General features: G+C 40.0%; 1 protein-coding gene across 1 annotated transcript; it reads left to right on the top strand.

The window, feature by feature from the left end:
• The first annotated feature begins 18,952 nt into the window (after positions 1–18,952).
• Positions 18,953–110,827, top strand: LOC130071105 (uncharacterized). The gene is made up of 14 exons (XM_056235720.1): positions 18,953–19,075; positions 88,474–88,512; positions 88,600–88,852; positions 88,933–89,078; positions 91,186–91,465; positions 91,585–91,726; positions 99,356–99,458; positions 101,035–101,148; positions 101,463–101,521; positions 106,891–107,057; positions 107,164–107,303; positions 107,493–107,584; positions 109,871–109,987; positions 110,816–110,827. The coding sequence occupies exons 1-14, from the start codon at positions 19,039–19,041 to the stop codon at positions 110,825–110,827; spliced, it is 1,701 nt and encodes a 566-aa protein (XP_056091695.1). The 5' UTR covers positions 18,953–19,038.
• The last annotated feature ends 33,352 nt before the right edge of the window (positions 110,828–144,179 follow it).

The following is a 144,179-nucleotide window of genomic DNA, read 5'->3' on the forward strand; positions in this document are numbered from 1 at the left end:
CTGCCTGGACTCTGTACTCTGATTGTTTTGCTGCCTGCCCCGACCCTTCCCTGTTCTTGGACTCTGATTGTGTGTATCCTCCTCTGCTTATAGCGCTGGAATTCGACCCTTGCCTGTCTGACCCTGTTATTTAATAAAGCCTGCAAATGGATCTCTCCTCTTCCGCTGCTTCATTACAGCTATGGGTTCAATAAAAATCTTTAAAGAAGTCTTAAACAAGTGATATAAAATTGATACTATAATATGTGAATCTTTGAAAGTACGTGTTTTTGTCTGTGAAAACTTACTAAAAATATTATACTAACAAACTTTCGTTGTTGTGTATTTTCAACAGTTTCAATATGGAAAAAAAATTTATATTGATTCAATGGATTAATTGCATTTTGATTTTTTTTTTTTTTAAATGGATTTATTGCATTTTGGGGGAAAAAATAATCCGTTTTTATAATACATCTTTGAAAATCAAAACCTGGATTTTAATTGTTTTTGTTATTATGACCTACAAATTGCTATGTGAAAGTTTGAAACAGAAAATAGTGGTTTTCAACTTTCCACTTTCTTGGTAAAGAAAACACATTTTTACTCAAATTAATCTAAATGGATTTATTGCGTTTTGGAACCAAACTCTTCATATATATACACTCACCTAAAGGATTATTAGGAACACTGCAACATTCAAGCAAGGACGAAGAGTGAATAGCAAGCACTTTTAATAATAATAATAATAATAATACAACAAGGTAATCCAGGGAAAACTTAGAACAGGAACCTCAGACAGGAACAAAGAGACAGCTAACAGCAAACATTACAACATCAAGAACTTACAAAGACTGAACTAGACACAGGGCTTATCACATGACAGACAAGAACAAGGAACAAGACACAAAACCCAAACCGTGACATAGCCCCCCTCTATGGGCGGCTCCCGATGCCCATCAAAACAAACATAATAGTTCAGGAGGGCGGTGAAGCGGAGGCAGACTCGGGGGAGGGATGGACGGCCAGGAACGTGGGCGGATCAGGTTGTGCAGGGACCCAGGGTGGAGACACCTCGGGCGGACACGGCGTTAAAGACCCCTCGGGCGGCCATGGCAGTGAAGACCCCTCGGGCGGCCAGGGCGAACTAGGCAGTTCAGGCGGCCATGGCAGCATGGCCTCCATGGTCCCATCAAGGGATCTACTGCCCTTGAAAATTTTCTTGGGGGTAGCTAGGGGGGCATAGGCTGAAGCAGGCACAGGAACGAACACCGGCTCGGGAACAGACACCGGCTCGGGCTGGGCAGACATGACGTGAACCATCTCTGTCTGGGCAGACGTGACGTAAAACTGTCTCTGGCTGGGCAGACGTGACGTGAACCGTCTCTGGCTGGGCAGACGTGACGTGACCCGTCTCTGGCTGGGCAGACGTGACAGGAAGTGCAGGCTCTGCAGGACTGACAGGAAGTGCAGGCTCGGCAGGACTGACAGGAAGCGGCGAAGGCTCTGTGCTGGACTTGACGGTCTTCCTGGCAGCACGTGCAGACATTAACGGAGGATCGGCCACGCTGGAGACGTGGAGCGCGGTCTGAGGGGACACTGTGGGTTCAGGAAGCTTCTTCTCCTCCTTGCCCACAGTAAACGAGGCACCGCTCCACAACAGGGCCAGGTCAACGTACCTTTCTAATGACCCGTGTGGCTCACCGTCGGGCCACAATGACCGGAGAGGCTCTGACAATCCCCCGCGGAAGAAGATTATCTGAGAAATTCTGCAACATAATCCTCGATGGCGCGATTCTCTTGGCGAAGACGGATAATCTGGACATCAGGACTCCAGGTAGGCATGGCTGCTGGATCTAGGTTTGATGAGTTCTTCTGTCATGTTGAGGTGTGTGTTGGTTGAAGCACAGATAAAGCAAGATCTGTTTGCAACACACTTTATTAATTAGATTATAAACTTGAACAAACTAGGACAGGAGCACAGGACTCAGGAACAGACCAACCGAACGACAGCGTAACTGTAGACACCTAAACAGTCAAACATTACAACATCAAGAACTCACAAAGACTGAACTAGACACAGGGCTTAAATACACAGGCAAACAAGATAACAAGGGGGCGTGGCTAATAAGAAACACCTGGGAACAATTGACAAGACACATGGCTAACAGGGAATCACATGACAGACAAGAGCAAGGAACAAGACACAAAACCCAAACTGTGACAAACACCATACTAATACTGTGTTTGACCCCCTTTCGCCTTCAGAACTGCCTTAATTCTACGTGGCATTGATTCAACAAGGTGCTGAAAGCATTCTTTAGAAATGTTGGCCCATATTGATAGGATAGCATCTCGCAGTTGATGGAGATTTGTGGGATGCACATCCAGGGCACGAAGCTCTCGTTCCACCACATCCCAAAGATGCTCTATTGGGTTGAGATCTGGTGACTGTGGGGGCCATTTTAGTACAGTGAACTCATTGTCATGTTCAAGAAACCAATTTGAAATGATTCGAGCTTTGTGACATGGTGCATTATCCTGCTGGAAGTAGCCATCAGAGGATGGGTACATGGTGGCCATAAAGAAATGGACATGGTCAGAAACAATGCTCAGGTAGGCCGTGGCATTTAAACGAAGCCCAATTGGCACTAAGGGGCCTAAAGTGTGTTAAGAAAACATCCCCCACACCATTACACCACCACCACCAGCCTGCACAGTGGTAACAAGGCATGATGGATCCATGTCCTCATTCTGTTTACGCCAAATTCTGCCTCTACCATCTGAATGTCTCAACAGAAATCGAGACTCATCAGACCAGGCAACATTTTTCCAGTCTTCAACTGTCCAATTTTGGTGAGCTCTTGCAAATTGTAGCCTCTTTTTCCTATTTGTAGTGGAGATGAGTGGTACCCGGTGGGGTCTTCTGCTGTTGACACAATGGAGAGGGGACAAAAGACCAGTTAAATGCTCCCATTTTTAACATTTGGGGGAAACTGATAATTTCCAAAGTCAGTGAAACTCACCTGATAACAGCACAAAGATCGAATCAATCCTCATGATGACAAGCCTAGATGATCACACTGATGCACAACTCAACTGCTCTTTTCAGGGACAAGGCTGTGGAATTATTTCACTTTGTAAAGCTTGTTTCATGAGTCTGTGCTGCCCTGATTAGGTGTTTGATAGTGACGCATCTGTTGATACTTGTTTTACATTGAAAATAACATTCAAACAATTTCAGCAGAGATTTCCATGTCCACTTAAATCACACTGACTATCTTTCTCTCAGTCTTTCTCTAGCGATGGATGCAAATCAGGAGCAAAACTGCAGCCTTCTGACATGCTTGCCACATTCACCATTTATCATTAATGAAATACTTAACAAAAACTGTAGAGCACCATTCTTAACAAATTTACCATACTTAACGTAAAACATATAGAAGATATTTACGTGTGATAAAGGTAGTTGAGATATTCTGGAACTGGACATTTTATGAATGAGGTTGGGGTCAATATGCAAAATAAAATTGCATGTTGAGTTCACATTGTTGTGGACAACAACATGTGTTTCATAATCTAACAATTTTTATAAATTATGTGATGAAAATACATAGACAAAGACATGTAGGTTGGGTCACAATTTAAATTGTAAATTGAATAGCATTAACTCTTCTCCTTTTATTCACTATCCAGCTCTGCTGCATCATTTGAGTATCTCTGCTTTGGTTTTACTGGAATTAACTTACAAAAACTGATTTGCATTGTGCCCTGCATTAAAATTCTGAATTAGAGATGAGGTAATAGTCAAAGGAGAAGATGTAGGGACTTTGGAAACAAGTCTCATCAAGCATTATTATACACTCACTAGCTATGATCTACAACTAAGATCTTCTCCACCGAAACGGTTTGAGTCTTTTCACATTTTGCTAAAAGCTACAGTGTGCAACTCTTGGCTGTCTATCAGTCAAGTCTGCAAACTTTCAGTTCCTTATCCATCCTTGTTTAGAGTGCAGTTAAATTAGTCCAGTGCAAATGGAGAGATTGTAGATCTACACCAAGCAGGTTAGTTTAAAAAAGAGAAGAGAATGGCTTACAGACACATGATGGTTGAGGGAACATCTACCTTCCATTCATTCAGACGATGAAGACAAGCGTTAAGCCAAAGCTACACAAGATCTCCATGAAATCCTGCGCAGCCCTAAACGTCCAGTGAATATTGGTTTGATTTGTCGAAGCATTGCAAAGTTATAAGTTAATAAATCGGTCAGGCAACGCCAACTTTTACAGGTTGCCCTAAAGCTGCTGAACACAATGTCCAAGCTTAACGAAACTTGGCACACATCGACAACAGGACATTCTGACGATGTACACACCAAGTTTTGTACAATTCTGCCACTAGGGGGCTTTACAACTGAAAAATCATTATAACTCTGCAACCGTATGATCCATGAACTTGAACATTTGCACACATCTTCTTTAGTGGAAGTCCTAACATATCCTCTAATGTGACTTGTAAGCTTAAAAAAAAAACATGGCAACTAGAAGCGAATCAAATTTCAGCGGATAATTACAGCATATCTGATTGGCCCACCTTTACAAATAATGGGTAGCCTATGTGTGCACATTGGCCCTCATTTATCATTCTTGCGTAGAAACGGGCGTATATATTGGCGTAAGATTATGCTTACACTCCTCTCACCGCCTGATTTATGAAGCTGTGCGTACCTTTGAAATCCAGTTGTACGCAATACCTGCCCTTGATAAATCCCGCGGCTGAAAACGATCGTCATTAGAATAACACGCCCCTATATATTCAAGTCTCCGCTTCCCCCACGCCCTCATTTTACGCCATGATGATTAATGATGCTTATTGTTATTTAGAAGAAGAATGTCATTATTATTATTTGTATTATTATTATTATTTAAAAGAAGAAGAATGTATTTTTTATTATTTTGTCAGTCTGAATTATTTTTTGGTCATTGAAAGCCTTTCGTTACCGAACCCAGTCCGTGCGCGCCTGCCGGGCCTAACCATGAAACGTCAGGGTGAAGCGCACAGGCTCGCAACTGAAGGAATACATATGGTTACAAATCAAATGCTTTGGTAAAGTCACACAAATTAAACATTGAAGTCCATGTTGCACAAAAATAAACGCTGAAGTTAATAATTACTATGTTGTTGTTTTTTTGTTTTACAGTGGGTCGTAATATATCATATCTTTTAGTTTGTCAGTGCATTTTGTGGTGTTAGGAATTGTTTTTCTGCGCATTTCCGCACTAACTCAAAACGTGCGTACATGTACACCTCCTCCTGAGCTGGCGTAGGATTTGAGTGTGCCGTACGCCAACGTCCATATTGATAAATCTCAAAGTCACCGTGGTTTTGGGTGTACGCTGGAAATTTGGTGTACGCACTTTTGATAAATGAGGGCCATTGTGTGTAAATGAACATCTGTACCAAATTTTGTGAAAATCTGCCTCAAGGTGGCACTGCAATAAGAACATTTTAGCTAAAAACTCATGAGTCCACACATACACCACATATATTTTGATCAAACCCTATAAAATATAGCTTGCTGCTATTTTTATTTAAATTCTTGTTAAAATTGTTTAAATTTTTCCTGCTCCTGATAGCCATTATATCCATCGAGCCATTAAATTAAACCAATTTAATTTATTCTGTCTGTTGTATTTAGTATGTATGTATTTTGGACCCTTCTTTCTGTGCATTTCAATAACTTTTACACAAGAGAAATATTCATTTGTGATTAGCTGTGGCTGAATCACAGTTGCTGATTCAGTACAACATAAATATGAGGTGCCCCTAGGGACATTATTCAGAATTACCTTGCATATACATGTACTTTTCCTCTCACATACACATATAAAACCAAATTCATTCACATACTATAATGAGATGCTCACACACATACAAGTGAAATGCTTTTACAAACACAACTGAAACGCTCTCATACATACAACTGAACATGTTACGCTCACACACACAACTGAAACGCTCACACACACACAACTGAAATGCTCTCATACATACAACTGAAAATATTATGCTCACACACATAACTGAAACACTCACACACACACAACTGAAATGCTCACACACATACAAGTGAAATGCTTTTACAAACACAACTGAAACGCTCACATACATATGTAACCCTCTTTCTCTCTCTCTCCGCGCGCTCACTGGCCTCTAGCACCGCCTCTGTCGCTCTGCGTTGTGTTATGAATGATCGTGGGTGGTGGTAGAAAGCGAGGACTCGGAACACAGAAGGATTCGGGATCGTGGCTTGACCGTTTATTCCACAGCACAGCGTCTATAACGTTGACAACATGAACTGAGCTTAAGTTTTAAACTAGCCAAGTACATTTCTGTGCATATACAATTCAACAGCAAGCTCGTGCTGCTTATATTACCATAAATAGCTTTGCATTAGCCACCATACATTAATCACATTTTAAAGGAAAAACTAAAAATGTTAACTCTCTGCATTTAGGTCTTTAGCAGTTTAAAACACAAAATATCTCAATAAACTGAACTTTAGTGCGATAACAACAAATATATTTTACATCATTTTTTCCACTACCATTAACGTGGCTTACCTATAACGTTGACAACATGAACTGAGGAAAAAATGACGCACTACTCACTTATCAACGCTACGGTATCTCAAAAGGCCCAAACAGCGCTAAAGGCACTTGAATCAGTTTTAATATAACAGCGTTATGGGGACATCTTGTGGACAAGGCAATATACTGCCTTACATCCGCCCCTTCTGTAATTGATGGCGTCCCAGCCATCTAATTAACCAAAACTCAAGGGTGGTCTAATCTATGCCAATAAAAACAATAAATGTGTTGTGAGTGAATGTATTGCACATGATGTGTGTAATATGCGTAGGCGTGGGTAGCTAACTATTGTCAGGGTACATGCAGTTTGGCTCCACGTGTGGCCTGTTGCTCCTCTTACTTCTGACCTTTAGCCACAACTTTCTCCCTCTTTCTATCTTTTGGTGGTCACTCTCTGGATTCACCACTTGGGTCTCGAGTGAGAGCTTATTTGGGGGATGCCGGCTCCTTCTTGGGTTTCTTCTTGGGGGGTTGGGCCCTTGAGCGGGGGTGGCATCACTACCAGTCACAAGCTCTCCTTCTTCGCTACTTGTTTCTCCTGTCCACATGTCAGCCTCCTCTTTATCCGGTGTTCCAACTAGGGCTCTGTCCAGCATCTCCTCTGAACCATCGTCCCTTGTTCCCTCTTCGGCCTCTGATTCACTGCCTGTCCCACATATCTCACCATCTGACTCGCTTCCTTCCACGATCACTCCTTCGTCTCGCTCCACTGGGAGAAACATACACTGTGTCAAAAGGTTCCTATGAACCACTCTCTCAGATTCCCCATCTTCTCGTCGCACTACGTACACAGGCAAACCAGGTTGCTTCTTTACCACAACATATGGCCGTCTTTCCCATCGATCTCCCAACTTCTGCCTCCCCTCCACATGACAGATCTTGACTAAGACCCTATCCCCTGAGCTAAAGTCTTCACCCTTGGCTTTTTTATCATAATATTTTTTCTGTTGTCCTTTGGCCAACTGAGATGTCTGATTAGCCAGGGCGTAGGCCTGCGACAGGGAGTCATGCAGGGTCTGGACATAATCGCTGTATTCACACGGCTGGTTTGTTGTGGGGGACCCGAAGATGAGATCCACTGGGAGCCTGGGGTGTCTACCAAACATAAGGTAGTACGGGCTATATCCAGTGGAATCATGTTGCGAGCAGTTATATGCGTGTGTCATGGAATCCAAATGCTCATGCCACCGGGGCTTCAGGTGCAGCTCTAAAGTTCCCAGCATGTTCATCAGGGTACGGTTGAATCTTTCGGTGGTACCGTTGCCCTGGGGGTGGTAGGGTGTGGTGTGGGTTTTAGTGGTGCCAATACACTTGCATAGCTCCTTCACTATTGCACTTTCAAAATTACGCCCTTGATCTGTGTGTAATTTAGCAGGGAAACCAAAACGGCAGAAGAAATTCCTCCACAAGACCCTGGCCACTGTTCCTGCCTTTTGGTCCCTGGTGGGGTAGGCCTGTGCGTAACGAGAAAAGTGATCTGTAACAATGAGCACATTCTCCATACCACCCTTGGACTTCTCTAGCTTTAAAAAGTCCACACAAACCAGTTCCATTGGGGCACTGGTATGGATACTGACAAGGGGGGCCCTGACGTTGACCGTGGGAGTTTTTCTAAGGCAGCATCTCTCACACTGTTCGCACCAAGCCTTGATCTCCTGAAACATTCTTGGCCAGTAAAATCTTCCCCTTATCATCTGTAGTGTCCTCTCAAATCCCAGATGCCCTGAGTCATTGTGAAGGGCTGTTTTGATGGTTTCACGCAGCCTCTCTGGCAGTATTAGTTGCTCCACCACCCCTTTATGGCAGTCTCTGACGCTGCGATACAGGATCCCTTTTTTTACCACTAACCTCCTCCACTCTTTTAAGAGGAGACTCCCGGTGGCGCCCACTTTCATCCTCTCGCTGTTGCTTGGCTTGTGGTTCCTGCTCTTAAAGTGGAGGATAGGACCGATAACTGTGTCTTCCTTCTGTCCCGCTCGAAGCTCCTGTGTGGTCATAGCAGGTAGGGCCTCCATCCCCACATCCACATATGCCTCAGTGGGCTCGAGTGACTGACCACTTTCAGGCTCCTCTGTGACCGCTGTGTCCTTGCCTGAGACCTCGCCAGACTCCTGGGGGGTTTGTGCCTCCTCGTGTCCCAGTCCACCAGTCCTCACCTGCTGCGGGCATGACTGCAGGGTCTCCGCCACTTCCTGATTGGACATACGCGAGAGGGCGTCAGCATTGGAGTTGTCCTGTCCCCTCCGATACTGTATATCAAAGTCAAATATGGACAGATGAGAAACCCATCGTTGACCTGTGGCGTCGAGTTTGGCTGAGGTCATTACATATTTCAGAGGGTTGTTATCTGTCAGAACAGAGAACTTGCGCCCGTAGAGGTGGTCATGGAACTTATCCGTCACGGCCCACTTGAGAGCGAGGAACTCAAGCTTGTGTGCCGGATACCTCGTCTCAGGTGGGCTCAGGCCTCTGCTTGCATACGCAATGACCCTTTCCACCCCATCTTGTACCTGCACTAGCACAGCACCAAGCCCCATTCCTGAGGCATCAGTCTGCAGCAGAAAGGGTTGACTGTAGTCTGGATAGCCAAGCACTGGTGCACTTATCAGCTTATCTTTTAAAGACTGAAAGGCCTCTTCACAGACGGCAGTCCACAGAAATGGCAGGTCAGGGCCTGGGCTTTTCTGGATCCCTCTTTTCTTCTTTCTAGGGTCACCGGAGGTAAGGCGGTATAGCGGAGCAGCCAAGGTAGAGTATCCCTTAACATACCTCCTATAATAACCCGCAAAACCCAAAAACCGCAGCACTTCCTTACGATTAGTAGGCCTCACCCAATCCTTGACCTTACTGATCTTCTCTGGGTCTGTCCTGATGCCCTCTGCAGACACCCAGTGACCTAAGTACTGCACTTCCTTCCTTACAAGCTGGCACTTGGGGGGTTTCAGTTTTAAACCATGCTCCCTAAGCCTATCAAAAGCCAGCTGGAGCCTCTCTAGATGTTCATCAAAGGACTTCGAGAAAATAATAATATCGTCAAGGTAAATAAGTAGATGGGTGAAATTTAAGTCCCCAAAACAGGAGGTCATCAGCCTTTGAAAGGTAGAGGGCGCGTTTTGCAGCCCAAAAGGCATTCTATTGGCCTCAAACAGACCCATGGGAGTGCTGAATGCTGTCTTGTACTTGTCGTGTTCCGCAACCTCTACCTGCCAGTATCCCGATGTGAGATCAAGGGTGGAGAAGTACTTTGCTTGCCCTAAAGCCTCTAGAGCTTCCTCTATCCTTGGCAGAGGGAATGCATCACGGGTGCTGCAGGAGTTGAGCTTCCGGTAGTCGATACACAGTCGAAGTGATCCATCCTTCTTGGTCACAACCACCACAGGGGATGCATACGGACTTTTACTGGGGCGAACGACTCCTGCTGTCTCCATCTCGATCAATAACCGCCTCACATCTTGCCACTGGGAGGGGGGTATTTTGCGGTATGGCAGTCGGAAGGGCCTCGGGTCAACCAGGGGAATCTCATGCTGTACAGTTGTGGTGTGACCATAGTCCATGGGATGCTGGGAGAACACATCTGCATTTTTGTCCAGCAGATCCTTGAGTAGAGCACGTTGGTCCTCACTTTCCACCGCTGCTTCACTTAGGTCAACCCCGCAGCTAGCCACCACTTGGTCCAGGCTGAGACATGCCCCTCTGTTCCCAGCTTCACCATGCTTTTTATCTGGGAACTCCACCACCTTGTCCACCAGCACTGCGCTGGCCAGATTTGAGTGTCGTTTGATTGTAATGACTCGCTGGGAAAGATTCATCACTCTAACTGGAGCACAACCTCTTTTCACATTTGCAAGCACTTTGGCCACCAGGATGTCCTGGGGGAGCTGCAAGGAGGGATGGCCTTCTATCAGGGCTGTATAAATCTTCCTTTGGGGGCCAGCTTTAATCCTACACATTAAATCCATCTCTATCCCACCAGGGATGTTTATTGTACGACCAGTGTAAACAGCAGGACCTACAACGTCATGCATTTCACTTTGCTCGGCACTCCCCACCTCCAGTAAAGCTGTGTACCACCCTGGATGCTTCTCTTTGACCTGGTACAGAAACTGCGGGCCATAAGCTGTTCGGAGATGGTCTCGGGAGGCTCGAATGACATTGGTTCCCACCAACAGAGGGACTGAAGAGCGATAGTCGGAATCAGGAACAACAAAGGCAGGTACGGCCTTGAGCTCTTTCTCCAGTACTTTCAGGTCGATGTGTAGAACACCATGGTAGGGCACGGTCTGACCTGCTGCACCCTCTATTGGTATTTTAGAAGGCCGTAGCTTTTTCTTCTGTAGAGCTGGGTGGCTCTGCCAGTAGCTGTGCGTAATACTGGTGATCTGTGAGCCAGAGTCAATTAGAGCCCTGCATGCCTTTCCGTTGACTTCTACATCTCCTTCGTTCCTGGGTCCCACTATGGGTGTTTCCCCTCCTTCAGTGCAACTCCTCTCGACCGGTGGGTGGGGCCCTTGCTGTGTACCCATGGACGCCCCAGCTGCCATGGGTACTAAGCGTTTAAATGTTGAGCAGAGTGCATGTGTCCGTCAGCAGGAACCTTAGGCTGCTGGGCTCCCGCTAGGCTTGGATCCGGAAGCACTGCTCGGCATACTCTGGCCGTGTGGCCTGGCTCCCCACACCGGTAACAGACAAAGCTTGGATTCTGGCCGGTTCTTCCCTTTGCTGGTTGGACAGCTACTGGGGAGGAAAGGGGAGGAGAGGTCATTCTCAACTCTAGTTGTGACAGCTTAGCCACTTGTTCTTCCTGAACGAGGGCTAATTTCTTAACCATTTCCATCAGCTCGGATAATTCAGATGTGTGTTTTGGCCTATCTATCTTGGTGTTTCCACTACCTGCCGATGTTACATGCACCTGAGCATACGTTTTCTTTGCTGTACTCCGCGTCTGGAACTTCTTAGTTTCTCTAGTTAGACTTCGGAGCTCAGCCTGCAGCTCTCGGAAGCTCAAGAGCCTGGGTGCCATTGGTGCAATTCTGGTGTACACCTCCTCGTCGGAAAGGCCTCTCATGAACTGCCGTGTTAGTTTACTATCTCGATCCAGGAATGGCTTACCTCCTCTTTGCTTCTCCTCTACCGTTCTCAACTTTGCCTCCAGTGCTATAGCATAAGAACAGGCAGACTCCCCTGAATACTGGCTCCGCTCATAGAAGTCAGCCAGAGGGTCTAGGGAGCCTCGCGTGTCGCTGTATTCGGCCCTCAGTTCCTCCAAAGCTTTCTCAGGGGTCTGATCATGTGGAGGTAGGTTCAGGATGAGATTTCGGGCTTCACCTCCCAGGTGTCGCACAACAGTAGAGAAGCGAAGGTGCATTGGGAGCTCTATTGCCTCCAAGAGATATTGCATGTCACGAATCCAGTCTTCCACCAGTATCTTGCAGTCTGGATTTCCCGTGAAGACTTGAACATTTTTCACTTGATGAGTTTGCATGAAACCTCCATAGGCTGCCATAGGAAGGCACTGGTTGGCTACTGCTCGATCGGGAGGCCTGAATTGTGTCATGTGTGGTTGGGCGGACTGGCTAGCAGATGCAGGCGGAGGGGGGACTGGAGAACGGGCGTCGGCATGCATGTTGATGTGGGAAGCTGGGATCAGCGTCTGTTGAGTAGACCGCTCGGTAGGAGCATCAGCGGCTGCCTGGTCTAATGCTACCTGAGAGCTGTGTAGAGTTATATTGGGAGCCCATGTATAATCAGATGGGGGTGACGGAGTGGCTCCCCTATAGCCTGGAACTGGAGCAGGGAGAAATGTGCCCTCGGGGGAACGCACTTGAAAGGCCTGCTCAGCAGCTACGTGCTTAACTGTACTATTCATCACTGGTGGGCTCTGAAAACTCGGCGTGGGCACAGAAGGCGGATACGGATAACTAGGGTAAACCTGGGGGCCAGGCGTAATAGACTGGGCTGGATGGGGCGTGGCAACTGGATAGGGTTTGAGCGACTGCTGCATAACTGGCATCTCAACAAAGACATGATGTGTAGAATTTTGCCAAGTCATAGCTTCTGAGGGCCCTTGTCTACTGCGTTTGCGAACAGAAGCATCAACCGTCCTATCTATCTGGCCACCTGGTCTTGCATCGGGGCTGTTGTCGAAGCAAAGTGGCGGTACCTGCCCTGAAGCCCCAGGGCCTGGCAGCCTTCGTGCATGGGCTGGTGTCACATACTGGTCAGCATAGGGCAAGTTCGTAGGGGCTGGCGGGCCAATGGTGACATGCCTCGCTGGCGTTAGGAGACTAGATGCACTGGTGGAGGAGCACTGTATGTCTTGTGGTGAGTTTGCATAGGTCTGTGACATCTTAAAATCCAACTGTGTTTACTGTGTGCAAGCAGGTTAAATGACAGTGTAATTAGATTATGTGGAGGTGCTGAATATATGTAAAATGATACAATCCCAGAGAAATAAAAGTGTCCTAAAGTAAGCTATGTGTTTCAGTGAGATCAGCCCAATAAAAAAATTAACCCACTTATCTCAAAAACTTAACTCATCAACTTATCAACTAAAATGGCTTGTCAGTTAGAACTTAAATCTCTGAGTATCAAGCAGATGTACATTAATCCTCGATAAATTTCACAAATCTCAGAAGGCTAATAAAAATAAAAATAAATAAAAATTAAATAAACTTCTCTCTTGTCCATAAAACTATCAAATATGTTTTACATCACTGCTAATTACTGAAATTTAAACAGTTCAATCACAGTTAAGATTCTCAGCAGACTGTAAAGGATATAGCTGTGATGGCAGATATGTATCCCCAAAAGCACCAGTTCGGTTAAGAATTCCAGTTCGTTCATTAAATATAGTTCAGCATTCAAACCACTGGCTGTAGAATTATCTTCCTCTTCGGTCTAGCAGTGCCACAATCCGGGTCGCGGCACCAAAGATGTAACCCTCTTTCTCTCTCTCTCCGCGCGCTCACTGGCCTCTAGCACCGCCTCTGTCGCTCTGCGTTGTGTTATGAATGATCGTGGGTGGTGGTAGAAAGCGAGGACTCGGAACACAGAAGGATTCGGGATCGTGGCTTGACCGTTTATTCCACAGCACAGCGTCTATAACGTTGACAACATGAACTGAGCTTAAGTTTTAAACTAGCCAAGTACATTTCTGTGCATATACAATTCAACAGCAAGCTCGTGCTGCTTATATTACCATAAATAGCTTTGCATTAGCCACCATACATTAATCACATTTTAAAGGAAAAACTAAAAATGTTAACTCTCTGCATTTAGGTCTTTAGCAGTTTAAAACACAAAATATCTCAATAAACTGAACTTTAGTGCGATAACAACAAATATATTTTACATCATTTTTTCCACTACCATTAACGTGGCTTACCTATAACGTTGACAACATGAACTGAGGAAAAAATGACGCACTACTCACTTATCAACGCTACGGTATCTCAAAAGGCCCAAACAGCGCTAAAGGCACTTGAATCAGTTTTAATATAACAGCGTTATGGGGACATCTTGTGGACAAGGCAATATACTGCCTTACACATACAACTGAAAATATTACGCTCACACACACACAACTGAAATGCTCACACACATACAAGTGAAATGCTGTCACACACACAAGTGAAATGCTCACACACATACAAGTGAAATGCTTTTACAAACATAACTGAAACGCTCTCACTCACACAACTGAAAATCATTTCAGTATGTTATATGCAAGCATTTCAGTATGTTGTATGCAAGCATTTCAGTATGTTGTATGAAAGCATTTCAGTATGTTGTATGAAAGCATTTCAGTTGAAACGGAAGGTGGTTAGAGTCCCCGCCCACTCCAGCAGGGTTGCCAGATGCCAAAGTTTTCCATCACAAAACCTCGCCAAAAACTGCGAGAATGCACAAAAAAACGCCCAAATTTGTTTTGGCTTGTTTCTCGTTTAAACACAGTGAAATCATTAACAAGCTTCAAAATTACCCATGGTCCGTGTACTTTTGCGTGCATTCGTTTTCCCCTTTTTAACCCGTAATTGAAAAACGAAAAATGGTTGTTGTAGGCCCTATTTTTAAAACGCAAAGTTGAACACCAAATTTGGAATTTGAAGTATAATGCGCATGCACAGACCGCGCGCCAGAAGTTCTCTTTCGCGCTTGAACGAACATCAACAACACACACAATTAAGCCAAAATGTCATTTGTCGAGTATCTTCATAACATAAGAACAGTCTTATGATGGACATAAAGAGTTGTGACTCGTGAGAGAATGAGGCGCGTGTGATATCCGCGTCTCTGTCCACAGCAGCTGCTCTTAAAGGGCCAGCTACCAATAAAGCGTTCTGTCAGTAAAGTTACTGAAAGAACAAAGGGAACAGAGAAAATTACTCACTGCTCTTGACTAAAGAACTTATGTAGCTTCAATAAGTAGTAGTCTATATAATTTATAATTTATGCAGCCCAGACTGTTTGATAACTTTATTCAACTTCTGTATATGTCCTACCTGTTAGACAGTTAATTTTTATCCAGACATCAATGGCTTATTGATCATTGTAGGTGTTATCAATCATTTAGTTGTTATTGCTAATTTCAGAATTATCACTAATCTGTGTGTGCATTTGGTTTAGAACCAAACAAGTTGACTCATGAAACCATTTGTTTATTATATCGCAATCGCATATCACAACCGCAATATTGAACTCAATAATCGCAATATGACATTTTCCCCAAATCGTGCAGCCCTAGATAAAATTATAAATCTTTACCCGGACAAGTGACTTTTGTGCATGGACAAGAGAAACATAAATTTACTTGTCCGAAGGACAAGTGCCTCAAAAAGTTAATGTCAAGCCCTGCACCAAATGCTATGCAAAAAAATAAATGTTGAAGTATTTTCCGATTTTTGTATGTGACTTTTTGCCCCTTTATTAAACATTTAAAATATTCACAAATTAATATGCAAAAAATTGATTTTACTGGTTTTCTAACTAAGGCCAAACCAGGAAATGATATTTTTCCCGCAGTGCTGAATGAAAAGAGCCATAGCCTACTCTCGAACCATACAGAGAGGTGATTTAGGCTATAGGTGATTTATAATCTGAAAAAATAACGAGGCTATACCTCCATCTCCGCTGTAAGGATGGGCCTTTAGAGAGAAATTCATATGGATTGCATTATCAGACGGTATTTGCTTTCGATTCGAATTGGTTCTTTAAAAGTGGACATTTCAAGCTTTAGCCTACATAGGCTATATTTTGTTTCAGTTCATTTTTGAGACGCGATCACGGAGACCATGAAAGCTCGCCTGATTGTTTTATTTTATTTTACAAAAGCACAACATTTTCTTGTTATTGTGAGTTTACACAAATAAAAGTAGTTGTGAATGATGTATTATTATTTTCTGTATGACCAGAAATTATTATAGAGTATTTTAAGTTGTTTCCACTGCTGATAGGAAAACGCAAGTGTTCGCGCCTCCGTGCCATGCAGTGCGCGCTCCACACTCCCACACACACTTGGATATGCGTCAAAATCTTGTGTTTATTTGTAATAATCTTAGCCCTGTATTATTATTGTCTAACCTGTATTATGACTGACATTTGACGAATGCTTTGTTTCCTTTTTTGGATAAAACCGTCTTCTAGCCTAAATGTAGGATAATAATAATAATAGCCTAATAATAATAATGGCAATTATTATTTGCGGTTATAACTATAAATGAGTTCACTTAAGACAGTAATTATGTTTCTCATAAAATAATTTATTAATGTTTTATTTTTTATATAACCTGACATTTTACAGTTTTTGAAATGTTTTTGTTTTATGTTTATTTTTTATATGTGAAGTCTTTTCTTTTAATTATTATTATATTATACTGAGCTTTTTCCTCTCCCCAAAAAAAATGACTTTAAAGATGTAAATGTTTTTTTTTTTTGAAAATTCAAGAAATTACCAATTATCAAATGTCAGTCATAATACAGGTTAGACAATAATAATACAGGGCTAAGATTATTACAAATAAACACAAGATTTTGACGCATATCCAAGTGTGTGTGGGAGTGTGGAGCGCGCACTGCATGGCACGGAGGCGCGAACACTTGCGTTTTCCTATCAGCAGTGGAAACAACTTAAAATACTCTATAATAATTTCTGGTCATACAGAAAATAATAATACATCATTCACAACTACTTTTATTTGTGTAAACTCACAATAACAAGAAAATGTTGTGCTTTTGTAAAATAAAATAAAACAATCAGGCGAGCTTTCATGGTCTCCGTGATCGCGTCTCAAAAATGAACTGAAACAAAATATAGCCTATGTAGGCTAAAGCTTGAAATGTCCACTTTTAAAGAACCAATTCGAATCGAAAGCAAATACCGTCTGATAATGCAATCCATATGAATTTCTCTCTAAAGGCCCATCCTTACAGCGGAGATGGAGGTATAGCCTCGTTATTTTTTCAGATTATAAATCACCTATAGCCTAAATCACCTCTCTGTATGGTTCGAGAGTAGGCTATGGCTCTTTTCATTCAGCACTGCGGGAAAAATATCATTTCCTGGTTTGGCCTTAGTTAGAAAACCAGTAAAATCAATTTTTTGCATATTAATTTGTGAATATTTTAAATGTTTAATAAAGGGGCAAAAAGTCACATACAAAAATCGGAAAATACTTCAACATTTATTTTTTTGCGTAGCATTTGGTGTATAGGCTACAGGTCAAATTCCAATTTTGGTGTTCAACTTTGCGTTTTAAAAATAGGGCCTACAACAACCATTTTTCGTTTTTCAATTACGGGTTAAAAAGGGGAAAACGAATGCACGCAAAAGTACACGGACCATGGGTAATTTTGAAGCTTGTTAATGATTTCACTGTGTTTAAACGAGAAACAAGCCAAAACAAATTTGGGCGTTTTTTTGTGCATTCTCGCAGTTTTTGGCGAGGTTTTGTGATGGAAAACCTTGGCATCTGGCAACCCTGCTGGAGTGGGCGGGGACTCTAACCACCTTCCGTTTCAACTGAAATGCTTTCATACAACATACTGAAATGCTTGCATATAACATACTGAAATGATTTTCAGTTGTGTGAGTGAGAGCGTTTCAGTTATGTTTGTAAAAGCATTTCACTTGTATGTGTGTGAGCATTTCACTTGTGTGTGTGAGAGAGCATTTCACTTGTATGTGTGTGAGCATTTCAGTTGTGTGTGTGTGAGCGTTTCAGTTGTGTGTGTGAGCGTAATATTTTCAGTTGTATGTATGTGAGCGTTACAGTTGTGTTTGTAAAAGCATTTCACTTGTATGTGTGTGAGCATTTCAGTTGTGTGTGTGTGAGCGTAATATTTTCAGTTGTATGTATGAGAGCGTTTCAGTTGTGTTTGTAAAAGCATTTCACTTGTATGTGTGTGAGCATTTCAGTTGTGTGTGTGTGTGTGTTTCAGTTATGTGTGTGAGCATAATATTTTCAGTTGTATGTATGAGAGCATTTCAGTTGTGTGTGTGTGAGCGTTTCAGTTGTGTGTGTGAGCGTAACATGTTCAGTTGTATGTATGAGAGCGTTTCAGTTGTGTTTGTAAAAGCATTTCACTTGTGTGTGTGAGAGCATTTCAGTTGTGTGTGTGTGAGCATTTCAGTTGTGTGTGTGTGAGCGTAATATTTTCAGTTGTATGTATGAGAGCGTTTCAGTTGTGTTTGTAAAAGCATTTCACTTGTATGTGTGTGAGCATTTCAGTTGTGTGTGTGTGTGTGTTTCAGTTATGTGTGTGAGCATAATATTTTCAGTTGTATGTATGAGAGCATTTCAGTTGTGTGTGTGTGAGCGTTTCAGTTGTGTGTGTGAGCGTAACATGTTCAGTTGTATGTATGAGAGCGTTTCAGTTGTGTTTGTAAAAGCATTTCACTTGTATGTGTGTGAGCATCTCATTATAGTATGTGAATGAATTTGGTTTTATATGTGTATGTGAGAGGAAAAGTACATGTATATGCAAGGTAATTCTGAATAATGTCCCTAGGGGCACCTCATACATAAAGGTCCATTTTAATACAAATAATATTTGTCATGCAAAAAGATTTTTTTAATCTAATTGTGCACCATAGATTAACTCAATTTTTAACTCAAAACTATGTTCTATGTTTTGTGTGTCTGTGTGTGTGTGTGTGTGTGTGTGTGTGAGAGAGAGAGAGAGAGAGAGAGAGAGAGAGAGAGAGAGAGAGAGAGAGAGAGAGAGAGAGAGAGAGAGAGAGAGAGAGAGTTCTATGTTTTGAGTGTGTGTGTGTGAGAGAGAGAGAGAGAGAGAGAGAGAGAGAGAGAGAGGTTGATCATGTGATGCACATTTAAATGGTTCATCCTCCATAAAACATATATAACTCACACACACTCTCCATCACTAAAGAAAGACAGACGCCTTTGATCAACCATGAAGAAGCTCTTCAAGTGCCTGTGGATCTTACTGGGTAAAGTACAACATTCATGATCTGCTATTTTACTAGATTCACACTAATATTAACAGTGTAATCTTCCTTCATTCAGTAATGTTTTCAACCTATGTTTCTAGGATAGTTTGCACTCGCTCTCTGCTGTGAATTTACTGCACATTTTCTTTCCAATACTACGGAGCCCATAAAGGGACTTGGTGCTGGAAAAAAAAATGTAATGGAATATATATATATATATATTTTTATCTTTTGCGTTCCCACGCAAAACCTCGAGTGATCTCGGACCGACACTTCCGGTTTAATGTCCCGCTGGCAGCGCTTCAGAGCTCCGTATGTTAATACGTAACGTTTTGAACAAAGTGCAAATGCCAAAACCCTTCTGCACATTTTATTAAAAGTATTCAGTAGCTTCACTGTAACACACTGTACTGTCACCAAATTCAGCTCACACATCACTGCTCTCCTGCTGGTTATACTAAAATACTTAGTTTGATAAAAATGCATAATTTTTTATGATTATTTATTATGAAACAAAATCAATAACTTCTCCCTTTTTAGAAAAAATATTCAATAACTTCACACTGTTATACAGTGTAATGCCGTCAAATTCAGTAAGCAAATATAATGCAAAAGCTATGGTTGTTACTATTATGTTAGTTGTGCACGGTACCAATATGATTTGTGTAAAGAATAGGCCTACTTATTTTTATGCGCAATTAGCCTACACTCAAAAAAAATGCTGGGTTGTTTCAGCCCAAATTTGGGTCAAATATGGACAAACCCAAATGTTGGGTTAAATATGTAATACAAATTTTTTACAGTTGAAAGTGAAAGTTGAAGTTGGGTTAAAATTTTAAATGACATTTTTAACCCAACATTTGGGTTTGTCCATATTTGACCCAAATTTGGGTTAAAACAACCCAGCATTGTTTAGAGTGTACTTCAAAAACTAAGTGTTGCATAACCAACATTAGAGCAGTGAACAGTAGTGAAGTTAGAGAATATTTTTCATAATAAAATGTGCAAAAGCAGTGTAGTATGACCAGTGGGACACCATTGATGTGTAAACATTGAAGTTAATGACTATTTTTGTAGTCACGTTTTATGGGTTATATTGCACTTTGCAGACGGTCCCTTCGGACTCTCAGCCGCTTCATAGAGATCCATTTAGCCTATATTATAGGCTAAAGCTCTTTTTGAGGGAAATTTGGTTTTGGTTGTAGCTCTACGTTACTGTGTTTGTAAATAAGTATAATTTGTGTTTTAACAACGTTTAGCTCATGAGTTATTGATCCAAAAAGTTTGAATTTGTGAATATATTTAACTCCACCTTGATTTAAGCACTGACCGCATTCTTTATATTGGAGTCCAGGTTCAAACACTAAACGCTACGTTAACATACGGAGCTCTGAAACACTGCCAGCGGGACATTAAACAAGAACTGTCTGTCCGAACTCACAGCAGGTTTTGCGTGGGAACGCAAAGTTTATCGGGGCAACAAAAAAAAAAAAAAAAAAAAAAATCTCCCATCACAATTTTTTCCACCACTACGTCCCTTTAGGCACAAATCGTCAGAACACCGGGGAGCAGTGAGCTGCCAACTCTCACATTCAGAGTGAGACTCGCGCAATCTCACACATCCATTTTCTCACGCAGAGAAAAATCGTTACAGGTTACTTATTAATGGCCGGCACCATTTATTTTCAAGTATTACTGTATCTTAATGCCATCTTTTTATGAATGTAAGCCAGTATCACTAATATTATAGCTACTGATGTCTCGAAGAACATGATTTTCCCTCAAATTTTAAACATTAGGCTTTAAAAAATATAAAAACCTTTAATTTAAGTGAATTTAAAACAATCCTCACTTAAACCCTTAAGAAATGTAATTTACCTGTACCATACAGAAATTGAATAAGGTTACAAAACAGTCTGCACTGCTTATCAAAGCTACAAGCGTTCTTTAGTCAAGAGCAGTGAATCATTTTCTCTGTTCCCTTTGTTCTTTAGGTTAACTTTACTGATATAAAGTAACGGGGCCATTCATTCTGTAAGATCTGTCGCTGCTGACATGATGTCACACATCTCATTCTCTCACTACTATTTACTTCCATTTAAGACTGTTCTTGTGAGGATGCTCGATAAAACTGACATTTTGGCATAAATATGTGTGTGTTATTGTTCGTTCAAGCGAGAACTTGATACTGGCGTGCGTCTTTCTGTGCGGTGTGTGTGTGTGTGTGTGTGTGTGTGTGTGCGCGCGCGTGTGTCAGGAGGTCATTCACTGACAGCGCCTTCTCTTTTGTCTTGTCGCGCATGAGTGGTTTAAAGCATTTGCATGAATAAGAGGATGACAGAAAGAACAGATGCTGCGTTTGCATTAAATATTTGCTGGACAAAAACGATTTGCAAAAAAATATTTTTTTCCTCACAGCCGCACACCGTAGATCCGGCACAGTGCCAGAATACTTTAAGCCCTGTGTAGCCCATGCGGCACATGATCCGATAATCTCTCTTTATTTCTAGGCTAGTTAATACACAAGTTTTTGAGCCGTTTCCGCTCGACATCCTAAACTCCTCCCGTCGATGCAACCCACTTCCGTTCTGGCGGGCTGGGTTTGTTTTGCTAGCTAGCTCTGTTGTGCCGACAAAGCACTATCGCAGTGACGAAGAGGATATAACAATTACAACATGAAGAAAGGTGGTTCGGGAACGATGTGTGCGGTGGTTGGGTGCAAACACTCGAGAAAGCACCTGAACGAGTGGTTAGATAGAGAATGCTACGACCACAAACCAGCTACGAAGAGGCAATGTCCATGCGCTCCATTGTTTACACAAAAACACACACACACACACACACACACACACACACACACACACAGTTTGATCGCGCCCGCGCCTCTCTCTCTCTCACACACAGTTCGATTGCGCCCGCGCCTCTCTCTTGCGCCTAATTATCATCATAATGGCACACACACACTTTGCACTCTAGCCAAGTAGCCTATGATGTAGTTCGGATACCAACATTAAAAAAGACATAGGCCTAGTCTACAAATGGTTGCTGTACCGCACTGTTTAAACACACTTGACAGTCCTTATTTTGTCTTGTCAGCCCTCATAGAAATAAATAAATAAAGTAAGGGATAATGTATAGCGAGGCGGTTGTTATAGCGAATACAACCCCGCGAACTTTAACGCGAAGTATTCGCTGTAACAACTGCCTCGCTATACATTTTCCAACTCTTAACATGGCTACCTACCAAATAAATCAATAATTTGACACAAAATATTAATTTAAAAAGGAGTTTATTAATTTAAAAATGATTATACTACCGGAGTGAACAGACCTGCATCCATAGCAACATGATCTAGCTGTTAACAAATGCAATGGTAAAATATGTGATCAACAAAAAAGGCTAACGTTACATGAAGTAAAAATAAAAAAGTGAATCACCAGTAAAAGGGAACAGCTTTAAATCCCCCCTCTGCAAATCAGTTGAGCCGTTATGTTTAATAGGTTCACAAACATTAAATGAACGGCAACACTGAAATTATACTTAAACCTTGCATTTGAAAGCATTTTGCCGTTATCACTCCGACTCCGCTAACGTCCGACATTTTTTATTTTTTGAACAAGATAGCAAAGCTGCGCATAGGATTGTGGGTGATTTGAGAGTGCGAAGGCCACACATATGCATCCTTTCCTGTGTGTGGGATATTTTCCGAACGAAGGAGTCCTTGGTTGAAATTCTGAGGATCCTTGACATTGGAACAGCCTTCGACGGATGTCGATGACGTAGCATCCTTGAAATTCCGGCTTCTGAGGATCCTTCCTTGACATTGAGAAACGCATTGTGTTTACACCGGCAGACGCTGTGCAAACCACTTCCAGCGGAAATCAAGTGCATTTGTGTAGAGTTATGGCGGCGCCCAGGATTTGGCGTGTAAACTCGTGTATAGAGTGCCGAAGTTATGACGTCACTTTGCAGGCCAAAACGCGGAAGTGAGTTAGCATTTTAGCACTCCCGGTTCCCTCGCCCTAAAGTTTATGGGTTTTTTTAATGGGTTTTTGCTAAATCGCCTGAAATAAGGTCTGTGGTGAACAAAGCCTCTAAATATTTTCACGTTTTGATCTATGACATAAAACACACCAGTTATAACCTGCTTGTGGTTTTTTAAACTTTATTGTGTCTGCTTGTGTTTTTTTAAACTTTATATAGGCTTCAAAATGTATACGTTTTGGATTATCTTGATAGACAAAACGTGTAAGGGTCACAACTCTTTGTTGAACACAGATCTTATTTTTTGCGATTTTCCAAAAGTCTCTGGGGAAAATGCATAGCTTTTCGACGAGGGAACCCATGCGCCGCTAACTTCCGAGTTGTCCTACAAAGTGACGTCATCACTTCGGCACTCTATAGTAAACAATAATATAGGTAGCCTATGTTGAAAGATACAGAACAATTTACCGAAATGTATATGCCGTATACTACATAATATAGATAAATCAGTGTTTTTTAACAGCGGAAAGAGTAAGAAAAAAAAAAAAAAACAGCAGAACAATGTCACATAACGTTACATTTACCTCAGAAAAAAACATTGAATGACCAAAGCACGTTAGTTGGCTATAAAAATTTGTATTTTGTAATATATTTAGTATTAGTACAAATGAGTATGATATTGAATCAAGATTGGAATCAAACCACAATAATTGAACTGAAATTGTAAAATTAGTATCAAAGAAGATATAATAAAAGCAATAGCCTACCAGTCATTGCGGCATGTAAACATGGTAATATGCTGCCACTAAACTTAATCAAATCGTTTAGTTAGGCTACCAAATGTTTTGACAATCACAATAGCCTACACTTTTTTAGAATCCCTCCTCAATGTATTATCATGGTTTCCATGAAATTAGTCTCTCAATGTATAAATTGCAAATTCACTTCATCACTGGATCTCTGGAATGTTTTTTTTTTTTTTACTTCGTTATTCTAGTTTTGCTTTACAAAACAAATCTTGAAATCAGTGCTTATTTGTGTATGCAAATGATTTCTCAAGAAAGTTGTGATTCACAGGAGCGTCTTGATCTCACTTCAGATGACAGTATTTTGCATGCTGCAGATTATTGTCAATATGTCAGTAGTTTCCTCCAGCTTGGCCATTAGTTAATACACAGATCAATGCTTTACAATGCCTTTATCATGCAGATTATGTGCGATTTATTAGTGACTATTAAAGTAAATTATTTGGAGAACAGTTTTACTTAAATTCACAGAGCTGCAGAACCTGGTTATCTGAAAATATTTAAATCTTTTTTTTTTTTTTCAGGGCTTTATCTTATTCAAGAAATGGTGAATGGAGCGGAGGGTAAGCATCTCTTTGCTTTCAAATAGGTTTTTATCTTTATTCTATTCTTTTTGTTTGAACTGGCAGATATAACCGTAATATTCCAGACATAATTTTAGTATGCCATTTGGATTGAATTTTCAAGGGCATTTTTATATTTTTCAGGGATTTTTCTTACCAAATCGTATTTTTATATTTTCTGTTTTCACTCTAATTTGAAAGTTTTAGTAATTAATTTTTTTTTTTTTTTTTTTTTATGTCTATGTTGTTTTTAAGTTTTAGTTATTTTATTACTTGCACCATTCAGTTGTTTATTTCTTTTCAAGTAATATTGTTTTTAATGGTTTTAGTTTTAGTTGATGATAATAACCCCAGATAAGGATAACGGCTAAAAACCCTATTTTATTAGAATTTTGAATATGAATTTCAAATCTTTATTTCAAACATGGAAAAGAAAGCATATAAAAATATAAAACAATGTTTAAAAACATAGGAGAAAAACAACAACAAATGAGCAGCAAACAAAGTACACTTCCTGTTAACATACCTCTATTAAACAAGCTGCTGGATCGCTGATCGATTGCTCCTGTCTGCCTCGCTGCCTGCTGTGTGTTTGTTTGCTTCGAGGTTGTAAGCTCTGCCTGAGCCTCGTATTTCTTTATGTTTGAGCCATCATTTATCATTTATCATTTACTATCATTTCTAGTTGTTTATACTACTAAATACAGTTTACCCAACTTCTGAGATTAACCTTACATCTCTAGCTTCCGTTACTGTTAAAACAGCACGCTAACTCGCTAACGTTAGCCTGTTAACGCGCCACCCGTGCGATTTATTTATTTATTTTCTCTCGCGCGCCCGCGCCTTTGAGTTCATAAGTCCAGGTAAGTAAGAAATCAGTCAACAAACACGGTGAGTAATGTCTTCTTGTCCTGTTATTGTCACCTGTGTCATGTGTCATATGTTTAGTATAGCCTTCTCCGATGGCAATATAGGATTTATATGTGATAAATGCACGGAGACAGTCAGGCTGACGGAGAAGATTTCAGAACTAGAGACACGCATCCAAACTTTAATTGAGGATGGTAAGAATGCTAGATCTTTAGATAGTGTTTTGGATGCGCCTAGCATAGTGAACTCTTTACATGATACGGTTCCGGCTGAAGTAGAGCCCGTGCAGCAGGGCAGATGGGTGACTGTCAGAGATTGCTCTAGTCGCGGATCAAAAAACCACTCTTCCGTTCCGATTCCCATAACAAATCGATTTGCCCCACTCAGTGAAACACCCACTGAGAATTCTGTTGATTGTGCCCTGGTAATTGGTGATTCGATCACACGGAACGTGAAAATAGAGACACCAGCCACCATAGTCACATGTTTGCCGGGAGCCAGAGCGCCTGACATCAAAGCAAATTTAAAAGTGCTGGCTAATGCTAATCGTAAATTCTCTAAGATCATTATTCATGTCGGCACTAATGATGTTCGACTCCGCCAGTCGGAGATCACCAAAATTAATATTAAAGAGGTGTGTGAACTCGCAAGTATGATGTCAGGCACTGTAATTTGCTCTGGCCCCGTTCCTGTACGCAGGAGTGATGAGATAGTCAGTAGATTGGCCTCACTGAATCGCTGGCTGTCTGAGTGGTGTCCGCAAAATAATGTAGAATTCATAGACAACTGGAAAAGTTTTTGGGGCAAGCCTGACCTGTTGAAAAGAGATGGTATCCATCCCTCCTGGGATGGTGCTGCTCTTCTCTCTACTAATTTGGCTCATAGTCTTAGAGCTAAAACATGACAATCTGGGGCTCAGGTCAGGAAGCAGACAGACTGGCTAAACCGACCGTCTGCCAGCGGCCTCACGTCACCAAGGTCAGATAAATCCCATCACATAGAGCCTCTTTCACCTAGATATCATCATATAGAGACTGTGTCTGTTCCCCGAATTTGGAAATCCAAAAAACATCAGGTTAAAAATTTAATTGATGTTCAACAAATAAAAAACAGATATAATACAGATGAGCAAATGATAAAGCTTGTGTTGCTGAATATTCGATCCCTTACTCCAAAATCATTCATAGTTAATGATATGATTTCAGATTATAATCTAGATGTGCTGTGTTTGACAGAAACCTGGCTAAAACCAAACGATTCCATTATTTTAAATGAGTCAACCCCACAAGATTACAGTTATAAACATGAACCTCGTCTGAAAGGCAAAGGGGGAGGTGTTGCTGTAATTTACAGTAATATTTTCAAAACCACTAAGAAATCTAGTTTTAAATATACTTCTTTTGAAGTGTTGGTTCTTAATGTAAAAATATATAGTGTAAACGATAAATCACATTTGAGAATTCTGCTGGCTACTGTATACAGGCCACCAGGGCACCATAAAGATTTTATCAAATAATTTGCGGACTTTCTATCAGAATTAGTATTGGCTGCAGATAAAGTACTAATTGTTGGTGATTTTAATATACATGTAGATAATGAAAAGGATGCATTGGGATTGGCATTTAAACATATTGTAAACTCAATTGGAGTTAGACAACACGTGTCGGGACCTACTCATTGTCGTAATCATACTCTAGATCTAATATTATCACATGGAATAGATGTTGATGCCGGTGAAATTCTGCAGCAGAGCGATGACATCTCAGATCATTATCTAGTCTCATGTAAATTACATTTAGCCAAGGCTGCAAAGCCGACTCCGTGTTATAAATACGTTAGACCTATAACTTCTGCCACTAAAGATTGCTTTATCAATAATCTTCCTAATCAGTTTCATCATCTCAGCATCCCAGATAGCTTAGAAGAACTCGATATTGCAACAGAAACTTTTAACTCTCTCTTTTCCAGCACTTTAGACGCAGTTGCTCCATTGCGCTTAAAGAAGATTAAAGAAAATAGTCCAACTCCGTGGTACAACGAGCACACCCAGGCCCTTAAGAGAGCAGCCAGAAAAATGGAGCGCAACTGGAAGAAAACTAAACTAGAGGTATTTCGGATTTCATGGAAAGAGAGCTCGATTGCTTACAGAGAGGCTTTAAAAGCTGCTAGATCTGCTTATTTTTCAACCCTATTAGAAGAAAATAAACATAATCCTAGGTATTTATTTGAAACATTAACTAAACTAACGAAAAAGAAAGCTTCAAGCTCAGAGGTGTCCAAGCAACACAGCAGTAATGACTTTATGAACTTCTTCACTTATAAGATCGATAATATTAGGGACAAAATTATAACTATGCAACTGTCTACCACAGTATCGCATCAGGCAGTGCATTGTAGTCTCCATGAGGAAAAATTTTATTCATTTATTGCCATAGGAGAGGACGAATTTTCTAAACTTGTTAAATCATCTAAATCGTATCTAAAACAACATGTATGTGTAGCCACATTGAGATGTGCCTTAATTAGCTCAAATTATGCATAGGGAATTTTAATAATTAATCATGAATATGATTAATATATTGCATATTACAGTTAAATTATCGAAATTGAAAATAGATCGATTGTATATATGAATGGTAAATCATAACGAATTATAATTCCTCATTCATATATCAATGGTCTCATTACAGATCGATTATATGAGACAACTTTAAGGGAATCAATTTAGTTTATCAAACAATCGGTTTGTCCAGCAAACAGCCGTAAGGTTAACTAACCCACTTCTCAACAAGGTTGTCCCTTTTTATAAACTCCAAGAAATCTCAATGTTCCGGCCGTGAACATTAATTTTCAGGTGTTTATAAAATTTACGTTACTGATATAGTAACAACTTGTAAAGCTTTTGTAGCTATAGGACCGCATTTCATTGACTTATAAAGTATGAGCATTCAAAAACAATCAAAAATATAATGGTTTTAATAAAATGAAACTACGGATACAGAATTCTACATTTAAACACGGGATACATGTATGTACAGTAAACAGTAAAACTAATGATACAGACGAACAACAAACAGGAGTGAGAGAGAGAGATTGCGAGAGCGCAAGATTGGGAGTGAGAGAGAGAGAGAGAGAGAGAGTGAGAAGATGAGAGATCTTCTGGTTTGGCAAAATTCATCACAGACAGAATCTTTTTAGACACCAAGGATCAACAGATCTCAAATAAGCATAGTAAAACGGATACTTGCACAGGTACAGCTCTTGGGTGTGACCGATCTGAAAACGGCGTGTGCGTGTATCTCTGTCAGGTGGATGCCGAGCGTTCGGGTTCGTCCAGCGAGCGCGGCGTGTTTGAATGTCCTTGTAGGTGAAGCTTGCCAGTCTGGCTGTGTTCATTTTCTTCGCGAGAAGACATGAACAGAGGAGCCTTCGAAAAAGATAAAATAAACTTGAAGAAAACAAAAAGAGAAACGATGGATCATCACACTAAGGCGATGTCCAGACGCACGAGGAGTCACATGATGAAGCCACGAAGAGCAGGAAGAGCCAGGGAGTTTTGGGCAGAGAGTTTCCAGGAAGCTTTCAGAAGCGTTTCAGAAGGGTTTCAGCAGCAGCCTAGGGAAGCTCGGCGCGTCTCTTTAAGGACACTTAGGTTCACGCCCCTTCTGGCATGAAGGCACCAATCAGCTGGGAGAAAAGTGCCCGCGGAAGATTCCTCTTTGTCTTGTCAGGATCATTTATGATGGTATAACATTTTGTCATTCCTACCCAGAAAGATTGTACAAACCGGACAATAGATTTTACAGTAATATCCTATGTATGACTGGTTCAGTCAAGACAAGACGGTCAAACAGCTACCAGACATGGCAGGTAAAAGTAGAAGAACATAGAGTTACATTCATATGCAGAATTACAAGCATTTTAAAGTTGGTTAACACGCTATAAAATTGTCAGTACTTCCTGTATGGCATGTGACGACATCTAAGCACAAAATGAATACATTTAAAACATTTAGAGGTACTTTTCTCTGAAAAGTTCCATGGCTGGTGTTGTGTGTTAATGTGTTGGAACATTCTTTTGATGAACTCTTAGACTTCAGAGCTATACACTAGCAAACCACACTTCTATTATAAAACAAAGCTAATAAGATATGCATGCGTACAGGAAGGTTGGATACAATTTCTGTGTTATATACATTTATATACACATTATAGGACATTTGTGTGTGTGTGTGCATTAATGTGTGATTGTCCTTAAGCGTTCAGGCAGCTTTGTGGACTCTTTCTGTGTGGGGGGGGGGGGGGGGGGGGATGCGTGTCTCGTGAGACGGCGAGGTACGAATGGTTGTCCATTTGTTGAAGACAACGCTAGCTTGTTCCAAATGTGTCATGTGCTAGCCATAGTGGCACCAATCTGGTCAACATGCCCGAAGGGGGTCGTATACAGAATGCCCCCTTTGTTTACTCACGAAGAACTGACCTTTGTTTGCAAATCGGGATTCGCTAATTTAGATACATCTCTCCGGATACCCTGTCAGAGTCACTACATATGTTAGACCCTATACCGACTAAACTACTGAAAGAGATGCTTCCAGAGGTCATAGATCCTCTTCTTACTATCATTAATTCGTCTTTGTCTCTAGGATACGTACCAAAAACCTTTAAGCTGGCTATGATAAAACCGCTTGTTAAAAAAACGCAACTTGATCATACAGAATTAGTCAATTACAGGCCGAATCTGCCTTTTCTATCAAAGATATTAGAAAAAGCAGTATCCTCACAACTGTGCTCCTTTCTAGAAAGAAATGATATCTGCGAGGATTTTCAGTCAGGATTTAGACCGTACCATAGTACTGAGACAGCTCTCATCAGAGTCACAAATGATTTGCTCTTATCATCCGATCGTGGTTGTATCTCTCTATTAGTGTTACTTGATCTTAGTGCTGCATTTGATACTATTGACCACAAAATTCTTTTAAATAGACTCGAAAATTATGTTGGCATTAGTGGAGTTGCACTAGCATGGTTTAAATCATACTTATCTGATCGTTATCAGTTTGTAGCAATAAATGAAGAGATGTCTTATCGATCACAAGTTCAGTATGGCGTACCACAAGGCTCAGTACTAGGACCGCTGCTGTTCACTCTGTACATGCTACCATTAGGAGATATCATTAGGGAACATGGAATTAGTTTTCACTGTTATGCCGATGATACTCAGCTGTATATTTCTTCACGCCCCGACGAAACTTACCAATTCACAAAATTAACGGAATGCAAAGCCGATATAAAAAATTGGATGACTAGTAATTTCCTACAACTAAATTCTGAAAAAACAGAGATTCTAATTATTGGACATAAAACTTCCACACGTAATAACCTAGAATACTGTCTAACACTTGATGGCTGCTCTGTTAAGTCTTCGTCGTCGGTTAGGAACCTGGGTGTGCTCTTTGATACCAATCTCTCATTTGAAAGTCACGTGTCTAGTATCTGTAAAACGTCCTCGGGTTACGACTGTAACCCTTGTTCCCTGAGAAGGGAACGAGAACTGCGTCGAATGACACTTTGGGGGAACGCCCCTCAGCGTAGCGCCTCTGAAGTATGAATGAAACTGAGCCGATCTCTGATTGGTGCAACGTCATGACGTAATGTGTGACGGCAGATAGGCGGAAGCTATAAAAGCAGCCGGCACACATAAGATGTCAGCTTCTGTGATGAAGCAAGCGCTCCCAGGCAGGGGAAGGCGTGGCCAAGGGACGCAGTTCTCGTTCCCTTCTCAGGGAACAAGGGTTACAGTCGTAACCCGAGGACGTTCCCTTTCGAGGGAACTCCAACTGCGTCGAATGACACTTTGGGGGAACGAGTACCCACTACGCCACAACGCGCCCTGCCTGCCCTAGTGTGAAGCTGCTCACAGGCACACTTAGGACGCGAGCACAAGAGAGCCGGGTGTAGACGGAATGTCCAAACTATAAAACCTAATAAAGGTATGAGGGGTAGCCCATCCTGCTGCATCGCAGACCTCCTGGATGGGGGCCCCCGCGAGAAGGGCTCTAGAGGATGCCATGCCTCTGGTAGAAAGAGCCCTCACGGCCAAAGGGGGAAGGCATACCGCGCACCTGATAGGCCGTGGAAATCGCTTGGACAATCCAGTTGCTGATGGTCTGCTTTGAGGCGGGAAGCCCCTTTCTGGGCGACCCGAAACACACCAGCAACTGGTCCGACTTCCGCCATGAAGAGGACCTCTGAATGTAAATACTCAGTGCTCTGACAGGGCAGAGCATGTGAAGTCTCTCTTCATTCGCCGTCACGTGAGGTGGAGGATGAAAAGCCTGCAGAACCGTAGACTGGACGGCACCTTAGGCAAATAGCCGGGCCTAGGGTGAAGAATGGCCTTAATGTTGCCTGGAGCAAACTCCAGGCACTCGTTAGATATGGAGAGCGCCTGGAGATCTCCTACCCTCCTCAGAGAAGTAATGGCCAACAAAAAGACCACCTTCAACGAAAGGTTCTTGGCCTCAGCCAACTCCAGCGGCTCGAAGGGGGCCTCGGCCAGCCCTTCGAGAACCACTGCCAGGTCCCAAGTGGGAACCCTGGTACGAGCCGCAGGTCTCATCCTCCAAGCCCCACGGAGGAAACGTACGACCAATTGGTGTCTCCCCAGAGGCCCATCACTCAGAGGAGCGTGGAAAGCCGCAATGGCCGCCACGTACACCTTGAGTGTGGACGGGGTAAGACCAGTGGAAAAGCGATCTTGGAGGAACTCCAGCACTGAAGCCACTGGGCAGTTAACTGGGTCCACCTCACGCTCCCTACACCAAACGGTGAAGACGTTCCACTTTAGGCCGTACAATTTCCTCGTGGATGGAGCTCTAGAGCTGAGTATGGTCTCCACTACTCCAGCTGATAGGCCGGCCTCTAGGTACTGTGCCCCCTCAGGGGCCAGACCCACAGTTTCCATAACTCGGGCCGAGGGTGAAATATTGAGCCCTCTGCCTGTGTCAGCAGGTCCCTCCTGATGGGAATCTCCCATGGAGGGCCGTCCAGGAGCAAAATTATGTCGCAGAACCATACTCGGGCCGGCCACAACGGGGCTACCAACAGTAGACTGATCCCGTCGCGACGGACTCTCTCTAGAACTCCCGGGAGCAGAGCGATCGGGGGAAATGCGTACAGACGTAGCCTCGGCCACGTCTGCACCATGGCATCCAACCCCAGCGGGGCTGGATGGGTGAGGGAAAACCACAGTGGACAGTGGGTCGTCTCTCGAGACGCGAACAAGTCCACTTCCACTGGGCCGAACCTCTGAGATATTGACTCCACCACCTCGGGGTGGAGTCTCCACTCCCCGGGCCTCAGCCCCTGTCTCGACAGGATGTCTGCTCCCTGATTTTGACTCCCCGGGATGAATGTTGCTTTTAGAGACAACAACTTCCCCTGGGACCACAGGAGGATCTGATGCGCCAGTCTGCATAGAGGGCGAGACCTCAGACCCCCCTGATGGTTTATATAGGCCACTACCGACATATTGTCTGACCTCACAAGGACATGATGACCTTTGAGGTCCGGCAGGAAGCTCCTCAGAGCTCGGAACACCGCCAACATCTCCAGGCAGTTTATGTGCCAGGAGGCATGATGGTCCTGCCATAGGCCTGTCGTAAAGCGGCCGTCCATGACCGCGCCCCAGCCCGTGAGGGAGGCGTCTGTCGAAACGGTTCTCCGGCGACATGACGCTCCCAACACTGGCCCTTGGGACAGAAACCAAGCTTTCTTCCACATAGATAGGGAACGAAGGCATCTGCGCGTAACCCTGATCATGCGGAACGGGTTTCCCCTCGGGGAGAACCCCTTGGTTTTTAACCACCACTGAAGGGCCCTCATGTGCAGCAGGCCGAATGGAATGACACTGGACGCTGCTGCCATGAGCCCCAAACACTCTCTGGAAGTGCTTCACAGTGATGGCTTGGCCTAGCCTTATCCTGGACACTGTGGTCAGGATGGACTCGATCCGCGCGGGAGACAATTGTGCCCGCATCGTGACCGAATCCCACACCACTCCCAGGAACATAGTTCTCTGGGCTGGTGTCAACACGCTCTTTTTCGTGTTGAGTCTCAACCCCAGGCTCTGGATGTGGGCGAGGACGACATCTCGATGCCGAACCGCCAGCTCCTGTGACTGTGCTAAAATCAGCCAGTCGTCGATATAATTGAGCACCCTGATGCCCTGAAGCCTCAGCGGTGCCAGAGCTGCATCCATACATTTGGTAAATGTGCGAGGGGAGAGAGCTAGGCCGAACGGAAGAACCCGATATTGGTACGCTTCGCCCCCGAAAGCGAACCTCAGGAACTTCCTGTGAGATGGAAGGATGGATATGTGGAAGTATGCGTCCTTTAGATCTATCGTGACAAACCAATCCTCGGACTGAATTTGACTCACGATAATGGGAATAGTGAGCATCTTGAACCTGAATCTCCTCAGAGAACGGTTCAGGTGCCTGAGATCTATTATTGGACGCAACCCCCCATCCTTCTTGGGAACTATGAAGTAGCGGCTGTAAAACCCGGACTCCCTGTCCGGTGGAGGAATACAATCTATAGCCTCCTTTGCCAGCAGGGAGTTTACTTCCTGTTCCAATACCCAACCCTGCACTGGGTCGACTACAGTCCAGACCACCCCGTTGAATCTGGGTGGGCGGGAACTGAACTGCAGCCTGTACCCATTTTGAATGGTGCGCAGGGCCCAAGGAGAAATATTCGCCAGATTTTTCCATGCATCGAAATATTTTACCAAGGGAACCAGGCTCTCGAGCCTGGCTTCGGGTATTAATCGGGATTCGTTCTCGGCCCCCTGAAGCGGATTCCCGGCAGGGCTGAACCGAAAACGATTCTCGATGGGCGGACGCGAATGCTGCCTGACCGCAAGCCTGTGGGGCGGACAGTGCAGCCTGCGTTCGCTGGATACCGATGTGTCCCGAAGCGTGTTTAACGGCGGGAGAGCAACATCGATTTCCTGCGGGCTCCGTGAAGGAGACGACCTCGGTCGTTCCACCACGGGTGGGGCCGCCCGCAGAGATCCTAGAGTAGCTAGGATCTCTTTGACGAAGCCTTTTTAGCCTGCAGGACGGCCCTCAGGTCGCCCTGCTTAGGCTGAGGCTTCGCCTGAGAGCGCTGTCTATGCCCCCAGGCTCCTTGAGGGGGGGCTCTAGACGCGACGCTCTGTTTTTGAGCCTGTCTATAGGCGGAGGAGCTGGCTGATGGCTGTGGCTGCGGCTGCCCACTGGGGGCAGACTTCTTGGACACTGAGCGGCGAGGGAGATATTGTTTGAAGGCCGCTGATTGTCTTTTCGCCTCCTGAAACCGGTCGACCGCGGTATTAACGGCGTCGCCGAACAGGCCAGAAGGCAAAATCGGGGCATCAAGGAGGAAAGCCCTGTCTTTCTCCCTGATGCCCGTAAGATTTAACCATAAATGCCTCTCCGAGACCACCATAGCTGCCATGGAGCGACCGACAGCGCGGTCCGTCTCCTTGGTGACTCGGAGAGACAAATCAGCGACCTTCCTCAACTCCGCAATATCTTCCGGAGTTGGACCCTCGCCCTCATCAATGTCCTTAAGAAGGTCGGCCTGGTACGCCTGGAGCATAGCCATGGTGTGAAGACTCGCAACAGCCCGACTCGCAGCCATATAAGCCCTGCCCACTAGCGCTGATGTGTCTCTACACGGCTTAGTGGGCAGCACCGGGGCTTTAAGGGATGATGCCGACTCAGGCGATAAATAATTCGCCAAAGGCTGTTAACGCGCGGCATCATCCCATAACCGTTCTCTCGTGCCCCCATGATGTTACTATAATTTATAATAGGGGGATTGGAGACACGAGAAGAGTGTGGTTTTTTCCACGATCTACACAACTCGTTGTGCAGATCGGGAAAGAACGGCAAGCCCCGGTGATGAGGTTGTTCCCTGTGCTGCAGGAAGCGCTCATCCAGTTTACTTTTAGTCTGCGCTTCCTGCCTCTCTTGTGGCCAGCTGATATTTAAATGAGCCACCGCACGGGAAACAACCTCAACCAGCTCCTCATACGCGGGGACACGGGGCGGCGAGTCGTCCCCGAAATCCCCGCCCTCGATGCTGAGCACGTCAACCTCCTCAGAGGCAGACAGCTCAAACATCGGATCCTCGACTCGCGCAGAAGAAGCCGCGGGGCGGGCTTCTGCGCGAGGCTCAAGGACATCAGAACTGCCCGATGAATCCCGAGAAGGTGCCTCAGCAGCCTCGAGATCCCCGGACAGATCTCTTTGCGAGCCCCATGAAGAGCGTCGCCGCGCCGCCTCAGCGGACGCGGGTCCCGCACCACGGGGCTCGCGAGGCTGACCATCTTCATCAAAGATAGCCAGCCGGGAACGCAGCACACGGAATTGTCAACTTTTCACAATCCTCGCAAGCAGCCCCCTCGAGAGCTGCCTGCGCGTGCTGCATTCCCAAACAATGTGTGCACAGTTGGTGTGTGTCCCCGCCCGTGATGTAGCGAGGGCAAGGATGCACACACTTCCTGAAGCTCACACGCGCCATTTCACTCATTCAGTAACAGACAACAATAAATAAGACAAACAGTCACAGATAGCGCTTGCTGAAGAACAGAAAGCTGACATCTTATGTGTGCCGGCTGCTTTCATAGCTTCCGCCTATCTGCCGTCACACATTACGTCATGACGTTGCACCAATCAGAGATCGGCTCAGTTTCATTCATACTTCAGAGGCGCTACGCTGAGGGGCGTTCCCCCAAAGTGTCATTCGACGCAGTTGGAGTTCCCTCGAAAGGGAACCGCATTTTTCCATCTTAAAAACATATCTAAATTATGCCATATGCTCTCATTAACAAATGCAGAACAATTAGTTCATGCGTTCATGACCTCAAGGCTAGATTATTGTAATGCTCTACTGGGTGGATGCCCTGCAAGCTTAATAAATAAACTAGCCTAAAGCTAGTTCAAAACGCAGCAGCTCGAGTTCTTACCAGAACCAGGAAATATGACCATATTAGCCCTGTTCTGTCAACACTGCATTGGCTGCCTATTAAAGGTGACCTATAATTCAAAATTGAATTTACCTTGGTATAGTCAAATAACAAGAGTTCAGTGCATGGACATGACATAGAGTGAATCTCAAACTGGACTGTTTTCGCATTCTCATTTAATTCACGTTTATGAAAAACACCCCTGAAAAACGGTCGGTTCTCCACACAATACCGACTGTGACGCAATAGTCGGGATCATTAATATGTACGCCTCCAAATATTTGCATAATGCCAGCCCTCAATGCCAGGCGGAACTGCGCAGCCGAAGCATGGCAGTTGCTCAGTGTGGATGTACACATGAACACAAAAGTATTTTTTAGTTCCTTCATCTGAGCCTCTGAAGAAACAATGGGTTAATTTTATTTTCTCTGGAAATTTCCAAACATTTCACGACTGTTTCCTCAACTTGGGCCAATACAGAGCTGGCCTCGGATCGAGCTACCAAGCAACACTTTCTGATGTGTAATTGTTCAAGTTCAGACAGGTAATCTTTCTCTCAAAATCGTTCAATACTGTTTATGCATCAGTAAGTCAAGCCAGTGACTAAAATATCAGCTTCACATCGTTTCTTTTAGTAGGATGAAAATAATCGTATTTAAATTGTGAACAAATTATATACAGAAAGCGATCAAAGAACAATCTTTCCACACAGCGCGAGTTTATCTGGACACTTGCCAAACTCGTTATGAAATCAATGACGCACGTTACTGCACAACGAAGCTCTTACTGTATTTACATCATCATGTTTGCATTGGTGAAAGCAGAGAGAGTGCAGAAACTGCTTTGCAATGATAAGATCTTCATTCTCGCGATCAACACACAGTCATCTGCTCAATGCTCATCACGGCAACATTTTATGTGATGGGAATAGATCTAAATACTTTAAAAACATCTCATGATTCGTTAATCTCGATAGCTGTTATAGTAAAAACGTATAACAGCAGTAGTAAAAGTATTCGGGAGAGAGTTTCACATGTAATGCGTTGCTATTTCATATGTCAGCATGTCAGCCAATCACAGCAGTGGCCGCGGTTACACTGAATCCCACAGAGACACGCCCCTTCAAACAGAGTGTTCAAATCAGAGGCTAAAAGCAGGCTAGGAAAAATGCCATTTATTTCTAAATTATGATTATTTTTTATCTAAAAAACATACTAACATTATAAGGGTAACCCAGAAAACATTATAAAAAATAAATAAAAAAACATTCTAGGGCACCTTTAAACATCGTATAAATTTTTAAATATTGTTGATTACTTACAAAGCACTAATTGGTTTTGCTCCCCAGTACATGAGTGAGCTTTTAACGCATTATAGTCCTTCACGTCTATTGCGATCTCAAAATTCCGGCCAGTTGATAATACCTAGAATATCTAAATCGACTGCTGGCGGTAGATCCTTTTCTTATTTAGCACCAAAACTTTGGAACAGTCTTCCTACCATTGTCCGGGAAGCAGACACACTCTGTCAGTTCAAAGCTAGACTAAAAACACATCTCTTTGACCTAGCATACACATAATACATTATAGACTTCTATAATTCAATGTTAGGCTGCATAGATTAGGTCAGCCGGAACTGGGAACACTTCCCTTAAATCCAGATGTACTCGTTACATCATAAGAAGAATGGCATCTACGCTAACTGTCTTTGTTTATCCCGAGGTTTTCCTGCAGCCTGCCGGATCCAGGCCGTGTCCAGATCTGACGAAGGAGATTCGCCTGGACCCGATGACAATGCAGTGCTGAAGTGTCAACTATCCTCTCCCTATGGAGGATCCCTTTCCCACTCTACAGATAAAGCGTTGTTGAAAATCCTGTTCGCGTACCTCGAAGTGATAAAATAAAATTCTGTATCAAATTTATAGGCAAGACAAGTAGTTTGTTTAGGCATGGTTGGTAGGGAAATTACAAAGCTGCGCACACATATTCAAACGAATATAACTATAGAATCAATTTTTAGCCATCAGGTCACAGGTTCGTGTTTAAAGTCTGTTTAGAGAGAACGCCGTCGTCTTAGTGGCCCCTAATGTAATGACAAATTATAATTTTGCTGGAAGTGAATCAATCAAAACCAACTTTAGCCGGAAATAACATTATTTAAAATCGCTATAAAGCCAAAACAATCTCTGTTACCGTAAATTGTATGTTTATCTCTGTAAAGCTGCTTTGAAATAATCTCCATTGTTTAAAGCGCTATATAAATGAAAATGACTTGACTTGACTTGACTATTACATGTGTGAAAAGTAGGAAGTAGTAAAACTTTTATACTCCTACCCATCTTAATTCTTACAGTCATTCAATTAAAATTTTTGCAAGCTTGCAAAATGTAAAAAAATAAATAAAATATCTCTGCAAACATGTTGTTTTTGAGATTTCCTTCTTTCCTTCTTCAGAACTGCAACATTTTACAATGTTGCGCAAACTATTTTTCAGAGTTTCAAATTTGTCTGTGATCTTCCACTGTATTAGTTTGTTTTCCAGTTTACTGTATCCACAACCAAATGCCTTTCAACAGGGGCAGCAGTAGATCAACGCAGGTGCTGAGGGGGTGCTATTTCATCCATCCATTGTCTGCTAGATTTTCTTCTTATTTCATGTCTGACCCATCATATCATCCGATATATTGCGCATTTTACTCATGCTGTTCAATTTTCATAATCTGCATAGATGTAAAACAAAACAAAACAACATAACATTTCTACAAAAATGAAACTAAATGGGCTTATTTAATGAGATTGTAGCGCGGTGACGTCACGTATTCACGTCACGTATGTTTTACCACGCATGCGCAAATTATACGCATGTGCGCACACGCAAATTATACGCATGTGCGCACACGCAAATTATACGCATGTGTGCACACGCAAATTATACGCATTTGCGCACGCGCAGTTCATTACAATCACTTTCGGTGATGGATTCGATGGCAGTAAGTCAATAAGCATTATTTATGCTGTTTTAACAATTGTGCTTTTGTGTTAACGGCTTTTAATTGTAAGAAATTCCATAGAGCGCGTCATAAATGTTTTAGATAAAAAAAAAATATATGTTTTATGATCTCATATTATCAAAATTACAGGGTTTCAGCGAGTCTTAAAATAATATGTAGAAGTCTTAATTCGAATAAATTAATAAAGTAATGTAGTTGATTGTTGCAGTGGATCCGAAAACATTGTACAGGAGAGAGAGAGTTTTCTAACGGTGTGTGTGATGACAGGGTGCAGGATTTAGATCGCCAACTTTTGATGAATTTATGAGAAATCTACAGACGCAAACAGACAAAGTGTCGTAAAATAAAGACCTAAATGTGTATTTCTGACTTTTTTTCACCACAAGTCTGAAAGAAGTCATGTTATTGAAGACAAATATCCCAAAATCTCAAAATTGACCAGTGAAAAAAAAAACTATATTTTTGCCTACCGTCCCACTGAGCAAGCGACGTCTGTGGACATACAAAACAGGTTGATATCACGTCCGTCCGTCCAGGCCATAATCTGAACGTCCATTGACATCCAGAATTAGTTGATTAATGACAATGAGAAATTATGTCCAATCTGGCTATAATCTAAACGTCCACTGACAGCCAGAACTAGTTGAGAAAAGACGTTCATACTGGCTATAATCTGAACGTCCGGTGACATCCAGAATTAGTCGATGAATGACTTAAAAAAATATGTCCAATCTGGCCATAATCTAAACGTCCACTGACAGCCAGAACTAGTTGAGAAAAGACGTTCATACTGACTATAATCTGGACGTCCGTTGACATCCAGAAATAGTCCATAAATGACGTGAATAAAGATATCCAATCTGGCCATTATCTTAATGTCCACTGACAGCCAGAACTAGTTGAGAAAAGACGTTCATACTGACTATAATCTGGACGTCCGTTGACATCCAGAAATGGTCCATAAATGACGTGAATAAAGATGTCCAATCTGGCCATTATCTAAACGTCCACTGACAGCCAGAACTAGTTGAGAAAAGACATTCATACTGACTATAATCTGGACGTCCGTTGACATCCAGAAATGGTCCATAAATGACGTGAATAAAGATGTCCAATCTGGCCATTATCTAAACGTCCACTGACAGCCAGAACTAGTTGAGAAAAGACGTTCATACTGACTATAATCTGGACGTCCGTTGACATCCAGAAATAGTCCAGAAATGACGTGAATAAAGATGTCCAATCTGGCCATTATCTAAACGTCCACTGACAGCCAGAACTAGTTGAGAAAAGACATTCATACTGACTATAATCTGGACGTCCGTTGACATCCAGAAATGGTCCATAAATGACGTGAATAAAGATGTCCAATCTGGCCATTATCTAAACGTCCACTGACAGCCAGAACTAGTTGAGAAAAGACATTCATACAGACTATAATCTGGACGTCCGTTGACATCCAGAAATGGTCCATAAATGACGTGAATAAAGATGTCCAATCTGGCCATTATCTAAACGTCCACTGACAGCCAGAACTAGGTGAGAAAAGACGTTCATACTGACTATAATCTGGACGTCCGTTGACATCCAGAAATGGTCCATAAATGACGTGAATAAAGATGTCCAATCTGGCCACAATCTAAACGTCCACTGACAGCCAGAACTAGTTGAGAAAAGACGTTCATACTGACTATAATCTGGACGTCCGTTGACATCCAGAAATAGTCCATAAATGACGTGAATAAAGATGTCCAATCTGGCCATTATCTAAACGTCCACTGACAGCCAGAACTAGTTGAGAAAAGACATTCATACTGACTATAATCTGGACGTCCGTTGACATCCAGAAATGGTCCATAAATGACGTGAATAAAGATGTCCAATCTGGCCATTATCTAAACGTCCACTGACAGCCAGAACTAGTTGAGAAAAGACGTTCATACTGACTATAATCTGGACGTCCGTTGACATCCAGAAACAGTCAATAAATTACGTAAATAAAAGATGTCCAATCTGGCCATTATCTAAACGTCCACTGACAGCCAGAACTAGTTCAGAACAGATGTTCATACTGCACTGTAAAAAAAATATCCTAATTTTACAGTAAATAACTTCCTATTTTCATCATTGTGGTGGCGTTCATGTGTGTTCAATTCGTAAATACGATCTTTATGACATGTCTTGAATGCATCAATAGCTCTATTTTAGGGACAATCCTTACAAACAATCATTGCTAAAATACATTACAGACTGTCACAGTGAGAAGATCTTTGTCCTTTATCAATGCTAAAGACCTAACCACTGCAGTCAACACCTTGGAGTATCCATGCTGTTAAATAAAAGTCTGTAGACAAGGGTTAAGGTTAGGGTTAACCCCTTAATTTCTAACCCCCGGTTTCACAGACAGGGTTTAGATATAAAGCCAGGATTAGGCCTTAGTTAAATTTGGGCATTCAATTATAGCTTTTAAAAATGTACCTTAGAAGAAAAAAACATTACTGGTGTGCATCTTGAGACAAAACAATGGCACTGACATAAGATATGTCAGTATAGCCTACAAGTTGCTTTCAGGTAATACAGCTCAAACGTGCATTTTAGTCTGGACTACAGGCTTAAAGGAGAACTCCGGCGCAAAATGAACCTCGGGTGTAATAACACATTGGTACAGACTAAATCGTTCCCTGAGATTTGTTTTCATGATAATCGAATGTAAAGAGTTTTATCTCTAAAAACAGTTTAGATTATAACGCTAGTATATTGGGCATCGAGTAAGCAAAAAGAGATCGCTAGTTAATACCATTAACAAGGCTCAAATTAGCCCCACACTAACACGGCAGCATAATGAGTGTCCTTACATGCAAACCGAAGCATTGAGAACTTTGTAAGTGTATAGACAGTTTAATAAGAAGATACTTTACACAGACAGTACAGTTAGCGCATACAGACAGCAGCCATCTTGGAAAACAGTCTCGCATAAGAGAAGCACTTAACGCAACAGAGAAAATAAAAAAATAAATATAATTTATCTTATCTTCAATATCTACACGTACTGTTCGCTCACTCTCGTGGTTCGATTGGTCGAGACTGTTTTCCAAGATGGCTCCTGTCTGTATGCGCTAACTGTACTGTCTGTGTAAAGTATCTTCTTATTAAACTGTCTATACACTTACAAAGTTCTCAATGCTTCGGTTTGCATGTAAGGACACTCATTATGCACTGTTCTGATAAATTGCTGTTTATCAGAACAGTGATAAATAAATGTTATTATATATGGTATACAAGTTACTGTTTAATCTTTCATTTTTTATCTTTCATTTTTTATCTTTCATTTTTAATCATGCACTGCAATGAAAACACATTTAAACAATTGATTAAATATAACAGCCAGCCTACAAATACAACTAAATAGCACGTGTATATTTTTTTCCTATTCTTTCTTTTAAAACATTTCATATTGTCCTGTTATTGCAATGTTTTCACACTATTGGCTGTCTCTCCGAGTTGTTTTGAGCATGATTGGTTATTCTGACTGTCATCCAGGAATCTGGCCAATGACAACTATGCGCGCCTTTACCAGTCAAGTTTGAATACGTCAGTTGAAGTGAGTGGGTGTCTGTGCTCCTGCTCGGGACCTACTTCGGTTTTGTGGCTTTTACATTGTTTAAAACATGGATTATTTTACATCGGACTGCTAAATGTTTATTTTGAGCGAGTTGCGGGATGTAAATGAAGAACAAACAAGGAATATGGACAACGAACAATGGACATATTGCAATCTACGGAAGGTAACGTAAATAACTTTTTATTTTATACAAATTCTAATACATCAAAATATAGTGTATTAAATTGAGAATCTAAACGCGATTAGAGAAATATTGATATTAGTCAAGTCAAGTCAAGTCACATTTATTTATATAGCGCTTTTCACAATACAGATTGCATCAAAGCAGCTTCACAGTGATAACATGAAAGTAGTACAACACAGTTCAATAATATTGTTGAATATTAAATATCCCCAACTAAGCAAGCCAAAAGCAAGGCGACAGTGGCAAGGAACCAAAACTCCATCAGATTGGATGGAGAAAAAAACCTTGGGAGAACCCAGGCTAGTCAGGGGCCAGTTCTCCTCTGGCTAACAATCATAGGGTTTTAAAGAAGCTTTACAGTAAGTGCATATCAGAGAGTACCTGGAAAAAATACATTTAGTTAATCATGTAATATTTAGGGGATAACATATCGCCGGCGTTGAGTCGTCTCTTCGCAGGCGTTGAGTCGTCTCTTCACAGGCGTTGGTCTTCTCATCACAGGCGTTGAGGCATCCGAAATCCCCGTGAGAGGCAGGATACCAAACTGGAGCCTACGAACGCCATTTTTCTCGGGACAAGCGTCCCGAGATAACAGCAGAAAGGCAGATGGGAAATAATTAGCATAGCTGATGTTCATAATGATTTCCATTACACGGGAGTAGGTGTTAGAAAACCATAATCTCACAACTCTCTGTAACCCAAACTCTCCGCAACCCAACCGCAACCATACGGACCGACCCGTTTGTCTATAAGGCTGTCGAGCCCCACTGGTGCGTTAAGCAGTTTCAGTGGCAAACGGTTCCGTATGGCATAGCAGAGGACTAAAAGGTAAGCATTATGTGAATGCTTGACTAAAGAGACACGTCTTTAGTCTAGTTTTAAACTGTGTCAGCGAGTCAGAGCATCGGACCGTATCGGGAAGGCTATTCCAGAGTTTTGGAGCTAAATGCGAGAATGCCCTCCCTCCTTTCGTGGACTTCGATATCCTAGGAATGACCAGAAGCCTTGAATTTAGTGATCTTAGAGAACGCGGTGGATTGTAGGGCGAAAGAAGGTCCGTTAAGTACATAGGAGCTAAACCATTAAGGGCTTTATAGGTCAGTAGTAGTACTTTGTAATTGATACGGAACTTAATAGGTAACCAGTGCAGAGATGATAAAATCGGTGTTATATGATCATATTTTCTTGATCTAGTAAGAACTCTAGCGGCTGCATTTTGCACTAACTGTAGCTTGTTTATTGAGGATGCAGGACAACCAGCTAATAAAGCATTACAGTAATCTAGTCTCGAGGTCATGAATGCATGAACTAACTTTTCTGCATCAGAAACAGATAGCATGTTACGTAATTTAGCAATGTTTCTAAGGTGGAAAAAGGCTGTTCTTGTAACAGATGAAATATGATTTTCGAAAGACAAGTTGTGGTCTAGTATAACACCCAGGTCTTTTACTGTAGTGGAAAAAGTAACAGGGCATCCTTCTATATTAAAGTCGTATTGTAAGAGGTTTTGTGTGTAGTTTTTTGGACCAATAAGTAATACCTCCGTTTTATCTGAATTTAATAGCAGGAAATTACGCGTCATCCAGCATTTTATATCTTTGAGACATTCTGTCAATTTAGATGAGGTAATGTTTTCATCTGGTCGTGATGAAATATATAATTGAGTGTCGTCAGCATAACAGTGGAAATTAATTCCATGTTTTCTTATAATATTACCAAGTGGCAGCATATATATTGAGAATAGCAGAGGGCCTAGCACCGATCCTTGCGGTACTCCGTAGTCTACTGACGTTAACTTTGATTTTCCCCCGTGTAAAGAGACAAAATGATAACGGTCAGATAAGTACGATCTAAACCAGCTTAATGCCTGTCCCTGAACACCAGTGTAGTTTTGTAGTCGATCCAAGAGTATTTTATGATCTATAGTGTCGAACGCGGCGCTAAGATCAAGTAGGACTAGTATTGAGATACAGCCTTGGTCAGAAGCTAAGAGTAGATCATTTGTAATTTTAACTAGCGCAGTTTCTGTACTATGATGCGGTCTGAATCCTGACTGGAATTTTTCATAGATATCATTTTCTTGCAAAAAAGAGCACAGTTGAGCGGATACAACTTTTTCTAGTATTTTGGACATAAATGGAAGATTTGAAATGGGTCTGTAATTTGCTAGGTTATTTGGATCTAGTTGCGGTTTCTTAATGTGAGGTTTTATTACTGCCAACTTGAATATTCTTGGAACATGACCTAAGAATAAAGACGAGTTAATAATATTAAGAAGAGGCTCTTCCACTACAGCTAACACTTCTTTCAGTAGTTTAGTGGGTATTGGATCTAATGAGCATGTTGTTGGTTTAGATGCAATAATAAGTTTATTTAGCTCTTCCTGTCCTATCGTTGCAAAGCGGTGTAGTTGTTCTTGAGGGACGATAATTGAGGCTGAATCATAAGAGACCATAGAGGATTGTACATTTATAATTGTGTTTCGAATGCTTTCTATTTTCTCATTGAAATAATTCATAAAATCATTACTACTAAACTGTAACGGTATATTTTGCTCTGGTGATGTCTGTTTATTTGTTAGTCTAGCCACGGTGTTAAATAAAAACCTTGGATTATTTTGGTTATTTTCTATTAGTTTGCGGAGGTGCTCAGCCCTGGCTGTTTTTAGAGCCTTTTTATAACGTGACATACTGTCTTTCCACGCGATTCTAAAGACCTCTAAATTAGTTTGTTTCCATTTACGCTCTAGGTTACGAGTTTCTCTCTTGATATCATGCGTAACACTGTTGTACCATGGTGCTTTAGTTTTCTCTTTAACCTTTTTTAATCTAATTGGTGCAACAATATCTAATGTACTAGTGAAAATGGTGCTCAAACTGCTAGTCATTTCCTCTAGTTCATCTGTTAGTTTGGGTTCACTGAGCAGCTGAGATAGATCAGGTAAGCTATTTGAGAATCTATCTATAGTGGTTGGAAGGATTGTTCTGCCTGGTCTATAACGTGGCGCAACATGACATATTTCAGCAGTACGTATTATGCACGTTACCATGTAATGATCAGTGACATCCTCACTTTGCGGTATAATATCTATATCGGTTGGATCGGTTCCATATGATATAATTAAGTCTAGTGTATGATTTAGACGATGAGTGGGACCACGGACGTTTTGCTTGACCCCAAAGGAGTTTAATAAATCTGTAAACGCAGCCCCTAAGGCATCATTTTTGTTGTCTACGTGTATGTTAAAATCTCCAACAATTATTGCTTTATCGACATTGACCAATAGATCCGAGAGAAAGTCTGCAAACTCTTTTAGAAATTCAGCATATGGCCCTGGAGGTCTATATACAGTAGCCAAGGCTAGAGATAATATGGATTTCTTTCTTACATCTAAGAGCGTAACATTTAGCATAAGTACTTCAAACGAATTAAATCTGTGACCTGTTTTCTGAGAAATATTAAGAATATCTTTATAGATTGTTGCAACACCGCCGCCACGACCAGTCAGACGGGGCTCATGCTTATAACAGTATCTTGGCGGAGTAGACTCATTTAGACCGAAATACTCATTTGGTTTAAGCCAGGTTTCAGTAAGGCAAAGTATATCGAAATTATTATCTGTGACCATTTCATTTACAATAACCGCTTTAGGTGTGAGCGATCTAATGTTTAGAAGACCTAGCTTTAGAAATTCTTTTTGTTCACTGATATTTAGATTTTCTGGTTTAATTACAATAAGATTTTTGCTAGATCCTGCACTAGATTTATTGTTTGGCTTCACTAAACGAGGAATAGACACAGTTTCTATATAATGTTCTTCACTACGTATATCAATTAAGTTTGGACAGCAAAGACTGTGATTTGGATTTTGACTTATTAGTCATCTGGTGCGTAACGTCTTGGAGATATTATCCGACAGAACAGCCGCTCCGGCTCTGCTGGGGTGCAGGCCATCAGCACGGTACAGCCTGGGTCGCTCCCAAAACAGATTCCAATTATTTACAAAGAGCAGTTTCTGTTCATTACACAGTGACATTAACCATTCATTTAGTGCAAATAGTCTACTGAACCTTTCTTGTCCTAGTCGGTACGTGGGAAGCGGTCCAGACACGATGATCGTTGCCTCAGGCGCTGTGTTGCGTACCGCCTCGATCAGGCTCATGTAGTCCTTCTTCAGAACCTCCGTCTGCCGCAGCCTGACGTCGCTCCCTCCCGCATGCAGCACCACAGCTCCGACGCGCTCGTCCCCGGTCAGGATTTCGGGAACCTGTGCAGCGATATCAAGAACACGAGCACCAGGAAAGCAGTGAGAGCGTACGGTAGTACGCTCTCACTGAATTAGTACGTTGGAATTAGTACGGTATTCCAATGTATTAGGCTAATTATGTGCTGAGCTAGCATGTGTATTGTCAGCTAACTTAGTTTATGATAAAAAAATAAAATAAAACTCAGCATTGGAGCTTTACAATGAGTGAACTGAGAACATTGTCTCTTTAGACAGAAGAACTCGAACCACACTCCTTTACTCGAGTCTAGAAGAATCTGCAAACTAGGCTTTTAAATTGTTGATCGCGGGATTTAACGTTAAAGTTAGGCCTAACGTTATTGTCTTGGAGCTGGTGAGTCAATTTTGCAAGCTTTTGTAAATGTCTCTGTTAGTAGCCTAAGTAAAAACAAATAGCTAATATTGCTGTGTGTGTTTCCTTCATGATCCAGGCATTTTGGGAGTAACGTTAAATATTATCCAGCCACACGATCTTCAGATGGTGAGTATTGTCATAAAATACACGTGAAATAGAGGCAGAACATGGACACTCTGCTCAAAGGCACACTGGTTCAAACCCTCCAGACAATGTTTTATCTTCTATCTTCTTGAGTTTATACAGGCCTAGCTGACCCAAAAATAAATGTCTAACTTACTTTTGTGAAACACAAGAATGTTGGGAATAAAACAACTGTATGAGAAAAACAAAAACAAATAAGGCATTTCTCAAGATATCTTAATTATGGTTCTACATAAGAAACTCATACAGTTTCAACATGAGGGTGAGTAGGCTAAATAATGAGAGAACTTTTCTTTTTTTTTTTGGATGAGCTGTTCTTTTAAGGACATTTGCTAAATTAACCATGGTTTTTATTATAGTAAAGGTGTAGAAACCATGTTTTTTTTATGGTGGATTGATTACAATAATTTATTACCATTTGGTTAGTGTCACAAAACATTGTTAATTTTAGTAAGGGTTCTCCAGATTTATATAACACATAACCTGTATAATTTATTTAAGGAACACATTCAAAATGGTCCTATGTCACCCAGATCAATAATTTATTAACGCACTTTTTAACTTTTTTTTTTTTTTAGATCAAGCATTGGAACAATGTTTACGGAGCAGAACAGGCACCAACAGAGAAACAAGTCCATCACTAGTAAGTATCCATTGCAGTATCTAAAACCGTAGTCAATTTTAAAGGCACAGTGCACTCCAAAATAAAAAAAAATCTATTTTTTCCCGTGCCATTCCAGATGTATATTTTCCACAAAGATTTTTTGAAAAATTATCCATTATTGTAAGCCAATATAATGCAAGTGCATGCACCAGAAACTTCATACAGTACAGCCTGCTGTGTTGTTCACACAAGATGTTTTCTGCATTTATCATGTGAGCTTTACAATGCTCTTGGACTTTTTCGACCTTCCGCATTTTGGTGTCTATTCACTTGCAGTATTTAACACAAACACAAGAGATGGATAATTTTTCTAAAAGTCTAGTTTATTTTTTCTAAAATGTGTTCATCTGAAGAAAGAAAATCACATACCCTTTCGGACGGCATAAGGTAGAGAAAATAAAGGGGGTATCAGTTTACTCTCCTTTAGCTACTATTTATAAACCTTACATGTGATTTAATAAATTTACAATTAAAGAGGTGTTCCAAGCAAACAGCTATGTGTGTTTATATTAGGGGTGTACGATTCAGAAAATGTCACGATTCCGATTTTTAGGCTCAAGATTCGATTCAATAGCGATTTTCGATGCAAAAACGATTCTCGATTTAAAAAAAACGATTCACAGTATGTAAATGTAGTTACTTTTCCTATGTAGGTATTAGGGATGTGCATCTCCATAACTGAGGCCGATGCGATACGCATGTCGATGCATAGCCAACGATACGATACATTAAAGATAGGCTACATATAAGCAGCTACCGATGCAATGCAATGCGATTCACTATTATTACGATGCGGTGCGATTTGATTTCAACTCAACGCGATGCGATTCAATGTAATACGATGCAATGGAGAAAAATATGATGCTATGCAATTCAATATTCAATTATTTTATTTATTTTGTTCATATTTTGTGCCATCTGACTTTTAACGCATGGCTCTTTCACATACAAAAGATTTGGTTTTCAAAACAAAAAAAAACATAGCGTTGCGACGTTCGTCTGTTATAGGACAACTTAGTTTGAATAAACGAGCAGACACTGCTACTTGCTCTACGTTTATTTAGAATTAACAGCCAGACAACTAGCAGTGACTTGAGCTTTCCATTAAATGAATCACACACAGTAAACAAATCCTTAAAGACCCACTCCGATGAAAATAATGTTTTTCTAGGTGTTAACATGTTCTTGTGGCATTTTTCTGATGTTAGAGGACATATCTTGAGAAAAATAAGCTTGTATTTCTGAGTATTTCTACATTCAAATGGCTGTGAATCAGTAGCAGACGCTAAAATGCCGGCTAAAATAGACTGGAGTTGTGACGTAGTAACTCCACTGGGCGTCTCCACACGCGATGTCTTGGAGTGAAATAATGATTGGTGATCGGTGATAACTTTGATTAACTTCGTATAATAATAATTAACGTGTATATAATACTGTTGCCCCACCGGTATTGGGGGTGTAAGCTAGCGGGAGAGACAGAGCTCTCAGCAACGGGCAGGGGGAGGGTCGTCTCCGTGCCAACGGCACCGCCCACAACGCAGAGGCGATTTGCTAATGAGCTACTGCCGCTCTGCTGAAGCGAAGTCCCAGAATACGGCACAGGTTTTGTGATTTTGGCTAAAAATGGCATAATCATAATTTAAAGACCACTGGGAATGTTTAAAAATAGCTCAAAATATGATCGGAGTGGGACTTTAACAAAAAAAAATCAAACAGGCCTATTCTGGTGGGTGCGGTGATGCGGTGGTGTAACATGTAAGGCTGGTGCTGCCAATAAGCACCTAAAATCTGTCACAAAGAACCGGCAAAAGTAATGATTATGAATATGTAAAATATAGCAATGAGATATTTTAATTGTTTATTAATAAACAAGTGTTTTCTTTGCCAGTGTCGGCTGCAAAGATGAAGTTGACGATGCTGACTCACGATCTTCGCAGTAGTCAACGCGCCAGAGAGAAATACACAATTCATACGGATTATCTGCTTATTACATAAGCAGAGAGCAGTCTGTATTCTTACGTTTTGAATTGTTCTGTTTAAAAGTAGACCTGTCTGTGAGGCAAGTAGGCTACCTTATATGCTGAGTTTCGGTTCATTTATGAGACGAGCTCCAGTTCACACGCCGGCGCCTCCGTGTTTATCGTCTGCTATATTTACTTCTTATTTATTAAATCCAGGCAATTGGTTGATGAAACATTGATTAAAATTAAGATACAATTAATACAAAACTAAATGCACTTTAAAGAAAGGTTTTGTGCTTTCTGTTTGGTGTGTCTGTGAAATTTTTAAAGCATCTTTTAGTGCCGCGTTCAGAGCGCTCATGTCCGTAACATTGTTTTTTCCTCATAAATGCAAACCCAATTTTTTTTTTTTTACAATTTTTTTTGTTCTGTGGAGACTACAGTTAGGCCTACTCATAATTTGTATTCTGAATACGTAACGCTGGTATATGTATTCCGTTACTCCCCAACACTGATATTAGTATAACCTTATCTGCAATATATTTTAATAACACGGTTTTGGCGGTTATAGAGTTTATTGTGGCAAAAATTCATCTCAAACAAACATCACTGCGTAAGAGACACTCAGAGTCAAATTATATAAAATAGAAGTATTTATTCTTGCAAGAATAGGAGCAGTCTAATACACAGTTGTTACCCTGTGCAGAAGAGTGACACACCCCCAGACAGACTGAACTAGCTTTTATCTTAGTTTCAAGGCCTTCTTCCCCCCAGAGCCTTCCTCCCAGTAGTTTTCCATAGACGTCACTAGTTGGCCCACTAAGCTCCCCTGCACTAAGTGGCCTTCTGACATCTAGGTCAGAGGTCCTTGTTCGTCTGTTCTCTGGAGTGTCTCCCTCTTCTGCCTCCCCAGGTACATAAACAGAATCCTCTCTCACTACAAGTGAGAGACACACATGTGACATTCTTTGAATCATCTATATTTAACTAAAGATCAATGAATATCATTAAAATTGCCACCACAAGTTCTAATGACGGTGTTCAACTATAACCATCGGTCTCACGGTTATATAATAACCGTCACACCCCTAGTTTTAACATAAACAATAATAAAAATAAAAAACCTTTCACAAACAGGTCTTTGATAACTATTCAAATGTAAATAAATATATATGTTAGGGGTGTGACGGTTCACAAAATTCACGGTTCGGTACGTTTTTGATACAGCAAAAAGAAAGAAAAGCCAGAGAAATTTCCTTGATTTAATTTTTTTAATAATTTTTCATCAAAGTATGATAATTTTTTACTTTGAGCAGTGATGGAGCTACACTTGACTCTTCTTAGGAGCATATAAAACAAAAACAGCTCCTTGCTCCTTGAAAAAAATTAATTGTAATATTGTAGTAGTTATAAACAAAGGTTTATTTTATTTCAGATTAACATTTGAGGGCAGCAATTTTATTCATAATGTCGAAATAAAACCGACGTAACGTTACTTGAAAGCATTATAGCCTACTATTCCTGCCAAACTTCCATGGTTACAGTTAGTAGTGTTACTACAGTAAATCCATGGTGAATGTTGCTGATCTGTGGGCACTGGATAGTTCATTCATGGCACAATGTTTATTCCTGTTTTCCACGTCAGCGCTGTTTGATCCGTTAATAACGGAGAAATGTGAATGTTTCTCACTAGATCTCGCTGCGATATTATTACTTCAGTGGCGAATTCAACTGCTTTCTTTACTGGATCTCTTAGTGCTGTGTAGTAACAGTGTCGCTTGATCAAGACGCTGGATTGGTCCAAACTGATAAACGATCCGTCAACCACACAATAACGAGTAGCGCAGCTGCAGTTTCGTTCCGCTTACATTACGTTTGCTATTTGATGTTGGGCAATGTTGTGGTCGCGGCAGCATCTCTTACATTATGAGCACGCTTGCCACGCCCCTACATTTTAAATAACGAAATTTTGGTCAGCAGGAAAAATAGTCCAACAAACCGTTCGGTTTGTAATGCACACTGAACCGAAAGCCTCGTACCGAACGGTTCAATACGAATACGAAAATATATATGTATATGTGTGTGTGTGTATATATATATGTATGTGTGTGTGGAATGCTTTATATCAGGCTTGATGTAATTTTACTTGATTTGTGATTTAATAACTGTTTCATTTCATTGATTCGAGTACTAAAATTTTCTATGCATCTCTGCTGCAAGCTAAACCACAACAGTGGCGTTTGTATTTATTTATTTTACATGTGTATTTTTTTGCTTTGATTGTAGCTGCTGTCATGAAATGGGACCCAGCTGCAACAGAGGCCCAAATAAAGTCTGCAGCCGATCATCTGAAACATGCCCCCGGGAGAGTCGGGGCTTGCCGCTATAAATGAAGCTTGTGAAGCTTATAGCAGCCACATTTTGTTAATTGATATGTTATACTGTTTTAACAACATTTTATAGATTATTTAAAGGGAAATTGTGTTAATTTATAACTTTACTGTTCTGGCTTTTAAGTTTTGGTCCAGTAGAACAAAATAGTAATAAAATATATATTTTGAGATTTAAATAGTTGATTTCTTGGAGTGATCAGTTTGGTTTACAGGCAAATGGTAAGCAGTTTATTACAATTATATTGATAAGATATACAAATGCAAGACTTGTATATACACTACACAGTTCCCGTATTCAATTGAGTATTCAATATTATCAAAATTCTTTCAAATCTTATTTAGGTCTATGGTCTGTGTGTCTGCAGTTTCATGACACGACAACCATTAACAATGAGTAACTGGGTTTTTCTCAGTGAGAACTAACTCACTGCCACTGTTTTGAAGTAAAGATTTTTTAAAGTTGGATCCTTGCAAAATGCACAAATGGGATTTCCGTTTCAATATGGGTCTTTAACAGTCTTCTTTGACATTTATACTACAGAAAACGTGACTAATACAACTTTTATTCTGGCTGCCTTTAGATGTCTAACAATTACGTCTGTAGCATGTCTTTAATTGACGTCTAAACAATGTCCAAAATTTTTTTATAAAAAACGTTCATTCTGGCTCCTGTGAAGACGTCTTCTGGATGTCTAACAATTACGTCTGTAGCACGTCTTTAATTTACGTCTAAACAACGTCCAGAAAAGACGTATAAAAACCTTTCATTCTGGCTCCTGTAAAGACGTCTTCTGGATGTCTAACAATTACGTCTGTAGCACGTCTTTAATTTACGTCTATACAATGTCCAGAAAAGACGTATAAAAAACTTTCATTCTGGCTCCTGTAAAGACGTCTTCTGGATGTCTAACAATTACGTCTGTAGCAAGTCTTTAATTTACGTCTATACAATGTCCAGAAAAGACGTATAAAAAACTTTCATTCTGGCTCCTGTGAGGACGTCTTCTGGATGTTTAAAAATTACGTCTGTAGCACGTCTTTAATTGACGTCTAAACAACGTCCAGAAAAGACGTATAAAAAACTTTCATTCTGGCTCCTGTGAGGACGTCTTCTGGATGTCTAACAATTACGTCTGTAGCACGTCTTTAATTTACGTCTAAACAACGTCCAGAAAAGACGTATAAAAAACTTTCATTCTGGCTCCTGTGAGGACGTCTTCTGGATGTTTAAAAATTACGTCTGTAGCACGTCTTTAATTGACGTCTAAACAACGTCCTGAAAAGACGTATAAAAAACTTTCATTCTGGCTCCTGTGAGGACGTCTTCTGGATGTCTAACAATTACGTCTTTTAGACGTATTATAGACGACTGTTTGCTCGCTGGGGTGTCTCGCCTTAAAGACCCACTTTCCTAATGTTCAACAAGAATAAATAAAACTGTCTTTTTACTGGTCTTCTTTCAGAGAACGTAGCATTAAGGCAAACATCCACCCAATCATCCACATTCGATTTCCAATATCCCGAAAGAGCAGTCGATGGTGTACTTGAAACCTACGTCCACACTTACATGGAGACCGACCCGTGGTGGAGAGTGGATCTGATGAAAGTATACAGAGTGAACAGAGTAGCCATCACTAACAAAGTGACCGACTATTATTATACCAGGATAAACGGGGCAGTGATTCGCGTCGGGAACTTCCTGGACATTTACAGCAACACCATGTGAGGCTTTCTTTGACTGTTTTGATTAATGTGGCTGCAGATAAACAGAAGCTGATAACAGATGATCTCTCTGTAGATGTGCTGTAATTTCCACTATTCCATCTGGAGCCACGGCCAATTTCTCATGCGGCGGGATGGAGGGACGTTACGTGATTGTCCATATTCCTGGAGATCAGAAGATTCTTACTTTTCGTGAGGTTGAAGTCTATGGGTATTTAGCAGGTAATTCATTGTTGTAGAACACTTTTCAATATATCATGCAATACAAAACTGAAAATTGTTACATTTTATTCATATCCTCCCAAACCAGTATGACGAAATTCCATCTCTATTGCCAATAATCGGACTCTTTTACTGTCAGATTATTCAGAGACATGCATGTGTCCCTGTTGTGAGGAACGTCAGTGTTTGTTTAATTCTAACTACAGGAAGTGGGGAAAATGTTAACATAGGAAGTACAAAAAAGTTGGTGCGGAAATTACTCAATTCACCTCAAGTTGTTGTTCATCAATAATCCTGTAGCTCTCAAATCTCATTCACAAGTGCATGTTCAAACTTTCAGTGTCAAGACATGTCAGAACTTTAATCTTTTCCCAGGAAATCTGGCATTAGATGGCGCCGCTACACAGTCGTCAACATCTGGGAGCTGGTTTGCTGGAAAGGCCATTGATGGTAATCGAGGTCTCCAGCAGTTGTACACGGGATGCTCCTCAACCCTTAATGAGACTAACCCGTGGTGGAGGCTGGATCTGCGTTACGTTTACAGAGTTAGTAAAGTGGTCGTCACTAACAGACGAGACTGCTGTGCAGAACAAATGAACGGAGCGGAGATTCGCATCGGGAACTCTTTGGAGAACAACGGCAGCAACAATCCCATGTGAGTCTCTTGAGTTAGAAAGAACATGAGAGAAATGCAAAGATTCGACACACTATCTCCTTTATCAGTTTCTCTCTCTGTCTGTAGATGTGCTGTTATTCCTGCTATTCCAGCAGGCAAATCCTACATCTACTCATGTGGTGGGATGGACGGACGTTATGTGAATCTGATCATTCCTGGAGACATGAAGATACTCACTCTCTGTGAGCTGGAGGTTTATGGAGAAGGTAAACATCATCATATTTTTTGTCTTCAAGACACAGTGAGGAGTTTAATGAACACAGTCAACTAATTTATATATTTACATGTATGAATGTATCTTTGTTTAGGTCCCTGTTTAAAAAGGTCATTTGTAAAAATGCAGTTTAACTCCAACAATGATTTGACTGACCCTTCAATGAGAGAAAATGTTCTAAAACAGGTGAGAGAAAGAAACCAATTCAACCTTAAAGAGCTAATGGTATTTTACAGTAATCATGGGATTAAAGTGATGTGATAAAATTTGTTTAAGGCATTTCTTTGAGATTTGAGCATTTATCATCATATTCTGAGGCCAAATGTAGCTGACTTCAAAACATTATGACCAGTCTTGAAGATAAAATGAGAGAACTGACTTGTAAGATTAATCTAAGCAGTTTATGCAACTGGCCACTGTTCTAATAATTTCAGTATTAATGTTATTTTCAGTTGAGATCTGCTCTTGCTGATAGAGGATTCACAGATGTGACACTGCGATGGACTCAAACTCCTAAACTGGTTATCCAGAAGGTGAACGATGCTAAAGGTGAGTCTTCATGACTTATAAAAGAAGCTGGACAAATAGGAATGTTCAATTGGCAAGAGATGTAATAAGCAAATGTTTTATTTACAGGTCGTTGTGGTAACGAAAATTAACACTCTGGAGATCAACACGTTCTTCAATTCACTAAATTAAGACAATGAATCTGATTCTAAATACATTGGTGGAAATTTCTTCATAATTATGTGTTTACTGCTTGCTTCCCTGTTACTGTTATTCACATATCTAAGAACTATAAAACACCTTGTGTAATTGTGTATTGTCAACAAACAGAGATAGTAATAAATGTAATAAAAAAAAGTAGGTAAAATAGATCATAAAACTGACTTTTATTGAATGAAAAGTTACCAGCTTTTTAAAAATATAAATGATAGTAGCCTCTTTTACTTCATCTGCTAGACAATTCCAAGTCTTTGGAGCATAGTGGCTAAAAGAAGTACCACCTGATCATTTATGCTTTACTGGATACTGTAATGTGCCACAAGGCTAGCACTAGAGCATCTTAAACTACGATTCGGGACATATCTCGACAGACAGTCTGAAATGTATAGAGGTGCCAGATTGTGTAAACTTTTATTTATAAACTAATAAAAGAACCTTAAATCAATTCTTTGATGAACTGGTAACTAATGCATTTCCATTAAAACCGGTGTAATATGCTTTCTCTTTTTAAGTTTGATTAGTACTCTGGCTGCTGCATTTTGTATCAATTGCAACTTTGCTATATAACCTTAGGTAAGCCAGTGTATATAGCACTACAGTTATCAAGACAAGAAAAGATAAATAACGTTGACTTGAGATGGATGAGAATGGAAAGTCTGTCTTAAAGGTGCAGGAGTTTGTAGATGGCTGAAGCAGATTGAGCACACACACCTCGCTGGACGGAAAGGTAGGTGAGAACACACACACGAAAGACCATGTAGTGTATCTGGACTGTGTCAGTTGGGACTCATTCAATTCTACATGTTAAAAAGCTTTTAACATTTGACTCGCGTCTAGTAATTCACCAGCGAGCGCCAGAAAGTCTGTTCCTAATGGCGTTCATTGACACTTTCATGGCGAACGCGAGTTAAAACAAAACACCCCTAAAACCAGTGATGAGCCAGCTTCACACAGACGTTATCATCTCAAAACCGTCCCCCTTTCCGGCAAGAAGGAACTCCAGGGGCTTTTCTACACGGGCTTTTCATGAACTTCCTCATATAGAGACATTACTAAGATATATTTGATATGTTTTTATGTTGGCCATGTCCTATTGGGGTACCTATGATTTAATCGTAGTATTAAATTAACTATAAGTGTGTGTAATTATGCCATAAGCTGTATCTTTGTAATTCCTATTCTCCGTCATGTTTTATTTGGTACCGTTGTAATCCTCTTAGTCTCACTGAATTAACCAGCTACAGGAAATTACAGTAACATGTATTATCCTATGCACAACAGCTTTCTGGTTAGAAACTACATCTTTTAACACTGGTCATAAAACATGCAAATGACTGTCAGAAAGAGACAAAGGAAATTCTTCTCTCCAAGGGTTTGTTGAATGTCATTGGGCAGGTTGCTCCGAAAGAGGTGTGGACTGTTTTCCTTAAATATGACGGTTCAAGCATCTGCTCTCTCTCTCTCCTTCGGCTCTTCCTGTGTTGGACGTCTACAGTTTGTCCTTTCCTCTTAGTCTTTTGTTTTGTTTTTCCTTTTCATATTCTACTTTGTTCATTTCCACAGACGAGTATGTGGTGTGTGCTTAAGTAGCAGACCTGTAGATGAGGGAGATGCAGTGCAGGTGTGTGTGGAATAGTAATTACGTGCAGGTGAGTGCCAGGAAGGATTATGGGGAATGAAGTGCAGGTACGGCGACTGGCGACAGAGCTGGTGCCTGTGACAGATAAGGACAAACACATACACTCAAAACTAGGTGGTATTACACTTACAAAATAATTACTTTATGGAGGTTTATCCTGCATAAAATTGATATATAAAGGTTTATTCGGTGAAAGTTTATTTTAAATGAAAGTTCTTGTAGACATTTGGTTTTATTACGTTAATATGTTGGTTTTTATAACATTAATGATGCCAAATCCAGTACATTTTTATGGCAATCTGAATTGTAGACTGAGACACTAGACGGTGATCTTGGGTAAATTTGCTGCTCAACCTGCACAGTAAAGTAAGACAGTTCAAATCTAAAGTATTACTATTATTTTTTACTTATTATTTAACAGCTCAAATGGAACTTTAAAGAATAAAAATAAATACAATTATGAATTTGCACACTTTGACTTGTATGGACAGTTTGCTCCTACTGTTCAGAATCAACGGTTAATTGGTTCAGTTTAGCTATAAAATACATCCAATATAATAAAAATAGGTTGGAAAATAAATCACAAAGATGTTGTAAACCTACCTTGAGATCTTTGTGGTTAGCCTTGATGTGCAGTTTGAGGTTGTTGTGTATTTTCCTGCAATTTTGAATCCACTTCCCTTCCCTTATGTTAGAATCAGACATTTGATTTTTTTCCGCTTCGATATACAGAAAATGGGCCTAAATATCTGTAATATGGGCTCTGAGACTACTATACCGCGCTCTGAACTTGAAAAAACCCCAACAACCTCTGCTCCTGCCATAGATGAACAGCGGATTGCAAAGAGATTGAGCGTCTCATCAGCGCCTCTGCTGTTCATCTCCCCTCGCTGCTAATGACTACGCTCAAATCAGGGCGCCCTATTTAAGCAGATTCAGTTCGCTCCTAACTGCTCGCTGCTCGATGTATAGCTGCCAACTTTTGAGTTTAGCTTTGAGTGAGACTTTTCCGGGGGTGGGTGGGATGCTTGCACACGTAAGGTCTCTCGCTCGCTTTCCCCCTATTTTTTACATTCTATGGCTTTCCCTCTCTGCCGTGCGCGCGCTACGTGGTTTGGAGCGCAATCTCTGTCTCGCGTGCGCGCTCGCTCTAGATTACGGGAGATTTTAACTCATTTGCGGCATATTTAGTCGATCACGAGTGGCTCAAAAGGTAGATATATAGATAAACTCATCTTCCAGGCATTTGACCGACCAGGTTGACACTTCAGCGTGAGAAATTGGGGGTGTGGCGTGTGAGCGTGTGAAACCAATCAAATGCGTGTGTCTCACGGCCAATGCGTGAGAGTTGGCAGCTCTGCTCTCCATTCATCTTTGAAAGTCTTTACGAAGCTAAGCTAAGTTTCTTTTTTAATGCTCATTGTAAAAGCTATTAGGATATGGGCACCATGCTTGTGCTAATGCTATCCGTGTGCTTGGGCTTATCTAGTCGTTTTCATTTAAATTCTCTTGCTAGGCTTATGCGATCATATTGGCAATGTGCGTTTATTATCTGTTGTCATTGGCAACTGCTTGCGTTGCACATGCAGTGCTTTAGCACTATCAAGCAGCTTGAAGTGATAGATAGTTAGTAAATAACAATTAATGGTGCAAACTGAATTGACCGTTCGCAAAAGCCACGCCCCCTAGTTATTGTTGCTACGCCCGTCAAACAAATGGTCAAACACGACCAGCGCGACAGATTGCCATGACGGGAAGAGGTATACCCGTGCGTGTCAGTGACCTTTTTTTGAGCAATACCTCCGCGATATCCTCCAGGTCGAGGCACAAGGGGTTACAGTGTGCAGTGGAGGGATATATTCAAAACATAAAAATACGCAATGAAGGAGACACGACTACTATCGATGCTAATGCTACCGGTCTCAAGCGAAATCCGAGAAACCCCATGACCTGTTACCTCAAATTCAACCAGCACAGCCTTGAAGAAGATTTTATAAACTGGTTCAGTGGCTAATTGTTTGGAGTTAGAAATATATAACTCGCGCTGCATATTTAGTAATTTTGACACAGATACAGGATTATTCGCTTTAACGAGCAGGTTGTTCATTACCACGGCAACCACTTGCGTGTCATGCTGAATGCCATTTTCGTGTTTAAAAAGTAACTAAACATAAGAGACGGAAAGATGCAGATAACCATAACGTTATATTATTTAAGGTTATTTCTATTTGTTACGATATTGATATTTGAACTGATGTTGTCAAGTAGCCTTAGCTTCATGCTTTCCCCGTTGCGAACGTGCATACCTCTAAACTGTAACGTCTACGGGCGCTTCACTGCTGCTCATTTTCCCCTGAGAATATCATGTTAACAACAACCCTTTAGAAAACGAAATTGCTTTGTGGATCCTCTCGATCTGCTTTCTCCATGTTTCTTTGACTAATCTGGGAGTGGGGCCGTCCACACTGTTTTATCCATTGTAGGCACCGCTCACGTTGTGTTTTCAGCTTTAGAAACGGAAAGAACACAACTCCTCCAGACAATCTCTCGGGGTACCTAGTGTCCGATCTACAAACGCCGTGGGCGCACCGCTTCACCATCTTGCTTGGAGTCAATGTTTGACGGACCTGCTCACATAGTAACGGTTGCTATGATGTGTGATTGGACAATGGCCGTTTTGTGGGAGGGGCCTGCGAACGGTCAATTATTTCTGCTGTGGCACAGCTCTAAAAAGACATAGTAAACAGTCACTATTCAGTGAGTCAATTAAAAGAAAGTCTCATATGCTAAATCTTACTTGTCTGTCTTCTGCTTAGTTACATTGCCCCTGGATGCGCTTACTGGCTGCTGGCACCATTCACATATAGCGCCTAAAAACGCTAGGTGCGCCGCGTTCTCCTTTTCCCAAAGCGCTAGGGCGGTTGCGCTCCGGAGGCGTCTGTCGTTTCTGTGGTTGGTTCTTGTCACGTGACCTACGGTGCGCTTGCGGCATTCTGAAAAGTTGCGATTTTTTATCTCGACGCGGCGCGGACGTGCTTGGAAAAACGAGCGCGTCGCTTCCATTATTAGCGCGCAATCCGCGCGCCTACATTTCAAATAACGAACTTGAGCGCGTAAAAGACGCGATATGTGAACAGGCCCTAATTCATCCTTCATTTATTTTATCACAGGAGGTTGCTTTATGGTCTGTTTGGGGGGAATAGTTCAGCTCTCCTAGTCCTAAATCATGTGAGCGTCCCCTAATGCTGCTGCTGAACAGAGCCATACCGCCAAATTTTAATTATCAACTTGAATTGCATTTTATCAATACAATTTCCTAATCATTTATTGTCATGTGTGTTCTTGACTTAATGGACCTGACAGAAATAAAGATTATTATACAAAAATAAAGAGATTTATGATTTTTTTTTTTACTACATTATATTCTCGTATTTTTTCATCAACGATACTGCATGTTGATTTAGTCACAGTTATCGCTTGTGCAGTCTTGTCTTCGTCTCGTGATGGTTTTAGAAAAAAAGGTCGTCAACGAATATTTTTCGTCCTATTTTCCTAACGAAATTAGGTTTATTATGCAACCTGCCTACTGCCATAGTTACTCACCTGTTTGTTTATTCTCCTCTACTGCATCGTTACAATAGAACGTTATTGTAAACTTTTCCAATACGTCACATTTATTTTAAGATATAAATAGTTCATTTTGAACATTATTGAACATTAAATACCACGTAAAGCTTAGCTGTAATTTTGTTCTTTTATTTGGTGTAACAATAACTCAGGATTGATTGGACCCAAATGCAGTGAATATCTCAGATAAAACAGATAATAAATAAACTGATGAATAAATACAATATTTTGCACTTGCACAACCCTCAAAATTTCACTTACCCAAAAATACAACATCCCGTAATAAAGGATGAGGAAATCATGACGGTATAAATGTACAGTAACTATAAAGACGTAAAGACAAGACTGTGGAAATAGTGAGAGACTTCTGCTACGCTTTTTTGCATTTGCCCAGTAATCCGCTTAAATAAGTGAATAATGTGTCACACATACATGTTTAGTTAGTTAGGTGGTAATGTTTTTTTTACCGCAGTTTTTAAACACAAGTCTGTTAAGTGGCATTATTCATCTGGTACTTCTTTTGGAAGACATTCCCATTGGATTGGGTTCTCCATGAAAGTTTAGCATATTGTGCCAAACCCTTCTCCTTCAGTGTCTGCTCCATCTGAAGAACAGAACGAGACTTTGAAATGGTATAAGCCTACTGTGGGCTTTTTCCATTGCATTTGCAATAAAATGTAATCCCTATTCGTGTTCATTCTCTTACAAATTAGAAACAATTCCAGGTGAGTTTCTGGTGACGTGTGTATGAGACTCACCTTCTCTAAAATCTCCTTCATCACCGCAGGATCATTCACATTTTTACCTGATTTCACCTCTACTCTCAATATCTGTCTCTTCCTCTCTGTGGGACACACACACACACACTGATGAAGCATTCAGAGTCCTAAAGAATCATGTACGATCAATTTTGCAGTAGTAGAGGAAAACGACTTGAATGAAATTACTCAATTAATAAGAAATGTCTGGTAACGCTTTAGATTAAAGCCTGCAAAGTACAGCGTAATTAAAACAAATTTACAGTGTAACTTTCAGTAATTATAGTGTACCTATATAGTACTTGCATGTTAGTGTAAGGAACAACCAGGAGAATTAACTAATTATTTATACTGTAATCATTTTACATTTTTACATTTTTATTCATTTAGCTGACGCTTTTATCCAAAGCGACTTACAATTGCTATACATGTCAGAGGTCGCACGCCTCTGGAGCAACTAGGGGTTAAGTGTCTTGCTCAGGGACACATTGGTGTCCACAGTGGATTCGAACCCGGGTCTCTCACACCAAAGGCATGTGTCTTATCCACTGCGCCATCACCACCCCATTTTAGAACCAATGGCTTCTTATTCTACTATTATAATACAACAATCTTACATTCAGGAGCAATTTAGCGAGAGTATACACTGCGTAACTTTTTGTAATAATAATGTATCAATACATATAGGCTTTTTTCTCTATTACAGGGTACATATCTGTGCATTTATACATATTTTTTTTTAACAAGAGTGTGGTTACACTTTATTTTAAGGTGTCATTGTTACAATGTAATTATACATTTAAGTACACTCAAAAAAATGAACGAGGAAGGTTGTGCACTTTACATAATATATTTATATTTAGTTTACTTATAATAATTGTGTTTTTTGACTTGAAATGTTTTTTTCTATTAAGGTCCACGTAATTATGTCTCAACTTAACAGTACAAAATCCTAACGCGTTGCCTAAACACAAACCATTTATGTTAAGTAAAAAATTCTTACATCCAGAGGGTGGCAGTATAGTGCGAGCCAACTGCCATTTTGCCCGAACTTAATTTGATTGTGTTCAATCTGCTTAAATATGTAACATTGTTTACTTAATCTGCTTGTGTTGGATTACATGATTGATTTGTGTTGCATTAACTGAAACTGGGCGGTGCTTGTTAGTTCCCTGCATGCTTTGCATATGGTTGAATTAAGAGAGAATAAATGTTAAAATGAAGTGTTATTTTATGTTTTTTTGAGAAAATGAGAAAAGGGGAAGACTTGATAGTGCGTAATTGTGTTTAATGTTCAATTACATTGCAATTATTAGTACCATTTAAATTACAGTGGTTACCATTGTGGAGAAGAGTGGCGCATTTGGTTAGGGTGAAAACTGATTCAACAATAATTACAGCAAATGCTTAGGCTGATAAAGCACGTATCTTATCATTTAAGATGCTAAGAAGTGCTAATGATAGCCAATAGTTGACAATCGTCTAGAACTGTAGTAATGGACACTAAAATACATGATATTGTATTGGATGAATGAATATATGAATTTGAATACCTGAATCATATCGAGCCTTTTTAAATTCGCTGACAATATTATATTAAGCTGTGCCCAACCATAGTAAATAAGTTGAATTAAGTTGACCCAACGTAAGTAAATTGAATTGGAATAACAGAATTGCATAATGCTGAAATAAAGCAAGTTAATCATGTGGAAATCCTTTCCATGATTGTTTTTATGTTATTTTTTTATGTTTTTTATGTTCCAAGTTATTTTTTTGAGTGTACTTAGTTATATTAATGAACAATATGTACTGACTATAGGGTTAGGGTGGGATTAGGATTTGGTTGAGGGTTAGTTGCATGTAATTTTGCATAATTTACTGTTGTTACTATGGTAAGTACATGTAACATATGTAACAAGGACACTGTAAAATAAAGTGTTACCTAATAGTTTTATTTTTACTAGCCTTGAAACATTTACGCCCAAACTAGCATATGCACTTTTGCTATCAATCAATTAATAAATAAACTATAAATGCACAGATATGTACCCTGTAATTTTTAAAAAGGCTATACAGTATGTATTGGTACACTATTATTTAAAAAAAAATGGTACGCAGTGTATGTTCTCGCTTAATTGCATGTTCTCACTTAAAAGAGAATGTATCTACTAATGTCATAATAGTAGAACCCACTGGTTCTAAAGTACTTACACTCTCAGAAAATAAAGTACATAATTGTACCTTTAGGGGTACAATGGCTTGTCACTGGGGCTGTACTCTCAAGGGTACAATATTGGCATAGGGTACATATTTGTACCCTTGTGATTTGTACCTTGAGAGACCAGTCTTGTACCTGTGGTGACAATTTTGTACCTTTATTTAACAGTACAAAAATGGACCCTTCAAAAATGGTACAAAATTGGCTTTGACAGGGTACAATTGTTGACTATAATGAGATTTATATATATGTATATATATATATATATATATTATACACACGCTGAATTAAAATCAGAAATTATTAAATCCTTTTAATTTGCACATTTTCCAACATTTCATTTTAAACTCAATGTCTAACTGTGACATATAAACGATTATCATCTGAGTAAGAGTCATTTGCCTGAAAGTCCATTTCTTCTCCTTTCATCTCGACGTCGGTTACTTCTATGCCTGCTTCTGATATTTCCTGAAGGCCCTCCTCGGTTGAAAGCCCTGTAAGAACCATGAGTAACCGTGCTCTGACTTCTTCTCCACCGATGGCCAAAAGAAGTAAAGACCGAAAACTGGACGTTCTTTTAAATTGAGATTCAAGCAGCCAATCAGGGCTGGCTCTACATACATTCTCAGAAAATAAAGTACATAATTGTACCTTTAGGGGTACAATGGCTTGTAACTGGGGCTGTACCCTCAAGGGTACAATGTTGTACCTTAACCTTTAAAAGAAACGGTACATATATGTACCTTTTAATGCTTTTTGACCCTCAAAAAAGGTACATATATGTACCTTGAGATCCAACCTCCAGTGTTAATTGAACTCTCCTGGGAGTTTATATGACTCCAGACTCAAGAGCGTTAAAGTGTTAAAATATGAGTGTTCAATTAACACTCAAGAGTGTTAAAGTTAATGACCTATTTAAGTGATTCATTGAGGGATAATTGACCATTATTGAAGACACCTGATGTTAACCCTCTAGGCGCCACGGTCGAGTTTACTCGACGAGATGCGGCTCTGAATAAAACGGCCGATTTTGTCAAATTGGGTGTCAAATTTCGTTCGTCCTCCCTTCCACTGGATGGCAGACATGTCATACTTCATCCCCAAATCAAAAAAACGTCATGTTTCTATACAAAATGTTCGAATTAGAGCGCATTGAATCAGTGCGATCAAAAGCGGAGCTAGTGTGCGAGTGAGGCATGTTATCAGATCCTCTCCGCAATCGCGGCGACAGTATTGTGGTGGAGACTTTGTCTAATGCCACTGGGTATGTTAGACGAGGTCGAAGTATTCATAGGAGAGTTAGGAGACAACGTGGAGGCAGGGTCAGGAGTCGCAATGACAATGACAGCAGTCCGAGCTGTGCACACTCGGCGCGCTCGCGCGAGGCAGATCTGGGCGCGCTGCTCGTATCATCTCACTCATGATCTGTGCCTTGCCGTGGCGAGTGAGCGTTTGAACTAAACAGGTCGTGTCTACTTGTGTTTGTATGTCATATGAATAAAATATATTTGCCCCATACATGGAATCAGAGTGCCTACTGTATTTAGTAAATGGAAAATCTCTACAGCAAAAGGCCAATCACTACATGCATTCGGTTTGTTTCTACCATTTATTAGTAATGATTTACACAGTTTGTTTACTACTTACTATATACCTGAGCATTCAGTATTGTGCAATATAGCATACAGAAGGTGATGGACATTTTGGGGGAAAAGAAGTGCTGCATTTTATCATTTAAACATGTGACTTTTCATGAAAATTCTATAATACAAGATATGACCACCATATGACGTCATAATATGCAAATTCGATGGGAAAATGTAATCCCTACATAAACTTTGGGTCTTCCTTAATATTTCTCTAATTTACAAAAAGTCTCTATCTTTTATCACTTTTAAGATATAGCCGTTAGAAATTATGATCTCAAAATCGAACGTTTTAGGAAAAAACCTCTGGCGCCTAAAGGGTTAACAAGCAGAATCACTGAAGGAGAAAATATCATTTTTTTAAGACACCGTTATGGTGATCAGTGTTTGCTCTAGTTGGGCTCTTGACCCTTAAATCATTAATTTTAGATTTTGTTTGGCTGTTGTATCTGAGCTATAACTGCCAGATGAACAAAGAGAAAAGGTGATCAGGTCATGTTGATCATGTTTTGACATAATCATAATTTGCCTGAATCACTGAACTCATTTATAATCTAATATCAGACTTAAATGTATATTGTTGATTACAGCAGCCTGTGATTCCACAGCAAGTGATTTCCAGCATTTTCAATATAATCCAAAATATTTCTTAAAAGTTGTTCTGATCAAAAGACTTAAAAAAAAAAATTATGTAGACACACTGACATCAATAATCATCAATAATTGCCTGTGAATCTCAACAATGGTGACAATAATAAAGCATGTTGCTGGGCATTCTGGGTGCTACCAATCAAAACTCATTCATGGCTCTCATCACGCATTGCGGTATGAATAAATTATGATCCGAATTGTTTTACTAATTTCCTTTCCCTAATTGAATATTATTTTTGTCACCATTGTTGAGATTCATACACTGATTCTTGATGTCTGTGTGTGCCTATAATAAAAATTTGTTTTCTCAGAAAAACTTAAGAAATCCTTATGATTAGAAAATTCTGGATCTTATTCTGTAGAATCACAGGCTGCTGTAATCAACAATGTACATTTAAGTCAGAGATTAGACTTTAAATGAGTTCAGTGATTCAGGTCAAATTATGATTGTCAAAACATAACCAACACCACCTGACCAACGTTTCTCTTTGTTCATCTGGCAGTTATAACTCAGATACAACAGAGAAAAATAATATAATGTTAACAATTTAAGGGTCAAGAGCCCAACTAAAGCAAACACTGATCACCATCACGGTGATTTTTTCCCATCCTTCAGTGATTCTGCTTGTTAACATCAGGTGTCTTCAATAATGGTCAATCATAACTCAGTGAATCACTTAATGAGCTCATTAACTTTAACAATCTTGATTGTTAATTTAACATTCATATTTTAACACTTTAACACTCTTGAGTCTGGAGCCAAATAAACTCCCAGGAGAGTTAATTTAACACTGGAGTTTTTGCTGTGTTATAATGATTTAATATCAGTAAATTGACTTACAAAACTTTTATGTCCTTTATTTCAAGGCTACTTAAATATAGTGATAAGTTAAAATCTACCTTAAATGATTAAGGTATCCTTAAAACCTGTCTTTTGATATTGTACCTTAACCTTTAAAAGAAACGATGTATATATGTACCTTTTAATGCTTGGGGACATATATGTACCTTTTTGACCCTCAAAAAGGTACATATATGTACCTTGGGGGGCAGAAATGGACTCCTACTGTACCCCTATTTCTGACAGTGTACAGTATAAATAATTTATTAATTTTCCTGGTTGTTACCCCTTTATTGCCCAAAATTTGACCAGCAGGTCAGAACAAATTAAATAAAACAAAAAGTCAAAGAATGGATAAACATTAAATAAAAACTCACCAATGTAACATGCAAAAGGAGCATAGTCTTCACAGTTGCGGTCATACCAGTAGCCATCATAAACATTAACACACAACTGAGCATTCGGTTGTCCAGATTTCCATTTTCTGAATGAGGAGCTACTCTGATCTGACCAGACAAAGTCAAATTTATTGGCTTTTCATACTTATCTTAATAATACCAATGTAAATCTGAAGTTGAGTCTTGACTATTCATATACCCAGATTAATTTCTTGGATTTAAAAATCTTCAAAGAAAGTAGTGGTGCGTTGCATACTACTATATTTAGAAAAGAAACTGATAGAAATACTATATTGAGAGCAGATAGCTTTCATCCTTTATGGATGACCGAGAATATTCCTTTTGGCCAGTTCCAGAGGCTGAAACGAATATGCGATAAGGAAGATGATTTTAACATCAGGGCACAAGACATGACTCAAAGATTCAAGAAACGAGGTTACAATAATAGCGTGATTAACAAAGCATATAATAAAGTGGGAAATATCAGTAGAGACGAACTATTACAACAAAAACGTAAATCACTGGATTCAGATAACTGTTTATTTCGTGACACAGTATAGCACAGAGGCAAACAGAATTAAGAAAATTATAAAGAGGAATTGGGAAATAGTTATGAGCGACCCTTACCTCAGGGAAGTCATGCCTGAATCTCCTTCCATTGCATTTCGAAAAGCACCAACAATTAAAGACAAATTAGTGAGAAGTCATCTTTCTCCTAAGAAAGCCAATACCTGGTTAAGTTCAAGCGCAGGAAATTACAGGTGTGGCAACTGTAATCACTGCGACAATATGATCAGGACTAAAACATTTAGAGACGTAACTTCTGGCTCCGAACTGAAAATAAGATCTTTTATCAATTGTAATACCTCATTTGTGATCTATAGGTTAGAGTGTCCATGTGGATGTTTTTATATAGGGATGACTACTAGAAAACTAAAGATAAGATTATCAGAACATAAAAATGCTATTAGAGTTTGCAACCCTCAATATCCTATGGCCCTTCATTATAGAGATACAAATCATGGTAGCCCAAGTACACTGAAGATAATTGGCATCGAACATATCTCTAAGTCCATAAGAGGAGGTGATCGGGTTAAGAAGTTATTACAAAGAGAATCTTTCTGGATTTACTCACTGAAAGCTACTACATTTCCAGGTTTAAATGGAGAACTAGATTTTGTACAATTTTTGTGAAAATATTTTTCATGAAACTAGTCGTATTGTGTACTATTAGATGTATTCATCCATCGATGTGTATATTTTTATTTGAGTTATTTGTTCTACTTTATTTAATTGAATATATAATATCGATATGTTATGCCTTGATTTGTATACTGGTAATTAAAATATCGACGAAATATTTCATTTGGATTTATACAACTTTATTTATTTATTTATTTATTTATTTATTTGTATTTATATAATTTTTTTTTTTTTTTTTTTTTTTGTGATTTGAACTTTTATTATGTAAGATATTATTTAATTTGTTGAACTCTGCTCCCTGCTGGTTACTTTACATAGTGTGACCAGGTGTTTGCTATTTAGATTGATGAACTGCTACTTAAAATGCACATGTGACTTTGTTTGTTACACACACCCTGACGAAGGCAATAGCCGCAACGCGTTGGTGTATCTGTCACCAATTTTAAAGATAAAAGCCATGATTCAATAAAGGCTTTTTAATTTTTGTAAGCACAATTCGAGTGCCTTGGAATATTACTTTGATTTTTGAGTTAAATTATCCCAAGCAACCAAAGAGCACCGAGTCTTCACACCCTGTGCAGCACTTCAATGGCATTTTCTGCTGTGATGAAAGTCGCCATCACCTTTAGTCCGATGTAGTCCAAGCCAAACATTTCCCATTCCTGCAGTTTCTAGCAGCTTATCGTGATCCGCCTGGTCATGAATGGTGATGAGATCAGTGTAACGCTGTCTACAGTACTTCTGTGCATCCGTCCAGCTCACAGACACTGGCACATAGACATACTCATGAAGCTGTGAGAATGTCCTGTGCAAAAGAGCTGAAGAAAAAAATGTTGGAGAAAATGTATGTGGTTTTACAAACATATGTCATTTTGCTGGAAAACACTGTAAAAATTATGGTTTTTAATAATTAAAACCTATGAAGCACTTCACATGTGATTATATTTTATTTAAATAGTATTGTTTATAGTTTTTTTATCTGTAATGTACATTAGGTATTTTGTGTTACACTTTAAGTTATTTAGTGTCACTTTAGTGTCATGTGTTTTTGTCAACGCGATCGAAAATGGGTATCTATAGCACGAATTGCGCAATTTATACGCAAAAAAAATAGTTTTTATGTGCATTTGCGTATAAATTGCATGATAAATACAATTCAGATACGCACTTTCATGAGATCAGGCTGGTTTTGTCTTTGTAAGTATGACCCTGCTCACCAGCTATATATGAGCATTGGATATGTTTTTTGTACAGGCCACATATAAGGCACTTTAGACATGCATTATAAGTGAATTGGAGACACTATATTGCCTTTATGTGTGTATGTCTGTGAGTGTTAGCACTGGGATGGTCTGGCCATCCGTCCAACATCTCTGGCTGAAGGCATAAAAACACCCTGGCTGGATGGAAGGTAAAATAGATTGGTATGTTAGCATTATATCACTTAATGAAATATATGGTTATTAAATTTACGTTGTGAAATCTGCAGACCTATGCCACCGTAATACCTGAAACATTGTCACCATTTTAACAGTGAATTTCTGCCATACACCCCCCACCCCCAGTATATTGTTTACAGTGTGCTTTCAGGTTGTAAGACAACACACCTGTTTCAGCAGTTAAGAAGTAAATAAATACAAACTGTGTATATGCCGTGTGAATTTGGAGGCTGAATTAAATGCGATGAGATAACGACTGTGTACCACAAAATGATGGCAAATCATCATACATTAGGAATTAAACATCTACCAAAACTAACCTGACAAAAGCAGCAAGAGTAAATCAATCCTCATGATGACTGATTAACCTATGAGAAAAATTAAAAAACACACCTGGATAATATCAACCCCCTAAATATTTAGACGAAACCTCATTGACAGATTCAATATTTCTTTGCCTGCGTTACATACTTTAAAATGTGTTTATATTGCTAAATCACAAACAGGCCAATTACAGTAATTTACACTTAAAAATAACAGCCATATTCTGAGAGTAAAATACTGTTTTGAATTAAAACAGTAATATGTAGTAGAAAACAATGCATTCTGGGTAATGTTTGTAATTTTCAAGAAAATAGCTTACAGGAATATACGGTAACACTTTACTTAACCCTCTGGGGACCAGAAACGCGCCGGCGCGTTTTGCCGTTTTTTTTTTCACATAGCAGAAAAATAGACTTAAAATACTCTGTTGATTTTGATCGTACATATAAGTGTTATACATCAATCGATCCTGTTAATTGTCTATTATTTTTCTGTATACTCACAATAAAAACAAAGTTTTGTGCTTTTTGTCAAATAAAGAAAAATAAACATGATGCGAGTTTTGCCTTCTCTCTGTCAGTGCAGTCCATTCTGAAACACGTCCAAAAAATTAACTCTAACTCTGCAAATACTTGTCATACAGGCACGAGAGATTTTTCTTTATGAAGCTTGAATTCTCTTCTTTTCAATGAAGTAATTTATATAAAAAACAAATACTCTCAGTTTATGTAATCTGTATGAAAAGAGAGTGCTGTCAGAATTTTTTTCCCCAGCTCATTACACTTCATTACGCGTTAATCTGACACGCCCACGGAGGACGCGCGCTATTCAAACGCAAATGTTGAGGCAAGCCATGACAATGCCCACATCAGCCGTTCCACCACGGCGGTAAAATGTGGGGTGTATTTTCTGCCTTTTACCGCTAAGAGGCGCTACAATCATAGACTCTGAAAAGTGTTCGTTTATTCTTTCTAATGCGTAATCTGCCGCCGCACCGCGGCTCATTCAGAGCGATTAAAAGCTGGTAGCAGATGAATTCAACAAGTGAAACGTAGTTAAAATAATTCATAATCACAATACTGAAATTAGGCTACTGAAATGAAATTGAATAAATAATGAAAACATAAAACATTGCAATAAAAATATTTACAGACGTACAGACGATAGCTCAGTGGTTAACGCAACAACACGAGCTTCGAGGAGCTTCAATCGAGCCGAGATCGAATCTCAATGTAGCATACATGTTGTTAACCGATGTTGGCCAACAGCGTTAATATTTTACCTTCTTGATGCTTAAATAGCTAACTGTTTATAACTGTTTACTTATTTAAAGTCAAGAGTTTTGTTTAATTATCATAACATAAATTTGCTACATTCCTGTAGAACCGCAGCCGCAGCACAAACGACAAAAACTGATGAAGGAAGATTGTCAGCCGATTGCATCAGAAAATGAAAATGAAGAAGCTCGTCTTTAGTCTGCTAAATTATTGTGTAATGTAAAAGAACACTAAAATTACTTAAGTTTGAAACCAAGTTCGAACATTTCAAGGTTTAAATAAAGTGTCGGGACAGTTTTTTTTATTATTTAAAACAGGGTTGCATCGGGTTTAGAGTTTATTTCTTTTGCGATGCAAAATAAGAAACACTATAGGCTAATCTTATTCTTGCGACATTTTAAATTTGTATTGCCAAAGAAATGACAGCTATATTAAACAATTAAAACAGTAGGCCTACAAAACGAAAATTGTCCAAAGCAACATAATTAAATTAAAACATGCGTTTTTCTTTGCCTCTCTCGCGCTGAATCTCTTTTTTAACAAGTTTATTTAGTCTCCCTCGCTCTCCATATAAAAGAGGAACATTAACACCTAGGCCTATTGTCCTGCGCGCACGATACACTGAACTGTCCCTCCAACCCCCCACCGGCTATCGGAGTCTGAGGCTGATTTAACACAAAGAGAAGTCGCAATTCACACTTAAATCGCTATTCTAGACAGTGTTGATAATGAAGGAATTAAATTATTTAAGTTACATGTAGCCTAGTGATATTTCTGTCATAAAAGTTTATTACTAAATATTTCATTATTTCAATAATTGATGAAATAAAACTGGTTTGGGCCAGCTTTTTCCAAGCAAAACTAAATATAATCTGAAAAAAACGCATGTTAATTTGTTGTCATGAACAAAATGTTCAACTCAATATTAAAGTCTACAGGGATCTTTGGATCCTTTCAACCAGGCATGCAATTTGTGAATTAAGTTTTTATTTTTTTTATTATTCAAATAAATATCGAAACACGGTGCTTCGTGGTAATGCTGCTAAATTAAATAACATGTATAGAATAATTATGAACTTAAATGAAACAATATCGCAACATTTCGACAAATACATTATTTGATCTGTTTTTACATTTTAATTCAGGGCGATTTAGCCTGCTACATTTAATTAGAGCGAGATTTTCACCCTTGTCATTTTCTCATTGGGAAGCGCTTACAGGCTACATGTTTGAGTACATCCTCTGTACCTCTCGTTTTCATATGGATTACATAATCAGATAACATTTATTAGCCTGAATATTTAGACATTTAAAGGCTTCAGACAGAGCCGATTTCTTATAGTGACTGAGCTGAAGTGGCTTCCGGTTCATTTTTGTGACGCGCAGTTCCCGGAGACAGAGACGACAGATAAACTTTTGTCGTTAGCAAAAGTTCGAATAAAACCCGACTTTAGAAAAATGCATAGGGCCACTCGGCTTGGTCTGCCAAAACACTTAATTATAAACTTCAATATTTCATTCAAAATAATCTCAAAACGCTTTGTGAAATTTTGAAAAGCCATGCATGCATTAAGGCCACTTGAACTAATGAACAACTGAAACGCTGGTTTTGATTTTATTGTTTGTCGTTGTTTAAACGTGCTTGTTGCATATCTCTATTTTATATTTGGTATGGTCTATTGGTGAAGTAGCCTATAGCATTGATTACTGTGGAGGGAGGGGTGTGGGGATTCAAATAATTCAGCAGAAGCAGGGATGTTTAGACCAGAAGGAAATCCCCGTCCCTCCTGGCAAATCACACTTTACTTAAAACCATGTTTTTAAAAACTCTAGGTTGTAGGGAATCAAAATAATAATAATAATAGGCCTAATAAAAAAAATATATATATATATAGGCTATATATATATAATTACTTTTTTTACAGAACTGCTTTTGAAATTACGATTGGTAGCCTCGTATGATTGGTACAGATGCAACGTCGTTCTGTTGGAGACTATTGTTCCTTAGTGTAAAATGGAAATGCATGGTAATTTTATTTTATAAATATAAGCAAAAAACTGTATGGTGTAACAGAGTTTTAGAGCTAGACAAATCTCTCTGCATTAATAAATATAAAATTTACAGTAGACCATGTTTGATCGGGATTTGAACCCGTGTCATCTTGATGATCGAATCGTAAGTTCTACCGCTCGGCTATGAATTTTCTCACTGAGAAATGCCCAAACGTTTGTTTCTCACATGAGCGAGAAAACGTTTTGTCGTTAGCCTGTGATTGTAGGCCTACTTTAGCCTACATGAATAAAAGTAGACCTTTTACAGTTTTAAAAGATGATATCTTATCTGTATGACCAACAATTACGCAGTAAGTTCTTTTAGCTGTTATGAGAAAAATAAATCCAAATGAACGCGCCGCCGCGTTTGTCAAACTCTAATTCAACATGCCAGAATAAAGCCAGATTTTAGAATAATGCATAGCCACTCGGCGTGGTGTGCCAAAATACCCTAATTATAAACGTCAATATTTCATTCAAAACCATCTCAAAACGCTTTGTGACATTTAAAAAAGCCGTGAATGTATTAAGGCCACTGGAACCAGGATCGTAACTGAAACGCGCTGCATGTCTCAATACAGGAAGCGCTGGTTCAGATTGTATTGTTTGTTGTTTAAACGTGCATGTTGCATATTTAAAAATATTTGTTTAAAAATAAATGTTTGTTGTAGGCTTATTTGTAAATTACCATAACTTGTAGAATTTCAGCCTTACTGTTAATTGACATTAGCCCCACTTACGTTTTGATAAATGTCCCTTTGCGCCACCTGGCGGTCATTTCGCGAGCGACTTTGAAATGCGACTGGTTTATTTTTATTGTATTGGTCTACTTTAAAAAATAATACTTTATAAGACATTTATGGGAAAAGACTATTTTCTTTTCAAGATGTTTTCAACTGTAACTTTGAACCAATTCTGTAGACTGGCCCATATAGCATTTGACCAGGATTTGTTTCCAGGTATGACTAAAAATGTGCTTCTGGCTTTCATTTATATTTTGATTGTTTGTATATATATATATATGTGTGTGTGTGTGTATATATATATATATATATATATATATATATATATATACATGTAGGCTATATATATATACAAGAAAGAATGCAATGAGAATATATATATATATATATATATATATATATATATTGTCCTTACATTCTTTCTTGTGTGACACCCCTGAATGAAAGGCTCATTATTATGCAGGGTCACTGTCTGAGAACCACTTAATTATTCATGATAGGGGTTGGGCCGTTCCGCCCATCCGCATATTGCCTTGGCAAACAAAAAAATGTTTTTAACAATTTAAAACAATCTATTGTTTTATGTGAATGATTAGGAAGGATGATTTTCAGATCATTTTGAAGCAAAAACTCTAGGCGACAACATCCACTAGTCAAAAGTCTTGTGGACTCATATTTAGTATGTTTTCTGTGTCCTTATTTCAAAAACTTTATTTTTTAGTTTTTTCAATAACCACGCATAAACAATATTCTCTCAAAAATACAAACATGTACATACATGTTGCTCACACATTATGGTAGTCCTGTTTGTGCTAAATAGAGTGTAATTTCACCTGTGCCATTAATATGTTTATAAGCAACTGAAAAAAGCACAAATGTCAGAGCATGTCAAAACATCTCAAGGACCCCAAAAACACCTTGGTCCCCAGAGGGTTAAAGGGGTGTGCATAAGACTGACATGACACCTTCATAACCGTGACATGACACATGTCATGAATATGAAGTAGGGTTTATGCATGTTTATGACAACTGTCATTAAGTGTCATTCGCTCAATAATGACATTTTGAATGCAAATATGACATTGTTTGAGATGTCTTTGTTATGACATCTTGACATAAACCAATACATTCATAACCTTTCAGTGTCTTTGTCATGACAACTTGACATTAAATTAAGTTAAACTGTCATGTGATTGGTTTTGACATTGGCTGTCATGAGGCATTATAAATGTGTCATGAATATTTTTCTTGACCTCAAGTACAGTGGTACAAATTGAATTTGTCATTAAAAAGTTATAATGGCCTCATGACAGCCAATGTCAAAACCAACCACCTGACAGTTTAATGTAATGTTAACCCATAAAGCTAAGTGGTTTCTTAAGTTTGATAATTAATCTGCTACGTCATGTTTATGACATATTTATGACAGGTTGTGTTGTCTTAGTAATGTCAAGTTGTCATGACAAAGACACTGACAGGTTATGATGTATTGGTTTATGTCAAGTTGTCATTACCAAGACATCTCAAACAATGTCATATTTGCATTCAAAATGTCATAATAGAGCGAATGACACTTAATGACAGTTGTCATGAACATGCATAACCCCTACTTCATATTCATGACATGTGTCCTGTCAGTCTTATGAAGGTGTCATGTCAGTCTTATGCACACCCCTGCTGGAGGTTTGATGGCGAATGATTCAGCATTGTTATCAGTTTTTACTCAAGTTATCTTTAATGCAAAACCTGTTGTCAGTCACAGATGCAAAATCTTTCAGTATGGAGACACTAATTTCCATTTGAACTTTGCTACAACATAAGGCTCTTCATTCGAATGGCTATGCAGAGCATGAAAATAGCCAGTGACTTCTTGTATCACATAATATCTTAAAAGGCAACCATTAACAAAATCAAACTCCTCCTTAAATGATGGATGTATTTGAAAAATGCATATGATATTTATATATATAATTTATAGTATACATAAATTCAGTATATGTCAGAAGTCAATTCACAGTGGGTAGAACAAATTCTGTGATTTGAGATTTGGTGCGTGGCATCCTGGAGATATTGTCCGACAGAAGATCCGCACCGATTCTGCAGGGATGCAGGTCACTCCCAGAAAAGATTACAATTTACAAAGAGCTGTTCGTTACACCATGACAATAACCATTCACTTAGAGAAAATAATCTACTGAACCTTTCATGTCCTCGTCGGTACGTGGGAAGTTATTCGTGTTCTCCAGCTTTTTAACCTTTTAGGATTATGATGATGTTTTTATGATTTGTGTATGTTTTATTCATCAGTGTAGGTCTACTTTGAGGTTTAAAAGTGTTAGCAAGTGATCTAATGGATAAACGAACAAACGCATGCATGAATGAATAAATGCAATCACACACATTAGTGGCAGAAAACATCCTAGTTGGCCAATTTATACACAGAGAAGCCAGAGGCGTTAGTGGGAATCCACCCATGCTCCGTTTACATCTCCGTTGCAAACTTTCCATTGTCAACTCTCAAACATTTACATAAAGGTTTATGTACTAGGCCGAGGTGGATTTTTTTGGAGTTTTGATAAAGTCTTGAAAACAAAAAAAAATGCTATTTGTAACAGGTATTTTTTATTTTATTTTGCAGATTAAAAAAAAAATCTAAATATCCTGAAAACAAAATACATCTACTTAAAAGCAAATGTACATATAAATGATGTAAGATATTAAGACTTGTTTTCAGGGATTGTATCTGTCATGTTTTGAGTTTGTTTTTTATCTGTTTCTCGTTTCTGTTCATGCCTATGTAAGTTTTCTAGTTGGTGAATAGTTCTGTCATTTCAGGGTATGTGTACACGACACCGTTTTCAACTGAAAACAGAAAACTTTTTATGCGTTTTGGCCGTTCATTTACACAACAACAGAGGGGGCCTGAAATCGGGTTTTGAAAACGATGGCTTTACCGTCTCCATATTAACAACAAAAACGTGAATTTGTGAAATCGGTAACGTCGTCATACGCATGTATATGACATGTTTCATGAGGTGTTTCTTGAAAAAGTGTCATCGCCAACTACTGGCCTGACAGCATAATACAGTCATTTTTGTGAACAGGGATCATTTTGACAACGTTGTCGTCTGTTTTTAATACATTGTTGTCGTGTCAACTCACACCCTCAGTTTCCCCTGTCTGTTTGTTACCATAGTTACAGATTGATTTGAGTATTCAATTTAGGTGCTCCTCATTTAGTTACCCTTGTTTGTGTAACGGAGGCCAGCTAGTAGTTGCTGTGCGAGTAAACCTCACTCCTCTGATCTCAATAGGCGCTCTAGCGACAGATGCTAGAGGCTGCAGTCTTTAGCCTCCTTGTTAGAGCGCCTGACTCTCACGCCGGAGACCCGGGTTCGAGGCCCGCTCGGAGCGGGGTGAGTGGGACCCGGGTGTAGGGGGTTACTAGGGTTGGGTACCGAAACTCGGTGCCAATAGGGAACCGGTTCCGACGTAAACGGTAGTAACCAGGCCGAATAAGAACGACAATTTCGGTGCCTGATTTCGGTGCCTGACTTAATTAGGCACACACGCACACACACACACACGCACAGTCTCTTCTGTCTCGCATGCGTGCTCTTGCTCGCAAGGTTTGGCTGCATTTCACGTGTAAAATTACGCGTCAGAACGCCCTCTGGGTGTGCCGATAGTCTGAATCCATATAGAATCAAGCCAATTCATTGGCTGATGGCGCGGGCGCGCATACATCGCATACACAATTGTAGTTTAAGTTTGCGCTGAAACTATATTTACCTTTTTTGAAATAATCCATTAAACCTGCTGAGAAACGAGGAGCGTGAACTAGAATGAGCAGTTGCACGCGCATGCCCGGGAAACTCATGAATGTTAATGTAGGCTCCGCCCACTGCCTCTACAGATGCACAACGCACTTTTGCACCACATTTCACGGTGCACTTGGTGCAAAAGGCGGAGCGTACGAAACTTTTCACTTGAAAGTGAAAAACAGAGCTTGTAATTCGTCGCAGCAGATTCAAGCAGCTGTAGTTATGTACTTGTGTTTGTGCTAGAAAAATATACAAGACGTCTCTCATTGGATGAATTCACATACTGATTTGCAGATGAGCAAAAGTTCTCTGTGACTTCACATATTTTGATGCGAGTGTGTGGATGCGTTTTGCACCATATTCACTGCAGCAACTGTAGCAAAAATGTGTGCGTACGAGTTTCTTAGTTTGTGATTTGTAGAATAGGATTTGTGCGCCTGCAATGAAGAATTTGAGAAGGTGTAACTGTTGTGTTGTGTTTGTGGAAGATAAAAAAAAGTCTACAAGTTTGCAACTTTTAAAACATTTCTCTCTGTGACTTCACATTTACTGATACACATGTGTGGCTATTCTCTACAACTACAAATTTCACTGTCACAGGCGTTCAGTTGTTTTGCACCAAAAATACCTTCATACACGTTACAGGTTAAGAGTTTTCACCGTTATAAAGTTGGGGGAGCTATGACACATCTTCTGAAAGAGTACAGAATCTCTGGATTAAAACAAGAGATAGCATATGTAAGAAGATGCATATGTAAATAACGCGATCATCAACATTAGACAACACATAAATCAGAACTGACCGAATGAAATGACGACCCAGAAAGCGGTATGGGTCTGTGAAGCTTTGAGGTGTTGATGGACTCGATCTACTCCATGTTTAAACATCATTCTGAATCTGGTCCAGACGTAGTCTTTGACAAACAACAGATTTTTCTCAACTTTTTGTTTAAAATGTTAATGTTTTTTTTTAAATTAAAGTTACCCACATTCAAGTGTTGATCAAAATAATGCATTAAGCCAGAATAAATATTGAATGAATATTTTTTTTAAGCAGTTCTTTACTTTTGATATATTGTCTATTCTACGGAAGCCCTGAACCGCAAAAAAAAACAAAAAAAATCTGTAAAAAACAAAACAAAAAAACTAGCATTTCGAGATTAAAGTCGAAACATTTCGAGAATAAAGTCGAAACATTACGATAATACAGTCTTCCATAGAAGTGTGTGCATTCATAACAGTGCACTGGCTCAGAGCGTGTGTGTGTGTGTGTTATCTGGGCTTTCAACAAAATTCTACACGGGTGCTAATCTACCAACAAGAATTAGCATGGCGTTGCCTATAGACGAGCGCACAGACTCCGCCGGAGTATCACAATGGGCCAAACTTTATGTGCCAGTGTTTTTGAGGTGTTTTCGTGCTCGTCTAGGCAACACTATCTGGGCCGATAACACTACCACTAATGGTGGTTGAGAAGAGATTCTCTGATATGATTGTAAAGCGCTTTGAGTGTAGGCCTAGTAGACATATGAAAGCGCTATAAATGCCTCATTCATTCATAAAGCTGGATATCTCCATCCAGTCTGAAAAGTGTTTTCCGGGTTGGTTTTCCTGTAGGCTAAAGTCTATTCCGGCGCAGTATATTTTATAACGTCCTATAATGGTAGCCTAATGCTGGTAGATTGGCACCTGTTGAATTTCCTTTTGTTGAAACAAAAAAAAAACACACACACACACAGTGTGAAACACTTGCTATGCACCATTATGAATGCCTGTGTGTGCGGCAATGTGCAACAATGGTAAGCACACACGCAACTTCTACGGAAGACTGTATTCTCGTACTCTCGAAATGTTTCGACTTTAATCTCGAAATGCTAGTTTTTTTTTTTTTTTTACAGATTTTTTTTTTTTTACATTGCGGTTTCGACTTTAATCTCGAAATGTTTTTTTTTTTTTTTTTTTTTTTTTTTTTTTTTTTTTTACGTTGCGGTTCAGGGCTTCCGTACTATTCAGATATTCAAACAACAAAATATTCTAGGGGCCATGAAAGTTTTGTGAAATGATCAAAAAAGCTGGCTGGAAACTTTAAAAACAAATGCTTGTAGGGAAAGAGTTAAAGGATGGAGAAGCTCTGATGTCCAAAGTTAAGGTCAGAAATGGAAAAAGCAGGATCACCTTTAAGCATTGTGCGTGCCAGTGGTTTAGTCTGCTGATTTGACACTTATTTGTTTGTCTGTGTTTTTGAAACCTAATTTGTGAGGTCTGTGTAAACTGACAGCGGTCAAACACATTGCAAATCTGTGCTAAACGCAATATGTGTGCTGCAGTTCTTTACACAGGTTCACAGGTATATTAGTTGATCTTTGTTAATGTTATTTAATAAAAATCCAGCTGTTCATTGTTTGTTCATGTTAGTTCACAGTGCATTAACTAATGTAAACAAATACAACCTTTGATTTGAATAATGTATTAGTAAATGTTGAAATTTATATTACCTAAGATTAATAAATGCTGAAGAAGTATTGTTCAATCTTAGTTCATGTTAACTAAGGTAGTTAAATAATGTTAACTAATGAACCTTATTGTAAAGTGTTACCAACAAGATAAACATAAATAGTGTTTGCTTGAAGACAGGGGAGTGTGACAGAAGGGAGGAGAGACGCATTTAAACATCGTCCTCCCTAAAACGAGTATTATGGAGGGATTATTGGGTCAGATTGAAAACTAAAAGTCTAAATTTGAAACTAAAAGTCTAAGTCGAAAACTAAAAGTCAAAGTCGAAAATGCATTTGGTATTTAGGATTGGGCATTTGGTCATTTAGCCATTTAGGATTTAGGATTGGGGATTTGGTATTTAGGATTGGGAATTTGGGGATTTAGGATTGGGAATTTGGGGATTTAGGATTGGGCATTTAATCATTTAGCCATTTAGGATTGGGGATTTGGGGATTTGGGGATTTAGGATTGGGAATTTGGGGATTTGGGATTAGGCATTTAATCGTTTAGCCATTTAGGATTTAGGATTGGGAATTTGGTATTTATGATTGGGAATTTGGTATTTAGGATTGGGCATTTAATCATTTAGCCATTTAGGATTTATGATTGGGGATTTGGGGATTTATGATTGGGAATTTGGTATTTAGGATTGGGCATTTAATCATTTAGCCATTTAGGATTTAGGATTGGGGATTTAGGATTGGCAATTTGGGGATTTGGGATTGGGCATTTAATCGTTTAGCCATTTAGGATTTAGGATTGATTATTTGGGGATTTAGGATTGGGCATTTAATCATTTAGCCATTTAGGATTTAGGATTGATTATTTGGGGATTTAGGTTTGGGATTGGGAATTTGGGATTGGGCATTTTATCGTTTAGGATTTAGGATTGATTATTTGGGGATTAAGGATTGGGAATTTGGGGATTTGGGATTGGGCATTTAATCGTTTAGCCATTTACGATTTAGGATTGATTATTTGGGGATTTAGGATTGGGAATTTGAGGATTTAGGATTGAGGAGTGTATGCATCTCTCTACTGTTGATTTATAGCATATTGTAAAGAATTGAAATTTCTTGCCAAAAAATCTAAATATTCTAGATTAGTTGTTGTTTAATACATTCATGCTTGCCTATGATGAAGCCATATTTTAACCAGTAATAAATTTTTGTAACAATTTAAAAAAAAAGTTGTAATTTACTCCTGTGATCAAAGCTGCATCATTACTCCAGTCTTCAGTGTCACATGATCCTTCAGAAATTCTAATTTTCGATGAGCAAGAAACATTTATGATTACATTTTACATTTACAAATAACATTTTATTTTTCAGGATTCTTTGATGAACGGAAAGTTTAAAAGAACAGCATTTATTTGACAGAATCCTTTGTAAAATTATAAATGTCTTAATTTAAATTCCTCTTATACATGGGGGAGACTTCAACTGTTGCCTTGACCCAGTGCGGGACCGTTCGTCATCTAGAGCATGCACTGCAAACAAATCCTCCATTTTTCTAAATAATTATTTTTCTGAATATGGCATATCGGATGTATGGCGGCGTTTGTACCCCAAGAGAAGAGAATATTCTTTTTTTTCAGATGTTCATCACTCTTACTCCCGGATTGATTACTTTATTCTGGATAACGATTTAATTTCTAGAGTTCAGTCTTGTGCATATCAAAGTATTATTATATCAGACCATGTTCCTCTTACTCTTGATCTGACCTTTCTAAATGTGCCTTCCCTTAGGAGGAACTGACGTTTCAATACTTCACTCTTGGCAGATGATAATTTTGTTTCCTTTGCCGCTGACCAAATTCCTTTTTTTTAAGCGTTAATAAATCAGTGGACATTTCAGATTCAACCGTGTGGGAGGCCCTTATAGCATATATTAGAGGCCAAATTATTTCATACGGTGCTAATAAAAGAAAGCTCTCTAAAGAAAAGCTAGTTTTACTCGCTAATGACATTTCAAGGTAAGATGAACAATATGCTAGGTCTCCCACGCCAGCATTGTGCTGAGGGAACGTTAGCTCACATGTTCTGGACATGCCCAAATGAGAACTTTACTGGCGACTGATATTTCACACTCTTTCTGCGGTTCTTCAGCATAGATTAGAGCCAGAACCTCTGGTGGCATTATTTGGAGTTGCTCCAGAGGACGTATGGTTGTCAGCATCGATGTGTAAAGTCCTTGCTTTCTCTTCGTTGCTTGCACGTAGAGCAATATTATTCAAATGGAAAGATGCCTTGCCACCCACTCATACTCACGGTATCGGCTTAAGTTGGAGAAAACAGCCGCAGGGGAACTTAACCTTCTAGGGTAGCAGTTTGAATAAATAATAAACATAGCAGTTTGAACTCTTCTCCTCTTTATTATACCACACATCAGATCACTAACTCCAAAAAACCGGCGACACTCCAGTACCAAGTGCGCACGACCCATTCCTATCTACGGCAAGTCCCGAGGGGAAAAATACATTGCATACACACATACAACGAGCGTCAGTACATCATTACCGGTGTTATAGTAACAGACTTTGTTGGATTCTGTCATGTACTATCCAACAAAGTCTGTTACAATAATAATAATAATAAAGATTTTGAGGACAGTTACACTGTATTGAGACAGTTGAGAAATAATAATTTTTTTTACAGTTTTCAACAATAATTGTCATTGTTGAACCCTTGCTCTTATTATGTTTCTGATTTTTCAGTTTTGTCATTATTTTAGCAAATAATTTATTTTATATGTTTTGAGACAGTTTGTTTTAAGAAGTTTCAAAGAGTAAAGTAAAAGTTACAACTTTTTTTTTTTTTAAGTAGGCATCTATTTTGTATTAATACATAACCTCACTGTATTCATTTATAATGCATCATTATTGCGTGACATTTGTGTCAATAATCGTCAAGCACAGGGGACTTCGCGTAGTGGGAGGGGGCCCCCAAATCGAATTCTGCTTAGGGCCCCCAAAAGGCTCGGACCGGCTCTGACTATGCTGATAAGTCTGTTTAAATAATGCCACTACAATTGTATTTATTTATTTATTATTTTTACTTTTTATGTATTTGTTGTATTTGGTTGGAGGTTAATGTTTGTTAGTATGTTTGTAAGTATTGTATGTATGCTCTGTTCTTACAATTGCATTTTGAATTAATGGACAGTATGGGCGTCATTCTAAGATTTGATAGTGAGGGGTGGGGGACTTTGAATGTGATGTATATTGTGAAAATCAATAAAAGCAAACTTTGAACCAAAATAAAGTTATATAGGTTTAAGTTTATGAAAATTATTTATAAACATTATTTTATATAAAATATATATTTTATAAAACAAGTTGAACTCAAAAACGGCTAGAAAATCAAAGCCATTAAAGGTGAACTAAGTAACTTTTTAACCTTAACCGAACAGCTTTGGAGTCATTGTAATGTTTATATTACTGATTTCGTGTTGAATGGTGGTCGTCTCGCACCCCCCTGGTGCCTGTGAGCCGCAAAACCACCCTTGCAACTTTGGGCCGCCGTCCTCAGTGTTAGGAAGTATCATGTGTGATATCAGGTCTCGCGAAGTAATGAATTGCTTTACGGCAAAAAACAGATCTGATAAAATTCTGATAAAATGAGCATCAAACAGAAATAACCCGGCGCCGTATACATGTGGTGTTCGAGGCGCAAGGCGCGCGCAGCTCTTAAAGGGGCCATACCTTATCTCCACTCGTTACAGCGTCCATACTGAACAGGTACCGGTGTACAGGGGGAGGGGATCCGGCCGTGAGTGCGAGCCATCTCTGCGTGAGTGCTATTCACGACAGTGCAAGTACTTCACAGCGACTCTAGGGGTCGCTGTTTGACAAAAACGGAATTCCTACTTAGTGCTGGTTTAAGGTCTATGTGGCGGCCATAGTTGCCTTCCACACGCCTCTAGGGGTGGGCACCTTGGGGAGACATAGTGCGTTTCCTTCGTGGAGCTAGGAGGATGAGGCCTGTCGTCCAGTCCAGGGTCTGGCAGTGGTTCTTGAGGGGTTATCCCTGGCAACCTTCGAACCCTTGGATGAGGTGTCTGAGAAAATTTTATCTTTAAAAGGTAGCTTTCCTGCTCGCTACTACTTCCCTGAAAAGAGTCGGCAATCTGCAGGCGCTATCCGTTGCTCCCTGGCATTGCCTCGAGTTCGCTCCTGGCAGAGTGAGAGCCATTCTCCACCCTAAACCCGGCTATGTGCCTAAGGTGCCTACAAATATGGCACGGTCTATTAATCTTTAGGCTTTCCATCCATTCACATCTATTATGCTGCGGACCAGCTGCTTGTGTGTTTTGGGTCACCTGAGAAGGGTTCCCCGCCTCTAAACAAACTATTAGCAGATGGATAGCAGAGACCATTTCTTCAGCGTACGAGGCGCGCAATCTGCCTTCGCCTCTCCTGATAAGAGCCCTCTCAACTAGAGGAGTGGCATCCTCTAAAGCAGGGGTTTCCCTTTCCCTGGGCCTCCCCACACATCCTCATCAGACATTACAGTCTGGATATGCCCTCTACACCGGGTTCACAAGTTCTTTCGTCTTGAGTGTGTCAGATTGCTTCACATCAGGGCGTATTCTCTCAGTGTGGCGCAGTGGGCATTTCGTTCCCCAACGTGTCGATTGTCGACGCAGCACGAGTTCCCTCGAAAGGGAACGTCTCGGGTTACGACTGTAACCTGAGAAGGGAACGAGACGGTGCATCCCTCGACCACACTTCCTGCGCCCCTGAGAACAACTTGCTTCGACCAATCAGAAGCTGACGCTGTTATGTTCCGGTGTCCTTTTATAGCTTCCGCATCACCATCACATGCGATGTCACGGGTGACGTCATGACGCAACACCAATCAAGATTGGACTAATTCCACACAGGCTTCAGATGCGTCACACTGAAGGCGTTCCCCAATGTGTCGATTCTCGACGCAGCGTCTCGTTCCCTGGGTTACAGTCGTAACCCGAGACGTTTTCTACCCAAATGCCTGTTGGGATTTTTTTGGTGGTTATTTTTTCCAGTTTTTGGTAGCTTTTGTGTAAACACTGGTTAAACTGTATTTTGCCAGTTTTAACAGGATTTAAGTTTATATAAAAATATTAACCCATGTATGATTTAAAAATTGTCCTTTCATAGTGGAAAAAGTTTATTTAGATTATTAAAATGTTCTTCATACTAAGAAAAAATTGCTCTTTTAAGAACTGATCACTGAAAGGTTATTTGGTAAACCAAAATGGATCTATGGCATCTCTGTGAAATAAACATTTTTAAAACTCATCTGTGACATAAATAACACTGCTGGTTTTGTGCATATTTGTGCACATTCAGCCCATCATTTGTTTTAGTGCAGCAATAGAAGTTACATGATCACCTTTCAGGATTAAAGTCCAGATGGCTTATTTGAATTTTATTTGTTTGTCTGTGTTTTTGCAGCTGATTTGGGAAGTCTGTGTAAACCTAAAGGCATTTGTACACAGCAGAAAACACCCTGAACATCTGTGCTGAACACAATGAGGATGATGATGATCACCAGTCGTGACTTTTTTGCCTTTCTAAGTCTCTTTTTGAAAAGTTTTTTTTGGGATTAACTAAAATGTGTAACTATATTCTCTGTATTCAAAATTATGGAGATGGAAGGGAGGAGAGACAAGATGATCATGAGATGCAAATTTAAATGTGTTGTCCTCCATAAAACATAAAACTAACACTCTCCATCCCTAAAAGAAAGACCAACGCCTTCAATCAACCATGAAGAAGCTCTTCAAGTCCCTGTGGATGTTACTGGGTAAAGTACAACATTCATGATCTGCTATTATACTAGGATGGAGATTTGTAGTTTAGTTTACACTCATTTGTCTTTACTGTGGATTTATAGTACTATTACATTTAGTAATAGTATTACACATGTGAATATACAGTAAACTGTAAAATATTCCTGTGATCAAAGCTGAATTTTCAGCATCATCACTCCAGTCTTCAGTGTCACATGATCCTTCAGAATCACTCTAATATGATGATTCGATGCTCAAGGAACATATATGATTATTATCAATGCTGAAAACAGTTGTGCTTCTTCAGATTTTTGTGGATATAGTCATACATATTTTTTCAGAATTAATTGAATAGAAAGTTCAAAAGAACTGCATTTATTTGAAATAAAAATCTGGTGTAGCATTACAAATGTATTTACTGTCACTTTCGATCAATTTCATGAATTCTTGCTAAATAAAGTATGAAGTTCTTCATTTCAAATTCAAATCAGATTCCAAACTTTTGAAGCGTTGCTTGTCACTTGTTCTCTAGGATGGTATTTCTCAGTTTATTTTTAGATACTAACCAAATCTTATGTTGAATAGATGCTCATTTGTGTATGTATAGTTTGACAGCCGACTTGATTATTGTGTTTGTCAGGTAGTGATTCCACAGAAATGTGTTCTTGTCTGACGTTAAATTCAAACAGTCTGTTCGTTGCAGATTATTATTATTATTGTGTCAGTAGTTTCCTTCAACATGATCATTATACAGATCAATGTTTTATGTTTCCATTATCATTCGGACTATTTTGTGTTAGTGACAATATCAAAGTAAATGAACTACAAATCTCAAGTTCAAGTTACTTTATTTGTACCCGAAGGTACATTTTGTTTGCAGTATAGAGTCCTCATACACACATATGGAAAAACAAAGGGAACACATATCACACATCATTCAAACTTAAGACAGTAAAAATTCAGAAATGACAAATTGAATTTAAATAAAAAATAAAATAGATATTAAATTTCAGAATGTGATTCAACAAATCCTGGTTCTCTGACACTCACTTAAATATTGATTCCACAGGGTTTGTATTGGTTGTGAAAAGAGCAAATGGACAAGAAGGTGAGAACCATTCTTATTTTTTAACCTTCGTTTTTTTTTTTTTCTGTTTGACAAAAATGTTGCCTTTGTCTTTGAAAACTTTTCCAGAGAATGCAGCACTTTGGGGCAAAACCACTCAGTCATCAGTTTATGCAGGCTCTATCCCTGAACTTGCGCTTGATGGTTTGCTCGGCAGCTGGACTCACACTAACACAGAGACCAACCCGTGGTGGAGAGTGGATCTACTGAAGGTATACAGCGTGAACAGAGTGACCATCACTAACAGAATCAGCTTGTCTTCGAGGATAAACGGGGCTGTGATTCGCGTCGGGAACTTCCCTGACATTTACAGCAACACCATGTGAGGCTTCCTTTGACTGTTTTAATTAATGTGTCTGCAGATGAACAGAAACTGATAACAGATTATCTCTCTGTCTGTAGATGTGGTGTAATTTCTAGTCTTGCGGCCAGCGCTACGGCCACTTTCTCATGCGACGGGATGGTGGGACGTTACATGGTTGTTCATATTCCTGGAAATCAGAAGATTCTTAGTCTTTCTGAAGTTGGAGTCTATGGGTATTTGGCAGGTAATTCATTGTTGAATAGCACTTCTCAATATTGAAATTAACAAATCATTTTTATTCCACAGCTCTCTGAAATTCTTGAACCTGATTGGTCAGTCAAGACATAACCAGTGTTTGGAATAATGCCATTTAAAAGAACGGTGTTAGGTAACAACGTTATTTTTTCAGGAACTGGGTAATCTAACTAATTACTTTTCCCGTCGTTACATGCCGTTAACGTTACTGGACGTTAAATGTGGTGCGCTACCACAGGCGTCAGTTTGGTTTAAAATGTGTTGGGGACAGAGACGCATTCCGAAGTGCATTTTCAGAAGTGCTGGGTACAAACTTGTCAAACTGTGCAGACTCTCTGCTCAACCCGTAAGTAGATCCATCGATCCGCAAATGTTGTTTGAGTTCTTTAATGGTCTGGTGGTAGATCTTTTGCCAAGCGTTTCAGAGGTTACGGGTTGTAAAGCCTAGTTTTTTTTTTCTCTCATCAAAACTGAATATGGCCATCACTGGTTACAGTCTATATCAAGCAGGGACACGTTTGTGTGCATTTTATTTTGTGATTTCACCGGAATGAATAGAAAGTCTCCACAACGGCGATAGATTGAAGAGCGCGTCCGAGTGAAGACTGCGCGAGCCACAAGAGAACACTGTATCCATGACACTGATAGCAGCGGCAACGAGCGCTCAGCTTGATTTAAAAAACAACGCATTTTAGCGCTAGATCTCTTATTTAATATATAACAAAATGAATGCTCTGCTAGTTAAATGGAGATGTTTTATTTATTTGTATTAGGTACATCCGTGCCTCAATGTTTCAAAAAATGACTCATGACGAAATCTGGTGGGGACGCCTAAGCGATTATGATTGGCTAAGGCAGAGTCATGTTTCATGGTGGCCAATCAGAGCCCGTGTTTTTACACACATGCCAGCACACGCGCCACACACATACACAACAGCTAAACAGAGATTCGATGAAGCAGCAGATTTAATTTGCTAGAGGTAAATGCACTTTATATGGTGTAACTGTTTACTTATCTTACAAAGATAATACTTGAAGTGCAGGATAAACCTCTTGCTGTCTGTCGATGTGCAATAAATATCGGAAGGTATGTACAAACACCTGTCTGTTCTTGTTACAGTGTTGGTTTATGTTCCCTGGTGTCCACTAGAGGTCCTCTTCCCCCACTTAGGAACTGCATTCTCCACAATCCTTGTCTGCGCTCATCACTGGTCATTGCACTCAGCTGTTCCCCATCATGATTGTTAGTTTCTGTGTGTAGAAATACCCTGCCTGTTTAGTGTTTGTTACGGAGGCCTTGTTATTCGTCACACCACTTCTGAGTTCTTGTTTTGGTTCTTGTTTTGGTTCTTGTTTATGAATTGCTAATATTGATTTTGACCCTTGCCTGGACTGGTTTATGATTATGGACACCCATTAAACTGCTTTTGGATCTATCCCTGTTTCCTGTGTGTGGTATGGTGACAGTTCTACTTATTTCAACTGACCTGTGAAAACTGAATTCTTTGACATATAGCAACTTTTTTTGATCGCAAACAAATTTACTAAACTACTATTCAAACAACAGCTACAAATTAAAAATGAAGGAAGATCCCATGCCTAAGTTGGGTATAGGCTATAGAACAATCAGCTTCACCAAACGGCCGAACGCGCTCTTTTAACACGTACATTTAAAAGGATGGAAGGATGGATTTTTTTTGCTTCAAGTGATAGGCTAGGACTAGGTGAGTCAACTTATTTTCTTGATGTATGTGTCGTTTTGTATAAATATTCTGTCTATTAGAGATAAAAAACAACAACACTTTAAAGCAGTTAAAAAATATGACCGCTAAAATTTTGTCTGCCTCTTACCCACCACCCGCCTCTGCTCAAAGCTGCTTTACCAGGAACTGTTTTTCTTTGTGGAAGCTTTGCGTTTAATGAGTGATATAAAGATATATATCTCATATATTTGCAGCAGAGATAGAAGTTTTGATAAGCTCGGTAGAAAGGGAAAGGCTTTTCTTTTCACCTTAGCTCACTCAAAGACAGAAAGTGGGCAAAAGTTGAAGTCAAAAATAAAGATGAGTCAAGACAGGTTTTTATTAATTTTCTAGGAAATCGGGCAGTAGGAGGAGCTACTACACAGTCGTCAACATCTGGGAGCTGGTTTGCTGGAAAGGCCATTGATGGTAATCGAGGTCTCCAGCAGTTGTACACGGGATGCTCCTCAACCCTTAATGAGACTAACCCGTGGTGGAGGCTGGATCTGCGTGATGTGTACCGAGTTAGTAAAGTGGTCGTCACTAACAGACGAGACTGCTGTGTAGAACGAATAAACGGAGCGGAGATTCACATCGGGAACTCTTTGGAGAACAACGGCAACAACAATCCCATGTGAGTCTCTTGAGGTTGAAAGTACATGAGAGCTTGAGTACAAATGAGAAGGATTAATGTGAATGTGAAGATTATATAACATTATCTTTATCTCCATCTGTTTCTCTCTCTGTCTGTAGATGTGCTGTTATTCCTGCTATTCCAGCAGGCGAGTCCTACAACTACTCATGTGATGGGATGGACGGACGTTATGTGATTGTTCATATTCCTGGAGATCAGAAGGTTCTTACTCTTTGTGAAGTTGAAATCTACGGGTATTTGGTAATTCATTGTTGTACAGCATCATATTCAATAAATTATACCATATCAAGGGCGCAGATTTGGTTTGAAGTGTAAATCATTTTAGCAGAATCCTGGCATATTCTCCCCTGAGATTTTTTGTTTTGCTAAACGTTTATTTGTGGAAGCGCCCAGATAGCAACATTGTGTCAGCCCAGATCCGGCCCACATCTGGCACATGTGGAATGATGATCTGGCCCACATACCGCGTGGACTGATGGTACTTGAGTGGACCATTTCTGTTTGCCAGATCTAGGCCACAACCCAGCAAACACATTTACGTTGTGGCAACGTCGGTGGCTCGTTGCATTTCTGCTATGGCAACGTCGCGGTCTACGTGCTCGCAATATTGTAACAACGTAGAATTGTAAGACGCGACAGGGCTTCAGCAATGTTGTTACCCGACATTCAGCAACTGAGAGACATTTCTGTTGACATTTTTTTTTGTTCATGCTAGATAGGCCTATAGATATCCCCCATTTAGCATTTTATGATTTGAGGTTAATTTTTAATTAGTCAGATGTTAGATAATTATATATGCCTACTTTTTAAATATTGTTTATCCTTATTATTATTTAATGGGACTTTCAGTAAATTAGCCTAATCATAATCAACACCTGCAAGTGTACACTTTGAAGAGTAAAAATGACAGAAGGTTACGTTAATTCAACTTTATTTAAACTGCATATGGTAATCAAATTGCACTTCCAAAAGTCACAAATGAGGCTCACCAGTGTTTTTTTGAAGGCGTACAGAGAACACCTCCATTTCCATTCCACTTTGCTACTTTTCCATTGTTTTTCATAGATATTTAATAGTTGTGCATCTTTCTGAAGACTACAAAGAAAGGGGGACCATACATTTTCAAATTCAGCCTCTTTGCCATTGGTAACATTAATAATTTAAAACATCTTAGTGTACCTTTGATCCACTTTTGGAAGTTTATCTTTTATTCACACAGCAAGTATACATTTCTTCAATCGGCCTGTATTTCGATCTTTCAACGCAGGCCACAACAACTTCGCCAGGCTTTTCGGTCCCTGGCCAGACCCATCCAGTCTTTGTCGATGTCTTGCCTGAGCGAGTCGCGCCAACGGTTTGCGGGGCAGTCAAGCGGTCTTTTGATATCGAGAGGCAGCCATTTGGTCATGGCCCGCATCCATCGCCTGTCCGACCTCCTGGCCACGTGTCCGGCCCAGCGCTCCTAAGCCTGTTCTTCCTCAGTACCTCGTTGCTGATGTGGTCCGTCCTCTTGAGAACCAAGACTGTGAAGTATACATTTAGAAGCTAAAAATAATAATTTGCTTGCCAGCTTGACCTGGGGAACTGATAGTTCAATGTCCTCATTACCCTTTCCTAAAATAATAAAAAAAAAAAAAACACATGGATCTTTAAAGCTCCAGTCCGTAACTTTTTTAAGTTAAAAATAATCCAAAATAATTATATTAAAAAAAAACTTATTCTGCCAGTGGTCAAAACTATCTGCCTGCCATAGCTAGATTCAAAACGGTTAGCTTGTAATAATGATTTTAATTCCAGTGGTACTGGTGGGTTTCCGCGGGAAATTCGAGCATGTCTTTGCGTCATGACGTCACACCCGTACACATAAAGAAGGAGTTTCGGCTAGCCGGCTATACTGCGCGTGACGAGATGTTTAGATGTATAGGCTTTTCTCGCAGCACTTTACATAATTAAACTTATGGCATCCAGAAAGATCCAAACAACAATCATCAGTGTCAACTGGAGATTCAGCAGTTATAAAACCCAAAAGACTTCGTACTTCGGATTTAAGGTGGCTAGAGAAAGAGAAAGAAACCGTCTCATGCGAACACAAGGATTTAAACATCGGCGGGGCTTTTGAAAAGTGCGTGAACTTCGTGTTTTGAAGGGGTTCAAAACGGAAGAAGAGACGGCTTTTTCTGCTGAACAAGTAAGACATTTCAATAGTTCAATCGTGTAACAGTACGTTTTCTTAATTCACAGTTATGGAGTTTCCTGTGTTGTGCCTTTCTCGTTTTGCTATTATGGAGAATATGAATTCTGAACTACGCAGGTGCTAACCATAAAACACATTAAATTTAACATTAGTCACGCAATGCTGATGTTGTTAACATGACCAATTTGAGAACAAAGTAGGCTATAATTTGCACGGTTGCTGTAAATCGCGTTGATTAAATCTAACGAAGCTTATCATGTCGAATGCTTTTTCCCCCTTAGTTGGTCAGAACAAAAATGGATTTTACTTACTTGTTCAGAAGACATTTTCTTATGAAAATTCTTATGTTGATCAAACTTTCAAAAAGTGAATCTGTGATTCTGTATGCCAGTATCCACACAGCGCGGTGACTGACAGCAGCACTCGCCTCAAAGCACTGTGTTCATCCGCGCTGTTTCATGCCGATTTACAACCCACGTAAACAGGGCCGGCGCTAGCCATTTGGGTGCCCTAAGCACAAATGCTTGGTGGTGCCCCCCACCCAAGGAATAACAACCATTCAGAATTTCTTAGTCTGATGAAGCACAATATAATAATTCTGTACATAATTTGTAGGGCTGGGAAAAGATTAATCGCGATTAATCGCATCCAAAATAAAAGTTTGTGTCTACATGAATGATAAATGTGTGTGTACTGTGTAAAATTATTTTGTATATATAAATACACATTTGCATGTATGTATTTAAGAAATATTTATTTATATATAAAATATTTAAATGTATATATAATATAAATTATATATAAATATATACAGTATATACATGCAAATATTTCTTAAATATATACGTGGCATGTGTGTGTATTTATATATACAAAATAATTATACACAGCACACACACATATATCATGTAGACACAAACTTTTATTTTGGATGCGATTAATCTTTTCCCAGCCCTAATAATTTGACAACTCTGTGAATATGAAAATATACAAACACTGAGATTGTGTTTTTTTTTATTTTTTTATTGCAGTTTCACCAACAGATGTCGCTCTTGGGCCTTGGCCTATGAACCTCTTGAAAATGACCGCATTATCCGCATAGAACAACAACGAAAAAACGTATCTAAGTGGTCTTCCTTTTCTTCTCAAACAAACTAACTGCATCTTAAACAGCCCAAGTTTCAAAATTTCCCGGGGGAGAAACCCCAGGACCCCCGTTAAAATAAAAGATTCAACATGCAGGGCTAAAAAAGCCCCGGATCATTTCATTTGCACTACTAGCGACGCCCCCTGGACATGCATACACGACGCAAGGGCGCCCGCGCTACAAAACTAACATTTTTATTTAAAACATTGTCTTACCTGCAAGCGACGCGCGAGTATCATCCCGCTGTCTATTCTTTTTACTTTTTCCCCCCCCCCGACTCTTGGTGCCTTTTCGAGGCCATGTCTGAGGTCGGTGTCTGCCAAATTTGACATTGATTGAGGCATAATCGAACAGACCACTGGGAGGTGTGGAAGGGGGGCACCAGAGGGAGACTGGCACAGGAGATTCACCTTTTTCTCGACTAATTTGGTCTAGGCCTGTATTATTTTTGTATTGCTTTTGTATATTAACATGCTTTAGACATATTTTATTTGTTATTTATACTAGTAGCCTATTATGATGATTTTTCACGACCCAGATTTTTTGGTGCCCCCCCAAGCACTTGGTGCCCTACGCGCAGTGCGTGATGTGCGTATGCGGAGCGCCGGCCCTGCACGTAAAGATGATAATTCCGCGAATCACTGCAGTTACAGATTTCGAACAGAGAGATGGCGACAAAGAGGAAAAGTTCCGGACTGCAGCTTTAACAATAGTGCAATTTAATATACAGGCAAGCTTTTCTTTAGTCTTGTCCCAAAACTGGCTCATCAACGGGCAGAACCAATAATTGTAGGCAACGCCTTCCCCCAGACGACCTCTCCTGGTCACCTAATTTAGATTAGGAAGGACGCAGAAATGCACTGGCCGGCGCATGTTTTTGATGAGGCTGATCCACCTAGGTCCACAACTATACCATCCCAACAACTACTACTATGATGCTTAAGCTATAATCTTTAATGGCTTCTTATTTTCAGAATCAAGCCACTGGCCGTACCCGACTCACTCAGATCCCATTTTGCAAGTCGGAAATCCTGACCGAGCCCATCCCCCAAAAAATTGTATTCATGAATCCATGTTTGCTTCAAGAGCCAGGACAGCCCCTATGCTTTATTAATAAAAAGGCCAAGAGATACTCTTAAGGCAATTAATCTAATACTACTCATCCCAAGAACACAACTTCAGTAGTGTACCTCAGGATCATTGAGTGTTTCGGCTCTTTAAACACTAGACACCCTCCTCCGAGGCGGCCAGCCCAAGGGGATCAATCCTGGGCCCAAATACCTCTAAAACTTTCCAAGTCAACCACTAAAAAAACTGCCAACCTATTGATAATCATTACTGCAAGGTGCCCCTATACCAAACCCAACATCCTCAACAAGATTAACCCAAACCCCCTAATGCTAATCATCGATAAAAGACTGGGTACCAGTTATGGCCCTTCAACCCTGGCCCACCTTCTCTGCGTGCTGTCCAAGTGGACCCAGAGAGGTTGGATACTCACCTCCCTAACCAAGTACCCCTTCGTTAACACCGCAAGGTATCCCGGGGCACCCGAAGAGGGCCTGTGTCACGAAGTTCAAATTGGCGGGTACAAGTGCCCAATCGGCCAAAACGAGTACCAAGCTTCTACCATCCGTCACCTCTAAGTAAATGTACACCTAAATAGACGTCACACTTACCAGTGCAACCGCAAGGTGACATAAACCTTAACAATTTCCAAGCCACCCAATTCACCTATCTAAATGCACCTGCCATCACCACCCTGGTAACACCATTTACCCACAATCCTCAGTAATTCCAAACATCGCTCCATCGTTGTTCCCACGTGAATCTTGGCTCCCATGAATCCATCCCGATCCATCGTAGTTTCCTTCCCTATGCTCCTCGATTTTTCGATATTTTAGTCACCATCTAAGAGTATCCTGTTATTTTTACCTAACCATCTAATCCCTGATTAAATATCCTCCAACAATTTACCAGAATCAAAACTGGTCTCTAATCCGGCCTAGAACCCGGATCCCTCCCTCTCCCACTAACCACACCTAACCACTGCACCACTCTGTCTACCAACCCGCCCTCTAAATATGCCACTCTAGATAAACTAATCAAGAAAGAAGAAAAATACTAAACCATCTGGTCTCAAACCGGGTCCTCCCGTCTCTGATACACCAATCCTATCCACTCCAACATCTGTCCTTTAATTCCTTTAGGTTTAGGCATTTTAAAATAATTTAACCCTAATCCCCTGTAAGGGGTAGGTTGAAGTGCTTATGCAGGTACAGAGCTAGTCTAATTATGTCCTAATTAAATCTAATAAGGATTCAAATTTGGATTCTACTCAGGTAAGTTTTATAGAATCCAACAAATGATACCTCACAATCTGATTTACACCAATTTTTTTTATTTCAGATTAACCTGTTAAGCTTCAAGCCCACTTTTGAAAAATCCCCAGAAATGACATACCCAAACTTAAACAGATACAGTTCATGAACCCTTTGCACTAAAAGCACAAGTATGATCTCATTTGAAAGCTGACACCTGGTTGTTTATTGTAAATGTAGAATTAATTATTGTCATAATGAAAAAAACAATTTTAAATAGCTTCAAAGTTTTGTAAAGTTATTAGAAATTTATTTTTATGAAACATCTTCATGAAAATAAAATTGAAGTTGGCCCTGGAGCAATCTAGAAATGCACTGCAGCTAAAGCCACATGTCTGACCATTTTATATTTAAAATCTGAAAATGATAAGTATAAAGCTCTGTATTTAGTTCAATGTTTTTCAAGATCATGTCAAATTACTTTATTTTGATTAGACTCTATTAGCAAACTGATGTTTAGTCATCTTCTGAGTCATCTATTCAGTCTATTGTCTCTATTGTTTTGTATTGCCTCATTCAGTCTCAGTCTCCCCTGCACACATTTACACCTCTCCAGACTGGTTATTATGGCTCTAAATATGCATTTCTTTTGTCTGCATTATAGCTACTAAAGACTGGCTATTCACAAGCTATTCATAGGGTTTCAAACCCTAATTTCTTTTATCAAAGTTCTCACTAAATATTTGAAACTGGTATCAAATGCACTGAAACATTTCAGTAAGCATTCCTATTTAGAAAAAAATCATAAAACAATAACTGCTCGTGGCAGGTGCGCCTGGGCTCGCTAGCATGTTAGCTTAGCACACCATCAATACACGACCATTTATGAGATTAAAACTATGTTTGCGCTCCAAACTCACTATATAACGCAAGTCTAGTGTTTTAAATAATCTTCTGTGATCTAACTTGGCTTCAGATAAAAAAAAAATCAGACAGAAAATGTATTATTTAGTGTTCTGAACGATGATGAAATCTATATCGATTAGCATTACATTATAAATATAATCTATTATTATGAAATACCTGGCATGGCTTGAAGAACACAGGTAACTCAAATATCATTGCAATCATGTTTATTGTCTTCAAAACATCTTTATCTGCATGTTACAGCGATCTCTGTACTTTCTGTATCACTCAGTGACGTCCTGGAATGTCACATGACTATGGGTCTTCTTCATGATCCATATATGGACTTTTATTGGACATAATAGCGCCCCCATGCTATTGGTATGAATGGAAAACACAGCACATCTCAGTAAGAAGCGATCATTATGATTACATCGACGCATTTGGGTATAAATTCAATAAATATTATTCCTGTCTATAGAAATATGATGTGAATCTATGAGAATATATCAATATTTCTCCACATCTGCACATTGTTGAGCTAAAAGCCCTCAGGGACGTTGTTTTGTGAATCGCTATCATGACGACAGCACGGAGTGTTTTTTATGAATGGACCAGCTGACGCTCATAATTCATATTAAAGGTATCGACTCATTTTTTTCATTTCATAACTCCTGACACAAATTAAGACATAACTGTCACTATAAGTTTCTCAGAATACAATAGTGGTCAAATACTGAATCTTGAGTCTTATATCTTTTTAATGATGTATAGTTTGTCAAGGTATAACATTAAATCTGATAGTATATTTGAACTAAATAAAAAAAAAAAACGCTTCAGTGCGCCGACGCTCTGGAGAAGGTTAAGAGGTTTTAAGGCCTTTTGGAAACCATATGCCCAGTCTCCTGATCCAATGCCTTTCCCTCCTCAATCTATCCCCCTTAACCCAATCCGGATAATGCTCCAGCCCGAAAATCTTCAGATTATTAATCCCATGTTTCCGGAAGTGAGGTACTACATGTCCTTTCCGCTGGGTCCCTTTCCTCACTGTATACCTGTAGGCCCACATCCTTGTGAGAATTGAATTCTTAGTTTCCCCCACATACCTCTTCCCACATCCGGCATACCTAATCAGATACACACAATTTTTCCGGTTAAGGGGAATAGCCTGCGTTACTCTGTGTACTGTCCTCTGCCTCCCCCTCACAAAGGTGTCCTGGGTCTTCCTTGGAGTTTTACTGCGTGTTGGACCCATCTTACTGTGCACCAAGATATCTCCCAAGTTCTTAACCCTCTTGTAGGCTGCCACATTCCTGTATCTGCTGCCTAATATCTCTTCTTGTGATAATCTGTCTAAATTCTTCCTGAGCCCCGCCGCTAAAGCTTTGGCTGTTTTCGAGAATCGTAAGATGACCGGAAGAATTCTTTTGTGCGGGATCTTGGTTGTTTTCTCACTCGTTTCTCTCTCCTCTTTTGCCACTTTCCTCAGGAAGCACCGAGAGTAACCCCTTCCTCTGAGAGCCTCCATCAGAATTTTAGTAGCTTCTACTCGGTCCACCTCCCTAATGCAGATCCTCTGGAACCTCAGGAGCTGGGCCTTCACTACCCCTCTAAAACGTGACGATCATGATGACTGTGACGATGCAACAGTGCGTGGGTGTTTGTGGGTTTAAAATAAACCGTAGCATCCAGCCTCCCGGTGTCTGCAAATTCTGGACCCTTATATGTGGTTGTATCCAGGAAATCGATCCAATCCGACTTTAGCTCCCATTTCGACCGGATGGAAGGATGATGTGAATTCAGAATACCAATAAACCCCAACCAGTCCTCTTCTGTCCCCTCCCATACTCCCCATACATCATCCAGATAGCGAAAATATTGGGCGGGCAGAATTTTACATTTAGGAAAAACGGACTCCTCCCATTCAGCCATATAAATGTTGGCTGGAGCAAACCTCTTGCCCATGGCTGTCCCTTTGATCTGGAGGAAATGTTGGCCATTCAATTCAAAGTCGTTCCGGGTCAAGCTCAACTCCAGGAGCCTCAACAAACATCCGTCCGGTGTTCCTTCCTCCGGGTAACGCCGAAAGGTATTTTTAACGGCCTCAAGCCCTCTCTCTGTTTCTATATCAGTATGTATACTTTCGACATCCATGGTCTAGCCCCGGGACTGATCTTAATGTTCCTAATCTTCTCCAGAAAATCATAAGTATCCTTAATATAACTGCGGTGTTTAGTGGAGAGCGGATTTAAGTGATGTGTAATGAATTACGCCACCCCATAGCTCTCACTCCCGCAGTCTGAGACTATTGGCCTCCCAGGCGGGACATCAGGGAAAGGCCAAGTTGTCCTGTCCTTGTGTACTTTAGGTAAGAGATAGAATCTTCTCTCTCTAGGTATATCCAGTCCCCTAATGTACTCTACCTGCTTTTTACTGAGGATCCCTTTCCTTAACAGCTTCTCCAATTCATCTCTGATCCGCTCAACTGATTCCGGATAAATGGGTTTATCCAAACTCTTGTAGAATTCTTGATCCTCCAGTTGTCTCATTGCCTCCCTGATGTATTGCTCTTTATCCATCAGGACCACCATGCTCCCCTTATCCGCCGGTTTGATTATAATGCTCCTATCCCTTCTCAAACATTTGAGTGCCCGCCATTCCTCCTTCGAAAGGTTCCAATCTTCTCCAAGCTCCTTAATCCCTTTCATAGTCTTATGATCCTCTTCTATAATATCCTGGACCACTTTTGGGATCTGATAATCTTTCGGCTCCCATCCTGAGCTAGCTGTAAATGGAGCCCTCCGTCCTTCCCCCTCATCTTCCTCAATAAAGGCTGCCAGCTTCAACCTGTGATGGTACTCCGTGAGCCCCGCCTCTGCCTCTAGCCGATTCCAGGCAGTCCCTTCCATCCCTGTGCCCTTAGGAACAAACGACAACCCCCTCTGTAACACCAAGATCTCTCCTCTACTTAATGTTCTAGTATGGGAGAGGTTCACCACAGTCGCATGCCCCTGCATGGCTGGGTGCCCCTCCCCAACTAGTTTAAATGGGCTAGCCAGTGTTGGAACATTGCTCGGCCTGTACTCCCTGTCCAGTGGGTCAAATCCAGCCTTGTTCTGAAGTCTTGGCCAGAGAGGGCCGCCATGGCCTTGCCGGTGCGAGTGATGTGGGCATTGATCTGGTTAAGTGTTATGATCTGATTCCTTGGTAAGTATCTGTGATAATTAATAATGGGAATCAAAATCTGTGCATTAGGGAAAGAATGCCTGCCTGCAGGGTCCTACTAATCCAGGTCTCTACCCAACCAACAGAAGTAGAGGTCCTATCATTTATGCCAAAAGACAACACCACTTTGGTGACCCAGTCCGTCGTAGGGGTCTTATTACGGACAATCTCATGTGCATGCAGCCAACGTGCCCCCGGATAGCACACCACCTGAATCCTCCTATCACCTGTCCTTGGTTACGGTTAGAGTTAGGGCTAGGGCTACTCTAACCCTAACCCTACATTTACCAGTGTGCCCTAAATGTAAGAATTGGACTCTGGCTATTTAGGTGTCAATTTTGGTGTACATTTTTCCCACAAATCTGAAAAAGTTGGCCACCCTTAATTTTGTTCCAGGCCTGAGAACAGTGTGAAATGATCTAGATCGGTGGATGGATCTTCTAATTTCTTGGATAGGCAGAATAAACTTGAATGTACAGAATAAACTTGGCAGAATCAAAATGAATGCAGTTCCTTCAGTAGATTGCTGTATCCTTTACGCCTAAATAGGCAAAGCCCTTAGGAGACTACTTGAAGAGGAACATTGAAGATGGGACTGAGTCTCCCCCACTTCCCACGCAGACTTGCCTCTGACTTACTAAAATTAATCACGTAGCTTGAAAAACAGCTGAAACTACTGATCAAATCCATCAGGGCTGGCACCGACAATTCTATATCAGAAAGAAATAAAGGAATATGAGTAGTGCAACCAATTTGAATTCCCTTAATTTTTTGGCTAAGAGATACTGCTAAAGGTTCCAGGGATAGTGTGAAGAGCAAGGGTGACGAGGGGCAACACTGTCCTGGGCCGCACTTCAGATCAAATGGAGAAAAGCCTAAACCATTTGTGAGGACTGATTCTTGTGGTGCCCTATACTTTATTTCTAACCAATTCACATAGTTATCCCCACAATCAAACAAATACTTCCACTCCAAGTGGTCAAAAGCGTTTTTGAAAAATGACCATAGCTTTACATTAAGTCAGAAAACATTACTGTGCAATGCCAAAATGACTAATATTAAAATGTGAGTGTCTTTCAGTACTAAATCCGGTTTGATCTGGTGCTATGAGTTATGGCATATAAACCTCTAATCTTTTAGGAAGTATTTTGGATAAAACTTTAGCATCAACATGTATTAGAGATATTGGACAAAAAGAGAAGCAATCCATATAGGGCCTATCCTTTTTAAGATAAGTGAAATATTTGCATGATACAGTGAGGATGGGAGACATTCCAATTCAAAGGAGTGTGTAAACATTAAGAAGCTGATAAGTTGTCATGTCCCTGCATTTCTTTTAAAAATCTTGCACAAAGCCAAGTAGCCCTGGCGCTTTTAAACTTTTAAAATATAACTTTGCAGTTTCTCAATCTGTTTTGTATTGTTACAATGTCTGGAGTACATTTAAACAAGTGAAAACTACAGATTATACTTTCACATTTTTCTTACTTGAATGCGATGGGCTTTTTGTCATGATTCCAGTCTGTGTTCCCGTCTTGTTCCATGTTTAGCAGCTCCCCGTTATGTTTAATGTTTATTAGTCTCCCCAGGTGTTTCCTATTAGCCATGCCCTCTTGTTATCTTGTTTAGCCTGTCTGCCTCTGTATTTAAGCCCTGTGTCTAGTTTCAGTCTTTGACGTTTGTTGGTTGTTTTGTTCCCGAGTCTTGTTCCTGAGCCTAAGTCTATATTTGTGTAGTTTTGATTTTATTTAATAAAAGAATGCTGCACGTGGATCCTGCTTCCTCGTCTGCTTCAACTAATCGTGACACTTTTGCTTCAGGATGTTGGGCAGAACTTTGGCCTAAAACACTGTTCGTTTTCATCCATACTGAATACAGACTTGGAGGTTTTTCAGATTTATCTTTGGGGCGTGCTCTCCGTATTTATGATTCTTTGCAGCCTTTAGCCGATGCCTACAACTCGCTGGGTCCTTCACTGGAAACCCAAAGTAATTCTATCCCGCTAAATGTTTGCTCTTTAAAAGAATTTGAACAATGTAGGTCTACACCATTATGACTAAAAGTTTGCTGAGTAGTACTTACTATTAAAGCAAGGCCATATTTGACCCTGGTAAGAGTATCCATAGCATACTGGTGGGAGTGGCCTTGGACAGCAATATGCCCAGTGCATTATGGGTATTGAAGTTTTTCTACCTATGTGGCAAAGGGGAAGACAACAAATGTATTTTTTGTTCTCTCTTGTCAGCACTGATTTCAAAAATTAAATTGCCTTTATACTGCATAGGCAGCCACGTTTTATTGAAAGCCCATTTTGCCAGCAGTGCAGTACCGCTTTAAATCACATAATGGCATCTAAAACCTCCTGTTTAGAAGTCTGTTTACTAAGTATCTCCCTATCCTCCTCCAGTAAACATGCCAATAAAATGTTCTCCTGAAAGTTACTAATTTTAATTCCAGGGTTTGTGACATCCAATGAATACATTTTTTGATAGTAGTTTGCCATTGTTTTATTTATAGACCTAGTGTTCACCTGTAAAACACTGTTTGAATTTTTGGCTGCATTTACACTGCAAGTCTTAATGCACAGATCCGGTCTTTTGACCATATCTGATTTTTTTGGCCCGCCTATTTACATTTACCATATAGGACTGGAATCCGATATGTGGGTTTACATTAATGCCTGCTCAAAATTATTTTCGGTGATTGTTTTACTAAGCACATGATAGACCCAGGTTTGAATGGGTGTGCTATTAAAATTATTTATATAATTCATGTCAGGTGGTCATGATTATTTGCTAGCATGGACAATATAACAGCTGTCATGTTTCATGAATGTTTTGCAGCACAAAATCTGACGGGTCACATATATAGAGTCCGGAAATAATTTTTGTATCTACAGCCAAGATCTAGAACTCTGAAATGAAATAAAGTAGCGCTGTAATATATATATATATATATATATATATATATATATATATATATATATATATATATATATATATGGTTAACAATGAATTAACCAGAGAGAGAGAGTGAGCGGGTGCGCGCTCGTAACCTAATAGGGAAGCTTGTTGGTTTAATTACAGCAAAGTTATCACCTCATTGCTGAGGAATATAATGTAGCTTTCAGTAGTCAAGCTGTTTTATTTATAAAGTCACAGGCAGCTCCTGAATGTTTCTGAATGTATTTCCTTTACAAAGATACATATAAAGTTTCCACCTCTATTAAAAGCTGTGCATGTAATGTGCCCCATAATACCACATTAAAAAGCAATCTTTGTGAATAAAAGTGTCGTCCTCACCTTGCGGTAGCTTGAAATTCAAAGGGAAATCGGATATGCATGTTTAGACGGAGGCCGGATGTCGTATATGTATCTGATTTAAAACCACATTTGGAAGTGGCTCAGATCGGATGCGAAAAAAACACAAATCTCATGCGGATTTTTATGTTTACACGTGTGCAACAAATTCTGATCTGTGTCAGATGTGAGTGAAAGATCAGATTTGTGCCAGTGTAAACTCAGCCTTTAAGAGCTGCAATAATATTAGTGCTTGTTCTGTTTCACGACTTTGCTAGAAGACACCCTTACTAATTTCCCGATTCGTAAAGTCTTTGTCTTGCGTAAAATAAAGCAAATTCTGCCCTCGGAGTTAAAGGGATACTCCACTTTTTTTGGAAATAGGCTCATTTTACAACTCCCCCAGAGTTAAACTGTTGAGTTTTACCGTTTTTGAATCCATTCAGCCGATCTCCGGTTCTGGCGGTACCACTTTTAGCATAGCTTAGCATACATCATTGGAGTGGACAAGACCATTAGCATTTCTAAAAAAAAAAATGACCAAAGAGTTTCGATATTTTTCCTATTTAAAACTTGACTCTTCTGTAGTTACATCGTGCACTAAGACCGACGGAAAATGTAAAGTTGCGATTTTCTAGGCTGATATGGCTAGGAACTATACTCTCATTCCTGCGTAATAATCAAGAAACTTCACTGCCGTACCATGAGAGCAGCAGGCGTAATGATATGACGCAGCGCCTGAAAATAGGCCACCTTCCTTCAACACAACGGAACTATTTTCAGGCGCTACACAGTCGTCAACATCTGGGGACGGGTTTGCTGAAAAGGCTGTTGATCGAGGTCTCCAGCAGTTGTACACGGGATGCTCCTCAACCCTTAAAGGAACACTTCACCCATTTCAACATTAATCTTTATTGAAAGTGGGTCATATATGTAGTCGACATGTAAAAGAAATTTTGAATTTGGTGCCCTCTTGACCGAGAAAAGACAGAAAATAACTTTAGGGCGCATTTGTATGAAAGACAACAACTCCCACAATGCACCACATTGCACAGCTCCGCAAGCCACTCCCACTACTCCAGAACAGCGCAAACATCAGATAAATCACTCGTCTACAAGGCTAACGTGAGCTGCCACCAGAGTTAGAAATTCATTTCACACAAAATGTATAGTTAGTTGGCTGTGGCGAGCAGGACGAGGGACGTGAGAGCGGCGCGAGGCCGGTGGCGTGAGTGATAATGATCGACATCTGTAAGACGCACCGGTCTCTCTCGCGTCTCTCACCGAGGAGCGGACGCATAAAACGAGGAGCGACGACAGTCCAGATCGAGAGAGGAACAGGCCTGATTTTATGGTGTGTTTTGTTTCTGTTGTGTGTGGCCAGCAGTGAGGGGCTGCTGGCTTATACTTTTGTTTTGTATTTGTTTATTTTACTATTAAAATGTTTAAATGTTCGCCGATTCCCGTCTCATTCTTCCCACAACAACGAACCCCGTTACATTGGCAAACTCATTAGCGAATTACTCCTCGTTTGTATTTCTTTCTATATGGTGAATTATTGCATGATACCTGTATGTTCCAGTCAGAACAAATGCGGTGCGACACGAGGATGGTTCACATCACAACACAAACGTCCGTGTGCTCGTCTGATCCAGAGATTTCGTCCAGGAGAAATTGCGATCGTTGAAATTCTCTGCAGCAGATGGACTCTGTCCGTAGCGCACAGCGAGAGCACACGCACCAGCAGCCCGCCTCAGCTCGAGCCAGTCCGGGCTCCTCGTCCGCTTCAGTCCGCCTCAGCGCGAGCCAGTCCGGGCTCCTGTGCTCCTCCTCAGCCTCAGCTGCTCTTCACTATACTGCGGCTCGTAAAGATAGCCACGAACACCGGATTCGAGCAGCAGAATTTCAAAATCCTCTTCTTCCATATCATGTTTAGTTTCTTCCGTCATTGTCGTAACTTCCTATCTCCACAGCGCTTGTCAGCTTAGCTTCCAAACAAGATGGCTGATATTGCTTTCTGTATCTGCAAGTGAAGTCCCACCCACTGATCTGTGATAGGTCTGTAGCGTGAGTGAGTCCCACGCCCTGAATAAATGATGAGCTTGTGTTTGTAGTCTCTACACTTTTCAATGAAATGGGACTTCCTGCTTTTTATGACGCAAAATGACGATTTTTACGTCATAAAAAGCAGGAAGTAAAACACTTAAATCCTTATTTCTCCCATCTCAGGGAAAAATAAAGGAAAAATCCACGATCATTACAATATATGACTGGGTTTCTAACAATACAAAGCTTAATGCAAATGGGTGAAGTGTTCCTTTAATCAGACTAACCCGTGGTGGAGGCTGGATCTGCGACATATTTACAGAGTTAGTAAAGTGGTCGTCACTAACAGACGAGACTGCTGTGCAGAACGAATAAACAGAGCGGAGATTCGCATCGGGAACTCTTTGGAGAACAACGGCAGCAACAATCCCATGTGAGTCTCTTGAGTTTGAAAGAACATGAGAGCTTGAGTACAAATGTGAATTTGAATAAACGACAGTATCTTGATCTCCTTCATCTGTTTCTCTCTCTGTCTGTAGATGTGCTGTTATTCCTGCTATTACAGCAGGCGAGTCCTACAACTACTCATGTGGCGGGATGGAGGGACGTTATGTGAATCTGATCATTCCTGGAGACATGAAGATACTCACTCTCTGTGAGGTGAAGGTCTATGGAGAAGGTACATCACTCATATTGGTTTTTAATATCAGATAATAATAATGTCTTCACATCGTCATATATTTTTGTCAACAAGACACAGTGAGGAACAGGGAAATGTTTTAATAAATGCCAATGTGTAGGTTCCAATATTAATATTTCCTTGAATTCGAAGTTTTATGTATTTACATGTATGACTGTGTTTGTTTAGGTCCCTGTTTAAAAAGGTCATTTGTAAAAATGCAGTTTAACTCCGGCAATGATTTGACTGACCTTTCAATGAGAGAAAATGTCCTGAAACAGGTGAGAGAAAGAAACCAATTCAATCTTTATGATTACTGTGAGAAACATAGATATTGTATATTAGGCCAAATTATTCTCAAGTCATTTATTTTTTGCTGCATTTTATAGTAAACATAAAAAGGTTATTTATTGGCATTAATTATTCCATTAAGAACCTTTAACATTCATGGAATCTTTCCATTCCTCAAAATATACTTTATAGTGGTAAAATGCTATCAAAAGCTACTCTCAGTGCTACGCTGACAGCGCTATGGGAAAACATCTTTGTTTGACCTGTTGTGAAGCAAACACGCCAAGAACATGGCTTTAAATAACCTCTGATGATGATGTCATTAGAATGCACACTCGTGAAAGGCTATAAATAGACTTGAAACAGGTGAACTTTCAGGTTTCTTTTTCTTCAGAGAACCATATTGTGTGTGTGTGTGTGCTAAGCTCCCTATCTGTCCACTTTGTATGGAGTTAGAGTTACAGCTGTAAGTGAGCAGAAATTTCTCAATGTGAAAAAAAGAGAACATCTTGTCGTAAACAGTTATGAGATGCACGCCTCCGTGCTCATGGCCCATCCCTGACTATGATAAGCAATGAGCTCTGCTTTGAGTATTTGCATTTGAGCATGGCTAGTGCGAGCACTGCGAGTTGTTCTCCATTAAAGTGCTTTGTCCTCATCTCGGGTTTTTTTTTTCTCATATCGCGAGTCGATCTGGCTGAGGAGACGGGTCCTTCCCTTTCTCTCTCACTCTCTTCAGATCGTGACAGTCTGCTGCTGAAGAGCTATGGCGACAAATCAATGCCAATAATAACCGAGCGCACAACTGATGCTGGCGCGCGTGGTAAATGACTTCCCCACAACCTTTGGTGTTTTGGGCGGCGGTGGTTTCCAGCAAAATGTTGAATATTCTGTTGCTTCCTGCTATCTCTCAGGACACAGAACATTTAACATACCTCCCAAAAAGATGAAGTATCAAAACTAGTGCCCCTTTCAGAGACGTTGGCAGTGTGGAAACTCCTAACCCTCCTTGGGTTTTAAAACAGTAGAAAGGCGTTACAGAATACAGTTTGCTCACCGCCCTCTGTGTTTCAACGCCATGGTCTCCACTACCATGAAACTGGTGCAGATGCATTTGCTGTCACAAGACCTGCAAACTCTTTTGGGCAAAGGGGCCAAGTTCCCCTCTCAGAGAGAGAGTCAGGCTATTACAGTCTGTACTTTCTGGTTCCAAAAAAAATATGGGCATTGCATCCGATTTTAGATCTCTACAGTCTGATCTGTTCTCTCAGAACATACAAGTTCAAGATGCTAACGATCAAGATGATTGTGTCTTAGATCCAACACAACGATTGGTTTGTCACAACCAATCACAAGGACGCATGTTGTCATGTAGAAATTAATCAACTCCAGGACATCCGCACTTTAAATAGCATAGAAAGACTGGCTGATTTTGCCCTAAAGTTTTGATAACTTTAAGCCTTCCGCACATGAGACTGTTTCAGCTGTGGCTCAGAGACAGGGGATTTAGTCCAATGGCCAATCCATTAGAAATGATCAGCAGGCCCCATGCCCCGCTAATCTCAGGGTATTGGTGGCTTTCATATCGGGTTTGCCACACTCTGATTGACTGCTCCAGTCTCACTCTGATTGTCCTCCCGTCAGAGCAAAGATCCCTTTGTGGGTCTTGGCCATAGTCCTTGAGGAGCTAGTCGAGACCCCTTTTTGAACCATTAGAGTCAGCGCTTGACAAGCTTCTGTCTTCAGGGCTTTGGCAAGAGGCGCTCCCTTGCAAAAAGTATGTGATGTGACATGCTTCATGCCCCAATACGTTCTGGGTGCATCATACTAAACTCATCTATGGCTCCCAAAATGCATTGTAGCATTCAGCATGTCACCATTGTTGATATTCATACACTGATTGTTGATGTCTGAGTGAGTCTAGTTGATGCTGAAAATGCTTTAGTGGACAATGCAGAACTATAGGTTTGTTATAATTAATAGTACAAAATGTGTGCTTATCAAAAGGACAGACTCTGGATGACACCAGTGAAACAGACCACTATATGATGATTATATCTTTATCATCAAGTAAACAATATCATCTGACATTGGAGCTTGACGTCAAACAAACGACTTTCATTTTCAACCGAAACATGACGTCTGAGGGATGTTGGATTAGTTGGAGTTCAGCGTCACATTGACATCACATTGACATACTGTGCTTTTTGGGGAGGAATTTGTGAGTCTATCATCACATTCTGATCTAATAATTTCAGTATTAATGTTATTTTCAGTTGGGATCTGCTCTTGCTGATCGAGGATTCGCAGATGTGACACTGCGATGGACTCAAACTCCTAAACGGGTTATCCAGAAGGTGAAGGATGCTAAACGTGAGTCTGTTCTCTCAACTGTAAAATAACATATGAAATAAGCTGCACAAATGGAAATGATTTTAAAATGATTGTAATGCGTAATGAGCAAAAAAAATTCATTTACAGGTCCTTGTAGAACAGAAAATTCCCTTGAAATCAACAGTCTTCGACTCTCTAAATTCACATTCATATTGATCTGATTCTAAACACACAAAATTAAATATCTTCATAATTACGTGTTTTCAGTGTAAAGACTGTTAAAGTCCCCCTGTAGTCAATAACTGTATCCCTTAAAACTCATCTTTGATCACCAAAATGACATATTTAAGTTTTTTCCTTAAAAAATGTCTCATGCCTTAAAATATCTTGGCACCCTCGCCTCATTTAGTATACGCGGTTCAATGAATATGCAAATGAGCCCCGCCTCCACTCACTCCCTCAGCTCAGAGATCCACTGGTTGACGATCACACGTTGATCTGATTGGTTACAAGGTCGTTTGTGACGTCAGAAACACCAGCGATTTCAAACCGTGTGTTTGAGACTGTCTTTGGTTCACTGCAGTTTTAAGCAGAAAATACTCAGCAATGCTGTCGACTTATGAACTTACACATGGTTTGTCTTAAAGCATATTAAAAACACCACATAGACACAAAATTACAAGCTTCATTTTCACCACAGGGGGACTTTAAATCACTTCTGCTTCACCGTTTCTGTTGATTCAAACCTTTAAGAACCAGAAAACATTGTATAATGTCAACATATAGCATTAAAAAATATATAGTAATAAATATAACATTTTATAAAAGTTACAGTTGTAACCTAGATGTTCTGTGCCTAAGTTTCCTCTGGTTTCTCTGTGTTTCAGTTAGTCTCATAGGTTACAAATGGTTTGATTAAGTGGGCTCTGGTGTTTCATCTTTCTTTGATTGTTTTTCTCTGTTTTCTTAAGCCCGGTGTTTCTTTCAGTGCTTTGTCAGTTTTACTTAATGTTTTAAGTTGCTTGTTCTGTTTCTGAGTTCCTTCATTAATAAAAGGAAGACTGCTGCCTTTATATTCTTTTCTCCTCATTATTGCAACCCATTTGTTACAAATCTCTATGTATTATGAGTTTAATACTTTTTTTTATTAAATTCCCTGCTGTTTCATACTGTGCATATTTGGTAACATTCCTGTGGAGCTGAAATGATGATGGAGAACAGCGCATGTGTGACGAATAACTGTTGTTTTTATTTATTTGTTCATTTTATCCCCCATTTTTATGAGTGAGAAATGTGGTGGAATAGTTTGGAGTGGAACAGCGCAAAGCTTCTGGGTTGTACGCCACACGCATCACACACATGACCAGCGTCGGCCAATAGTGAGCCTGCGTGTGACGTACAACACAGAAGCGCTGCGCTGTTACACTACGTGAAATCTCGAGGCCCACAGAGAAGGAAATGAGTAGTTGAATAAAGTCTTTATTTTTGTTTGTTTTTTGCGCACAGAAAGTATTCTCGTCGCTTGATAAACTTAAGATTGAGCCACTGTAGTCACTCGGACTATTTTAACGATGTCTTTCATAACTTTTGGGCCGGCCAGTTTCGATCCCTTAAGAAGCCTATGGAGGAGTGATCCAGCTCTCAGATTTAATCAAAAATATCTTAATCTGTGTTCTGAAGATGAACGAAAGTCTTACGGGGTTAAACAACAAGTAATTACTGACAGAGTTTTCAGTTTGGGGTGAACTATCCCTTTAACTACCTATCCTAATGATATACGTAGGTATTTCAACACAACGTCTCTGTTCCCCCCATCAGGGAACGAGGGTTACACTAGTAACCAAAACGTTCTCAGAACTGTGTACTGTTTGTTTAAGTGCAGGTTAAAAGAGAATCAGTCACGACATCGTGCAGCAATCAGAAACATGTGAGGTTTGCACTTCGTATATATTCCCCACCGAACATCAGCCCATCATAGGCTCCGGTTTCAGTAACACACACCAGGGTTCGCTTATTTGAATTTTATTTGTTTGTCTGTGTTTTTGCAGCTGATTTGAGAAGTCTGTGTAAACTTAAAGGCATTTGTACACAGCAGAAAACACCCTGAACATCTGTGCTGAACACAATGATGATCATCACCAGTCATGACTTTTCTTGCCTTTCTCAGTCTGTTTGAAAGACTTTTATTTGAAACTTTTCACATTATAGTGAAAACAGAAATATTGTTAACACTTTATTTTGACGTTCTGTTGACTTTAGATGTCAACTACCTCTCATTAGAGTATTAGTAGACTGTCTGCTTAATATCTGCCAACACTTTATTGTGATGGTCCTCCAACAGACACTCTACTAACTATAAGTAACTTTGCAACTACATGCCAATTTATTCTAACCCTAACCCTACCAGTCTATTAATACTCTATACTCTAGTCAAGTCAAGTCACCTTTATTTATATAGCGCTTTTTACAATACATATTTAATCAAAGCAGCTTCACAGTGATAACATGAAAATAATACAACAAAGTTTGTTTCTAAAAGAAAATTGCGTCAATGTCCACCTGAAGTAAGGCAGATCAATAATATTGTTGAATATTAAATACTCTACTAATACTCTAATCAGAGCAGACATGTAAGTGCAATGTTACTTGTAGTCAACAGAATGTGTTAAAGGGACCATCAAAATAAAGTGGAACCAAAATACTGTGAAATATTACAATTTAAAATATTTGTTTTCTATATGAATATATTGTAAAACGTAGCCTAATTTATTCCTGTGATCAAAGCTGGATTTTCAGCATTATAACTCCAGTCTTCAGTCTCTCTGTGTTTTTACTGATTCCAAACTTTTGAAGGGTTGCTTGTCACTTGATCTCTAGGATAGTATTTCTCAGTTTATTTTTTAGATCTACTTTACTAATCAAATTGTATGTTGAATAGATGCTCATTTGTGTATGTAAATAGTTTGACAGCCGACTTGATGTTTGTGTTATCAGGTAGTGATTCCACAGAAACGTCAGTTTGTTGCAGATTATTTGTGTCTAGAGTTGCCTCCAACATTGTCAATAATTAGTGATTCATTATCATTCAGATGGTGTTTTATAAATTAGCAACAATATCAAAAAAATAAATATGTGAAAAAAAAAGGTCAATCATCAGTTCCCTCTGGGTTTTTACTCATTGGGGAAATGTGAATGGACGAGAAGGTAAGAATCATTAATTTTATTAACATCTATGATTTTTTTTTTTCAAACCTTATAAGCACATTGTGTCATTCATTTACGTCAAATAATTTCTGTATGCACCAATTCTCTGCTAGAGTGCAAAAACTTATATATTTTCTAGATTAATTGTGAACAATTTCACATTTCATTTTATTTGTTTTAATGTTTCATCAAAATGTCAACTGGACCTTCTGGTTAAACGTCAGACTTCTCTCTGGTTATGAAGGATTGTCCAATCATTTAGTGCACTTAAAATTTATAATATAAGAAAAAAGACAAGAAAAAAAAACATAATGAAAAATAAGAACATAATTAAAGCTGCAGTCTGCAGTTTTTCCTCTTTGTCGCCATCTCTGTTCGAAATCTGCAATTGCAGTCATTCGCGGAATTATCAGCTTTACGTGAGTTGTGCCTCGGCACCCCCGACACGGCACAGCGTGGATGAACACAATGTTTTGAGGAGAATGTGTGGCTGTCAGTCGCCGCCGGTGTGGATACTGGCATTCAGAATCACAGATTATTCTTTTTTGGAAGTAAAACCAACATAATAATTTTCACATTTTAATCTGAACAAGTAAGTAACATCCACTTTTGTTCTGACCAACTAAGGGGAAAAAGCATTGCAGTAAATCGCGCTGATTAAATCTAACGATCGCTTATCATATCACGTCAAACCGTTCAAATTACTTTGTTCTCAAATTGTTAATGTTCAACATCAGTGTTGCGTGACTACATTTAATTTGTATTAGGGCTACCTGTAGTTCAGTCCCAGCTGTGGGACTTTTTGTGTTAGCGCATGCACACATTTTTTTAATCAAAATAAAATAAAAGTCAGAGTCCGAATGTTTGTAATTGTATAACACAACAAGGAATTTTATTACATCTGATCGTCAAACCAACGTATACTCACCTTATAATGATTACAGCATCGGCATCAATTACAAGCCTGAATTGACAACAAAGCGGCCGTTGATCTCTCTCTTATATTCTTCATAGTGGCTATAAACATTTTGATTAAATTACTGTTACAGGATAACAATATTCTAATATCAAGTCTTGAGCAATGATAGTAAAACAGTTATGTACTAATGAGGGAAAATGCTGTTTATTTTGTACAAATTTAAACAAAAGTAACTTGTCAGTTTAAAAATAAACTCGCTGAAGTGCTCAAGACACATATTATAATAAATACAGTTTGTAGGTCAATATAGGCTCACACAGTAGGTCCTATTTTCAAAATGTTGTATTTAAAAAAAATAGGAAGAATATTTTTGCATAACAATTAAATTCTTGACACATCTTTATAAATCAAACACAAAGTAATAAACTTCAAGAAGGTTTATGAAACCTAGTACACAGTAAAGCCGCTAAATACAGGCTATTAAGTCACAAAGCCGAATTTAAATATTCATATGTTTGCTTTAAAGCCAGGCTACATGCTAGCGTGTATACTGTAACGTTAGCTAGCTGTCAGCTAGCTTGTCAATTGTCCCTCCCATTCATACAAGCTGTATAGTATTACAGTCGAAATTCACAAATTCTATAATTCGAAATTCTAGTGAAATTCACCTGGTCGTTATCTAAGGGATTATGTCAGCCAAATACAGGGTATTTACGATTCATAGATATGTGCCAAATGTCTGTCAGATTTCGCGCTCCTAACTCTTCTTCTGTTTGGTTTTTCCTAACTCACTGACGGTGCACAAGCTACTAAAGGTATAGGGAAAACATGACATGGATTTCAGGAGAAATAGGTTTTGTGAATGTATAGTGTAAGGCAAGTCGAATGGATTTGGGAAAAGGGGAGGATTTTATATTTTCGGAGCTGGAAAGAAAGACGTATTTGCCCGCATAATCATACAGTATGATCAAATATTGGGGGGGACAAATTGTCCTTCTTTGAATATTGGGGGGGACGTGTCCCCCTGTCCCCCCATAGAATTACGCCTATGATTACAAGCTTACCACTTTGAATCGAGCTAAGGCAAGCAGAGAGTTTTGAACACTGGCTGGTTATGTACTTGCTCAAATTTATTTTGGATAAGTTTTAACCCAAAAAAGTTACAGACTGCAGCTTTAAGATGAGTTAAATGCCAACATGTCAAACTTAAATTTAAACTCATGTATGAAGGGCAGAGATCTCCAGGATAAAGATCTTGCGGCCGGTGCCACGGCCACTTTCTCATGCGGCTGTCCATATTCCTGGAGATCAGAAGATTTAATCTACGGGCATTTGGCAGGTAATTCATTGTTGTAGAGCACTTTTCAACACTGAATGCAACAAAAACTTGTCATAGTTCACCAAAAAAGTAATTTATGCTCACGTCCTTCCAAGGTTTACTGGCATCATCTGTACATGTACAGATTATTCTTGTGTTCATTTTTCATCATACTGAATAGTCCACATTAATCACATTGTAACGTTCGGCCTAATCGGCAGAGTTACGAAGTAAATTAGGGGTCAGATTAAACTGTGTGAGAATTTTCTTAAGTGTTTTAAAAGATGAGACAACAACAGTGCTAACGGGAATAAATAAAGTGTATCTACAAATTTCACAAAGAACTTAAAACAACACCACAAAACTAGAAAACTTAGGTTGTAAAAAGCATAGAGTCCATAGGTTCCACACCTTAAAACAGTCCTTAGAAATCCTTGTGTGTTGAAAGTCCCAATGTGAAAGTGTCCACCGGTGTATATACAATCCAGCTGCAGTGAATCCAATGAAAAGTGATGAGGTTTTGCCGGAAAGGTAAGTCCTTAAGAGAAACTCCTCGATCCTGCTTTGGTCTGCTTGACAGAGACCCTGTTAGATTGCCATGCTGCCTCTTTTATCCTGGCTACGTCCTGTTTTCTGTCAGGTGATCGCTCACCTGACAGTCAGCCTCATAATCATTTAAAGACATACACACATAAAATAGGTAAGAGGAATAAAATGGACTAAAATGACTATGACAACATGTATAACTATTAAAACTCTAATATAAATAAAATCATCATAATATATACGTAGAGTGGTTAAAACATGTGCCATGTGTGACAGCGTCACAACATGAATTAACAACTGTTAAATTACTCAGTGCTAATTGAAACTTATAGGGTACGTTTACACAACAACGATATGCGTGAAACGGAGATGTTTTTTCTTTGAGTGTTTCGCATTGTCAAAACGATCCCAATTCACACGGATCCACGCAAACAGATACAAACCCTGTATTCTGCTCCCAGCAGAGATGCTCACAAGTCTCTGAGCTAGAGTCCAAGTCAAGTCTCAAGTCTCTGAGCTAGAGTCCAAGTCAAGTCTCAAGTCTCTGAGCTAGAGTCCAAGTCAAGTCTCAAGTCTCTGAGCTAGAGTCCAAGTCAAGTCTCAAGTCTTTGAGCTAGAGTCCAAGTCAAGTCTCAAGTCTTTGAGCTAGAGTCCAAGTCAAGTCTCAAGTTTTTGAGCTAGAGTCCAAGTCAAGTCTCAAGTCTTTGAGCTAGAGTCCAAGTCAAGTCTCAAGTCTTTGAGCTAGAGTCCAAGTCAAGTCTCAAGTCTTTGAGCTAGAGTCCAAGTCAAGTCTCAAGTCTCTTGTGGTTATAAGTGTTGCATCACGTACAGCGACCCATCCAGGTTGCTTAGAACACTGCATAACTTTATATAAGGAATTCGAAGCATGTAATATGTTAGGTTACACTTTATTTCGATAGTCCACTTTAGACATTCTACTAACCATGTACATTTTCAACTACATGTCAACTAACTCTCATTAGAGTATTAGTAGACTGTCAGGTTATGATGTGGGTTCGGGTTTGGAGAACAAGTTGACTTGTAGTTGCCAAGTTACTTATAGTCAGTAGAATATCAGTTGGGGAACCAACAAAATAAGATATTATAATACATAATTAGCAGATATTAAGCCTACTAATACTCTACTGAGAGTTAGTTGACATGCAGCTGCAAAGTTACTTATAGTTAGTCGAATGTATACAGTGGATTATCAAAATAAAGTGGTACCATATGTTATTATGACTCCTTTATCTATTAGCATACAGTATCAGCTTTGATTTTGGTATATAAGCAGTGTAAACAGGCTATTGCAACATGACAAAAACACCAAGAATGCTTTACTTTTAGGACCTAGTTAATTTCTTTATTTTGCCTTGTAGCTTGAACATACCAAGACATAAGACCAAATATAGAAAATGATATAACTCACAACACTAAAATTGACACACTCCTATTTAGTGCAAAACATCAGTGTAGCTAAATGCAAATAAACTATTGCGTCCAAATGAAATTAACACTACAGTGCACTTCCAAAACATTCAAATGCTCAAAATCTTTAGTGTAAATGTGAAGCAACTGACCAACTTATGGCATGTAACGTTAACTTGTTAAGAAAATTTTTTTTAGAAATAAAAAAATCCAAAGGGTGAGATCAGACTGGTTAACCTTCTCTTCTCTTAACACACTCACTAGGTATGGGCCACAAAACATTTCTGGCTTCTTCTGGCTGCACTGCCTATGCAACTAATCATAGCTTAACGTTATACTGTAAGTCAACACATCCCAGACTCTCAAACCAGTGTAACGTTATAACTAAATGAAACTGTAACGTTACATAAACAACAATAATCCTGTAACCTGTTTGTAGACAACGGGCAGCCAGTTAATCGTTAATTTACGTTAATCGACCACCACAAGTTTGGCAATTAAACAATCGCTCATTCATATTTCATAAGGAAGACAATCGGAGTTAACCTCCCGTAACGTTAGGCAGCTAAAGCAATAAGCAAGCTAACGGTAGATGGTCAATGCTGAGCTAAACATGTTTACTCACCTATCAGGGTGCGTTTTCAGACGCCTGATAAAATTAGATGTAGTTGAGCCAGAATCTTTTATCGTGATACTGCATATTTTGCATTGAGCGCTTCTTTTGAGCGCGTCTTGTTTGAAGTTTTTGAACCTAAAGCTAACGATGAATGGCACAGCAGCGGCCGGTGCAGTCGAACTTTTTGTTTGTTATCCTCTCATGGTCGCGCGCGCGCTGCCAGCAATAGGCCACGTAGTACGTGGTTACGTAGGCAGGTTATAGGTAACGGAGGGAGGGGGGTAACAGCGAGCTAATCAGACGTTTCCTAAAAATAAACATTGTTCACGAGTCCCGCAGCTCGAGTCCGAGTCGAGTCTGAAGTCTTTCGAGGACGAGTCTCAAGTCGAGTCTGAAGTCACTGTGTGTGGGACTTAAGTCGCACTCGAGTCCGAGTCTCAAACTCGAGTCCCCATCTCTGGCTCCCAGGCCATTAGATGGAGATGAAACACTATAGACTGAACACGTAATACGCATGTGCATGACGCCATCATCTTCAGAGATTTGCGTTTTTGGTGTTTACACTGAGACCGTTTTCAAAAACGTACAATTTTGAAACCCGTTTTCAAAGTTTGCGTTTTCAGGCCTTTGTCGTGTAAATGAACGTCCAAAACGCTTAATGTTTTCAGTTGAAAACAGTGTCGTGTGAACAGACCCTTAATTTTCACTATAAATGGGTGTTATTGAAGATGGAGAGATCGGTTATTTTAAAAGACGGCATTGGTTTTCCAGCAAGCAGGGGACGTTTTCAGAACTTTAGCTAATGTCCTGGCAAGGTTCTTTCAAAGTTATGAGTTTTTTATTTAAAACAAATAATAATTATTCATTGTTCTTGGACTGTTTTTTGAATTCTGTTTTTTAAATGTTACTGTAACGTGTATTTCTAGAATGGGCTGGACCCTTTGTCCAGCCTCTCTAAAGGACAAGCCATTATAGATGACATAATAATAATAATTTGTTACATTTATATAACGCTTTTCTAGGTTCTACGTTCACTTTACATATGGAAGGGGGAATCTCCTAAACTAACAATAGCACAACAACATGCTGTGACCCTTCCCAGTTTAATCTAACGCATTATGTGTACTTTTTTATTTTTATAAAGATAATAGATATAGAATAGAAGAAAATATATGTTTTCCTTTTGTTCAACACAGTGAATCCAATAGAGTTTGGGGTCTTTCAATGAGATCTGCTCTAACTGTGACAAAGGGTGTGGAAAATGTGTGAAACAAAAGTGTTAAGACATTTGTGTAAGCCACCCAAAGTACCAGAAAAGGGTTCAGGGAAGTGGTAGGCGGGGGTTTGGATAGTGCGCAGATGAGCAGTCTCAAGAGAAACAGACACCGTGTTAGGAGATTGCTGCTTCGAATTCTCCTGTGGAAAAGGTTATGTGATCCATGATATGCTCAGAGGAGTCCTAGTCTCCTTCCTAGTCACAGCTTTTTTCCATTTCCTTTGGTTTTCGACGCCACAGGGTTATTGGATCAAAAGATGGCGAGCCAGTGAAACTCCAGAGGAGAAACATCGCGAGCCGGAGAAGTTTTTTGCGTTCTATCGCTTCGGTGAATTCAAGGATCTTCAGTCATTGAACTTTTCCCTGAGTGAACCTGGATCAGAACTTTTGATCATATATATATATTACCCGGGTAGATACTAAAGGAAAGACAATTTTCTTTTCCTGGTTTTCTTTTATGGGCCCAAGGTATATTTTTTTTTTATTGAATTGTAATTTCCTTTTACTTACCAAAATTGCACTTTCCTATTCTAAAATAAATTGTGCAGTTGTTGAAATCTGATTTATGTGATCTGAAGACAATTAAGAAATAATTTTTTTAAAGGGGTCATATGATGCGATTTCTTGTTTTCCTTTTTCTTTAGTGTGTTATGTAGCTGTTAGTGCAAGTATAAGATCTGCAGAGTTACAAAGCTCAAAGTGTCAAACCTAAAGAGATAATCTTTATAAAAGTTAAGGCTCAGCCACTCCTTCCTAAAATGCTTCATTCAAACATGCCTCCACAAATCTCCGTCAGTGTGTGGGGTGAGTTTCACAACACCGCCCAAATGCAGCGTTTGCTTGTCATTTTTCCGATGCAGAAATAGTTTTATGTTTACATGGGTTTTCTCACACCCGTAGAGCGGCGCAAGTCATTATAATCAGTAATTATGTCCACAATGAAATACAGGGCCAGCTCTAACCCTTTGGTTGCCCTAGGCGATATTGAGTCCCCCCCCCCCCCCCCCTTTAAAAAAGTATTTATTAGCCTAAACATGCTCTTATAGTTACTCAAAAACTTAAACAATAAATTGTTCATACAAATGCTACAAAGAACGTTCGAGGATATTTATATCATAGTTGCATTGTACAACTATATTTTATCTGACCATAAATAACTTTTAGTAGATAAATTACAACTACTACCACCACTAGGCCTACTATTATTACAATCTATTGGGCTGCTACAAGGTTAAGGGGGTTTCGGGGGTATGTCCCTGTAAGAAAATTTTGTGCATTTTACTGTTAATTCATCAATCTGGTGCACTTTGAGAGTTCAAAACTAAAAGCTCCAACCCATATTCAGTGTGCAAATTGAACAAAGAAAAATTCAAACCTCTTTTAATTACTGTGTCTACTACATAATAATAGATATAATATTAATCCCATGACAGTAATTGCCATAGGCTATTTTGTAAAACAAATGCACTGAAAAATAAAGGAAACTTTCATGAGTATTGTACAAATTTCTATACTTGAAAGTAAGTTATATATTTGGAAGTAACCCAGCCCCGCCAATTAAGCAAAATAAAACAAAACGAATGGGCCACCGATGTACGAGTTTTATGGGCCGTTAAGACAAAAATAGAAAAAAAGTATGAGATGTATGTATCGGCCCAAAAAGCACGTCGGGTCCGCGGGAATCTCCCGGTTGTCCCGATGGCCAGAACATTTGACACCAAAATGAGGTGAGATGAGAAGACTTACCTCTATATACTGGGCTTTCTTTTTATCTAGTTGCTTTCTCCGTTTTCGTCCCTGTGCACCAGAGGGTTTAGACCGCTTCATTTTCGATCAGCGCGCGCAGCAGCCGAGCACTCGCCTAACGTGACCATAGAACGTAACGCAACTAACCCCCGCCCCCCCTTTAGGAAATGATCGACAATAATCATCCATTCAATCTAATAATCAGGTTGACAAGTAATTAAACGTATGGCTGAGGGGCGCCTTAGGATGATCATGTTTAATAAACATGTTTTTGTTTCGCTTGTCATTGTAATTCTATGATTAATGGGAAGTAGGCCAAGGGCGACACTAGAGGGCGCCTGCGCCCCGAACACATTTGTCGCCCTAGGCAACCGCCTAGTTCGCCTATAGCAATCGCCAGCCCTGATGAAATACGACCTTACCAATCTGATATGATCTGGTCCAGTCGCGCTGGCAAAGTTGATCGATCAGCTTGGACATCTGCATATTCCGGATCAGATTCTGGCTCCAATTGATAAGGTAGAACCGACATTATCATCTGTCATTATTGCTTTGGGAGCTTATGTTCCAAATATGGTAACAGGCTGAAATTTCCATCACACGCTTAAGGTTTTTGGGCCAATCACAATGCACTGGATCGCTGGCCAATCAGAGCACACTGCGCTTTTCAGAACTATGAGCTTTTAAAAAATCGACTCGTTTCAGAAAGGCGGGGCATAGAGGAGCAACAATAATGTACAGTATGTGTCAAATAATGACTGTTTTGAACCTAAAACCGCGTAAACACATTGCATTAAACCAAATACACAAAATAATGTTATTTTTTGAACCATCATATGACTCCTTTAATATAACCTACTGATTAGAGTAAAGTGTTTGCTCTTAAATGTTCATTTTGGATTGATATATTTTTAGAGTTTATACTGGAAAAAAAAATGCTCTTTTAAAAGAGAGGACAAGGACAATTGTGCAACAGGTATGAGTCAGGCTTGCCATTAAGGGGTTGAATAATTTTGATACTGCGGAAGTTATTAAAAATTACATTTTCAGTTGAATTTGGGAAATCCCTATATATATATATGGTAATACTTTATTGTTACTTCCCAGGTCTAGGGTCCAGGAGAATAACATAAATAAAGGCGTTACACCTGACGACTTGTTTTCTTTCTCTTTATTGTTTAATTCAACTTTGTACTGTCAGCACAAGCATCAAAAAGGAAGCAAATTAACTTCAGGGTTTGGTCAAGGCCAAAATAACAAACAAAATTGAATCTACACTTTTCTCTAAGAAAACTTATTATAAAAGTTTAAACAAAATACAGAAACTAAACTGACTCCCTTACTAACCAACAACAAGAGAAAACGTAATGTTCACAACAAAGAAAATGGCACCGTGCTGAAGTGCAGTGACATTTACAGTAATTATAGTAGCGGGCGAAACAGCCAGCCACGTGAAAAGAAAAGAAAAGGGGGTCATGTGATGCAGCTGAGCTAGAGGGACGCGTTCCTGGATGCTCTCCGAAAATGTATTCTTAAAAACACTCTTATCCCTTCAAAAGAGGAAAACTACTCTTTTATTCTGATTCATCTGCCGCGTAATGGATCTAAGATCTAGAAATAAGCAAACTAACTCGACGAGTGTACATACTTCATCGAGTCAAAAAAGGAAGACCAGCAACAAGAAGCAAGCATTAGCAAGATGGCGCACGGACAAGCACAACCTACCGGGGACAACGCTCTTATTCTTCAAGAGATACGAAATGGGAACCTAGCCCTTTCCAATAAATTGGATACCAAAACGGCAGAGATTAACGAATCCATATCGGGTTTAAAGTCCATGCTTGACAATCTGACATCCCGCGTCACTGAAGCGGAGGATCGCATCGGGGCGGCGGAGGATCATGTCACCGAGTTGGATTCGCGGGTGATCAAGTTGACTAAGGACAATGAATATTTGATGGAGAAAGTTGAGTCACTTGAGAACTACAGCAGACGCAATAATATCCGCGTTCTCAACGTGCGTGAAGGGTGTGAGGGGAGTGACCCGGTCACTTTTTTCGCCGATTGGCTTACGTCTGTATTGGGTCAAGAGCAATTTCCCGAGCCGCTGATAATAGAGCGAGCACATCGGACGCCCGCGCCAAGACCATCCGTGGAGGAAAGGCCGAGGGATGTGTTGATACGTCTGCTGAAATATCAGGACCGGGAGAAGATACTTCGTACGGCAGCAAAATTGTCCAGGGAAAGCAACGGTCCCATATTGTACGAGAATGCGCCGGTTATGTTTTTTCCTGACCTGAGTGCCAACTTGGTGAAGCGCCGAAAGGAATATGATCGGGTAAAGAAAGAGCTGAAGTCCATAGGTATCCAGTTTGCTTTACTTTATCCCGCTACGTTGAGGGTAACGCTCTCAGATGGGAAAAAGAAAACATTTAAAACGCCAAGAGAAGCAGCAGCATTTGTGAGAGAGAACACTTGAAATTGGAAGAGAAGTGTAAACAAGTGACTTGACGCACCTTCTTAATCTCAACCATTGTGCAAACTGTAACGTTAAGACACCACAATTTTACGATATTGTTCACCTACTTGAGTGGTTATCTTATTACAGTCAGTTCTATTTTAGAGTGTTTCATATAGTATTCTATATTATATAGTGGAGAGCCCCTGGGGGGCAGAAGATCTTTAAGTTTAAGTTAGAATAGTTGTTCACGGATACAAGACCTTTCTAGAGGAAGAGAAGTGTGCCACACTTTTTGAAGATGGCGCTAGGGGGTTCTTTATGTGTTTTTTGGGGTAATTTTCTTTTTTGTTTGGGTGCTCCATTTATTTGTTGCTTACATGTTTACATATGCTCTGTTTATGGTAATATTGTGAGAGGTCGAATGAAGCTCATAAATAAGAAAGAACTTAGTGGATAGAGTATTGAAATTTGTCAGTTTTAATGTTAATGGATTGAATGGGCCGATTAAAAGGAAAAGGGTTTTGGCATATCTTAAAAAGTTAAAAGTAGATATAGTTTTCCTACAAGAAACTCACCTCACTGCGCAGGAACACAAAAAATTAAAGAGAGAATGGGTGGGGCAGGTAGTGTCATCCTCATTCAATTCAAGAGCCAGAGGAGTAGCCATCTTAATAAATAAAAATACACCTTTGGAAATACTTGATACTGATATTGACTCCTCAGGACGATATGTTTTTGTTAATTGTAGAATATTCTCAGAACAATGGTCACTCCTAAATTTATATGCACCGAATTATGATGATGAATTGTTCATGCAAAATATGTTTCTAAAGGCTGCGGGGGGGCAACAAAATATACTTATAGGAGGGGACTTTAACTTTTGCTTAGATCCTATAATGGACAAATCGACAAAGACCATTTCAAATTCAAAAGCAGCCAAGACCACTCAAACATATATGAAAGATCTAAATTTAATAGATATCTGGATGCGGATGCACCCTCAGACTCGGGATTATTCCTTTTATTCATGCCCTCATAAATCCCATACTAGAATTGATTTATTCCTATTATCCACCCAATTATTCCATAGAGTATTAGACTCTGATTATTTATCTAGAACGTTATCGGATCATTCGCCACTGACTTTGTCCATCTTGTTTCCAGATAAACCTAAAACAGCATATAGGTGGCGCCTTAATCCCACTCTTCTACAAAGAACTGAATTGTGCACATTTATAAGAGACCAGATTAAGTTCTTTTGTGAAACAAACTGTGCTTCCTCCCCCGATAGCTTTATCTTATGGGATACGCTGAAAGCCTATTTGAGAGGGCAAATAATCTCCTATACAAAAGGCCCGAAAAGGCAATATACAGAAGATATTGACAAATTAGAAATTTGATAAATGGTTCTTCTGACACATATCAATCCTTAGTTCAGAAAAAAACTCCAATACAATACATTAGACACTTACAAAATTGAAAGAGCCATTTTAAGAACTAGACAGAGGTATTATGAATTGGGAGAGAAAGCACATAAAATATTATCCTGGCCACTGAAGACAGAGGAAAACAATAGAAGTATTAATGCTATTCAAACTGAAACAGGCTCGATCTCATATAGTCCAACAGAAATTAATGATACATTTAAACACTTTTATTCAAATTTGTACAAATCAGAGCTGCCTAAAGATTTGACCCATATAGACAATTTTCTATCTAGAATCGAATTACAAAAAATTAGTGAAGAAGATAAAAAAAATTTGGACCTCCCCTTCACGCAGGCAGAAATAATAAAAGCTCTCAATTCACTTCAGTCTAATAAATCCCCAGGAGAGGATGGTTTCCCACCTGAATTCTATAAGGAATTCAAAGATTTACTCACACCACTGATTATGGATGTAATAAATCTTTCATCTAAGACGCATAGGCTTCCAGAATCATCTACGACTGCTATAAACACAGTTATATTAAAAAAAGATAAAGATCCACTAAAATGCGCCTCTTACAGGCCTATTTCATTACTGAACTCAGATTATAAATTGATCTCTAAAGTGTTAGCAAACAGGCTTAGCCTAGTATTGCCAAAAATAATTAATCCAGACCAGAGCGGCTTCATCCAAAAACGACTATCTGCCAATAACTTAAGTAGGTTCTTCAATATAATTCATTTAGCAAAATCAAGGCCGGACCACACAGTGGCTGTGGCGTTAGACGCGGAAAAAGCCTTTGATAGGCTGGAATAGCCCTACTTATTTAAGGTATTAGCTCAATTTGGTTTTGGAGATACATTCATTAACTGGGTGAGAACCCTATATTATAACCCCAAAGCAAAAATTACTACTAATGGACAAATTTCATCCCCATTTTCATTACATAGATCCAGTAGACAGGGATGCCCGCTGTCTCCGAGTCTGTTTGCCTTAGCCATTGAACCTTTGGCGGAAGCAATTAGAAGGGACCCTGATATAAAGGGCTTCAAGGTCGGACAGACAACCCATAAAATTAATTTATTAGCTGATGATGTTCTTTTATATTTAACAGACCCTTCTCACTCTCTCACTCGATTACAAGATCTATTAGACACCTATAGTATTGTTTCAGGATACAAAATAAACTATGATAAAAGTGAAATAATCCCCTTAACAACATTTAATTATCATGGATATCAAGGTGCATCCGCATTCAAATGGGCCCTAACTGGAATAAAATATCTTGGTATAGTTATGGATAATAACTTAAAAAATCTTTATAGGTTGAATTATTGTCCACTACTTAAAAAAATTGAGGAAGATTTACGCAGATGGACTAGTCTCCCCATTACTTTGATCGGGAGAATCAATTGCATTAAAATGAACATTCTACCAAGATTGCAGTATCTTTTCCAATCATTGCCTATTCCATTACCCCAAAACTTTTTCAAAACTCTTAATAAAAATGTAAGACAGTTCATTTGGAGCAACAAGGTACCAAGGATATCTTTGGAGAAATTAACGTGGGACTATCAGTCAGGGGGACTACAATTACCCAATTTTAGGAAATATTATTTTGCTGCCCAAATGAGGTTTCTTTGGTCTATGTCTGAGAAAGACACAATTCCATCCTGGGTTCATATTGCATTTCACTCCTTGAAAGATAACTCCTTTAGCGAATTTGTGTACAAATATAACTACCGAATTTTATCAAGGAAAACTGATAACCCAATTCTGTTGCACCTTATTAAACTTTGGTATGATGTACATAAGACCATCGGCAAGGATATAAGACTGTCGCCAAAGTCACCTTTAAAACAAAACGAGCTTATCCCGATGACTGTAAATAACAAGATCCTGGAGGCATGGCATCACAGTGGAATTAATACGTTGGAGGATTGTTATGAGGATGGACTTTTCATGTCCTTTGAACAATTAAGGAGGAAATATAACCTGCCCAGCAATACTTTTTTTTGTTACCTTCAATTGCGATCCTTTTTGAGGAGCACTCTGAACGACAGCATGACTCTGCCCAAGCTCACGGAAATGGAGAAATTGATGCAAGAAAGTGGACAATGTAAGCTTATTTCCAAAGTGTACTCTTTGCTGATATCGGAATGTCCTAAACCTGATCTGTATAAGTCTAAGGGGAAGTGGGAATCAGACTTAATTACCACAATTGAAGACCAAGTTTGGTCAGAGTTGTGTAAAGACAGTTTATCTGCCACTATTAATGCACGGTATAGACTTATCCACTATAATTTCCTCCATCAGTTGTATTTAACTCCGGAGAAGATTCATAAGTTCAAACCTGAGCTATCTGATGCATGCTTCCGCTGTACAATAGAGGTGGGCACCTTCCTACACTGTACTTGGTCGTGTGTAAAAGTAAGAGATTTCTGGATTGACTTTTGTAGTGTCTTGACTAAGATTACACAAATTTCATTACCGGTTGACCCAGAGTTTTGTTTGCTGGGGAACTTCATGAAAATTGATAAAATATTAAACAGGTTTCAGAAACATTTTCTGGAGATAGCTCTGGCAGTGGCTAGAAAATGCATTGCTGTCTCATGGAAGTCTGATTCCCCTCTATCTATAACTAGGTGGTATTTAGAAATGAATAGATGTGTGCCATTAGAAAAAATAACATATAGCCTTAGAAAGGGATACAATACTTTTATTAAAATCTGGCGACCCTATCTAGATCATGTGAATAATGTGATATTAGAATGTGACTGACCTCGAAGACATTGTTACATTACATTTCTACTGTAGGATATTGGAGCACCCTTTTGGGGAGGGGGGAGGGGGATTGTTTTTCTTTTTCTTTTTCTTATTTTACTTGTTCTTCTGTTTTTGTTTTTGTATACTGAAAAACTGAAAATAAAGTATTCCAAAAAAGAAAAGAAAAGAAAACCATCTACTGAGAAACTTTACAAAAGAAAAGAGAAAAAAAAGGTGAGAGGAAAATAAATAACACAGTATTTATGAAAGTCACTACACAGAGTTCATTCAGTAACACTTTATAATAACTGCACGCTATTAAATCATTAGTTAAGCATTAGTAAACAGTTAATAAATCATTTATAAAGCATGAATAGACATTAATAAGCAGTTTATAAATGCAGCTATAAATCTGTTACTCTTCATTTATAAGCCTATCTATAATGTGTTTAATAATTGTATTTTCATACTTTATTACAATTGATCATTTCTAAATGAAGTATAGCATTATTTACAAACCAGTTTTTTAAGAGTTGTCAGTGGTTCATAAGATCACTTAGAAAGTATAAGTAAATGATTAATAAACTATTTAAATGTACATTCATACGTCTTATCGTTCAGATAAATAATAATAGTTACTCAGTGTGTTAATAAATGCTTTATTAACATGTATTTCTACTGTAATTCATGATTAATTCAGGAAGCTATAAAGCATATAGTAGTGGTCAGTTAACTATTTAGTGTGGACTATTCATGCCTTGTAAAGCGTTTACGAAGGAGATTTAAAGGCTCAGTTATCTTCTAAACAGAAAAAGGAAACAAACACAACAGCGATACAGAACATAGAAATATTTAAGTATTATTTAAATAGTTTATTAATCATTTACTTACACTTTCTAAATTATCTTATGAACCACTGAAAACTCCTAAATGACTGGTTTGTAAATAATGCAATACTTCATTTAGAAATGATAAATTGATCATTAATAAAGTATGAAAATACAATTAATAAACACATTATAAATATGCTTAACTACTGACTAATTGCAGGCATTTATTATAAAGTGTTACCATATATATATATGTATACATACAAACATATACTGTGTATATATGAAAAATATTTATATTTAAAAATCTGTCAGGATTTACAATGCATAAAATAAAAATGTTCTCAAGTATATTTCATAAAAACATAGGATTATTGTAATCTTGAACTGAATAGACTGCATTTGAGATATAGGCCTACAAAGAGCAATGTCCGATTTGTCATGCATTAGACATCGCTCATTCTGTATATTGGTTGTGCATTAAGTCCTCCAGCAGGTGGAAACATTGGCTTTCCCGGCCGATACAGAGATGTGAAGTGGAGCAGGAGTCCTTCACATGGGAGCTCATAAACACACACACACACACACACACACACACACACACACACACACACACACACACACACACACACACACACACACACACACAAGCTCAAACCAATCATCAGGTGTTTCATTTTCCACATAACAAAAACTATCATCCCTTTTCTGTTACCTGAATTTGTATTCACTATTTAGATTTCTTAAAAAAAATATTTATTTAAAGAAATCCTACATAAATATTGCCTTTATGGAGAAAGAAAATATGAAATATAATGTTTAACCTGAATACCGAAAACTAGTATTAAGCTCTGCATGTGATTTGTGATTGTAGATATTCAAATCACAGAAAGACTGTAGAGTCATTCATGCTTTACTTGCAGCCTTAATAATAAACCACCACAGTGTGGCGCTTTTCCACTAGGATATCATAATAATACAGTTTTTTACAATATTAAATAGTGAGATAGTGAGTAACAGCCCAGATAACAAGCAACCATTGAAACCATGTTAAATCAATGTTAATGTATCAACGTTAGTTGCATTGAATCAACATCACTTTCCACCCGCAATTAAAATTGATTAAATGCCATTACCAATGATTTTTTAAATGAAATTTAAAAAAATGTTCAATGTTTCAGTTCAACATCATGTTTGCACTCTCAGAAAATGAAACTCAAGAACTACAACTGATTTCCAGCTTTATAAACCAGTAAGTGTTTTTTGAAAATGTAAAAGTGCATGTTTTCTGTGATGGGTAGGGTGAGAGAATATACAGTTTGTACAGTATAAAAATCATTATGTCAATGGAATGTCCCCATAAAACATGAAAACCCAACCAAGTGTCTGTGTGCATGCAGTTGCATTCACAGTATTTCCATCTCGTCTGTCACCAAACCTTTCCCTATCACTAGGATCTGATTGGCCAAGAGAAATGTTGCAAGGCTGTTGTGAAATGGTTTTAACTCTATATAAATCAGATCTTCTGTAAGTTTCTGTTGGAGTTTTTGAAAGGAGCTCAAGCTCTGATTTACATCATTCAAATCCACACAAAACAACAGGGAAATGATCAATGATCGAGCTGATCCAGATGGAGTGGAAAGCAGGACAAACTACAGGCCTAGAGCTCATGATGAAGAACTGTAAAATCAGCCTGAGGAGCCATCGGGTTTATATAGTTATTATTATTAAGACAATAGATCAAAACGATCCCCATTCACGGATCCACGAAAACGACTAATAACGCTGTATTAAGCCGAACACACATACCTATAGACACAAATTAGTACGGCTGGGTATTGACACAAATTTCACAATTCAATTCCGATTCACAAGCTTGCAATCCGATTCGATTCAATATTGATTATTTTGGATATCAGGTACAATACATGGCAAATTTTCTCAAGGAAAACAAATCTCTTAACTAATGCTGTAAACTATGGGAGTCAGTTGTAGCCTATAGGCTTCATTAGCCTACTATAATATTGAAGGTAAAAATTAACTGATTTGTAGCTATACAAACACTTAAATTACACTTTTATTTATTTTTATAATAATAAAGTTATATGAAATATAAACATTTAAATGGTGGCTGTCATAAAAACTTGCCAGATTTATTCAAACATGCATTAAATATCGAAGAACATTAAACATTATAATGAATATGTAATATGGTGCATTTATTTAGCAAAATGCTCCTCTTTAGAGTTAATATTTCTAGCTGACTAACGAGTTTATGGTCACATATGTTTTTTTCTGAGGTAAATGTGACGTTACATGACATTGTTTACAAGTTGTTTTACTGACGTCTTTCCACGGTTGAAACACTGATTGAGTGATTCCATGTGACATGATATGGATTTCGATAAGTTGTACTCTATCTTTTAACACACTTTCAGATGCTCATTCATGTTTATTTCGCGCTATAACTGGTATTATTAAGGCAGAAGAGGAGATCAAGCGCTGCTGCTTCTCTTGAGCTGAGCTGAGCCAGAGCGATCTCACGCCACAGCGCCAAAACGCTATTTATGTTTTTGAATTTCGTAAGAAAATGAACGTAATTAGAAATTTGAGACTTTATTTAGTATCAATAGTAACAAAGCACAAAGATTATTGTGATTTATTGAATGGGATGCACGCTACAATGTTCCATTCATTCATCAACTGAAAACAGGATGACTAATCGATTCTTGAGGTTTAAGAATCGATATCGGTTCGTAAAAATGAGAATCGATTAATATCGAGAAATCGATATTTTTTACCCAGCCCTACAAATTAGCCTTTCGCAGAGCCCCGCCCCCCTTAGTTACTGTTGCTACGTCCGACAAACAAATGGTCAAACACGACCAGCGCGACAGATTGCCATGACGGGAAGAGGTATACCCGTGCGTGTCAGTGACCTTTTTTGGAGCAATACCTCCGCGATATCCTCCAGATCGAGGCAAAGGGGGTTACAGTGTGCAGTGGAGGGATATATTCAAAATCTAAAAATAGCCTACGCAATGAAGGAGACACGACTACTATCGAGGCGAATGCTTATACCGGTCTCAAGCGAAATCTGAGAAACCCCATGACCTGTACCTCAAATGCAATCAGCACTGCCTTGTGGGACCACCAGGCCCGGATTAACACAGTGTAGTGCCCTAGGGTGACCACATTTTAAGTGCCCACCACCCCCACCCCATTCAACTCACATGCTAGTGCAACATGAACATGTCATCCTAAATATCTTTATTTCCATCATAAATGGCATGTATGAGGACTACATGCAAAACCTTATGTCTAAAAAAACCATATAACAAATAAGCAAGCCCAAGAATCAGCTAAATTCAGCACCACAGAGACGCACAGCAGCAAAACATTTAAATGCAACCAAATCCATTAGTAATCGGATTGACGGCTCAATCGAACTGAAAAGCTTTTATTCAACCTTTATTGATCCGATTGAGCTCGATCAGAATCAAATTTCGATCGGATTGAAAGGGGTGGGTTATTCCTTTTTTTATTCGGATTAAAACCCGAAACTGAAAGGACTGCGTATGTGCAATGACGTTGAAATAGCGTAATGACGTATGACGCTCGAAATGTTCTTCCTGTTGAATAAAGTGTCATATAATCAAGTGTCCCGTCATTTTAAAATTCTCCTTTCACTCAGCGTCTGTGAAGTGGAGCAGGACAATGTCCCACCAGTCATTTTTCAGATTATCACCCAGAGACGACTGGTTTTGGCCGCGAGAAGGGAGGGTCATTTTACTGATAAATATAAGCAACACGGTACAACAACGGTTCATGTGCTCATTGTCCCCAAATTATGACCAGATATGGATAAATATTAAGCCTGCTGTTTAAAACAAATAAAGAACCAATGTAGGAGATGGGTATATATGCACAGTATAGCCTACTAACGTTACCTCTTCCGATTTTAAGCTTGCGTATAAACGCGCACATCAACCCGATCACGTTTAGCGTTCATGTAAACATAACATTCAGATTCATCGATCGGAATGAATTCAGTCCGATTGAAACAAAAGTTATGCATGTAATAAGCATCTTTAAGCAACCAGCTAAAAGAGAAAACCGTTCCAAATTTCAAATGGACAACAGCGTCACATACAGTAGCCTATTTGCCCAGAATTAATGGTAAATAAGCCTTACCTTTAGCAGAACAACTTTTTCTAGACTTTGTGTTAGGCTACCGCCTTTGCTCACAACATTAGCAGCTGCTTGAGTATCGGTTGAGGTATTTTTCGCTGCTAGTGGCTTCTGCTGGTGATGCCGAATCAATGTCTCAGTCTTTTCTTCATTTCGAAGAAATAGGCTACACTGTGACCTGACCCAATCGCAATTCTTTATATGCATATTTTATATTCTCTCTGTATATATGTTATCATTAACTGTTCATTTTATATCTGCATCTCTTCCAGCTAAATAATATATATACAAAACATGAAAACTATTTTAAAGGTTTAGTCATTCTGTTAATCATTTGGTGCCCCCCAATTGGCTGGTGCCCCAGGGCACTCGCCCAATCCCTTCTATGGATAATCCGGCCCTGGGGACCACTCATGCTCTTGCACTGCCGGGTAAGTTCTCTTTCATATGCTATGGTCTATTATTGTCTATTGCGAGTAGCGATTTTGTTAAAATACAAGGGTATGTTAGCTAGCTAAACCTACATGTGCATCAAAGCCATTCGAAGCTAACTAACATTTCTAGTTTTATTTCCATTGTTGATGAACAGAATTCACAAATAGGAAATTGCTTTGGCTTAAAAGGTGCATAACAGATAATATAATAAAATGAAATGGATAAAACAAAATATAAGGCATTCAGATATCCATTTTATTTGATTATTCTTCGTAATGTTCGACACATGTAACTGGGAGTGGGGCCGTCCACACTGTTTGATCCATTGTAGGCACCGCTCACCTCGTGTTTTCGGCTTTGGAAACGGAAAGAACACAACTCCTCCAGACAATCTCTCGGGGTACCTAGTGTCCGATCTACAAACGCCGTGGGCGCACCGCTTCACCATCTTGCTCGGAGTCAATGTTTGACGGACCTGCTCACATAGTAACGGTTGCTATGATGTGTGATTGGACAATGGCCGTTTGGAGGGGCCGGCGAGAGGTCAATTACATAATCTATCATTTCTTTGTCCGATTTTCATTCTAAGGATGGAAATCTTGATAATACTGTATTATTACTTTGTCCTCTGGGTAATTTTCATCGTCACAAAGCCAGAAACATTCACTGTAATCCCAATTTTAGAATGTTCTCCTCTGATATAAAGTCCCTTTAAGAAAATGTCAAAACCTTTGAACACAAAGGGCCCTATCATACACCCGGCGCCAAGCGCGACACAAGTGTTTTCTGCTACAGGTAGTTTCAGCCCGACGCAGTTTTCATTTTCACATCATGCGCCATGTTGTTTAAAATAGCAAATGCATTTGCGCCCATTTGTTCGCCCATAGGCTGCTGGTCTGAGAACCAGGTGTGTGTTCAGGCGCATTGATGGAGCGTTGCTATTTTGAGGAACTGAAATTGACTGAGCCATTGACCAACTGAACCCTGGTCTAAAGTCAATGGCCCAGTATTTTGTTTGTCATTTAAAGAGCATTTTAGTAATGTGCGCCTATAGGCTGGTCCACAACGTGCGTACACTCTGCTTATTACACACACACTCTGCTTATTACACACACAAGGTCGTGTAGCAGCACACAAACATGCCAAATATTAAAAATAAAAGGATTACAATGTAAAAGATTAATATTGTGTACATAAAGATATTTTGGAATCCGGCTTGTCCCGTAGATGTCTGCTTCACACTTTACCACCAAGGTGTGCAGGGCAGCACCGGCCTGACCTGCTGCTGTGTACGCTCTGCCATTCAGACATGCCGTTGTTTTCAACGGTTTGGATGGCAGGGTTGGAGCTCTCAGTGTCGACGCCCGCCCAGACACAAGGTTCGCGAACGTCTCGTCAATGGGCGGCATCGACACGTACCCATGCTCCTCGATTCCCTCAACATCAGCGAAACTAGCTCGCTGATGCCGGTGGATACGGGCAGAGCATGGGTTCTTCCATGCCCTCTCGACCTCAGTATGAAGGTCGGGAAGAAATGGAAGGCTCACCTGAGCTGGTGGCCTATGGCCAGGGAGAAACCGATCGTCGAGCCTGCCGTGAGCGGTCTTCCTCTAGCGCGTCGCCAAGGCAGCCGCAGCCTGCCGGCGGCACGCTCCATTACAACCACCAGCTCTGCATACACGGGACAGGGTGGCTGAGGAGGTTCAGGATCTACCTGATCATGCACCTCCTCAGCCATCTCCTGTGCATCCTGAAGAGCATCAGCTGCGGGTCCTCGTGTCACATCTGTTTCTTTACATTTCCCAGCACCAAACCAATGTCTGTCTGTCTCAGTCACTCTTACAAACTAATGATGAGGAAGTAGCCTATCTATATCAGTGTTTGTTAATGTAAAACCCCTGCCAATATTTAACAGTTGCTCATTAAACACATACATGCAAAAAGTCTCTTATCGATCAGACATGAAACCTACTGAACCGGTGACTGAAGCATCACGAGTCGTAACCCCAGCTGACCAACACAGAGATGTTCAAGGCATATTTTGGAAGTCCAAGTCAAGTCTCAAGTCTTTGAAGGGCAAGTTCAAGTCAAGTCTCAAGTCTTTTGCCACAAGTCCCTCTGAAAACAGGTTGTTGACGTGTCTCGAAGCTCGAGTCTGAAGTCTTTTGGGTCGAGTCGCAAGTCAAGTCTGTAGTCAGCTGTTTGTGCGACGCGACTCGAATCCAAGTCTCAGACTCGAGTCCCCATCTCTGGACCAACACGTGTTCTGAGAACATTTCCATGAAAACTTAATGTTCTCTGAACATTCAAAACATCCAGTTAAAAAAAAAGAGTTTGGTTATGCAAATTTTAAGGGAACATTCCATTTGATAATTCTTCAGACTTTATGTGAATGCTACTTTGAATGTTCTCTGAACAAACAAGTAGTAACATTTAAAAAATGCTAGACAAACATCCATCTAAAATGTTTCAGAATAAAAACTCTCTATGAATGACATGGTAACATTTTGAGAACTTTATTAAAGACCAGATAACTTTGAACAAACATTCTATTAATACTAGTGGAAGAACGTTTGTTCAGAGAATCTTGTCAAGCGTTAGACAGATTGCTGGTGTGTATATTCTGCTTTCCTAGAGTTCTGACTACTTGATCTGTTCACATTCACAGCATCTCAACACTTTGTCTTGTGTTCAGACGCTTGAGTTAAAGCATAAACAAGTCACATAACTCCTTTATCCACATGCAAATAGAACAAGTATGTTAAAGCTTTGTAAATTTTCCTAAACGATTTCACAAGCAAAACTCAAATCACTTTACATATTTTTTTCGTTTTTCTTAATTTCAAAATATCATTGTAAATCAGAATATATACTTATAAAACAAGAATATATAATTATAATTCCAGTATTTTATTTTATTTTATCTGTCTGGTACAGATATCAATCCCTGTTGGATCTGGAATCGGGTCTCTCAGAACAGAAACTCTCAGCCCTTGTGACGTCACACGAGAGAAAGTACATCAGTCTCCTTCGGGAATCATCCGCAGACTTCAAACTGACTGTAAAACCACTCCATCATCAGCGTACGGCTTTCACAGGACAGGACAGGTTAGTTCGCTTCATTTTTTATCAAAACAAATATGACTGTAGATGTAGGCTCCATGACATTAATCTTTGTCATAATCAGTGCTGGGTAGTGCCTGATTATATATAATCTTGATTATATGATCAGATTAAAAAAATGAGTACTTTTAATTAGAATATTACATTTTTAAATGCACATAATCAGTGTGCAGTTATTTTTTATTGATTACATGTCAATCAGACAAATTTCTAAAAAAAGAAAAGAAAAGGAAAATCCTACCGCTAATAGTTGAGAAAGTCTTCCAGTTTTGGAATTGTTGTCTTTGTTGATAATAAAGAATAAAATATATTTTCTTTCTCTATGTATTTTCATATCAATAGGGTACAACATAATTCTATTCAAATCTGATAAATAAGTTAGGTCAAAAGTAGTCACAATACATTTCCCATTACGTTACTAACAACAATTTGTGTCATGTAATTTGTAATCAGTAACGCACTACAATTTGTACGTTTTCTACCCAGTACTGATCATATTTCACATCTTTGTCACCTTTTGTCCCAAAATTACAGAGCAATATAAGGACTTCTCTGTGAGATGATGGGGATCATCGAGTGCTGGCTGATATTATTGGGTAACGTAAGACTTTTATTAATAACAGTAAAGGAAGACCAGTTCACAACAAGGACAATAACTATAACAGTAACGACAATCGTTTAAAAAAAACATTCTCAATATAAGGAATAGCAGAGTCCGCACCACAACTATAACAATAACAGCACAGAGGAATGATATCATTGGCAACTATTTTTTTCGAACTGATGAATGATAAAAACAGTGACAGCCAATCAGAATCCATCCTGCTTTAATGAGCTCCAGCATTTAAAGTGGCAGACACAGAACTGACACGCTTAGAATAAACATGACGATATTATGCGCTGGTGTGGACGCTGATAGTTATCGTTATAGTTAATGAACTTAAATGGGTCATATTATCCCCTTTTACGAAGTGTTTTCTGGGTGTACTAGAATATGCTTTCATGTTTGATTGTTCAAAAAACACATTATTATTCACATAGCAATATGGGACCACAGAAGATTTTTCAAACACGACTGACATGTAGGCTATAGGGATTTTGGAGCAAAACATATTAATCTCATAAATTGTTGTGTTTGACACTATGCTAAGCAAACATACTAGCTATACCTGTTGCCAAGAGCAATTTTGAGAAGTATGTTTTTTTAAGAAAGGAAAAATCAAAGAAGGGTCAGTTAGAGGTCCGATCAAAGAAATTATGCTTTTGGTGAAAAAGAAATGTAGCAAAGTTGAATACTTTCTTTTTATTTAACTCAAGTAAAAGTAAAAGTACCACAATTGAATTGTACTCAAGAAAGTAGAAAAAATTGAAAAGTGTACTCAAGTACTGTAACAAAAGTATTTGTAATTAGTTACTTTCCACCTCTGGGTTATGGAAGCTGTTCTCCGTAAAATGGGCAGAATACAGATAAACGTTGGGGTTATAATGTTCAGGAACAGTGTTTAAAATAAATTTTAATTTACATTAACCTTAGGAAGGTCAAATAAATGAGTTTTGGACACGGGGTGAAAAACACTCTTTTCAGCGACAACACTATCTACACTAATGCAGCTCAACCAGCCTCGTCCCCGGGATTATTTACATTAATAACCTTCATAAGATCCGGAAAGAAAAACCTGTTGTAGCCCAAACGAGTCTCTGTTAACTCTGTTAAATAAAATATGTATGATAGGACCCCTTTAAGAGTCAAAACAATGCAACTCAGGCCAAGTCCACACAGACACGAGTTTTTCCTCCTGCATTTAAAAAAAATCTGTCTACATGAAAACGCAAAAACACGCTGTTAAGAGCAGTCAGCGGCGCACAATCTGACGTCAAACACAGCGGATAGCGGCGCACAATCTGACGTCAAACACAGTGGATAGCGGCGCACAATCTGACGTCAAACACAGCGGATAACGGTGCACAATCTGACGTCAAACACAGCGGATAACGGTGCACAATCTGACGTCAAACACAGCGGATAACGGCGCACAATCTGACGTCAAACACAGTGAATAACGGCGCACACTCTGACGTCAAACACAGTGAATAACGGCGCACACTCTGACGTCAAACACAGTGAATAACGGCTCACACTCTGACGTCAAACACAGTGGATAGCGGTGCACAATCTGACGTCAATCACAGTGAATAACGGCGCACAATCTGACGTCAAACACAGCGGATAACGGCGCACAATCTGACGTCAAACACAGCGGATAGCGGCGCACAATCTGACGTCAAACACAGTGGATAGCGGCGCACAATCTGACGTCAAACACAGCGGATAACGGTGCACAATCTGACGTCAAACACAGCGGATAACGGTGCACAATCTGACGTTAAACACAGCGGATAACGGCGCACAATCTGACGTCAAACACAGTGAATAACGGCGCACACTCTGACGTCAAACACAGTGAATAACGGCGCACACTCTGACGTCAAACACAGTGAATAACGGCGCACACTCTGACGTCAAACACAGTGGATAGCGGTGCACAATCTGACGTCAAACACAGTGAATAACGGCGCACAATCTGACGTCAAACACAGCGGATAACGGCGCACAATCTGACGTCAAACAGCGGATAACGGCGCACAATCTGACGTCAAACAGCGGATAACGGCGCACACTCTGACGCCAAACACAGCGGATAGCGGCGCACAATCTGACGTCAAACAGTGGATAGCGGCGCACACTCTGACGTCAAACACAGTGAATAACGGCGCACAATCTGACGTCAAACAGTGGATAGCGGTTCACAATCTGACGTCAAACACAGTGAATAACGGCGCACAATCTGACGTCAAACACAGTGGATAGCGGCGCACAATCTGACGTCAAACACAGTGAATAACGGCGCACAATCTGACGTCAAACACAGCGGATAGCGGCGCACAATCTGACGTCAAACACAGCGGATAGCGGCGCACAATCTGACGTCAAAAACAGTGGATAGCGGTGCCCAATCTGACGTCAAACACAGTGGATAGCGGCGCACAATCTGACGTCAAACACAGCGGATAACGGTGCACAATCTGACGTCAAACACAGCGGATAACGGTGCACAATCTGACGTCAAACACAGCGGATAACGGCGCACAATCTGACGTCAAACACAGTGAATAACGGCGCACACTCTGACGTCAAACACAGTGAATAACGGCGCACACTCTGACGTCAAACACAGTGAATAACGGCGCACACTCTGACGTCAAACACAGTGGATAGCGGTGCACAATCTGACGTCAAACAGTGAATAACGGCGCACAATCTGACGTCAAACACAGCGGATAACGGCGCACAATCTGACGTCAAACAGCGGATAACGGCGCACAATCTGACGTCAAACAGCGGATAACGGCGCACACTCTGACGCCAAACACAGCGGATAGCGGCGCACAATCTGACGTCAAACAGTGGATAGCGGCGCACACTCTGACGTCAAACACAGCGGATAGCGGCGCACAATCTGACGTCAAACACAGCGGATAGCGGCGCACAATCTGACGTCAAACAGTGGATAGCGGTGCACAATCTGACGTCAAACACAGTGAATAACGGCGCACAATCTGACGTCAAACACAGTGGATAGCGGCGCACAATCTGACGTCAAACACAGTGAATAACGGCGCACAATCTGACATCAAACACAGCGGATAGCGGCGCACAATCTGACGTCAAACACAGCGGATAGCGGCGCACACTCTGACGTCAAACACAGTGGATAGCGGTGCACAATCTGACGTCAAACACAGCGGATAACGGCGCACACACTGACATCAAACACAGCGGATAGCGGCGCACAATCTGACGTCAAACACAGTGGATAGCGGCGCACAATCTGACGTCAAACACAGTGGATAGCGGCGCACACTCTGACGTCAAACACAGCGGATAACGGCGCACAATCTGACGTCAAACACAGTGGATAGCGGCGCACAATCTGACGTCAAACACAGCGGATAACGGCGCACACTCTGACGTCAAACACAGCGGATAACGGCGCACAATCTGACGTCAAACACAGTGAATAACGGCGCACAATCTGACGTCAAACACAGTGGATAACGGCGCACACTCTGACGTCAAACACAGCGGATAGCGGCGCACAATCTGACGTCAAACAGTGGATAGCGGTGCACAATCTGACGTCAAACACAGTGAATAACGGCGCACAATCTGACGTCAAACACAGTGGATAGCGGCGCACAATCTGACGTCAAACACAGTGAATAACGGCGCACAATCTGACATCAAACACAGCGGATAGCGGCGCACAATCTGACGTCAAACACAGCGGATAGCGGCGCACACTCTGACGTCAAACACAGTGGATAGCGGTGCACAATCTGACGTCAAACACAGCGGATAACGGCGCACACACTGACATCAAACACAGCGGATAGCGGCGCACAATCTGACGTCAAACACAGTGGATAGCGGCGCACAATCTGACGTCAAACACAGTGGATAGCGGCACACAATCTGACGTCAAACACAGCGGATAACGGCGCACACTCTAACGTCAAACACAGCGGATAACGGCGCACAATCTGACGTCAAACACAGTGAATAACAGCGCACACTCTGACGTCAAACACAGCGGATAGCGGCGCACAATCTGACGTCAAACACAGCGGATAACGGCGCACACTCTGACGTCAAACACAGCGGATAGCAGCGCACAATCTGACGTCAAACACAGTGGATAGCGGCGCACAATCTGACGTCAAACACAGCGGATAACGGCGCACAATCTGACGTCAAACACAGTGGATAACGGCGCACACTCTGACGTCAAACACAGCGGATAACGGCACACACTCTGACGTCAAACACAGCGGATAGCGGTGCACAATCTGACGTCAAACACAGCGGATAGCGGCGCACAATCTGACGTCAAACACAGCGGATAGCGGCGCACAATCTGACGTCAAACACAGTGGATAGCGGCGCACAATCTGACGTCAAACACAGCGGATAGCGGCGCACAATCTGACGTCAAAAACAGCGGATAGCGGCACACAATCTGACGTCAAACACAGCGGATAACGGCGCACAATCTGACGTCAAACACAGCGGATAGCGGCGCACAATCTGAAGTCAAACACAGCGGATAGCGGCGCACAATCTGACGTCAAACACAGCGGATAGCGGCGCACAATCTGAAGTTAAACACAGCGGATAACTGTGCACAATCTGACGTCAAACACAGCGGATAGCGGCACACAATCTGACGTCAAACACAGTGAATAACGGCGCACAATCTGACGTCAAACACAGCGGATAGCGGCGCACAATCTGACTTCAAACACAGCGGATAACGGCGCACAATCTGACGTCAAACACAGTGGATAACGGCGCACACTCTGACGTCAAACACAGCGGATAGCGGCGCACAATCTGACGTCAAACACAGCGGATAGCGGCGCACAATCTGACGTCAAACACAGTGGATAACGGTGCACAATCTGACGTCAAACACAGCGGATAGCGGCGCACAATCTGACGTCAAACACAGCGGATAGCGGCGCACAATCTGACGTCAAACACAGTGGATAGCGGCGCACAATCTGACGTCAAACACAGTGGATAGCGGCGCACAATCTGACGTCAAACAGCCGATAGCGGCACACAATCTGACGTCAAACACAGCGGATAGCGGCGTACAATCTGACGTCAAACACAGTGGATAGCGGCGCACAATCTGACTTCAAACACAGTGGATAGCGGCGCACACTCTGACGTCAAACAGCGGATAGCGGCACACAATCTGACGTCAAACAGTGGATAACGGTGCACAATCTGACGTCAAACACAGCGGATAGCGGCGCACAATCTGACGTCAAACACAGTGGATAGCGGCACACAATCTGACGTCAAACACAGCGGATAACGGCGCACAATCTGACGTCAAACACAGTGGATAACGGTGCACAATCTGACGTCAAACACAGCGGATAGCGGCGCACAATCTGACGTCAAACACAGTGGATAGCGGCGCACAATCTGACGTCAAACACAGTGGATAGCGGCGCACAATCTGACGTCAAACACAGTGGATAACGGCGCACACTCTGACGTCAAACACAGCGGATAGCGGCGCACAATCTGACGTCAAACACAGCGGATAGCGGCGCACAATCTGACGTCAAACACAGTGAATAACGGCGCACACTCTGACGTCAAACACAGTGAATGACGGCGCACAATCTGACGTCAAACACAGTGGATAACGGCGCACACTCTGACGTCAAACACAGTGAATAACGGCGCACAATCTGACGTCAAACACAGTGGATAACGGCGCACACTCTGACGTCAAACACAGCGGATAACGGCGCACACTCTGACGTCAAACACAGTGAATAACGGCGCACAATCTGACGTCAAACACAGTGGATAACGGCGCACACTCTGACGTCAAACACAGTGAATAACGGCGCACAATCTGACGTCAAACACAGTGGATAACGGCGCACAATCTGACGTCAAACACAGTGAATAATGGCGCACAATCTGACGTCAAACAGTGGATAACGGCGCACACTCTGACGTCAAACACAGCGGATAGCGGCGCACAATCTGACGTCAAACACAGTGAATAACGGCGCACAATCTGACGTCAAACACAGTGGATAACGGCGCACACTCTGACGTCAAACACAGTGGATAACGGCGCACAATCTGACGTCAAACACAGCGGATAGCGGCGCACAATCTGACGTCAAACACAGTGAATAACGGCGCACAATCTGACGTCAAACACAGTGAATAACGGCGCACACTCTGACGTCAAACACAGTGAATAACGGCGCACAATCTGACGTCAAACACAGTGGATAACGGCGCACAATCTGACGTCAAACACAGTGAATAACGGCGCACAATCTGACGTCAAACACAGTGGATAACGGCGCACAATCTGACGTTAAACACAGTGGATAACGGCGCACAATCTGACGTCAAACACAGTGGATAGCGGTGCACAATCTGACGTCAAACACAGTGAATAACGGCGCACAATCTGACGTCAAACACAGTGGATAACGGCGCACACTCTGACGTCAAACACAGTGGATAGCGGCGCACAATCTGACGTCAAACACAGCGGATAGCGGCGCACAATCTGACGTCAAACACAGTGAATAACGGCGCACAATCTGACGTCAAACACAGTGAATAACGGTGCACAATCTGACGTCAAACACAGCGGATAGCGGCGCACAATCTGACGTCAAACACAGTGGATAACGGCGCACAATCTGACGTCAAACACAGTGAATAACGGCGCACAATCTGACGTCAAACACAGTGGATAACGGCGCACAATCTGACGTTAAACACAGTGGATAACGGCGCACACTCTGACGTCAAACACAGTGAATAACGGTGCACAATCTGACGTCAAACACAGTGGATAACGGCGCACACTCTGACGTCAAACACAGTGAATAACGGCGCACACTCTGACGTCAAACACAGTGAATAACGGCGCACAATCTGACGTCAAACACAGTGGATAACGGCGCACAATCTGACGTCAAACACAGTGAATAACGGCGCACAATCTGACGTCAAACACAGTGGATAACGGCGCACAATCTGACGTTAAACACAGTGGATAACGGCGCACACTCTGACGTCAAACACAGCGGATAGCGGCGCACAATCTGACGTCAAACACAGGGAATAACGGCGCACAATCTGACGTCAAACACAGCGGATAGCGGCGCACAATCTGACGTCAAACACAGCGGATAACGGCGCACAATCTGACGTCAAACACAGTGGATAACGGCGCACACTCTGACGTCAAACACAGCGGATAGCGGCGCACAATCTGACGTCAAACACAGCGGATAGCGGCGCACAATCTGACGTCAAACACAGTGGATAAAGGTGCACAATCTGAC

The sequence above is a fragment of the Rhinichthys klamathensis genome, unplaced genomic scaffold, assembly GCF_029890125.1.
Source record: "Rhinichthys klamathensis goyatoka isolate OS25496 unplaced genomic scaffold, OSU_Roscu_1.1 h1tg000429l_1, whole genome shotgun sequence".
NCBI lineage: Eukaryota > Metazoa > Chordata > Actinopteri > Cypriniformes > Leuciscidae > Rhinichthys > Rhinichthys klamathensis.

Coding starts and splice junctions, on each gene's coding strand:
- LOC130071105 (XM_056235720.1), top strand. CDS start 19,039: ATGAAGAAGCTCTTCAAGTGCCTGTGGATCTTACTGG. Junction 88,513..88,599: donor AAGAGCAAATGGACAAGAAG/GTGAGAACCATT, acceptor AAACTTTTCCAG/AGAATGCAGCACTTTGGGGC. Junction 101,149..101,462: donor CGGCCTGTACTCCCTGTCCA/GTGGGTCAAATC, acceptor ATGTGCATGCAG/CCAACGTGCCCCCGGATAGC.